The following is a 144,179-nucleotide window of genomic DNA, read 5'->3' as shown; positions in this document are numbered from 1 at the left end:
GCTTCGTGCTGCTGGCTTTCCTGGTCATCAGCTGTCAGAATGTCCTCCACATAGCCAGCGGCTCGGTGCGGTCCGTGCTTATCTACATACATGCTCAGCTGGACCGTGAGCTCGGCGAGGTCGAGGGAGTGGCTGATGAAGAGGAGAACGTCACCACAAGAGTGGTCCGCCGAAGAGTCATCCTCAAGGTACAGGGAGAGGGACAGAGGACAGGCGAGCAGAAATATGAAGAAAGGATTTACAGGCAGATAAATTGTGATAACAGGAGAGAGATGGAGAAAATTGTTTGGTGAAAGGCTGAAGGATGAAGTGTATTAAGAGTGATACAGGATATGTTTGTGGCAATAAGGATAGATTATTTGACTGGGTTTATTGCACTGCAGTGGAGGGGGTGTGACAAAAAAGATAGTGGGAATTAACCCCTTGAAACCTGAGCAAATTGGCTTGATTTCTTTCAAAGACACGAAAAGAAAGCATTGAGCAACTTAAAAAGAAAAGCAAAAAAGGACATATTAGTTTAAAAGAGTACAAGAAAATAACCTGAATATTAGCAAAGAAAGGAAAGTTTAAAAAAAAAACAACAGAAAATCCCCCCAAAATTATCAAAATTAAAGGAAAAGTTTTCAAAAAGCCAAGAAAATTATCTTTAAAAAGTGCATAAGAAAAATATAACTCAGGACGCCTGGTGGCTCATTGGATAGAGCAGCACCCCATATACAGAGGTTGTATCCTTGCTGCAGCGGCCGCAGGTTCGATTCTGGCCTCGACCCCTAGCTGCATGTCGCCTTCTCTCTCTCTCTCTCTCTCTCTCTCTCTCTCTCTCTTCCCCCCTTTCATAGTTAAACTGTCCTGTCCATTAAACGTGATTAAAGCCCAAAAAAATAGTCTAAAAAAAAAGGGAAAAAAACTCTGTCACATGCTTTAAATGCAACATACAGTAATTAAAAATATAATTAAATCGACATTTTCCCTAGCTTTAAAAAAAGGAACTCTACTAATTCCATGCAATTTGCAGAACATTTCTTACAAAGTTGCTGATTTTCTTTTTTCCCATTGTTTTTCAAAGAAATCACACCAATTTGTTTCAAAGGGTTCAAAGATTTAAGATATTGTGAAAGGCAACTGAGCCCAACACAAGAAAACTGATGTCCATCCAGGTTTCAAAAGGTTAACTAAGGACACATGAGAAAATGACAGATATGAAATTGTTTTCCAATAATTAGATTTTGTTAAATCACCATCAAATTGCTGCACAAATGTGGCTAAATTTATCTTCTGCTTCTGCAGATGTAAATAGATTTTCTTGGGTTCAACAAGTTTGGACTCCAGTTCTATTAAAAAGCCTTCTTACTGTATCTCAGACTGTGTTTGTGCACACACAAGTGTAGACACATTTTATTGGGGTCTACACGGGCTGGACTGGCTCTTGTCCTTGCTTCTCTGGCTGCGGGAATGTCTTTGAGCTTATAAATAGCTCTGTAAACATGTTGTGAATTATTAGGGGCTCTAACAGCATTGTCATAACCCTCATGAACTGTAATTATACATGTCGCTAAGAAACGCCAAGGAACTGTTGGATTTACATGCTTCTGCAAACCCCCCTTTAACCCCTCACCAGTCTGCCGTTCATCTGCTCGTCTGCGTTTCCAATTAGTGGAGAGGTTTATGGCATGCAAATAATTACACTGCAGTGACAGCTACTTTAAACATGCATTAGGGCTCTAATTTACTCCTGAGTTTACTTAACTTTTTGTACTTGTAGCTGTTGGACTTAAATGTAAATCCAGTGCTAGTAATACCAAATTCTGGGCTCTTTGTGTAAGCAGGCTCTGTGAGCCCCCCCAACCTTCCTCTCTCACTTCTCTCACCTTTGAAATTTTTCTGTACAAAGTCAGTTTCCTTTCCCTTTTCTTTCGGTGGATGGTGCTCCAGCAGCATATGACTCAATCGGTTTTAGCTGTGTTTAGAGATAAATCCTAGGGCAGGGGCAGAGCCATTTTGTGCCTTTAAGAAGTGAGAGGAGCTTTACCTTAGGTTCACAATGGGCGAAGAAGCGCCGCAAAGCACGCCAATTTTCCTTGGAGCATAGGCTGCTTCTGCGCCTCTGTTGAGCAGTGGGGCTGTTCACATGGGATGCGCCAGTCACAGATCTCCTCAACAGGCTCACAATCTACAGCGATAGTTTTTGCGTCTGGTCTATTTTTTCTGCAAGCCTTTGCAAATCAGGCAGGAAAATACACTAAAACTCTGTTATGTACAATATTAAGGATATATGAAATAGATGTGACAAAGATGATGTGCTTATGATATGATTCTGTCTAAACAGAGAGGAGAGACACAAGTGCGCACACAGACACACAGACACACAAGCAAACAGAGACAGAGCTCTATACGTGGTAAGAACAGAGCAGACGTCCAGAATGTCTTACTGACGAGCGCAGAAAAATGTGCTCCTGGTATTAACAGCCAGGCAATTTTTGATGGGCGGTTGCACCAATTAACGGGGCGCTTCTGCGTCCAGTGTAAACTCTGCGTCAGAGACCTTCACTGTTTTTGTATAGCTCCGTTTTAGTTCAGTCTTTCAATCAGATTAATAACCCAATACTTAGAAATAAAAATTTGCAAACAAATACAAACTTTTAATTCCAGGCCTTTTAAGGACCCCGCTATTTTGGGCCCAGGGTAATGACTCTCACTTGTCCCTTCACCACAACACTGTCCAGGGCTTTTGAGAAGAAGGAAGTGCAGTTTATGGTTTCTTTTAAAAATAAAAAATATTAATGGTGCAAATGCTTTTCTGTTCACAGGGCGATGAGGTTGAAGATCTTCCTGGAGAGCATGTAAGCGAGGAACAGTTCACAGATGAACATGGAAACATTGTCACAAAAAAGGTCAGCCACTGCAACATGTTTCTATATTGTGTTCGTAATCTGGGGTCTTGTAATTGTTTCACTCACATTGGTGTCACAATACTCACTCAGCATCTCTGCACAGAATGATTATTAAACAAATAATCATTACAAAGTTTATCACTACAAAAATAGATATTTTTTAAAAGACTTATTTCGTCCATAACCATTTATTTTATTTATTTTATATTTAATTTTTATTTTATTTTATATGTCACCAACTCTGTCTGCTCACTGCCTCCATCCGTCACTCTTTCCCGCCCTTTGGTGTACGTGTGTGTGTGTGTGTGTGTGTGTGTGAGATAGATTGTGCGTAAGGTTGTGCGCAGAGGGAAGGGTTCAGGTGAGGAGGGGGTTCAGGAGGGGAGCCTGGAGGGTTCTCTGCAGGACGCCAATGAGCTGGAGGTTGATGCTGAGCAGTTCATGAGCTACGCCATCCTGGGCCGGGACAGCAGCAAGGTGGGCTTCTGATCTGCAGGCAGCTGACCGTCTGATGAGGGCCTGTTTGGTTTAAATCCATGCAGTAGCTAGTTAATATCAAACAGGGGACTCTGTGCTGCAGTGAGTTTGAAAATCTCCTCTCCTTAGACCTTGAGTAGCTTAACCTGCATGAGCTTCAGTACGACAAAGAAATAGCCCTGTTTTATTATATCAGTCCTATTTCAGTAGTGAGGATTGAGTGCAAAGTTCGTCTGGTTAATTGTTTGATTTCTGACCTTCTGTTACATTAATCTCCACCTAAGTATTATTACCTCATGTTCATCTTCTGCATGCAGAAGGAGCACTGTGCTCTGGTGCTGTTATTGCTCACAGTTCACCGACCCATTCAGGGCGTCATCATTTTAGTCATCACTAAGCCACACTCACACTTATCACTGTTTGTTTATTTGCACATCAATGACTGAGTGATTGTGGCTCCTTGCAGTGGTTATATTTTCCATTCTGTCCCCATCAGTTATCTCAGCGACTGACTTTTGTCTTTTTTGCTTTCATTAAAGTTTATAGTCCCTCAACTGTGACTGTGTACTGTATCACTCGAACCTGCAAGACTCTTGGATTCAGAGCTGTGTCAAATACTATTTATAATCTTTCACTAAACCTGCAGAAAGCAACAGAGGATTGGGGTTTAAGACACTGAGACAATTCAGAAAATGTATTCAATTCGGATACAATACAGATGTGCAATAGATGTCGTGTATGTTGATCAACATAATGAAATTATAGTCATCAATATCACAAAATGACACACACACAGAGAGAGAGAGAGAGAGAAAGAGGGGTAGATGCCAACAACAGCAACAACAATATTAACAATAACAATTAGAAATATGAATATTAAATGTGATTTATGATAGCATGTATGTTACATGCATATATTATAGTCTATGTATAATAATAAGTGTTTATAATAATAGCAGAAGTATGACTAATAACAATCGTAGTATTAATCTGCATCAGGCCAGACCATGGCATCAGTGCAACCACAACCCACAACCCACAATTCAGATGCAGCTGCGATCCAAAAAAATCTACGAGACAAGAGAGCACAAAGGCTCCAGAGAAGAAACTGAGTCAGTGATATGCAGTAATGGGACGTGAATGTTTACAAATGAAGAGAGAGAGAGGAGGAGATAGGAGCTAAGTGTGTCATAGAAAGTCCTACAGCTGACTACGCCTATATCAGCCTAACTAGGGGCTGGTTGAAGGCAAGCCCGAGCCAGCCCTAACTATAAGCTTTATCAAAGAGGAAATTCTCAAGTCTAACTTTAGATGTGGAGATGGTGTCTGCCTCCCAGACCGAAATTAGAAGATGGTTCCACAAAAAAGAGCTGAAGGCTTTGGCTCCAATTCTACTTTTATAGGAACCACAAATAACTCAGAACGCAGTGTTCTGGTATTAGAGAGTGTATTGTCTCCTATGGTATATCTAATCCATCTGAATATCAAGAAATACCTTCAAAAATATATTTTTAAATATTATTTGACACACCCTGAATCCCAAAGATTTGTCTGATGCCGTCTTTTATCTTCAACTGTCTTTCCAACTGCCACCCATCACTTCTGTCCTTGCTTGACTGTTTGTACATAATTTCTTTCTTCTTCCCTTCTTTCCCCTCCCTCCACGTATTTGTTTCTAACATTTCCATTACATCTTCTCCTTTTGTTTTTCCTGTGTTTCTGTTCTCTCTTTCCTTGTGCCATTATTTCCTTCCTCTGTTGTTCCATTTCTGTTTCCCTTCTTCGTCTTTCTCTTCCTGTCACGTCACCTTTATTTCACTCTCCTTACTAATGTTCCCTCAACCTCTTGTCCCACTCCTGTCATCCCACCTCTCTTCAATCCATGCACCTCTTCTGCTGCCAACCCCCTCCCCCGATGTAGCCCGATACTGTGGATGTGAAGAAAGGTGCTCAGATAGTGAAATGTGCCAGTCTGCGGAGAGTTAAGCAGTGAGGCAGACTGAGTGCTGCGTCCCCGCAGGTACGGGACTGACCCACAGTGCCTTGTCTGACCTGTGGGCTATACCATTTAATCCAGTCTCTCTGGGTTAAATGCATCTGAATGTAACTTTAATTCATTACTAATGATACGTAATGTCATGCTGGCACAGCAAAATTAATCATCAGTTTAATAAATGGTTAAAATATATGACTCAAAAAAGAAGAAGAAAAAAGATTTATGCCTGTCATTTTTGAAGGTCCAGTGTGTAGGAGTCGGTGGCATCTAGCTGTGAGGTTGCAGAACTGAAACTTCTCCCATGTGCCAAGAGTGGAGGATAATTAAAGTCATCAACGCAAAAACGAGAATGGCATTGTCTAGAGGCAGTGTTTGATTTGCCTGTTCAGGGCGTCTGTAGTAAGATAGCGGACTCCCTCGGAGAGAACAATGGATGTATAAAGAGAACTGGACACGGCATTAAAGGAAGGAACCCCGTTCCTATGAAAGTTGCTCAGTGGCGCATGGAGCCAAAAGCGTTCAACTGCTGCATGTAGAGTTACCTAAATGATTGGCGCTGTTTCTGCATCATTGAGAGCGACAGCAGTAGAAGCTTCCACCAGCCAAGCCAGCGACTTCCTGTTTAACACTCAGTTAACTCAAATAGAGATAAAATGATGAAATGACAAAATGTTATTGAACCAAATAGATAGACTCCAGATAGTAAAATATGTCATTTCACAGGAGTTGAGAATAACGCTTAGAAACATTTATCTACTTATTTACATAAATCTTTTTCCCAAGGTAAGTCAATGGGAAAAAAGATGCCCAGTGGAGTCACGTGATGCACTTGAAGGTTGATGCACGTTTAACTACTGTGTAAAATTGGCTTTAAAGCCCAGTGCTGTTCCTGGGGGCCTGGAAAGGACCCACTCTGTATGTAGATATAAACGGCTCATTTTAAGGTGCCATTTCTACCAATATATGCTCCTAGATCCTACATACTGGACCTTTAATTATTATTAGCCCACAAAGTACAAATACCTAATAAAAGTCTCAGAAAATGGGGACATCCCATGACAAGCATTTTTAAGTCTAATATAGAGTTGTCATGTTTACTTTACACGTGAGTTATATTTGTGAGTAATAGTAAACATGCAAATAAATGTATTGGGAACAGACTTGATTTTTGTCAGCCTTAATAAGATTGTTCTTTGCGTGGTGACAGTTTCTCTAATATCTAATTTATCAACATGCAAAAAAAAGTGTTTCTGTTATCTCAATATAATGCCACACAGATAGACAGCACAAGTTTTATGCAAATAGATCATGACTGTTTTGCTATATATTTTATGAGGCCAATTTATTTCTTCATGCATGTTGTGACAAGCTGGAAAAAGGGTTGGCACAGTGTGCACTCAGCAAAACAACAAGTGACAGCTCTCAAGGTCAAAGCTGCAAGGCCAGTTGTCATGTGAATTGCTGTGTGGAGCCACTGCGGGGTGTGTGTGTCTGTGTGTGTGCGTGCGTGTGTGTGTAAGAGAGAGAGAGAGAGAGAGAGAGAGTCTTGCCCTTTCTAACGTAAAGGCCATGACATTCCAGAGATTACTGATATTTCAAGCGACTCACGACTGAATGTTAAACCACTTTTGCCAACCATTTTTGCTTCAATGCTTCTGCAGAACTAATGTGCTGTTTTATGGAGTGTTGTCAGAATAAGAGAGGGATTTAGGTGAGCTTCAAATGTAGGGAATTTTCAAGATGGACAGTTAAGCCAAGGACAATTTAAAGACTGCATATGTACTCACATTGCATGCATGTCACCTGTTCTGTAGACGCCTGATGAGTTGCGTGAAATTCGCATGTTTCTGTCTTTCCACAGAGTTCTCCACAGGATTCAACCCCTTCACCAAAACCATCCTACATGGACACATGACCAGCAGCAGCTGACAGGAGAAAGAACACACATAAAAAGGCAGACAGACAGAAATGAACGGCAACGCCATGACAACCACAGCGGCAATGCCGACTATCAGCACGCACCAGAAGAGAAGGATACGGATTTACTTGTAGTTTTTATTACCTTTTTTTTTTTTTTTTTTAAATTAAAGAAACCGTGAAAAAAAAAACATCTACTACTAGGCTAGAAGCATGATTTCGTATAAAACAAAAACCAAACACAAACAAACAAAAAAAAAACTAGCAACCAAAACGTGCTTCCTGTTATCTGTATCAGCATGAGTGACTGCTGCCGCATGGCCTGTCTTTAACTACAAATACTGAGGGATTATAAGGGTGGGGAGGGATGGGGAGGACACACTGCTGTATGGGACAGGCATGTAATGTTGGTCAATCAATGGCCTGTTTTCTAAACCAACGGGGAGTTTATCACTAAGAAAAGGGGAGACTAAAATACTGAGAATTACATTATCTCTAGGCAACAGGTTACTTCACCTCCTCCCTGCCACACTCTTCCAGCTAAGAGCATCACAAACTAGTTTTAAACCTGTCCCAGTGCTCTCAAAGTCCAGTAAAGCTACAATTATCACCCAAGGATATCAGTGTTGTACATAATATCGTATGCACTAAAATGCTCTATACGTGACTGTGTGTTACGTGTGTTGTTTATGTTATAAGATCCCTATGCGATGCCACTGATGCTGCTGTTTCAGGTACATACGAAATCCCTCCCTGTTTTTCTTGTTTGGTTCGTTCGGTCTGAACCTATATATTATTCTATATATCTTGAGATCTTTGTGGGTACAAGAACATGCAAATGTTGTGTCGCTCTGCCTGTTTTTAAACGTCGGATTTTTGTGCGTCGGGTCGTTTGTTTCTTTGTGCTTTTCATGTGCTTTCACCCTTTGCTTTTGACGTGTCAAACTGTAGAGGGTCGTTAACCGTGCTGTGGGGTTTTTGAGCTTTGGGAGGCAGGTTTCTGCAGCGAGCCTGCCTCCCTGACCTTCCCTCAGAGTGGTTTGCCTTGTGGAGAGGGTGACGATGAAGATATATGATGAGTGACAGATTATCTTGAGAGATTAACCCACTCTGCCATCCCACTCCTCCGCCTTTTCTCGTCCCCGGTGTGTCGTATATCCTTGTGAGGTTTGTGTTAATCAGATGTCTGTCTGAGCCCTCACCCTCAATCTTATTGCCCTACCTCTCACCCCCCTCACCCCTCCAGTCAGCCTCTCAGAGTAGATGTAGCAGTCCTGCCCGCCCACCCCAGCAGGCAGCAGGATCTCACCTTCAGCTCGTAGCAGTGTGTGTTTGACCTCCACCATCACACATAAGGTGCACTTATAGATCATCTCACCACCACCAGAAGATGTCACCTGATGAGAGTACAGTAGCTGAAATGCTGGTAATAAATGTAGCACTGGTTTGTAAAAGAGTCAGCTGGAGAAAAAGGAAAGTGTCGCGTCGAGGGTCGAGGACGTGTTGAGCTTGGATGTTTGTCTCCTTGGCAGGTGTTTGGAGTGTAGCAAAGACAGTCAGTCACCAATCACTGTGATGAGAAACTGTAATACTGACCCGCAACTGTGAGCCTGACCCTTCCCGAAGCGTGTCTCTCGTTTCACTCTCTTTCTTTTTGTCATGATTTACTGTCTTTACTGTACTTCAGAAGAAGCAATAACTGCTTATAAAAGAAAAGGATTGTTTGTGTGAGTGTGTTTGAATGTGTGTTTGAGAGAGAAAGAGAGGATTTTAGGATCATAGTTCATGTTCTTCCTAAGCTCGGGCTTTCCATCACAGCTTTAGGCTACTCCTCACTCCACTCAGAAATGATGTCAGTACATTAGTATCCCACATTTCATCACTTTGCCTTTCTAGAAATTAAGTTTTACACTACGATTGGTATGATGTCATACCAGCCATCCCATTTGCAAAGTGCCCAGTGTCTGTTTTTGTTACTCATCAGGGAATGTAGATGTGCTTAGTCATAGCTTTTAACGACATTCATATGCACCTTGAAAGAAATCCTATTGAGTGTGTGAGTGTGTGTGTGTGTGCGTGTGATTTTAACATATTCAGTCCTGGATATTGGGACAAGTTGTGATAATATTACAGGAAGTAATATTGCAAATGGACAAAGAGCAGAGGCTCTCAGATTATAACTCACATATTTTTTAAAAGTTGATTTACCTCAATAAGCGTGCCATCTCACATTATATCAATTATCTATGTTTATTTCAAGCATTATGTTAAGACGTTGAATGCTTTACTATGGAAACAACAAATATTGTCAGTCACACAAACAGTTGCAATAATCACCCATCAGTAAGTGTTTGTTTTAGTATGGCTTCACAGCCAGAGATGATGAATGTAAAGTCTTGGTATTCTGTAAGTCTTGTTATGAAGTAGTCATCTGTGTCGGCTCTGTACTTTAGTAGATGATAGGGTATTCACTCTGTTGTTTCAACTCTGCTGTTGATCATCAACATTCATTATATAGAAATCATGGAAGAGAGATTTAAAGAGAAAAGCCTCAAATGGTTTTTGGACATTTTAACAAATATTCCTTCATCAGATTTTATTTCTATTTTATTATCTTTTTTAATAACCACAAAAAGTTAGATGTCAATATTGATTACACAGCAGTGTAATAGCGTACTTGTAATTATGATATGCTTGGGCTGGTTTTTGAAGCAGGGGCCGTATATAAATCCACTGCTGATGTCAGGGTTGGAGCGAGGGGACGGGATCTGATGAAAAGACAACAAGAAGGAGCACTTTGAGAGTAGATGGCATTATTCTTGGGGAGGCTTAGTGGCTCCGACGGCTAGTCTTTCAAGATGACAAGCATTTTTTCTCAACACAACCCACCCCTGATCTATTTCTGCCCCCTTTACCAAATATAAGACTGAGCCGATTCTAAGGCTCCCACATGGTGACACTTTGAACGCGATTTGAGAGGAGTAGTCCAACTAAGTGCAAGCAGAGGGAGGAGTGGTGACAAAATGAACAATGTGACGCCTGCACTGAGGGACCACTGAGACGATGCCATGCACCAAGTTCATGCAAAAATGTTAACTGTTGCAAAAACTAGAGAACACATGTATATTCCTTTAGAATGGATTGAAGACATTATTAACGCAATAGCATATTACTCAATACTAAGGAATGCAACTGCGCACATGCACAGAAAATGTTTTTAACATAAAAGGCTATATATATATGAGATATATGAAAATATATATAAATATATATATTTGTATATATATCTGTATGAAGCATAATATGCACCCTTACTTGTCAACTGGGATTCTAGTTATGTTATGGATGTACTTTTAGCATCATACAGCTGTAGCTACCAAGAGACTGTTGAGTTCTGGGTAATGCCTGCAACCTGGGGATAAAATAGGGGTCTTGTGGGTATTTTAACCTGTTTTGTTTGCTTTTTTTATTGTTATGGAGAGTCAAACATGAATTTAAAATATACATGTAAAAGCCTTTTAATCCAATCAAATCCGAGGACATCTGTTGACAATTTACTCTGTACACCAGCTCAACATTTACAAAATTAATAAAGAAATGAAATGTCTTTGTGTATAGTGTGTATCCTTTTATGTGAGATGCTTGACCAACGTACACCCGACTGCAGATAATCATATTGTAGTTTTAAACAAACCAAGTGTTAAAGATAGGGTTGCCAAAAGACAAAAACAGCTACAAGGAAACACAAGACATAAAATTATCTCAAAGAGACCTAAAATTACCTTAAAGAAACGCAAAAGAAACCCAAACGCCTACAAAAGACACAAAACAACCACAAGGAAACACCTAATGACTACAAAGAAACACAAAGCAATTAAAAAAAAGACATACATTTGCCTTAAAGACATACAAACAACCTCAAGGAGACACAAAGTGACCACAAAACCACTACAAAAATGCATTATGACTACAAACCACCAGACTCAAATTTTGGCCCAAAAATAGCCTTATTTCTTGACTACAAATTGTTTTTGTTTAACTTCCCCAACTAAATCACAGGATTCATTATTTTATGTCAATGTTACAGCCTGCCCCACCACCAGGTTAAGTTGTAACAATAAGAGTGAAGTATCAAAAATTACACAATAACAAAAAACATAAATGAATACATACACTGATAACCAAATCATACTTAGTCTAATTCACTAACCTAGCCCTGTCAGATGTTTAGTACCTCACACAGAGTGAGCCCAAAATACAAGTCAAGTAACCAGTAAGAAAAATCCTGTTGCTGCACATTAAAGACTGTTTGACTGCTGTGATAGGGCAGCATTGTTGATTCTTTTTTCCTGACGTTTTCTATTTGGTTTTATTTGTTTATTTATTCAGTCATTCATTCATTTATCTTGTCATTGTCACATAGCAGAGAGAACATTCTTTGGGAATAGACCACACTGTCTTTCCCTGTCGCAAGCTCACCCCTATCATTTTTTTCATCAACTCTCCTGGCATGCTGAGAGACGGAATAAAATAGATAGAGATTATTTGTTTATTTGTCATTGCGGAATGGCAGTCTGCAGAGCTAGTGCACAGGCATCCTGCTCCAGCAGGGGGCAGAATAAGCTCATGTTGTGCACCTCAGTGTATTTCAGCCTGCAGCCTGTCTGCTGTCTGTGTGTTGTTTTGTGTGCGTGTAAAGGGTGAGTGGGAGCAGAGGACGGTCTGCTCAGGTGCTTTTTTTCCACAAAAGAACCTGGACACTGTGTGTGTGAGACTGCGTGTTTGTAATGTGACTAATTTAGATACCACCTTTCATCATTTGCACTTATGACAAAGAGGTATTTATTTTTATTGATCCGAAAGTAGCCATTCTGTTGAGCCAAACAGGCGCGGCGTGGCTTTGTTTTCGTAAAACCGAGACTTTCTGCCTGTTTCATGTTATTTAGTTAGATAGTTGTACTTTATGATAGTTGAGACAAGATGTCCACTGACTGCCAGAAGACCACTGCCAAGGCCATCCCGTCGACTAGGACTGTGACCATTAACGACGCGGCGCACATGCCCCAGGACTACTCCACTACTCCCGGAGGGACCCTGTTCAGCACGACCCCGGGTGGTACGTATTGCTGCTATACGTCGTTTAAACTTGTATGTGCCGAATAGACATGCAGTTAACAGCCGTCATGTGTGAGTTATCCTGTTATCACTGCACTGCTTTGTTGTCAGTGAGTGCAGGAAGCGCTCAGGCTAACTCCATGAGGTCGGCTGCTGTCATATGCTACTGTGCAGACCAGCTGCTAGCTCTGTGAGCTAACTGCTAACGCTAGCTAGCAAGTGTGTGGTTGCAAACAGAGGAGGAGACGGAAGAAGAGTCACCGATTCTCAGACAATAAAGTCATCTGGTCCCACGCCCGTGGGTGCTATAAAGTGATATCACTGCTTTCTCGTTAAATGAGACGTGTTTTCTGGATTGTTTGTGGGTTTTATCAGCTGATCTTTGAACGCTGGCGACACCTAACTGTCCTCTGCTGCTAATGACGCTCGAGGAGGTCATACGTCATCGACAATTAAAGCCGTGATTTGTGTTTTTTACAGAGCTCACATACTTTTGGTAAAAATGATCATTGAAGTTTTAAAGAGACAGTTCACCCCAAGATCAAAAATACATATTTTGTCTCTTACCTGTAGTGCTAGTTATCAGTCTGGATTGTTTTGGTTTGAGTTGCACAGTGATGGAGATATTGACTGTAGAGATGCCTTCAGTCAAATTCTTACAACTGAAAACATCAATGTGTCTTTTCAGAAATTATTACAATAATCCACAGAACTTGTGGTGGGTAATTTCAAGTAGGACCTGTTTTTCAAACTAGACCTGGCGATCTTATTACTGCACAGAAGGAAGCATGCTTCATGGATGAGATGTTTGTGCAGTGCTTGCCCCCAGGAACAGCAGCAAGCTTTGAAGCCAATTTTACCTAAAACAATAGGTGATATCATGGACATCGCAGCATGCCAGAGTATTTAGAAATCCTGACAGTGCACATTGATGCCGTCGTATACTGTATACCCCAGTGAAATTCCACAAAAGTATGAAACATTAGATACCACCAAGCCTAAAATCAGAGGATACATTTTTCTGAGTGTCAAAACCCCCTGCTAAATAAGTTGTTTTACTATGTGGATCATTGGGTCTGAAAACATTTTCAAAGTCGAGAAGAGTTGCAAGATTCAATCATCTTATCCCCATTCAAGTTAGTGGAGCTAAACTGGAAGTCAGGAGCTAAACTGGAAGTCAGGCTGTCAGTGCTGTCTAGTTCCATTACATTGGAGAAAAGACAAACTCTTAAGACAATCTCTATGGCAGTTATCTCCAACACTCAAACGCCATTTACACCAAAACAATCTAGACTAATAACAAGCATTACAGGTAAGAGGAAAAATATGCAGATGAGATCAAAACATTAATACCTTGCCATCTCTGGTTGCTTTTTTTTATTGGTCATGTGACGTCATTTGAACCTTCGTGTTAATATACGTATGCACAGATGATTCTTGTTATATATTTTGTGATATATTTTAATTAAGTTTTTAACAGTACTTGGTACAATATCAGTTTAAATCCAGATTTATTAGCATTTGATATTGGAATTTTTTTTACCTTATTAGTTTGATTTTAGAGTAAAATTGGGCTAAGCCTTAAGACCCAAACCTTATTCAGTTTTAAGATATTTTCAACAAGGAACTGGGCATTTATACTGGTTACACACATAAATGTAATGGACACAAACACATGCTTGACCATTAAAGCTCTGGTAGCAAACAGCGTTTGCATAAGCAGAGCAGCAGAATAATGGTGAGAAGTGTTAAAATGGATACACTGCGCACCTGCATGAATTTGATGGATGGATGAGTGAGCCACTAATACGCGTGAGACCTCAGTAATGTGTCTTAACTGACTCTGTGATGTCTTTCTGATGCTCATGCTTCTCTGTCCCTGCCTCTTCACACAAAAAGGTACCAGGATCATCTACGACCGGAAGTTCCTGCTGGGGTGTCGCAGCTCTCCGGTGGCCAAGACTCCTCCGCGAGGTCTACCTAACATTCCCGGGGTCACCAGTCCTCCCTCCAAAGACACAGATAAGAAGGTCCATAATGGAGAACTACTGAACAACAACATCCCTGCTCCCGATAGCAGCAACACTGGTATGTTCACACCTCAGACAAACATCACAGGCTAATATCAGACCCAGATTTAAGTGTAAATCCAAGTAGCTGCTGAAAACTAAACCACTGATGAATTTCTCACCTCAGTTATGTCACAGGAATCACTATCAGCCATCAGATCATAAAACTGTTCTCTCATAGCTGCCATTCTCTGTCTTTCATTGATGATGGATGCCAGCTTATGGTTTGAAAAGGCTGTGTATTGGCAAGAATCTGGCAATACAATATATAACACCATGCGGAAGTTACAATTCAACATAATGCAAAATATTGCAATACTGTAAACAAGGCAATATATTGTGAGTTTTAAAGAATCTAATTTGAGGAAAACTGTCAATGCTAGTGGTGCCTGTTTCATAGACATGTATTCTCTGTGTTTATGCTAGCAATTTGTTGATATGTGTGAGTGGAAGATTCAGAAGGTTGAAGATTACGACACTGTTATCTAGCAGTCGAGGTTTAAACATAACAGAACTTCCACATATTTTTGCTCGTAAACTAAAAATCAAATCAAATTAAAAATCAATGCAGTGTTTTTGAGAATCAATACAGCATCAAAAAACATAATAAAGTGATACTCAAGAGCAGTGATTAGGGATGTCCCTGATCCGACCTCAAAGATCAGTAAAAGAATATATCAGCTGTCACACAGGTGATTTTACCTGCAATGTTTTCATGTAGAGCAAAACCTTGTCAAAAAGCGCAGACGTTGTTAACTCCAAAACTCAGCTGTCTGTCTCTCCTCCACTCCGCTGAGCTCCCATGTGTAAGAGATTGGGGGCAAAAAACATCCTTTGTAGTGATATTTTGATACACCCCTGGTTTGAACACAAGATGCAAAGAGGTCATTTGTGCCATTCCATTTCATGTTCAAGATTATGTCGCTGTCAGCTGATTTCTGTTTTCGGAGGGCTTTGTCATTTTGCCCTAACCAGTCGGAAGCCAGCGATGTTACCTGTTCTGTCAACATAATTCTCAGTTGTCAGGAGCAGGTAACATTTTTCATGCCAGTTGCAGAGATATGTTGACTGTAGAGTTATTATTTCTGTAAGTCAACCTGCAGCAACCTGAACAGCTACATCCATCTCATCTACGCTTGTCAACACTTTCTTTTGCCATTTTTCCCGCTGTTGATGCAAGAAAACAACGTCTCCACTCTTAAACCTGCCCACAAAGCTCTGACTGGATCATTTTTTCTCCAAGTGGGAAACAGCCATCAGTGAGCACACCGCCAGACCTAATTGCTGAAAAAAATGTAAGATGTTGGCAGCAGTTTGGAGGTCTGGAACCAGCTAAGGCCTTATATGTTTCCTGATATGATTTGGTTTTTTATTCAGTTGTGGCTTTTTTAAACTCAGAAATGGATTGACTGAAAAAAACTTGCATAAGAAGTTACAGTCTGGCAGAACTATCTATTTATTTTAAAACTATTGTTTTTCAAGTTGTTTGTTTTCACAAGATAGAAACCTATTTGAAGGCATTTCAAGTTAGATGACTGACTCTTTGAGTAACTTGTCAAATACTGTAATCATGAACATTGCTTCTTTGCGTATCTATCACACTGTGATGAGCTCTTGCTAGATAGATAGATAGATAGATAGATAGATAAACAGTTTTACTAGCTAGTGATATAAATCCTCCAGTCTTCCTGAAATAAAACTTATTTTATTGAAATAATTATGATACCTGATTAATGATATGAAACTTATGATATGCAACTGTTAAAATTTGCACTGTAGCAAATCCTTTTATGTTCAGTTTTGAAATGTGCGCCTCTTTTTTTCATCAAGGTGATGAATCACAGTTTGAGATGGACATCTAGGAGGTCGTGGAACAAGTTTTACGATGTCAGACTTACCAACACGATGCTGTGAAGAGAGGCTCAGGAGCACCTTCTTATTTCCCATCATCCATTCCACAAAGACGGAGGTTCGCTTTCAGTATCTTTCAGTGTCTTAGCGTTTAAAAGTCTGTTTTATTCAATCTCATTTGCTTGTTTTGCCCAGAACAAATCTGTAATGTAACTTTTTCTGTCTGCCTCAAGGCTGAAACCTGATTTATGTGTGACAAAGTGTGCCTTCCTGTAGTGGCTACAAGTTTAAACTCGTCACTGAGAAGTACTTAATACCAACAACACCTCATCCCTAAGAACTGAGATGCATTCATGACAATGATGAAAAAGCATAAATTAAATTTTGCTGATTTATAACCATTCCATTAGGGGTTTCACTTAATGCGCTTTTATTTTTACACTTTTCCTGACAGCTGTCTTCGGATATTGCCTTGAAATGTTCAAGATACTGTATAATATGTGGATCGTGCTCTTAAAACGAGTTCTTCACCTGAAGTGTCATACAGAGAATGTAAAACATGATTTTGCTGATAAAATTTTTGAAACAGATTTTCACACGGTTTGTAGGGTGACAAAGCATTAAATAAAAAAACACCATTAAAGCAAGCACTTTTTGTCATGTTGATTGTGTCTTCTCTGTGAGTCTTGTTCTGGCATAATTGTAATTTTACAATAATCACGGTAATATGTTCATTGGTTCACTGGTTTGAATACACATTTCTCTATTGCCATCGGGCAGAGCAAAAAGCCATAAAAGTTGTTAGTTATAAATGCAATATAATAAAAAGTAAATATTTGATGACCACAACTAAGCCATAAGCAGCTTCTTTATTTAATAAAAGTGAACCCTAATTTACATTTAAACATGAAAGATCCTGACTGTGACATTTTGCAAAGCTGCTTGTAGTACTTCCTGTGCTCCCCTGATTCAGCACATGTCCTATCAGAGGAATTCCTAAAGAGCTCACTGGTGTCTGATAACCTCAGTCAGTGGACTGTATAAAGAGAGGTCAATAAACAACTGTACATAGCTGAGAGAAACTCCCTCTTTCCTAAGAGACAGCAAATTCATGTCTTGCAACATTTCCAAGCCACCTCTGCTGTTGGCACCTTGTTGCTTTTCAGTGTCTGTATTTTGCTGGACTCATTCTGAAGTGGCTTACCAGATTTTTTTTGATGAGTGAATTATATTAATGCTTCTAAATAATGAATGTCCTGGGACAACTCAGGCAGTGTTGCACTGAACTATTTCTGTGTTGGTAGGCTGTTGTGCAGAGCTAGTGTGTTGTTCCTCTGTTTGATTTCCAAGTTTGTGCAAAAAATGTGCAAGTAAGGTTGCGTTAGTCAATTAAAGGGACAGTTCACCCCAGAATCAAAAATGTAACATTTTCTCTTATCTGTAGTGCTGTTTTTAATCTAGATTGTTTTGTGTGAGTTGCCGTGTTGGAGATGTTGGCTGTAGTGACTCAACAGCAATATCTCTTTCTTTGAATCATGACCTTATTACTGATCCACATACCTTGTTATGAGCTGAGCTGTTTTATGCAGGAACTATTTTATTTCTCCCGAACTACACACACCAATTGTATCACTACACCGAAAGGAGCATGCATTCACTCATGGATGAGAGGCTCGTGACAGCACAAGATGTAACCATTAATAATGTCCCCTTTGGTTGAGCCACAACTTTAGCTAACTCGGTGTTGTTAGGTGTGCCGTAGGTACAGCAGGATTGATAAATAGCACAGCACAATAGTACAGGTAAGAGGAACAATATGTATTTTAATTTTGGGGGTGAACTGTCCCTTCAATTATCCAACTATGTCACTTCAAAAGTACCTATTGGTCCATTCAGTAAATGCAAAATCGGGCATCATATTTACTGAAAAGTCATGGAATTTCACAATTACATTTTCCAGGTCTGGACAAGTTGTTGAATCAGTCACCAAATTTTGGAAAAGTCATGGAAGTTTGTTGTGTATAAAGATTTTTTTTATAAAAATATCCCATGCATAATCTTCCATGTAATACAACATAAAAGAAAAGTCAGCTGTCGACGTAACAAAGCTGTCCAATGTGTAACAGCTCTTTGTGTACCATCATGTTTGTTTAGTCATTTTCTCGCTGGCTTTGTCTCTCCCTTCCCCTATGTCAACTAGCTGAAATTACGTTTGAATAGAATTTGAATCTGCCATGTTTAAAAACAGGGTGGCAAGAAAAAAAAATCATGGAAGAGTCCTGGAAAAGTTTGGAATTTTTTTCCATGAAAATGTGTGGTAAACCCTGTGTATACATATACACATTGTAGGGCAATTTGAATACAACTGCGGTCAAAAGTTTTGCAGTTTTGAGGAGTACAAGTTTGTGACAGGGCCCTTTACATCACTTTTAATTTGTAATAATCCCCAGTGAAGTAAGAGTGCAAATTCCCTGGCCACCAGGGAGTTTTGGACAGGAAGGTTCAGGATACTGAGTTGTTTTTCTCTGGACAAACAGGGTCAAGGTTGTGTAGCTCATAAGCAGATGGATTGGATACTTTGCTAATGTGTAACTAAGCATAAATACGCACATAGAACTTTTTGTGATAAGCCTGCGTGTAGCTCTCCTGCATTAAAACCGGTGAGAAGATAAACCACCAGGTGAATAAAACTGACAGTTGAGAGAGAACTGGTCCTGTCTGGTCTTGTCCTGGTTAGATGTGTGGATTGAACAGTTTCAGCTGATCAGTTCCAGTCCACCCTGTCCGTCCTCCACAGTAGCTTTAGCATCCAGACGTTGACTCTCTCCATTCCCTCACATTGCTCTCTGTTTGTTTGGGGTCTCCCCTTGTCACCTCAGCTTCCTGCCCCCCCCAAAATAAACAATTGCTACTGCTCTTCTCTCCCCCATTGACCCATCCCATAGTATAGTTTTTGCATAGTTCCACTCTGCCTGCCGGTTTGAACACAATAAACAAAAGGAGCCTTGCCAGAAGGGACACTAATGACCTCTGATGATGTGTGTGCTCTAATAGGCCCAAAGATGTGGATTAGAGGTGAGGAAGGCAAATACACTAAGATGTTAGCTGGTCACAAATCAGAGAGGACAAGTGGGATTAAGATGTAGATGAGTATCTATGAGCAAGTTGAGCCTCCAGGAAATGTTTTTGTCAGTGGATTTCATTCTGTAATAGCAACTGCTGTGAGATTCAGAGGCAATCACTACAACACTGTAAAATCTGACAAGTTGAGCTTACCTTTAAAAAATCTTGGTAATGGATGCCTTGAAAAAAGAAGAAGTAAATATAACTATTAATCTTCAGTTATGTTTACTTTATATCTAAGTTACTTGAATTTTGTTGTATTTACTTAATTTTGTGAAGTTGCTGCAACTTAAAAATGACAAATGGAATTACCTTGTTCTTCCTAAATTTTAACAACTTCAGTAAACCAAGTTTGTCAGACTTAACTTGATCATGACAAAGAGGACTTTTTCCAATGATGAAGTTAATAGATCTGCAAATTCTGTTTTCTTAACATGTTCAGAAATAAACAAATATAATTGACTAGTTTGCAGTTAGTTGAATACATATGAATAGCACAGTAAATTTGGTTCGATGACGTTGCTAAACTTGAAAGATTGATTTAATTTAAGTTTTTTACGTTGCAACATCACAAAATTGAGTAAATATAACTACATTTTAATGAAACTTGACAATGTAAAGAAATCATGAATTAAAATGAATAGTTATATTTACCTACATTTTTCAAGGCAGTAACTCAGATAAAAACTTGCCTTTCTTCTGTCTTGTATGTTTTCATTTTTTTTTTAAATATTGCAGAAGCGTTGACTTGTGTCACATGACTTGGACTCATGATTGGACTCGAGACAGACTAGACTCAGAAATTTGATGACTTGGCCCGACACTCGACTTCACAAAATCTAAAAAGATCTGTAACTCCACTTGGACTTTAACCCTTTGAAGCCTGTGAAATTTAACTGAATTTCTCTAGGAAAAAATGTGAAGAAAGCAATTAGCAACTTAAAAAGAACCCCCCCCCAAAAAAAAAAATTGTTAAAAGTCAGAAGTTACTTTTCACCTTTTACTGTAATTTTTCTGAATTTGCCCTTCAAATTGCATGTTATGTTATGTGGCTCATTCCAAATTGCGTCAGAGGTAGAACATTCAAATATAAAACATCACACTCATGTCAAAATATAATATTTTAATATGTTTTCATATTTTATGTACAAAATAAACATTATATTGTATAAATATATAAAATATTGTGTACCACCCAGTATGGATGAAATATTTTGACAATCAACTTAACAGTCATATACTGTCATTCATTGTAAGAGCCCATGACTAGGAACTTTAAATTGAATATTTAAACATTATTTTTTACATGAAAACAGTAAAAATGTAGTCTAATTAAAAATCAGGATTATACTCTGTCAGTAGCTGCAGTGAAAACAGTGATGTGCTGGCGTTCAGTGACATCCGCACTCTTCAACAATCATGTCCTCATGATGCCGCAGGGCCAAATCGTCGTGCTCGTAGTACAGCATGGAGAGCGGGCTGAGGCGCGTTGGCACGCAGGACGGACAGGACACTCTTTCAGGATGGTGATGTTGCAGAAGGCTCTGAGAAATATAGGAAAAATTCACATTGTAAATAATACAATAAGTATATTGTACAAATATTAGTAAATAATTGTAAATATATATTTTAAAAAACTGTATTAAAAATCAATTTTACCTGCATGTATGCGTGATTGGTGGGGCTGAAGGACTCATCCAGTGGTGAAGGACACTCTCCCTCGCAGCGAAATGCATTGTAGCGTTTAGGGTGCACTATCCACTCGTCCCAGCCGATGTGGTCAAAGTCCACCCACATGTCTACTCTCCGACACAGCGGCCTCTGGGCCGGCTCTGCTGCTGGTGCAGCAACAGTGGGTGAAGCTCCTGCAGCCACCCTCATCCTCTCCATTCTGTTCCTTTTGTGGCGTCGACTTTGGCGGTCACTGCTCACTCTGTCCATTGTCACATACTTTGAGTTCTCCACAGTGTGAATGAGGCTGTATGCTGCCTGGCCTTCCTGGGGCATGTTATGTTTAGAGAAGATGACCATCATGACCCGGTTTGTGGTTGGATGGTGTATTTTTCTTTGCTTTAATCCCAAATTTTTGAAGAGGGACTTCTCCCCTTCATCACCAGCACCGCTCCCATGGTCCCCCTCAGGCTCTCCTGAGGCCTCTTGGCTCGATGCTCCGTCTCCCTGATACAACCAATATTTTAACAGCGCAGTCGCATTAAAAACCTTCCAGGAAGACTTTGTGCTGCTGGCTGATGTGTCAAAGCTGCCCAGGAAAAGCTGCTCATCCTGGCATGATGTGCTGCCCAGGTCACAGCTCTGCTTTCTGGAGTGATATAAATCCACAATGGCATGCTTAGAGCGGGAGAAAGCAGGTAGTCTGATCCGAAGCTCTGCCAGCTGGACAAGGTCACTGGTAGAGATGGAGGACATGTCAAACGTGACGGTCCATCTTTCACCAACTTGATAGCAACCTAAAAATGAAACAAAATATGTAAATGAAAACTCAGATTTACACACAGCAGTCTGGAGGATTCTGGACAAACCAGATCAGTGGACAAATGTCACAGCAGTGGAGCGGGAGGGTGAACAGGACAGGATGTGTATTGAACCCCCCTGTGCAAGGACGTCTGAGGGCTAATATACACACCCTCTCACATAAAACAGAGAAAGCCTTTAAAGTTGAATAAGCATTTTGACACTTGCTTGGTTGTAAAGAGGGAGGGTCTGATAACACAGATAATGCACCAATCAAAGCGCTGCTGGAGGAGGATAGAGTACACTGAGTAGAAACTAACACCAACAGTATACAGCCATATAAGCACTGGAAAAAATACTGTTTACTCACCTCTGGCCATCAGACTGGTGACGGAGTCAGAACTGCGTGGTAACAAAGTGTCACCTTGTGTTGTAATGACAGCAACTGAGGAATCAGCAGTCCTGAAGGAGCGGTACAGCTGCATCATGTACATTGGGTATCTGCTGTGATGATTAAATGAGAGATTTCTAAATGCTAAACTTGTCTGGAGGCCTGTGAGATATTTTTGCCCCTGTGTGGAGAAAACAACTCCAAAAGAACAGAGGAGGAATGTGCAGAAAACTGTTAGGACTTCCATTTTTACTTTAAATCTACTCTGACAGAAATGATCGAGAGGCAAAGATCTCCTTCCTTCCTTCCGCTGCTCTCACGCTGAACTGATGTGATGTGCAGACGGAGCTCCAGACAGGCCCTTTTTATAGTGGGCAGCTGCCCTTTGATGACCCCTGACCACTCCAGGCATCTGAACGGCCCCTCTGATCATCAGAGCACACCAGAGAGGGGGGACAAAGAAAACATTTAGCCAAGGTCATTGTCCTGTCAAACTGCCTGGCCTTTTATTCTTACTTCAGGAGCCTAATCCTTCTGAAATGTAAAAATCCATTAACAAACACTTCACTAAATGCCGTATAGCCATTAGCACCTTTCTGTTCAGTGAAAGTGGCAGAAGTAATGTAAAATTTCACACATACAGAAACTAAGAATAAAAGACAGAATTTTAAAAAATACGATTTCAAAAAAAGACAATACACAAAAAAAATCACAAAAGAAATAGGTCTTTATTTATTAGCAAACAACAAACACAACGCTATTGCGTTCTTGTCAATCAGGAATGCGTAAAATGGTAACATACACAAAACTGTATGATGCTCAGTAAAGCGTGTTTTCAAATGGTCACAGTAGTGATATCAAACATTTAGTTTTGATGGAAGTGGAATAAATATTACAGTACAATAGGTAACTTAAACTACCCAGTGAATCTCAAAAACAAAAAAAAAAAAACATGCAAACATCAAACGCTGAATAACAATGTAACTCTAAAATTCTCTTGATAGATAAAATTTGTATACTGATGTTTTATGGTCTTGTAAGTTATCAAAAAGAGAACATTTCATATTATATGTCTTCACTTTATGAGAGGCTCATGTGGTTGTAGGTCAGTTCATGCAGTTCACTGACTGAGGTCTGACTGGACTCATTTGTTTCCCACTGCTGATGGTAGCTGACGATGATCTCCTCATAAAGCATTGAAGAAGTTCTTCATCTGTGTATAAAAAGGTATTTAAGGATCACAATGGATCAGAAACAAAAGCCAGATAGGAAAACTGTAATGTGTCAGTGTGATGATTCTCCTCACAACAAAGACTTTTAACCCTTTTTCACCAACATGGAAACAGGTTCTGTTCTGATTCCTCCACCTTTATACCCCTTTCCACTAAAATTATTGTGTACGTGTTTTTTGATTAAGGGAAAACCATCTTAGAGCCTATGCCTTTCTGTTTGTTTTAGTGGTATGACACATTCAACATAGCGGACGGGCCAGAAACCAGGTTAGTAAACAGTAAAAAGCAGCATGGAGGTCAGTAAAAATGTTACAGTGGTTATGTCTTTTTATCTCTTGCTTATTCAGTCCCAGTTTAAAACTCTGTGCAGACTAATTTGGAATAATGTTTGAGCGCTGCTAGGGCAGAGACGGACAGTGTTTTGTGGTGGCACATCAATGCATCTCACCAGTTAAGGGGCTAAAATTAGTTTCATCTAGGTGTTGTATTTCCATCACTGCCAATTGAAGCTGGGGCCGAGCAATACCCTTGGCTACAGCGAAGTCATTTGATCCGGATGTAAATGCCAATCTTATTTTTTTTCCATTTACATAGCCAGACAAAGCCAGATGTTAGCAGGTGTTAGTGGTTTTTTGCAGTGGGGAGGGGATTAAATTTGAACTGATCAGAACATTTTGACTCTAAATTGTTTAGAGCTAATTTAGTGAAAAAGAGGTGTGTGAGGATGAGAGATGAGGTCTCAGGACGGGGCCCCCGTGTGGTTTACCCAGGTGTAGCCGCCATTACATCACGTACCTGAGTTATAAATTCTTCCTGCACCTCTGGATCACGCTGGAACTCCACACTGGCATCAAGTTGTAACACAGGTGTCTTTTTCAACTTCTCAAAATGTATTCTGCAAAAAGAGAGTCGAGCTGTAATAGACGGACCACCTCAGACCACACACTGTTGAACGTCATCTGTTCACGGCAGAACAACTAACAGCTGCAGGGAAAGACATTTCAAAGGTGATGATCAAATAGGAATCTGTGTAAAGCATCCTGTAATACAGTGTCTGTAACACTGCTGGTGTTTGTTGTTTTATTTTTTGATTTTTGCAGTCGTTTACCCATCATAACAGCTAAATAGCAATTTTAAGTGTAATGTCCTTATATTTTTTACATCATGCATATCAGGCCTGCATCCACAAAATCCACCTGAATGTAAAAATGCCTCAAAAATGGTCGATCATCTTCATAATTACTATGAAGAATTACATCACACTTCCAAATGGCACATGTTTTATTTAACATTTCAGTGGTCACTGATACTCAAAACAAAAATCTGATGAGAAAAAACAACACAGACATGATGTCATTAACACTCACTCAGTGGTCTTTTCAACAAGCCACTTCTCATGCTGAATGTGCAGCTTTTCCAGATAGTCCAGTTTCACTCCTTTCTCTTCTGCCCTTCCGCGATGCTCTAAACGCTCCATACATTTCTGAAAGATGACAAGAGTATGTCTTTTTAAACACAGAATAGAGTAAAAGTCAAAGATGTAACATTATAGTAGCAAAAATATAAATATAAACAGCCACAAGTTAAAATTTTGTGCTGCAAACATGCTTTTACCTCATGACTGTTGTTAGATTTATTGCATCTCCTCAATGTAACGTGAAATTGTAACATGAATTCTCCTACGTCCATACCTCTGGAGGGGCTCTGAGGTAGATGATGCCCTCCAGCTCCACCTGGTGTCCAAACTGCTCCACCAGGAGCGAGTGCCAGTCCTGGTAGACTGCCCACTCTGTAGAGTTGATACAGCCCAGCTCAAACATGTTCAGGGCAAAGATGTATCTGACAGGACAGAGAGGCAAGTTTAATTACGAGCAAACAAAATAACAGAGAAAGCATTTGCTCGATGCGTTAATAGTGCATATTTCCATTTCATGCTAATTCTAACCTGAATACAACTTTGATTATTGGCAATAATAATAACAATATACTGGTAATGTGGGGACTGTGGAGTAGGTCTGCAGCTCACTGTGGTTAAAATTTCTCTGGCACAGAAGATCAACACTTTCTCGCACATGTGGGATGATTATGGGCTTCCTCAAAATTGGGGTTCCCTGACATGACATCACTTTCTTTGTCTTGGCTCAATCACCTGTCGCTGTAGATTGAGCGCTCATACACCTGGACAGGTGTTCCCTGTGAGCTGAGTAGGCGAGCTGGAGGAGGCTGCAGCTGCGTTCTCAGTCGGCTCATACAGGAATATGTCTGAAATGTGTATGACCAGCGCTGAGGGTCCTGGTACATCATCTGCAGCAGGTTGCTGACTGTCTTCTGAGGTGACGCGTCTGTCTTCTGTCAAAGACATAAGCAGAGATGGTCAGGCTTGTCTTCCTTTGATTTTTGCTGGGAAAAGATGTAAAGGTGAGGAAATGTGCACATGCCTTTGAGGTCCCGCCCTGAATGTTCTGCCATTTGCTGACTGGTTCTGCCACCACCTCCCAGTATGGACACGCTGACTGCAAGAGTCTTGCAAAGGTCGACTTTCCAACAGCTGTTATTTTAGAGGACATAACACAAATTATATATTACCAACATTCACAGTTTGGCACAACATTTTCTAATTTTGAAGTACTGTAAATATGTTGATCTTAGGGACTGTTTTTTATGAGAAGGAAGTGGCTAATGCATATGGGAGAGGCTTTTCAAATGATTTTTTATGCCCAAGGAAGGGATTTATGTTTTTATATTTGGCATCGAAGAGGCACAATCAACTTTGAAAAAAACAAACAAAAATATGACATTTATTTCTGCTCTCCTTCATGCATGACAAAGGCTCTTTTTTTGTTTTCAACTTTCGTCTTTCGATTAACAAGGTGCAAGTTTTTATAATCTAATCACAGTTGCCATGCCAAGTTATTGATATTCTGGCCACTGCTGCCACAGTTGTATTAGGTACAACTTATTTGGAGAGCAATCATTATCAGTTCATGATGCTAATGTGGACTGTGTGCATGTTGATTGGGTGAGATTAGATTAATTTTATTAATCCAGAAGATATTTAAGGGCAAAGCAGCTCACAGTAAAAAGAATAACACAAGACAATAACAGAAAATTAAAAACAACAGATAAAACAACAAACTGAAAAAAAACACAAGACAAGTAAACACTAAAAAACTAAAACCTAAAAATAAAAATTGTGCTGTGATGTGTGTGCTTATTAAATTTTGTTGTTTTGTGTGTGGCTGTCACACACCCACTTTAAATTTATATACAGCCTGAGTGATTATGATGCAATTTGTAATGAGGATTTGCATTTCCCTAAGAAATCAGCTGTTCGTTTTTGTGATAATGCTCACTCCTGTGCCGTTTGCTGGTTGTTTTGCCTCCAATACTTAAGTTTGGTGTAAAAATAGTAAAATACGGTGGTTTCATGTGTCAGGAGGGTCACGTGTATCGGGAAGGGTCATGATAAAAAAAATAAGTCACACCCCTTCTCTGATAAATTAAGAGCAGAGCAGTCCTTTATACAGATCACAGACCACTAACACGCTGTACGTTTTTTTAAATACTCTAAAAATGCTGATCTTACCAATGTTGCCCTCGATAGAGACCCTCTTCACTCGAGCTGTTTTATTCTCAGTTGCAGTTGAGAGGCACCTTGAACAAGATAAACTGAGCTTCCGTGACTTGTTAGCCATTGTGTTTAAGTAAGTTGTCTGTTTTATGGCTGTGTTTCCAACTCGCAGGAGGCTGTCAGGTGTCTTCCACTGTGAAGGAGGCGCATTAACATTATATCCAAATCTCCTGAACGGTATCAAACCTGTTTTTAACTCGGAAACACGGTGTAACAAAGCGCATCGACGCAAGGCAGACATTACGACAGGCATAAATACAACTACAAAGAGATTGTCACATTCATTTGCATTTCACTCGGTATTTGCTAATATAAGTGTTAGTAAAGACTTTGCATTACCGCTGAGCTAAGCTCATGGTAGCTAGCTCCTCCTTTCCATGAGGTATGCTAACATCAGCTTTCGTTAAAATAGTCAATTTATGACTAAATGTGCTACTAATGCTACATTTGGGAGCGCCGATATATTGACTTAATTATTCATGTGGCGTTCGCACTCAATTTTAACATATTAGCTGCTGGTAGGTAAAATTATTTAGGTAACTTCATTTTAAATTATGCCCAAATGCTAAAAACAGTAGAAACATAAACTACTTCCGGTGTCGTGTTCTGTGCTTTCACAATCAAAGTTTTGACAAACCACAACCTGCCCGTTTGAAGAGAAAAGTGGTGGCAAAAGATGAATTCGCTCTTGCTTGGGTTTCACAAATTTACCGTTCAGATTCAAAGACGTTTGAAGGAATGACCGTACGAGTTTGGTCGCAAGGAAACTATAAAATATTTTATTTTATATTTCCTTGATCATAAATCCGGAAGTACTTCTGTTTCTACAGATGAATGAGGTCCATGAGGTCAATGGCTTTATTTACGTTTATGCAAAAAGTAAGTAGACGTAAACTATTAAGTGTTGACATGAAGTATATATAAACTATAAAATGTATATAAACTATAACGTGTTTATAGGCCTAAATAGAATTCGTTTTACGCAAATGTATTTGTGAAATATAAGATGTAAAATTTTTGCTTTTTATTTTCTGAGTTGTGTACCTGAGGATAATGCATGCTTAATTTAGTCACTGAATCATTTGGATCATGTCTCTTTGTATCTCACAATTAATCATCAAATCCCCCAATTTTCCCCAAATTTCCTTGGTTTCTAGTGACATTATAAGTACTTAACACCACACAGATTGTGGTGTCTGTATCAATTTACCCTAAGCTTACCATTTTTGTAGATCACTGATTTTCACAAACAGCCAAAAAATACATTTAATTGAGATTAGAGTGATATTTAATCATGTTTGTTGTTTAATGATAAGCATTTTGTTGGCATAGTTTTCAATCATGTTCAGCTTCCCCACCAGGCATTAAATCACAAATGTTAATTCTCATCTCTGTTTGAACAAAAGTGTTAATGTGGGATAGTTATACAAAATTTGTGACTTAATGGACATCAGGTGTTTTATTTCATTAACTCATGCCACAGCATTAACAGCAACAATCTGCATGAAAACGTCATCTTAAAGAAATAACTAATTTTAAAATCAAACGATACCATACTATGTGTCTGGAGCTCCGTAGGCACTAGTTTTTCTTACATTATTGTATGTGACGATGTCAATTAACATTCAAAATCCATAACACAGGTGCTTAACAAAGGTTCAATAAAAATCCAGTTGCACCCAAATGACAATATTATGATTATCTATGTAACTTAGTAAAGAAATATAATATGATTTGATAATTTAGTCAACGGTCACTTGCTAATAATTCATATTTTGTTTGTTACTGAAACACAAGTACAGAAATTCATTTAAAAAGCTACTGCAACTTTTTTATTTGTTAAAAAACACAATCAGACTTTGTAAGAAAAACATTTCACAATCATTTAACAATCAAATAAAGATTTACAATTTACATACTAAAAACTCTTTGCAATTATTTCTTAATTAAAACAAAAAAGGATTAAAAAATGTCAAGATTTGACTGCTCTTGGCCCTCATCAGTGTTGCGTCAGCAGTGCATCTCAGTAGTTTGTATTTTTGATGGTTATCTTTTGAGCCGCCTCAATCTTGTAATCATTGATACCTGAGGAGGAAAAAGGGCATTTTTTTAACCAAAGTCAAATTAAAGCAACTCATCAAAGAAATAAAGACAATGCTTTATTATTGAGACAATCATTGTAATGTGTGTGTGTTCTCACCCTCACTGAGAGCAGTGCCATCTGAGGAGAGGTGCCAGTATCTTCTGTCGCTCTGTCTGGCCTGCTCTCCATTCACCGCACTCAAGAAAGGTCCCCACAGGCTGGACTCCTTCTCAAACCTGCCAACCAGCATCAAATATTACTCAAGGTAGGCAATCACACAGGACTCAAAGGTACAGTGTGTAAGATTTAGGGGGATTTAGTGGCATCTAGCGGCTAGAAATGCAAACTGCAACCAGCTGGAACTTCAAAAAAACAAACAGACCCAGTGATTTAAACCATTAGAACACAGAATGAAGCAGTTTCACATTGAAAAATTAGTCTTTTTATGGCGCCGCTTGTCATGGAAGGTCTGCTAAATATAGTGACAGACAAAAGATGCTAATGGCTCTATCTAAAGTCAGTGTTTGGATTTTCATGTAGAGACATGGCGGTGCAACATGGCGATCACTGAGGATGAGGACCCACTCCCTATGTAAGTAAAAGCATTTCATTCTAAGGTCTCCTTTATACTCAACGTTACATACTGTAACAGAAATGCATGGAGCCTTCTGCCTGTGCTCTGCATCATTTCGTACATGTTTGGGCACATTTTCTGAAAGTTTACAGATAAGGACAAAAGCAGCAGTACCACCAGAGATCCTGGAGGCAGTGTAGCTAGTTCAAGCAGGATACGACTGTAGCAGAAGATTAAGACATCTAAATAATGGCAGAACTTAATGTATTTGTAATATATAATAACATATAGGAATATATAGTGAAATAGGTGAAAAGAATCCTCTGTTCACATGTCGGGATGTATATAATGGCTGCATCTGCCGTCTACAAGGCTGCCTTTGTTTAAAGGTACATTATTAAGACCTCCTCCACTGTCGCCACATTTGTTGTTATGTGAAACTTTTGACTCCGCCCTCTAGTGCCATCAATTGGCTGTTTCTATGCCAGCATCAAAGATGCATGGATGTCTGAGGGTAGTCATGTTTATAACATTTAAATCGGACATATTGATTTTCGTATGTAAAGGGAGTATCAATGAGCCTGAAGGTAACAAAACCCCAACATTTATTATTTTCGGGTGATTATACACTAAGGAAAACATATTTATATTTAATTTCATCCATTATATCCCCCTTAAATCCTACACACTGGACTTTTAAAAAAATCTATGAAAAGAAATGCACATGGACACATTATATGAACTCACGTGAAGCCAACATCTTTTCCCTTAAGAAGTTCAAGAGCCTCCAGCAGAGAGCTTCCCTTTGGCACATTCACAGAGTAGAGAGCAGCTGCTCCGCTCAGCGTCACCACCTCCACCGTCAGCATCACTTTGGTCTGGCTTGGTAAAACCACCACGGGATCTGCAGGCTCCAGCACGAGGGTATCTGTAGGAGCACATGCCACACAGTGAAGACACGGACACAACGTGAAATAAAAATCGACCACAGGGGGGCCGACGTAATGCTGCACATTACCATCCTCGTTGAGGCAATCCTTGCTTTTAACCGACAGGTAGGATTTCTTCTGGAGAGCAGGCAGGATCTGAGAAACAGCCATTGGGTTGTGGTACGTGTTGCTTCTGGCGTCTGTCCTCATCGCCTCCATTGAGGCAGCACAATCTGCAATATGGCTGCCCATTGCCAGTAAAGCCTTGAACACAACAGACGGGTACATTTCAGCTGCAGAGATTTTGTTTCAAACGGTAAAAGAGACAAAGGGAGTTAAACAAATGGATCCTTACTTGAACTGCGAGGCCTGTGCTGAACTCATTGCCAATATGACCGTCGTCCCTATGAGCGGCCAGGAGCGTCTCCTTGATCTTGCTGAGGGCTGTGTCGAGCTCAACAGCGTTCTGCACATGACCAGCCTCCTTCACACACTGGAGCGCCATTCCAGCCATGGCAAAGGTGTCTAAGGAGAAACCATCGGGTAAAATGTGCAAATTTAACGCACAGAGGGAGAGTTTCATTTCAAGCACAAGAAGAAACTAAACATCTGTGAGCGGTTACTGGATTCCTCTCAGATAAATATTGTGGTGGTGTTAACAGAACTGAGGCAAGTACACTCTGCGACCCTGAACTTTCATTCTGGCAAATTACTGTGAGATGACCAAAGGTGAGACCATGTCATTGTTTTGCAAGTCAAAAGAAAGACTCGAGTCTTTCAACTCAAGCTCCAAGTCAAGTCCCTGATCCTTAACTTGGAGAGGGAGACCTAAACAAGTCATAATGTGCAATGTAATTCCATTTTAACAACAAAGTGATATATTCAATTTACAAATATGTATGTATGCAAGATATCAAGTATTTTTCAAGTTAAAAGGCTAAGATTCAAGTAAAGACACAAGTTACTGATGTTAAAGTCCAAGTAAAGTTAAAAGTCTTTTTTGATTTCTGAAGTCAGTTTTTTTGTGACACGAGTTGGACTCGAGTCCAAGTCATGTGACTTTAGTCCTCACCTCTGAAGATGACCAACTAGTATTAATCACTAGTATCTTTATGTAATTTACCTGTTTGAATTACTCTAAATATAATGCAACAACACAGCACAGTTGTTTTTTTTTAAATCTTTCATGCTCTCACTCCACCAGCATGAGTGCTAATCAGTCTACCATTAGGCAATTTATTGACTTTTTTTATCATAAGAATTGGAATAAATCATTGCCTTCACAATTTCTCTTTTATATTTATTATTTAACAGCTACAGTAAAACATTACTCACCAATACTCTCAGAGTCTCCGTGTTTGAAGAGATTATTTTCTGCTGCCTTGATGAGCTTGTTGCTGACATGGTTGTTGACCCTGATGCCGCTCACACAAAGAGCGAGCACACCCAGAGAGTACTGGTAATAGTTGGTCAAAGGGCGGTGGCTGACTGTGCAACGCAGAGGAGAAATAAAAGAAACCATATTATATTAAAATGCGTCACTGTAATTTTTCAGAAGCTAAAAAGTACTTTATTTTGTTCTTAGCTTGGATGGCATTTTGACATGGTTGCTCTAATGACCGATCCCAAAACTGCAGAATTCAAACAAAATACAACCTTAACACTCAGAGATGTAATTGACACTTCACAGCTATAAAGCTTAAATAGAGCCATTATGAAAAAGGATGTATTGGTAATGTTTGCTGGTAACATACAAAATCATAAATTATGAAATGTTAAATTGTTTCATTGTCATTGAGCAAATTAGGCCCAGGGTGTTGAGATTTTAAACTTTAACGTAAAATATCTCGGATTTTTTTTTCTGAGAAAATATCCTCACAAAACAACCATTTTGTAACACAGTGTAAAACAGGACGAGGAACACTTTTTATGACAACTGCTGGCATCCAACAGGTCAAAGGAAAACTTACCGGCAATATGCTCTTTTTCTTGCTCCATCTGATTCTTCAGGTGTGTCAGCAGCGGCTCACTCTTCTCACTGACGGTGAAGGTGATCGTGGTGAGGTCGTAGCAGGAGGACTTCAGTGCAAGAGTGTAAAGTGCTAAGAGGCCAACCACAGACTGACTGTTTGAGAGAGAGCTGACAAAGACACAAGAGACAAAGGTTCAGGGAAACGATCGGTTCAAGCCCAGATTTAAAATAGCATTACAGTGTATCAAACAATGAAATACCTTTGAAGGTCATTGTGCAAATCATTTTTCAGTTTGTTAAGGTGATCACTCTCCTTTGCGGAGTTGTGGTTGTCAGAAAGTCGTAATGCCAAGTGGACGCTGGGATTGGGGAGTCCTTCCTGCGTCTCCAGTGAGCGAAGGAGATTCTTATTAAGTGACAGGTGCAGCTCTCTGTTGGATCCTTCAGTATCTGGATTCAAATATTAAAAGAAAATCTCAGTAAATTTAATTCATAGCCATAAAAAAGAGATAGATAGACAGACAGATATTCAGATAGAATAACACTAGAAGAGAAAATTCTATGTATATGTATAGAAAAATGAACCTCAGCATACTCTGTAAGAATTACATAAGAATATACAATGATACACTATAAATATACAAAATAAAATCACTAAAATATTCATAATATATAGAAAAAATCTAAAATAATACATTTATCCATGGGATGACATACTGCCCGCATAAATACATAAACAAGTGTGCAAACTTGTTGATGATTTTTTATTTTTAAGAGAGCAGATATACTAATACTCTCCTGCTGACATCAACTTGAACTTTCGCAGCATTGCAAAACCAGAACTGCAGCATCAGCAGCCACAACAAGAGGATCATTTAGAGAAGTTTCCTTGCTGTGTTCAAGATCTCTCAGTGTCTCTCATTTATGAAAAAAGTCACAGCATGATCTGTGTTATACAACTATTAAACAACTTCTGTTAATAAGCAAGATGAAGTCTATTCAGATTCCTAGTAGTAGATGATTGTGAAATCAGTGAATGTCTGGCCTGGTGAGTCAATTTGTTTGTAAAGTTGGTAATTTCCAGAGTTCAGACAGATTTGGTAAGAGTAGTCAGAGTTTTTATTGATTGGTGACAGATTTATAAAAGAAAAATAAAATACTTACCACATGGTTTACCAGAGGTAAAAGCCAGGAGGCTTGTTATTATGATCAAAGGCAGCATTTTGGATACCCTGTTGGATATCACTGTCAGTTTAAATTAATCAACATATTCGCCTGAAATGTTACAGTAATAATGCAGATATAGGTCTACTGTAAAACGGATAGATCAGAAAACTCTTGCCATGATAGTATTTACGTTTTTGAGGAAACAGTTAAACAATTAATCAAAAATAATTGGAATATACTTGTAGACTAACTCTAGATACACGACAATCTATTCCGCGATGTTAGGTTAATGTTATAAGATCGTAATTGCAATGTTATCACTGTATTTTAGTCATTAGCTGGTAAGCCTTTAATATTTTTGCAGTACACAGTGGTGTCTTACCGCCGCAGAGACTCACTCCAGTGTGAAGAATAACAGCTGAGTAAGAACAGAGGCAGAGACAACAGCTTCTAGTATTTCACTGTCACATGACTCGTTATTTGCGATGACAAAGCGATGAGAAAAGCAAGACGGTCCCTTTAAACATACCTTAAATGGAAGGTTGGAGATATCTATCTTGTCAGCGCATATACTCTTTGGTAAATACGAACGAATAAACAAGAGGCAGATGACTATCTTACATTACACAAATCGGCGAGCGACTCTCGTTTAAAACTGGCATTTTAACTAATGCCAACCAACGTAAGCAGCTACGACTGGTGCTAACGCTTCAAAAATAACTTAGTCAACTTTGTTCATGTGAGTCACCGACTGTTAAACACTAACTTCAAGTTGTTCGTTTTCCGTAACTACAATTCCCACAATTCTCTGAACGTAACGTACGTACTTTCTAGAATATTGACGATACTTCTGGCGCGACTCACTTTTTCAGAATAGCTACCCAAAAGCAAGCCCACCATTCAGGCAGCTCAGACCACAGGGGCATTTAATGTGGGGGCTGTTTCTGCATGCAAGTTGCTTCAATATTAAGTTAGTGAGACTTTCGCGTGTAAAGCCTGTTGCTGTGTGCTAATGGCGTCATTCCGGAGGAAAACAAAGTGGACTGACGGAGACTAGCTAACGTTAAACATCAACAACAAAAACACGAAGGGGCAGGGCAGCTGCACAGGTCGGTCTGTAACGCGACAATGTTACATGTCTGCTTTACTTATTGAAAGTTGTTATTCGGCACAGGGATGAAGCTGTAATTGTGTCGTGTTAAAGTACTAGCTTGTTTTATCTGTAACGTCATACTAAGGTTAAATTTAACAGTGGCGTTATCGCTAGTAAAGATTATCAGCCAGCTGTCCTCGTGTAAACAGAGTTATAACTTGTTGAGCTGTGTGTTTGTTTCATGTAAACCTACACGACGCACATCTGCTTGGTATTGATGTTCTAGATCAGCTCGGGTCAGTTTTCAGTGAACTACCCGTGTCACCTCCAATAATTTCACCGACTGGACCACCCTGTTCCCACTAGCAGTGAACTGGGGTTCCTGCCAGCCATGTATTCATTTTCAGGCCCCACAAGCATCCCTGAATTTGATCTCGCATCTCCAAGTACGTCTGGCCATCTACAGAGAGCAACTCTCTCTAACAAGTATGTAGCCAAAGGTTTGGGTCCTCTCCACACGTCAGAAATGCAATGGCAACACTTGGGATATTCTGTCAGTCTTAAACTGACATTTGTCTCTCTCTATCCCACAGCAGCTGGGGGACAAGGTGCCTCAGGAAGCACAGGAGGAGAGTTGATGATGAGTAAGAGATGCACAGACTTGATATCTAACAATGCTTTGGAGTAGTCACATATGAGTGATATGATGCACACCAGTCAGCCAAACCATTAGAACCACTACTGAATAACACGAGGTGAACAGCAGTGATCATCTTGTCACAATATAGTGTTCTGGTGGTGAAAACCCTTGGTCATTGCATTCATGTGGATGCCACCTGACACGCTACACACACCCAAATATTCAGTGTGTTTACATGATGTTAAGGAAAGTGGCAATATTGTGTTAGGCCGACTAAAGCTAGACTTCTAAAATACATGTAAACATGTTTGTCTGACTAAATTCTTACCAAGTTGAATTACTCGAAGTTGAACAAACACACCTAGATAATGCAGTTTGGATTCAATTTATTCTTTTATATATAAGCCTCAACCTGACCTGAAATGGCCAAGGCTTTCTACACATGCTCCATAGTCCCTGCGCTGGGCTTTGACCCGGGAGTCAAACAGCATACAATTGTAGACGAAAGCCAGGAAACACAAAAGAAGAAGACGACCGGAGAAAAATCAAACAAGACAAAGGCACCTAAGTGAAGTGTAGAGCACATATGTAATGTACAGAAAAGTTATCCCTGTTTGCTGCTTGCTAACTTGTTTGGCATGTGACATAATAGGTCAACCAGAGTAAGGCGCAGTAGTAACTAGCTGAAAGGGGGCAAGAGTCAGACATACAGTAAAACTTTATTTAATAGCCCGGGCTACTGTTGGCTCGAACCATTGAACTCATTTGGCTTGTATTTAGGACTGGGGTCTATATGGGACAGACTTTTAATTCCATTCACATAAAAAGATCTGCAGTAGTGTTTGGGTGGGCAGAGCGTGTCAAGTGACCACTTGAATACCAGGACCCAAGGTTTCCCTGCAGAGCAAGACGCCAAATGTCAGTGATAAATGTTATTCACTGAACTTTTAATGTTTTGGCTGATTGGATTACATCTTAACATTTTCCTTCAGGGGATGCAGTGCTAAAAGGAGGAGGTTAACGTTGGAGGCAGAAGTGGACATTTCAGAGAACACAAACACTAGCATTTGTAATGACGGGCCGACAGCAAACAGCTGCTCTCCTGTGTCTGCTCAGCAAGCCAGCCCTGCACCTCCACAGCCCTGCTCAGCATCGCAACCCTCTACTTCGTTGCAGCCCTCGTCTGCTCTGTCCCGACCCGAGACAGAGAGCTCCTGCATGGAGATAGAGACGGCTCAGAGGAAACTTCAGGAGATTGAAGACAGGTATGTAATATGCAGCGTCTGGGAAAAGTTACAAAAACTTCCATCTATGTACCTGATTGCTTGCTTTTCAAAATTCAAACTAACACCTCAAATAACCAAAAATCCATCCTTCAAGTAGTCACCCTGGAATCTGTTCACATGTTGAAGTGTGAAAAGAAAAAATATATTATGTTAACGGATCCAGCAATCCCAGACTTTTTAGACATCCCATGTTATTAGAGAGTAAGCTCCTGCAATAGTTAAGTACTGCTGCCCTGTTGAATGAACTAATGAATTCAGGTATAAGTTTTCCAGACTTTAGGAGGACTAAAGAAATGTGAAGCAGCACAAAGCGATATTTCCTTTGTTTCATTTATCCCATGCAGGATCATTTGGGCCTTGAGTTTATTCCAACATGCATTTGGTAAGAGGGGGGTTTCACCCTTGAAAGGTCACCAATCTAGTAAAGATCAGAATATCCTCTGAAGTGACTATGATTTGTCTGACTAATCGTGTTTAAAATAGAAGCAGGGGATCAGACTCTCATCTGCTGCAGGGGTTTGTTTGGTGTGACATTGTTTTCCTGGTGAGGAGCCATATAAATGTGCGATTATTAAATGGTGTCATTTCTTGTCTTGCTATATTATTCAGGGTTCCCACAGTCATGGAAAACCTGAAATAGTCATGGAATTTCAATGTTATTTTCCAGGCCTGGAAAAGTTTTAGAATAAGTAAAAATCATTAAATGTTTTGGAAAAGTTATGGATTTTAGTTGTGTGTAAAGGGATTGTTAAGGTACTCTTTCATGGATGACCTTCCAGTTAATGTGACAAACATAACCAGCTATTACAGATGGAAAAGGCTGCTGTTTCGTTTTCGTGCAATAATTAATATTTGAAGTAAAGTATACATACAGTTCTGTTCATTTCATATGTTGCGAATAGTCATTCAATTTTATTATGGGTCCTTGAAAAGTCATGGAAAAGTTTTGAAATTTTGTGTTTGAAAATGCGTAGGAACCGTTATTATTGTTCTGTGTCAAAAGCACTGAATTAAGATATTGTTGGTCAAGACTTAAATCTGTTCCAAACACATCTAAAATATTTGAGAAAATATTTGTATAGATTCATATGTAACTAATCTCTCCTGATCGTAACTTATGACCCACTCTTGGTTTGTGTCAGTGTAATTTTCTGCAGAGAGTCTGCCCTCTGCCTGTATTTTCCTAGCTCCTTTTTAATTTTTACATGTGACATATTTGAGGATGTGTACCCCCTCAGATGGGGTTGGAATTTTTTGAAAGAAAAATTGGTTATGGAGGGCTTTGTGAGTGAGGAGGAGGACTTTGACTTGAATGCGTTGTGGGACAGGGAGCCAGTGGAGATTCTGGAGGACAGGGGTGATGTGATCACAGGGGCTGGAGTGAGTTAGCAAACGAGCAGCAGAGCTCTGCATGTGCTGGAGCTTATTGAGGACTTTGGGTGATGAACCGAAGACATTGCTATTGTAGTAATCAATTCTGGAGGTGATGAAAGCATGGATTAGAGTTTCAGCTGCAGAGTGGGAGAGTGATTGGTGGAGACGAGGTATATTTTTAAGGTGGCAGAAGGCGGTCGTGGTGACATGGTTAACATGTTCAAAGGATAGGTTGTTGTTGAAGATGATACAAAGGTTGCGGATGTGTGGGGATGAGTGCAAAGTGGAGTGGTCAATGGTGAGGCAGAAGTCGTGTGCGGATTTGGTGAGAGATTTGAGACTGTTGATGAGCATGTCAGATTTTCTGCTAAATTTCAAATACGGTCCAATGATTTTCCGGTAGTTTTAGTTGCATTTACCTTATGTTGTCAAGATATTCGCTGGTTTCCTTCCATTTGGCCACAATGGATTTGTTTTGCCATTCAGTGGAAGTGATGGCTTTACATGAAATGGAGTCATCAACACTGTACCCTCATTGCTTTAAGTGAAAACTGCAAGTTTTATGTATCACAGAATCACGCTGGAGGATGACGATGAGGACGAAGATCTGGATGTGGAGCCGGCCCCTAGACGGCCAGTGCTGGTGATCTCTGACAGTTTGAAGGAGGGTCTGCAGCGCGGCATCAATGACATCCTTCTGCACACAGTAGCCCAGTCTGTGTATGTTCCACCAAGGTTTTTTTACTGAAACGTTTCTGTTTCATTACCTAACATGAAGCTCCTCGACACATTGTTTCCAGGGTGTTTGTTTTTGTCTCACCTGCTTTTTCCTTATAACTTTAGGAGCCACTCCTGCATGGAGTTGGTATTGTGGCGCCCACCAGACGATCCCTTCAGTCGGCGGCGAAAGGGCTCATTACAGAAACAAAGTAAACAACAGACAGTATCTCGGCAACCCCCGACTCCGTGTCCATCTCCCACCCCTCACAGCCCCTCCAGTCCACCTCCAGACACACACTCCCCTCTGTACAGCTTTCCTGTGGCCCACAGTTCTGGAGAGGAGGACATGGAAATGTAAAGGTGCTTGATGACTTGAAAGGACATGCCAAAGTAAGAGACTTGAAATGTAGTCGCACAAAAGACTATAACAGGACTCAGAACCACTTGAAGTTCATCTGTTTGGCAAGGTATGTTGGCTTTACATGAATGTTGTGCCATTTTGGACAGTTTAGGCAACACATCTTTTGCTTTACAGTCACTCAGTATGGGTTTTTTGACTATAATCCAGTGCAACTATATAAAGAAAATGTAACAATGCTGACTGATTAATATTTTTTATTTATTTAAATCTCCAGTGTAACTGTCATGATCTCAATATTTGGTACAGTTCTTTAGACAGCCTTACAAAACCAAATTAATATGATTTACAGAATTAACCTTTGCCCTTAGAAATGAGATAATTTGTACATAAATTTGCCAAAGCCTGCCAACAACACACTGATGTACTGTAAATGTAATGTTCTTTGTTAAACATCAGTGTCTGAATTTTGTACAGTTTTTATGTTCATCTTCTGGGCATCGTAAACAGGACACAAAACATTGTTCCTTTGGGGTCACATTTGCTCGCAGCATGCCTTCCTGCTTGCTGTTGTACTTGTTGTGGTAGAAAGACTATCTTCCTGTAGAACTTAGCAAGTATGCCATCTATGAGTATATTTGCATTTTTTTCATGATTTGATTGTATTTTCATATATACATTACCAGCATTGCAAACAGCCATAGAGTGTTATCACCTTTTATTTGTTTTTGAATAAACTCTTACGTTGTCCATGTAGAAATTCTGCACTGCTTAGTTTATTTTCATTAGATAACATTTTGCTTACATTTGGTGAAAGCAATCCCCTTTTTTATGAGCATTGCAATGTTTTTATTATCACATACAGTATACCAGAAAGAGAAAGGGTCCAAGGACAAAACCCTGAGGAACACAATAAGTGACCATACATCCATACATATGTTAAAAACAATTAGCCAAATATAATTTTAATCAGTGAACTATTCTGTTATTCAATGCAGCAGCCTCCAATTTGTCACAAAAAAAGAAATGATTTATTGTGTCCTATGCCATTTGTCACAACTTCTTTTGAATGTGCCAGAAAGCTGCCAAAAAAGTCATTATTGTGCAGTTTGTGCAACAACTTTTATGATGATACACAGGATTCCCATGAAGACCTGTCAGCTTTATGAGGTTCTCTGACATAACTCACATGATCTTCTGTGAAATATGGGTTCAGCACTCACAGTTCATTGTGACCTCATAAACTTTGACTGCTTTAACACAGAGGAATGTGAACTTAAAGACAAAATCTGCAGCTGTCATTTGTCACTGTGACCTGCTTGTAAATCTGCAGTCACAAGCACATGCAACAGTAAATCATTGATTTCTATGCCATAAAATAAGAGCTTAAAATGTATTACATTACATCACTGGTGTATGCAACACACACACAGTAAGGTTTCATGTCCTTAATTGCAACTGTCCTCAATGATGAGTGACTCTGAATCCCAGAAATGTGTTGACCTTGAGTGATCTATGAAGGGGACACCAGTATTACGTGTTATTATAATAATATGAAGACAAGCACAGAAATAACACTGAAATAGTAATGATACTGACACATTTATAATATTGTCTTTCTTGTCTTGACCAGTTTTGGTCAAGTGCTGTTTTACTATTGCTGTTGGATAAGCAGGTAGTTTGTGATAATGCCTCTTGTTTCCTGTGGTGCTTCTAAATCAGTGGTTCCCAATCTTTATCCTTTAGTTGTCCATAGGTCGTAAGTTTACTCTATCATTGAGTAAACTTACGACCTACTAAGTGACATATATTATGGATATTTCTTATGATATTCAATGCATATTGTTAACAGCACAGAGCAACTGATAAACTGTATAATTAACTCAAATAACAAACAGTAACTGCAGGAAGTTTGTGTAAAACAAGCCATTCGGGTGAATTTTCAGCAGATTGTTTCCTGTGAATACTGTATCAGAGATGAGTTTTCCAGATATCGGAACTTTTTCAAAAATTCCCTGTATTATGTATGTTTTTATTTGTAACAACGACACATACTTAATAGGCTTCTGTCTTCTCCTTGGTTCTTGGCCATTGTTATGTTATCTGGTTGTTGTAACTGCATACTTTTCTGATGCAGGATGAGGCTGTTTAACAGAGATTAAAGGCTCTGTCAACATAAATTGTGCAGTCTTCCCTGTGTGCTTATCCTGTTAGAAGTTTATATCTTGAACAACAACCTAAACTTTACCATTAACAATTTCATGTATTTTTTAAAAATCAGTGGATGAAATGCTGAGATATAGGCACACTGTTTATTCTTTTAATAAGTTTTCTTACACCCCTTAAAATCAAGAAGGCTTTGCAAACCCCTCTTGAAACTTTGTGGACAGGTTGGGAAATAGTGTTCTCGAGGGCAGAGCCAGTTGTCATCTATAAATGTAAAAATGTCACATGCATTAAGTACCGATTTCTGCAGTGTACTTTTTTTTTTTTTTTAATCACCACTGTGAATGCAGATAGTGGCCATTAAAATAACGTTCTCACTGTTGTAAGAAAGGATCCAGACATCTCTGAGGGGACTGTATTTGAGGGTGATGGGCTCTGGGTGCAGGTCTGGTTTTCTACACGGAGCTGCTTGACTCTGCTCTGGAGGTAACGCAGAAGCTTAAACGAAGCCACGTCTGAGGGGCTGTGGGAGGCAGCAGAGTCCACAGCATGGAGAGAGGGAGAGCAGACTGAGTTCTGACCTTCCTGATGGGTAAAAAACAAGGATTTTTGTAAGTATACAAATTTTTAGATTTAACATCTGTATAAGCTTTGTGTTCATGGTAACACAGGAACAGTGAAACAATTACCTTTGCACTAAACGCTACCTGTGTGTCAGGCCTCTCAGGCTGTCTTTGTCTTTCCTCTTGAGACTTTGATGGTTTTCTAGAAAACAAGAAAACCTGTGTTTAAAAAGTTGTAACTTAAAAAAAAAGGTTGACATGTACAGTTAGTGTTAAAATCTATGGTATAAGATTCATATTGCAGTGAGTTGAGATGAAATCATGCTCTTGTAAGGACAGACAGCTGGTTAGTATGTCATCAGAAACCAGTTACCTGCCCCTTAACAACTTTGTCTTGCACCTGTGGGACAGCAAAAATTAGAGCGAAACTTTAATTTAGAAAAGCCAAATATTCCCTTTTTATTTCTATTCTATGGACTAAGAAGCCTTCCTTGGGTATTTTTTGAAAAAAGAGTAGATTTATTTCACATTTCCTAACAAAAAATCACTGCTTAATATTTCATGCACCTCTGACTTTTGACTTTATCTGGCTGTTACCTTTCGATTTCAGCTGTCAACCCCTCTTCAAACTTGCACGCCAGACGAGCTGCAGTCTGTTCCTTCCACTGACCCATGCTCCTCTGAACCTGCCTGAGCTCAAGATCTTTGGCCCTCAGCTGCTTGCGAAGAGACGCTGCCACTCCTCCATCACCTCCACCATCACAGACGTGAGACCAGTTCAGACTGCTCAGCTCCTCGATGTGCTCCTGCAGAAATATGACGTAGCTGTGAGCGGTGAGTTTTCTGAATCTGTGCACCAACATGAGCGATACAAAGTGTTCACACCTGAATGAGATGCTCCTTTAGAGAATTCAAGGCTTGGTCTCTGTCTATCCGCAACTGTTGCCTCTGGATGCTCAGTTCACGCTCCTGTTGGGATGTATGCATTTAATGTGCTGTATTTGAAACACTGAGCACTGTGCAGTCTAAACTTTACCTTGTCTTTCCTCAGGTGCTCAGTGGTTTGTTTCTGTGAGTCAAGCTCTTCCCGTAGATGGTTAATCGAGTGCTTCAACTGCTCTCTTAGTTTTCTCAGGTTTGTAAGAGCATCAGCTGCTGAAGGACTGCAAGATAAAAAGGCAATAGCATTAGAAGCACACCATGTATTCACATCTTTCAAAATCTAATTTGTATTTAAACTAGTGCAGGAAATTATACCTGTAAGTTAGTTTTTCAGAACTTTGTTTGACTCCACTCTGCTCCACTAAGAGGTGTAGATGCTGGCACTCTGCTCCCAGCTCCTCGGCCAAGTGCCGGAGCTGCAGTTCCAGCTCAGCTCTGATTTGGTTATGGCTGCTCTCCCTTTCATTTAGCATCACCTGGAGCCTGTCAGCGTCTTTCTCTGCCAGCTGAGCAGCCCGTTCAAGCCGCAGCACTGCTCTCTGGCTCTCCTGTGATCACAGACACACACCATGTCAGCTTCTCTTACAGCGCCACATCTTTTTCTGTGCCTGCAAATGATTGCTACGGTTTTCCTGCACCTGTGCCATCTGTCTCTGCAACTTCTCCAGCTCAGCCTGGTGCTCCTCTTTCAGTGATTTGTGAATAACAGCCAGCAAAGACTCCTGCTCTCTCTTCTGTACGCAGTTTTCACTCTCCAACTCCTGAACTCTCTTATGGAAAAAAAAGAAAATCATACAAAGACAGAATGAACATTTATTCAGATTTATTTAAGATGGCAATGTCACATGTCAAGGTTGTGAGTCAGCTTACAGTTTTTAGTTCTGCCGCTTTATGTTGAAGAGCCAATGCTTTACTTTTCTCTTGCTGCATCTCACTCCTCATGCTTTCCAGGATCTTGCTATTCTGCTCTTCAAGTATCCCACAGTGCACCTGCACCGCTTCCATCTTCTCTGCCTCCCACTTCCTCTTCTCCTCCTCTATTGCTTTGTGCACCTGAATGAGAGCACACTGTGCATACCATGCAATCATGCAGAAGAATATTGCATATTTTAGGAAGAGGATTATGAGAGTACCTTTTCCAAAGCTTCTACTTGCAGCTCCTTTTCTCGGTTCTTTGCCTCCTCCCTCTGCTGCTCCAAAGAATCCAGCAGCTTCTTTGCCTCTTCTTCTTTCAGCTGCCAGAATAAGAGAGAAACACATGAAAAGTAACTCTATGACTTGTTTTTACTAACTGTATGTCTGTCTGTTTGCAATAGTCATGAAAATAACACATTCAGTTCAAGTTTTGTTACCCACTGATGGCGCCTAAGCTTAATTTACAGTATATGCATTTATCTTAGTGCAAGTTGCGTTGGAGAAAAAAGTTCATTAAATAGTTTACATAGAGATTAGTGCTTATTTCAGGGAAACACACAGACCTGAATGGAACTTTTCAAGGACTCAATGTGCCGTGTGAGAGACAGAGCTTGTCCTCTAAAAGCGTTTTCCCTCTCCTCTTCATTCTGCTTATGAACCTGAGGACACAACAACCAGGGAAGGATCGCCACATCATTAATCAAACTGTGATGATGTCATTTGAAGAAATAATATTTTTCTTCTGTTTTTGACACGTTTGTCACCTTTTGGATTTGTTGCTCATGAGCCAAAGCCATATCTTTCTTTTGCTGCTGTAATGCGGCCTCCTGAATTAAAAAAAGAAGAACCCAAAAGTATCTGCTACTCGGTGTCACGTTAGAAACAACATGCTTGTGGACTTCGTAAACCTCAGTTTGCCCTAGTACTGACCATCATTCTGTGGGCTTCTTTCAGTGCCTTGCAGTGCTGGGTTTCCAGATGTTGTAGCTCCCCCTTCAATTCATCTCTTTCTGCTTGCAAAGCCCTACATTGCTCATGTAAATGAAGCAGCTGTAGCTCTTTCTGGGCCATCATCTTCTCTTGAGTGCCCACTTGAATCTTGTATTCTCCCAGTTCATGCTGCAGCTCACCTACTTGAAACTCCACTGCCTGATAGAGAGATACCAATTAATAGAGGGAATAATTAGAAAATAAGAGGACCATGGCAGTGTGCCATTTGCTTCACCGATAAATATTACATTTTTTTTTGTATTATAAATATGAGTATTATGTTTATGTATTAGGTGCCACCTTGATCTGATCCTTTTTCTGCCTCTGTTTGTCTTCCAGATGAGCACACCTGTTCCTCAGTAAGCTCTCTGACTCTGTGAACCTCTGGAGGTTCTCACAAGTTTCCTCCAATTTCTGCTTCAAGATCACACATAAACACAAGTATCCACAGACATTTTCAAACAGTAAGTATATCTCTGTCTATATCTTGTCTGCCACACAAAAACAAACATCTGGTTATAGTTTCACTTAAAAAACTAACTAAAAAACTAAAACTAACATGATACAATCACAATATAGTAAGACTTGTCAATGTGTTATCCTCACAATCTAAAACTGCTTTAGAGCCTGTCATCACACCAGAATTGACACAGATTTTATTAGACAACACAATGTGACAGTTAATCAATAGTTTTTGATGATGTGAACTGTTTGTTTTCATTAATATCACAATAAAATAGGCCATCATTCTTATTATGACCTTTTGGGAAAAACATAAAATACCTATTTTCTTCATTAAGTAAAAGTCTTTAAAAAAAACATAATAATAATATGAATAGAAATCATAATTTACCCTTATTTTGTATTTTAACTGCTGATTAAAGAGCCACTGAAAACAAACCCAATTACTACCCTATAATTTGACTGGCTGAAAATATTTTATTTTTCTCATCTACTAAAATCTTTCCAACATCAAATTGAATAACTAATAATTAGGGCCCGAGCACCGAATGGTGACAGGACCCTCTTGGAATGCAAGGAATTTAATATTATTATTTTACCAAATGAATCAAATTTTTGGAGGTCTAATTCCCCAAAACTCTTGAAACTTGGTATGATGTCCAGTTTAGCTCAGTGGATAAATCAGGTGATTAGCGTGCCTGAGGTTGGTGACAGGTGAATTTTAAAGACTGCTGAAGCTAAATGGAGCGTCGAATACATGAAGTTGGGTTAAGAAACAGGAAGGACAGTCAAGAGTCAGGCAGTTAGTTGCGAGACAGGAAGGTTTGTCAAGTTATAACAAGTTAAGTTGAGAGACAGGAAGTTGAGTGAAGGTACATGGTAGATGATGAGAATATAATAGGTAAAAATAGGAATAAGAATAGGGAAAGTAGAAGGGTTAGAAAGTAGAAAGTAAGCGACTGGAATAGGAAAGTCAGGAAAGTGGCAGAGTAGTAACGTAGGAAAGTCAGGAACATAACACGACGCAGCCTAGCGCAAGTCTGGAAACATGAAAGAAGGGGTTGTCCTTCAAGACCTTAGTTTAAAAAAAACACACAACTGTCTCCTTGTCTCCTGAATTTTCATATACTGAATACTGAATTTTCCCTGCAAAGGACTTAGTTGATTATCAGCCTGACTCATATCAGTAGAGCTTTCGACAGATGTCACTGCTGATACAGAATGTTTTTGTTTTTTAGCACCATATGACCCCATATGAGCAGACAGATATATCAGCCGATATTTTATTTTATTTCTGCCAAAAAAATATAATTTGGCTGTAGATTTATACAGTTTAGACACTGATTCTGATATTGCAATTGTCAATTAGAGAGCACTGAGCAGTCTTTAAAACTCGCTTGTCATGGATAAAGTTCAATCTCACAACCTGTAACGCTTTTAGAGCTAATCCGACTGACACCTAGACTCACAGCGTTCTTTTCCCTCTGTGGTTTGGACAGCTGCAAAAAAAAAAAAAAAAGTCACCTGTTTGGGTGAGATTCAATCCACAGATATCATTGTTTGCAGGCAAACACGTTAACCAACTGAGCGAAATCACTGGACATTTCACCGAAGTTTCAAGTTGCATGACAGACTCTTCTCTGGGAAAAGGCCTGTAAAACTTACCTGCCCAGGATAAGATTCAAACTCAACATTCCAAATAGTTTTTTTATATATTATTAATATTAATATTAATATTAATCAATCCATTTAATTTACATGAAGATGTCATGTTTTTTTTTTTTTTGTTTTTTTTCAAATTGTGTACACCAAGGTGACGTGGAATTAATGTGCTCTCCAGTGCCATCTAGTGGCACTGGAAGTACTACATCATGTGAAATATCTCACAGGGTCCAGACTCTGCGTGCATTATCTGACTTTCACAGAAATGTATGACCACTTTAGTTGGAGTTCACCAGTACCCCAACATACATTGGGGGTGAGAGGGGCCTCTCATCGCTGCTTGCAGGTTTTATGTTGTTGTTATAATTTTTGGATGTTTTATTTTACATTATTTAGAATTCTATTTTCATATTGTGAACACTGCTGTATTTGCTTTAAACTATTTTAATCTTCTTATGATTCATCATTATCATTATAGGTATGATTACGGACATAACAAAATGTCTTAACACAGTACTTCTTGCATGAACTCTAGCTTCTCTCTTGCCCGTCGTTGTTCAGCAAACAGTTCTGTTTTGGCGTTATCCAGCTGTCTCTCCATCTCTTCCCTCTCCAGCACCAATGTGACGACACTGGGCTGTTTGTGGAACAGTGGAGCAACAAAAAAGGGTATCAATAAGAAAAAACTGATATATTACAACATGTAAGTGACCGAGCACAACCAGGAATTGATCGAGGTTTATAAGCCTCTTCTTGAGGACTTCATCCTTCAAAGTCCGTTTACTTCAACTCAGAATTGTGAGTTCCACATCTCTTACCTCGGGGTTACAGGACCCTCTCTGCCTCTGAAGCTCGGGCAGCTGGCAACTACAACACATTCATTGTTGTATTACTATTTTACAAAATTATCCCTTACACAGCAGAAAATTATCATGTTGATAAATACAGCTTTGTATAATACAACAAGTGAGAGTTTGGTTTTATACCTAACAGAGTCTTTTCCTTCCCTGCTGTCTTTCAGAACGAATTCTAGAGTCCCTCTCTCCTTCTCCATTTTTGCTGTCTCTGCAGTCAGTAGCTCCAATTCCTGCAAGACATGCTGGGACATATACCAGAAACTGTGAGTATTAGTGAGAGATTTATACAGTGTTTTGATGAACTACTGTTTATATAAGATGCTGCACTTAACCTTTCTTCTCTGTTGAAGTTCAGAAAGGGAGAGCTCAACATCTTTTAACTGAGTCTTCTTCTCCTGTAGTGTCTGCTCCTCTTTCTCACATTTCTAAACCAGATGCACAAATCAGTTACGTGATGTTTCATACACATGTAAGCAGTTATTATTATACTAAATATGATCGTTAAATACACCAGGAGACTCATTCTCACTTGTTGGAGTGTAGACAGCCACTTTTTCATCTTGGCCCAATCAGACTGCAAATTCTCTGACGTCCTCTCAGGCCAGCATCTCCTGCGCCACAGATTCATTTCTCCATCTGGGTCCTTCTGATTGGCACTCAAAGAACACACAAGTCTGTGATGTGCAAACATACATGGTTTAGAATTCAGAAATACGTGCAAATTAATCATTTGAAAATTGTATACAATACTGAAGAGAAGAAAAACATTTTGAATAAATTGTTAAAAAAGTACTTTCATTTGGTTTACCTGTCAGTTTTTCTCTTATAACGCTGTGCTTTATGGACATAAGGACTTCTGTGACGCACATTGTCATAGTAGGATATCTGGGCTTTGTCAAAAAAAAAGAAAGGCATAGTCTGCTACATTTAAAGGTTTAATTATTCTTTTGTGACAATGGATTCACAAAGGAATACACAGGCAGATCTTGCTTTACCAGTTGGAGATTGAGGTTCCCTCTCTTCCTGTGTGGGTATGTCATAATCATCGTGGTTGGTAGAGTAGTCATTCAAGCCCATGACAGACTGAATGAGAGTGCGCCATCCTAGGGAGTTTATAAAAATTATGTTAACCCTCTATGGTACGATGTTGCCTGTAGAAAAAAAAAGATTCACAATAATCTATGACAAAAGCTGAATTCTTAATACTCTAATGTACTTTATTTGCAAATTAAGTAATGTAAACTTCTTAAAAATGCAAATGATGTCTTGAGGCAACACTGTACTGAACTGTAATGTCTAAAAAACAGATGAAAAGAACCAAGTTCAGTAGGCTATGTCAAAACATGTTATAGTATAGAATGCTGAAAAAGCATCCTAAAACATCATAATTATATGTCTTATGTCTTATGGCAAATGTCTTATTTTGAAATTTTATAACTTTTTATTTGGCATTTTATTGCCATACTATAGCTTTAACTTTTTTTGTAATTTCTTCAAAATGCCATAATCTGGTGATTTTGGCTGTTTTTGTGCCATTCCATCCCCTAGCATGCCTAGGCATTATATTTTATACTGATTTGAGTTGTTTTCATTTGTTTATGGGACATGTCATAGTTTGACATTTTGGCCATACTATAGCCTTGCCTTTTCGGTCATTTTTTCAACATGCCATAATTTGGTGTTTTTTTTTGTCGTTTTTTCAAAAGTCTATGCTCTGGCATGTCTCAGCATGCTATTTTCTACTGATATGAGCTGTTTTCAGTTGTCATTTTTTATATTTTTGTATTTTTGATTTTTTTTTTGATTGTTTTTTTTGCAAAATTCTTATGCTATTGTGTTTTTGCCCTGTGTTTTCAGCTTTATTTGGAATGTCAATTTTTAATGCTATGCCTTGCTTTTTGGTCATTTTCTCAACATGCCATATTTGGTGGGGTTTTTAGCCGTTTTTGCAAAATGTTATGCAGCACTGTTTTATACTGATTTGAGGTGTTTTCAGCTTTATTCTGGACATGTCAATTTTTAATTTTGCCATACCATTGCCTTACCTTGCTTTTTTTCAACATGTTATTTTTGGTCATTTTCTCAACATGCCATGCTTTGGGGTTTTTAGCAATGCTTTTTTGCAAAATGTTTATGCAGCACTGTGTTTTATACTGATTTTCTATTTTCAGCTGTTGAAAAAATGATGGAAATGTCAAGGCTATTTTGTCATAATTTGTTGTCCAAAAACCAAGCTGCCTTACCTTTCCAAATCATTTTTAGAAAATACATGCAGAAAAACGCCAGAGCACAGAATTTTGCAAAAACGTCCAAAAAGCACCAAAAATGCATGTTGAAAAAAATGACCGCAAAAGCAAGGCTAAAGCAAGGCTATAGTATGGCAAAAATGTCAAAATATGGCATGTCCAGAAAAAAAGCTGAAAACACCTCAAAACAGCATAAAAAATAGCATGCTGAACACGCCAGAGCATAGAATTTGGCAAAAACGTCCAAAAACACCAAAAAATGCATGTTGAAAAAATGACCGGAAAGGCAAGGCTATAGTATGGCAAAAATGTCAAAATATGGCATATCCAGAAAACAGCTGAAAACACCTCAAAACAGCATAAAATAGTGTGCTGAGACACGCCATGGCATAGAATTTTGCAAAAACGTCCAAAAACACCAAAAAATGCATGTTGAAAAAATGACCGAAAGGCAAGGCTATAGTATGGCAAAAATGTCAAAATATGGCATATCCAAAAAACAGCTGAAAACACCTCAAAACAGCATAAAAATAGCGTGCTGAGACACGCCATGGCATAGAATTTGGCAAAAACGTCCAAAAACACCCAAAAAATGCATGTTGAAAAAATGACTGGAAAGGCAAGGCTATAGTATGGCAAAAATGTCAAAATATGGCATATCCAGAAAACAGCTGAAAACACCTCAAAACAGCATAAAATAGCGTGCTGAGACACGCCATGGCATAGAAATTTTTGCAAAAACGTCCAAAAACACCAACAAAACGCATGTTGAAAAAATGACCAGAAAAGGAAGGCTATAGTATGGCAAAAATGTCAAAATATGGCATATCCAGAAAACAGCTGGAAACACCTCAAAACAGCATAGAATAGCGTGCTGAGACACGCCATGGCATAGAATTTGGCAAAAACGTCCAAAAAGACCAAAAAAATGCATGTTGAAAATATGACCGGAAAGGCAAGGCTATAGTATGGCAAAAATGTCAAAATATGACATGTCCCAAAAACAGATGAAAACCACCTAAAACAGTAGAAAATAACATGCTGAGACACGCCAGAGCATATAATTTTGCAAAAAGGGAGAAAAACACCAAAAAATGGCATGTTGAAAAAATGACTGAAAAGGCAAGGCTATAGTATGGCAAAAAATGTCAAAACTGACATGTCCAGAAAACAGCTGAAAACAACTCAAAACAGCATAAAATAGTGTGCTGAGATACGCCATGGCATAGAATGTTGCAAAAATGGCCAAAAACACCATAATATGGCATGTTGAAAAAAATGGCACAGAAAGAATTACTATATTATGGACAAAATGTCAAAAAAACTGAAAAATAAAAAAAAAAACCCAAAGACACACTATAGCACAGACTGTGACAAAAACAGGCAATACACCCTAATATATCATGTTGAAAATAAATGACCCTAAAAGCAATCATACAGTATGGCCAAAATTGTCAAAAAATGACATGTCCCAAAAACAGATGACATCTGCATAGAATGGCATGCTGAAAACGTCATAGCATAAAGTGTTGCAAATAAAACACCAAAACACCATAATATGACATGTCAAAAAAATGACCCAAAAAGCAATACTATAGTATGGCAAACATGTCAAAAAATGACATGGCCCAAAAACAGCTAAAAACTGCTGAAAACAGCATAAAATAGCGCGTCAAGATGCAAAAATTGCCCCAAATACCATAAAATGGCATGTCGAAAAATCAACCAAAAAGCAATACTGTAGTATTGTGAAAAATGTCAAAATTTGTCACATCCCAAGAACTGCTGAAAACAGAATTATATATTGTGCTGAGACAAGCTATGGAACAGTGTTGCAAAAATTTCCACAAACACCATAATATGGCATGTCGAAAAAATGTATGGCAAAAATGTCAAAAAATGACATGTCGCGAAAGCAGCTGAAAACCGCATAAAATAGTGTGCTGAGACACGCCATGGCAAAGAATGTTGCAAAAATGGCCAAAAACACCATTATGTGACATGTTGAAAAAATACATTTTCTGCAGTCTCTCACCTGGCCGTCTGTGAATATGTTGCCTGACCTGCTCTGAGCAGACTGAGTCAAGGTCACTGTCAATGGACACGATGTCAAAAGTCCGCATAGGTACTCCTGTAAGAGAAACGAGCAGCCTGCAATCACAGTGAATACATTTAAAGAGAATTAGCCAGCCAGTGTTTGAAGGGGCAGTGTAATCCGTGTGTGGTACCTGCCAAGCATGTGTCCTTTAGAGAATGGCTGTTGTTCTGCCGCAGGGTTTCATATTCTGTTACAACCTCTGTTCTGTGGGAGACTGAAAGACGAGAGAGAGACAAAATAAAGGACCCATAAAAGGATTATGAATAAAAGTTTAGAGGCTGGCTGGTTTGCTGTAAAGGCCTAATGTATTATGCCATTCTTTGGGATAAAGCTGTGGAGTTTTTCCTTTGGGAGGCACATGAGGAGAGGCCATGTGGTCGTTCAAATCAAAAGGGTTCATCCCCTTGCATCCCCTTGTGCGCCACTGTAATTTCATTACACGTGTAAAGTTGATATTTTGGGATAGGGGTACTGTGCCAGAAAGGAAGGTTTCTTCCTCTGAGGGTAATGAATGAAAACAGTGAATTTCAAGGCAATATGCCAATTAGATGTATGAGGAGGAAGGTTCTGTGAGTTAGACTGAATCCTCTGGGCACTACAAAAGTCCTCAGCAAGAGTTTGTAAAGAGAGTACTCACTGCTGCTTTCATCACTGAGCTTCTGTGGTGTGTTTAATCTCTGTCCAGCTTTCTCTCTACATGAAGTGTTTACTCCATTGTTGTCCTGAGGGAATTTTTCAGGTTCCTGTCTTTGACAAAAGTGAGCTGTCTCTGTGTCTTTACTGCTTTTCCCAGTTGTTGCTGTTCCCCCTCTGTCGACATAAGGAACACCATGTCCGTTGTGTTCAATCAGGTATGTTTCACAGTCAGATATCTCGGTCCTCTTAGCCACTTCCTCTTTGTCTAGTTTCTGTGTATTACTGGCTGACAATGCTAATTCAACCATCTCGTCTCTAAAGCATCTGACAAAGTCCTCAGTGCAAATGCTGTCTGAAGGAGTGTGGGCTTCTCCTGGCATTCTTCCATTGTTACCAGTGTCTCCAAGCAGTCTCTCAAGCCTCCAAATAACCTGCTCCTTCTGAGACTCTATTTCCTCTCTGTCTCCTGGTCTTCTGTCTGACTTCTGTTTAGTTTTCTCATGAATGACGGGACCTTCCTGGCAGCCTGCACTCCTATCTGGGGGAAAAGCAGAAAAATAGCATTAAAATTCTTACTATGGTATGTCTTCCAAAATGGAATTAAAAAGTCATTGTATACTATGTTGTCTAAATTAGCATGAAAATGTCACACTATCTCATCCAAAATAGCATAAAAATGTCAAACTTTAGTATACTGTCCAAAATGGCATCGTATGTTATCCAAAATATCATAAATAATCATATAATATGGAATGTCATTCAAAGTAGCATAAAAAAGTCATACCATAGTATCTTAACCAAATCAGTATAAAAATGTAATAGTATAGTATGTCGTGCAAGATATGATAAAAACGTCATACTATAGTTCGTTCAAAAATGGGAGAAAAATTTCATAGTGAAGTATGTCGTCTAAAAGAGCATAAAAAAAACCTCATAGGATGTCATCCAAAACAGCATAAAAATTCTCACTATATCGTCCAAAATGGAATAAAAAAGACATACTATAGTATGCCATCCAAAATCCACATCAAATAGTCAAAGCATAGTTTGTTTTCCAAATTAGCATAAAATAATCAAGGTATAGAATGACATCCAAAGTAGCATAAAAATGTCATAGTTCAGTATGTTGTCCAAAACAGCATATAAAAGTCATATAGTATGTCATCCAAAATAGTGTAAAATGTTTTAGTATAGTTTGTCGTCCAAAATGCATGAAAAAGTCATCAAAAATAGCATAAAAAAGTCTTTAAAAATAGAATTAAAATGTCACAGTATATTATGTTGCCCTGAAAAGCTTTTGAAAAATCATATGTTGTATGTCGTCCAAAATAGTATCAAAAAGTCATAGTATAGTATGCCATCAAAATTCAGCTTAGTATGCCACAAAATATGATGTAAAAAACTAGTAGTCAATAAATGGTATGTAAAGCCAGAAAAAATAAATCATAACATAGTTATAGCATAACATAGTTTTTTTATTGAAAAAATACTAATTAATGTTTAAAGTCAGAAAAACCCATAGTATATTATATTAAAAAATGAATAATATAGTTTTTCACAGCATAACTAAGTCCTTGTATTGGGAATTTTTTGGGACTGACTGACAGACTGACAACTGACAAAGCCAGCTTCTTAGCTGCTGGTCACAGCTAAAAAGAACTTTTTTGCTGTTGCAGCTTTTGTAAGTCCCGTCTCCACAAAGGAAGGAGCAGCAGCACCATCTGCTGATTAAAGATGAGAGGGAAAAAAGCGTACAGCACTGGGTATTCCCAAGCAGTCTCCCATTCAAGGACTGACCCGGTACTGGGCCAACCCTGCTTTGCTTCCGAGATCAGACAAAATCAGGCGTTCTCAGGGTGGTATGTCCATGAGTAAAAGTAAGGAACACACAAACGCTATTTATACATAGAAAAACACCACTTACTGTTTTAAAAAAAAAGAACTTTGAATTGGAATTAAACTAAATTTATGATTTTTGGAAACAGAAAAAAGGTCCTAAATGGTGTTCATACAGAACGAGTATCTGACTGTAATTGGGTCCTGGACTTCCTGACAAACAGGCCAAAGTCTGTTAGGACCCACGGCATCTCATCCTCCATCATCACACTCAGCATCGGCTCCCCACAGGGATGTGTCCTGAGCCCCCTGCTGTACACGCTCCTCACACATGATTGCTCTGCACGAGCAATCATATAGTGAAGTTTGCAGATGACACGGCCGTGCTTGGACTGATCTCCAACAACGACGAGTACATGTACAGGCAGGAGGTGGAAGATCTTGTGGACTGGTGCAGAGAAAAGCTCTGCATCAATGTGGGGAAGACTAAGGAGATGATTGTGGACTTTAGGAGTAGAAGACACACCCCATCTCCCCTCTTCATCGGAGGAGTAGCTGTGGAGATAATGTCCACATTCAAGTATTTGTGCCTGCATATCTCCAACAACCTCACGTGGGCCACCAACACAGCCAGCATAATAAGGAAGGCCCACCAACGGCTGTACTTTTTAAGGAGGCTAAAGTGGGCTGGTCTCAGCACTAATGTCCTGACCTCCATTTACCGGTGTGTGGTGGAGAGCGTACTGACATCCTCCATCACTGTCTGGTATGGGAACTGCTCTGTGGCCAACAGAAAGGCGCTACATTAAGTGGTTAAATCCGCTCAAAAAATTATCAACTGGAGCCTCCCTTCTTGGGGGACATTTATGTCAGCAGGTGTAGAAGCAGAGCTTCATGTATCATGAAGGACCCCACCCACCCGGCGCACTAACTGTTCATGCCCCTCCCCTCAGGAAGAAGGCTACGCAGCCTCAAAGTAAGACCAACAAGGTTGAAGTGCAGCTTCTTCCCAGAGGCTGAGAGACTCATGAACTCCTGACCTAAAGTCTGTCCTCTGCACTTTGCTTTACTGCTGCTATGTATTAAAATGCTGCTTGGTTTTTTACCGTTTTATTTAATATAGTTTTTTTTAGGTTATTTATTATTATTTATTCATAACGTCTACTTTAGCTAATATAATTTATTCTGTACGCTGCTGGACCTGGGAAACGAATTTCGTTCATTTGTGTTTTTAACATGTTTTGAATGACATTGAACTGAACTGAACTGAACTGATAGGAAAAGCACTAAAAGCCTAAAAATGACAAACTTTTATAGAACAAGTTAAAAACAGTTAGAGATCACAGTTTTTCCTGTATTGATAATAATAATTAAATCTAATTACCTGATGCTTGCTCCATCGTTGGCGTGTATATCAAATCAAGACAAGACATGGGAGTGTCATTTGTCTGAGTTGTACTTCCGAGCCCTGTGTCTTTGCTCAGAGATTGACTCCAGCTGAGAGCAGCTAGAAATAAACAATAAAAATAAAGATTATCAACTAAAAAAAAATGTAAAATCCAGCTTGTGTTATGACATAAATTACCTGTATCACTGCAGTCACACTCTCTGTAAATGGCCTGATGTTGCTGGGGCTGGACCTGCATACATTAATCACTTTTAACTTTTCGCCCAGATTACACACACATACAACCAAGCAGAAGGACAAAATTAACCCTTTGAAAGCTTAGCAAATCAGCTTGATTTCTTTCAAAACCATGGGAGGAAGGCAATGCACAACTAAACATGAAATCACCCACAAATTAACAACAAATTACAAAAGTTAAATTAACAAGAAAGAAAAATATCTAAAAATTTGCAAAATAAAATGGAAAATAAAATAAAAGAAACAAACAAGGAAATTGCCTGAAATAGAGCTATAAATTCTATATATATTCTGTAACATATTAGGAACATGTAATTCTAATAATCATACATATAGTTTCAGGGCATTTTTACCTTTTTTGGATAATTTTCTCTCTCCATCTTGTTTATAAAATATATATTTACATGTTATCACTTTCTTGCAATTTGCTCATTGCCTTTTCCCATTTTTTTAAGAGAATTTAAAAAAATTCGCTCACATTTCAAAGATTTAAATACTTGTGAAAGGCATCTGAATGCAGCATAAGAAAAACTGATGTTCATCCAGGTTTTAGTGGGTTAAAATCACAGACCTGTAGCTGACCAAGCTGAGCATCAATAGCATCTAGGAGAAGGTCACAGTGGTCCAGTCTGAGAGGAGCAGAGTCCAGTCCAGACGCACTGCTGTCGTCTTTGAGATCTGTGAAAGCAGACAAAAGGGTCAACAAGAGTGGGGGGAACTCCCAAGAGAGTGAAAAATACACAATATAGATACTGCTGATAAAAACCTGTGTAAAGAAGCTCATCTGTGTCCTCGTCGTCTCTCTCTTCTTCGTCATGGCATCTGTCAGCCATGTCCTGTTGCTGTGGACAGGTATGCAGACACTCAGCAACACCATACAGACACAACATCCCCAGTATCTACCACTGATTACGGCTGACTGGGCAGTCATAAGGAGTGCAGGGTTTATGTTGCTCAGTTGTCCGGGAAACCAAGACAATTTAGCTTGTTAGCAAGACAAACTGACTTCTTTTCACTAAGAAGACTGTAAATTCCTGGGTCTGCCTGTCTCTCCTACCCCCCAAAATGAACATAAAGAACAGGAGCTGTACAAGTCAGTCTACTTTTCCTCTCAAATGTTACGCTACTGTAACAAATTTTCCCATTAAATTACAGTAAAAAACAGGCAGATGTAGTTGCCAGCATCTTATCCTTATTTTACCAAGTCACCACCATAAAGTATTTCAACAGTATATTACCGTTAGATTAATTACAGTATTCCACAGTAGAATGTTAGGTTTACATTGCAGTATTGGTCCCAAAAAACATCAAGATTTACAGTGCTTTACTGTATTTTGTAAATGGTTACAATATAACCATGACTAAAATGCCTAAATGCGAATATCAGTAGTGTGTTAAAGACTGTTTTCTTAGCCCAGGCTAATCAGAAAGATCACATTACGTTAAGCCTTTACCATGAGTGGATTTTAGATTTCACAACAGTATAGTTATTAACCCTTAAAAAACTGGGCTAATTGGCTTGATTTATATCAAAAACATAGGCATTAGCTAATGAGCAACTAAGGAAGAGAAAAGAAGGAAATTAGTTTAAAAAAAATCTATTGGAAAAACCCAAAACAAACATAAAACGGAAAACAAAGTGAAGTTAAAACACACACACACACACACACACACACACACACACACAAACAACAACAAGGAAATCACCTGGGGGGAAAAGGGGCCTAAAAAATAATAATTCCGTAAAGTAATTTAAAATATTTAGCCTAATTGTGATAATATAGCTTTCGTGGAGTTCTACCCTGGCTTATTAAAACATAATAATTTTCCAAATCTAAAATAATATCGCAATTTGCGGGACCTTTCTTGCCAAATTGCTCATTGCCTTCTTCACGATGTTTCTGAAAGCAATCAAACCAATTTGCTGAGGTTTCAAAAGTTTAAAACCTTGTGAAAGGCGTGTGATTGCAGTTCAAAATAAATAAATAAATAAATGAATAAATAAAGTGATGACACTCTAGGTTACAAGGAGTTAAACAACATGTCGGCTAATCTGACCGAAAACACACGGTGACTCACTGAAACCAGTCTTCCTGACAGTCCCTAATAACTTCATGTACACGTTGTTAAGTTATTTGGAGACAAACAAACACAAATTAAAACTGTACAGCCTTGCTCACTTACCTCGAGGGGAAAACGAAGAGACTTTGGATCGATGCTGCGTCGCTGAGTCTTGAATGACAGCAGCCTCAGGAAGTTGCCCTGGAAACAGCCAAACAGCTCGTGACCTGCACAGGACTCTGGGCACCGGGAGGAGGAGAAGTGTCTCGCGCACAGCGGCAACATTAGCGCCAAATGAGAGTGGGTAAGAGAGTATGAGACCAAAACGACCAACTATAGTCTCTTCAAATTTTTACATGTATAGCTCTGCAGTTATGTTGTCTGTATTATTTTTCCTAACATGAAGGTCTGAAAGTGGTTTTAGAGCCCTCTCCAAACTGACAGGAACACGGTTTTGATGGGGATATTTTTGTGCTGGACAAGGGTTATACAATTCAAATATATAAAAAGTCTAAAATGGAAAAGTTGGATGAATACCAGAATTACTTGCAGAATGTTATCTCAACTTACAAGGCCCAATCTATGAAATGTCATTTTAGTCAATATTAAATGAATGAATAAATACATCAATAAATAAATATCATCATTATCATCATCATCATCATCATCAACCATTGTTTATTTAGGGAAAATTGACTGAGCATTAAGCTCTTTAACAGCAATGCCCTGAATTTACATTCAGTGGGCCAAAGGAAACATACAATAGCAACAAATTCAACAAAAACAAAAACAGCTAGAAGCAATGGCTATCAAAAGTCACAAATTGCAACAAAATCAGCAAAAGGATGATTAAATAGCAAACAAATCTGCAACCACTGAAAAAATGCATAACAACAACAGTTGAAAAGACAGTAAAATTGATAACAATGAAAACAATATCAACAAATAAAGATCAGTCTGAATTAACCAAAGCAGGAGCACTGGACAATAGGTATATTATCTAGTATTATCTAGCATACACTTAAAAAGATTTACAGACACGTCCCTATCTAATTTTAATACCTCTTATTCCATTTGTTTGGTACAAAAAAATAAAAGCTAATTTATCAAGCTCAGTACTGATCTGAGGAGTTTCAAGGCGTTTCTGCACACTGTCAAATGCACATTAAAGGCTTGATACAGCTTCTTCTACAGATGGCGCACAAGCATAAAGAACTGTGTCATCAGCATAAAAATGTGCTTTGCAGTTTTCTACTGAGGCACAGATATAATTTATAAACAGCATAAACAACAATGGGCCTAAAGTTGAACCCTGTGGCACACCATTTTTCAATCATAAAAACTTTGAATTTAGACCTGCAACATTAACACACTAGCTTCTATCAGTAAGGCAATCCTGAAACCACTTAAGGGATGCATTATCAAAACCTAGCAGTCCATTTAATCCAGAAGCAGTCTGTGATTAACAGTGTCAAAAGCCTTTGACAAATCTATAAATAAAGCTGCAAAGTTTCCCTTACGATCAAGAGTTACAGCTATATCATTTACAATCACAGCTGCTGCAGTAATGGTGCTATGGCCTGCTCTGAACACTGATTGAAAGGGACTTAAAATTGCATTTGCAGACAAGAAAGTACAGTGCCGTTTATTTACAAAAGATAGGCATGGAAGTTTGGAAATTGGCCTATAGCTGCTTAGATCCGTGGTGTCTCCTCCTTTGCGCAAAGGAGTCATTAAAGATGATTTCCAAACGTTTGGGATTGAACCAGAAAGGAGCATTAAGGTTAAAGATGTTTGTCAAGGGCACAGCAATGATGGGGTCAGGTCAGCAGACTGAATACAAGCACACTGATGCATCTTGTCCTCGTCAGGCTGTGTGACAAGCAAGGGTTGTATAGGGGCAATCTCCTCATGCTGATCTAGAGGGTGCTTTTTCATCTGATTTTCAGAAACATTTTAAGAACTCTTAGGAAATGTGCCACTGTTATTAGTAATAAAAGGGGGAGCTAAAGTAGCAGGCCCTTGCCTGCTATAAGCAGAGGACAAATAGGTGGAATTGAGCTTACATGGCCCCGGACCCTGGGGAAATAAGATGCTACCAGACCGGTTACCCGCAAGGGGGGGGCAATGATCTGGCCGGAAATGGTCAGTGAGTGGTGGACCATGTGAGTGCTGTCAACAGTAAGACAAGTTTGCTGTTAAAACGCAAGAGCCAGCTGTGCTGTGGCGAAGGCCATCCTTCCAGTAGAGCTGTCTTCATTCCCAAAAAAAGTTAAATTGTCAATGAAAGTCACACCATATTCCCTGCAAGCAGAGGACAGCCAGGTGTGTAAACTTAACAGAGAAGCGACTCAACTCTCGGCCAAGAGTAGGTAACGGGCCCAGGCCTGCCACTTCGGTGTCTGCAGGAGTTTCAACAGGTGGATGAAATCCATCTTTAGTTGCTCAGACTGTTTCGAGATGTAGTTTGTTCCCACATGGACAACAAGCTTCTTCAGCTCTGGACGGTCAGGAAGAATCCTGGGGATTTTGTTGATTATATCCTGAACTGTTTCACCAGCAAAACAGTGGGTCTTTGCCGAAAACATCCTGACATTACGGACTATGGAGTCTCCCACGATCACAGTCGCGAAAGAGGTGGGGGTGAACTGCAAACGGCTGCTTTGTCGTGGGGCGGTCTCACAAGGGAATCACCGATCGCCAACGTCGATGGAAGTGACATCGCAGTGTGCGCCCCATTCACTGGATGTGGACGGTGGGTTGTTGCCAGGGACGGCAGCAGCAGGGCGGTGGCGGTGTCCACAGCAGAGGGATTCTCTGCCGACTCTGGACAAGTGGGACCTCCGGAGCCTCTCCTGACTGCCTCCTTCAGCAACTTGCGGTGAGCGGAGGACTTCATGGAGGACTTGGCTGCCGGAGGGCTGGAGCCTCCACCCAATGGAGGAAAATCCTGCATGTCCAAGATGTTGAACCTGTTGGTCAGTGGGAGGTCGCGAGGTGGAGCAGGGGGAGACGGGCACTTAGCATCATGTTTAACCCGGCGGGCCAAAGTCCAGTGCTCCAGTCCAAGCCCAGTTGCTCGGGGCTCAGCTCCCACAAGTAGCGCTGGAACAGCCTCGGGCTCTAGTGTTTCGTTAATGACGGAGCCGTTCCACCAAAGTGTGGGATAAGTGTCTGAGTGTCTCAGTCTGGTCGCATGCCGGTTGCCGCAGCCAGAGGGGCCCAGAACTGCGAGGTGTTTTGCCTGGGCTGTGGCAACAGAGGAAAAGTCTTAAAATGAGCTTGTCTTTCTCCTTGAGCTCAGCTTGCAGACCAGCGATGCTTTTCTTCAGCCTTGAAACGGTAAGGTGGCATGACCGACATTCAGATCCACTCTCAGCCATCAGACTAGCAGTTTGTCCGTAGAAGTGGTAGAAGTTTAAAAGCTTAAAGCTTAATTTAAAGTGACCAGCTAGCCTAGCCACCAGGCTAAAAACAAACCAGCTCGTGGAAGTCCAGAGGATCCAGTTGGCTAAATAAAATGAAGATCGAAATGCTGGAGGGTTAAAAAAAACTGGGACCTTCTTAAAACTTAAATGTAAAACAACCAGGATCTAAAACTGTAGTATAAGAGATGGCTTTCAAACTGGATACAAAAGTAAATTCGTTACAGAATACCTGGCGGTACACACAAAATGCTGACACATGCGCACAACTATATGAGGAAATAAATAAATCTGAATATGAAAAATTTAAAAAAATCCATAAATTAGACTGAAGTAAATAATGAATCCTCTCCAAAAATAAAGAAAAACAAGAAAGAAAATAAGAAGCCTAAATCAATAAAATAATGTATGATTAAACCACTATAGCAAAGGCTTTTAAATATTTCCTACCTTATTTTCTGTATTTATGGAGTGCCCAGATTGCTCTCCTGAGTATCTTGTTGTTTACCGTTTTGGGTCAGCACCTGACACAAGGTTCTGATCTACGTTTGATTATACAGAGCAACCAGTTATCTCTCTCTTTCTCTAATGTTACAGACAGTATGTCATAAAAAGTCATAGTGTAGCATGTAATTAAAAAATCATACGCTAGCTCCCAAAAATGGCACTCAGAAATCAAAACTTTGATCAAAGATTTTATGTCAAAATGCTCAAAAATGGTTGATTTAGCTGTTAAGTTTTCAAGTTTTATGTTTGAGAGAAGGCGGACATCTCTACTGCCAATATCTCCAACGCTCACACCAAAACAATTTAGATGGATGAACAGCACTGCAGGTAAGAGGACAAAATAAGTATTTTTAATTTTGGGGTGAACTGTAACTGTAAGGCAGAGAAAATAAAGCAGATAGCTATCCAGTGTCAACAATAACAAGTTTATTCTCTTTTCATTATTATGTCTTTGTTGTTAAAGACAATGTTATACAAGTATAAATTAAGGGAAAAAATACACAATTTAAAAAAAAAAGAAGCAAAACCTCAGTTGAATCTGCAGTCACACCTGAATACACCGACGTGTATTTGGGGAGTAAGAGTAGTAGTCAAGGCAGGTCAGTCACCTTTGACCTCCTGTACCAGGCCGCTGTGTTGTGATGTGTTTCATAACTTTCATCATCGTACATTTTATTAACTTCATCACTGTCTCACAAATAAGCTGTGAGTCACAGTCGGAGGAGAAGCAGGGTTCAGTGTAGACAAGGCAAATAAAACTCTCCCCATCTTCATTAGTTTACATCTGCCTGAAAAACTGAGCAGCATCAAATGAGAAGGACGTGTGCTGTACGTGCACACAAACCAAGCTCATTATGCATAAAACAGTATGAAAACATAAGAATAATGGCACCCATGAGAAGGTAGAAATGAGAACAGAAAATAAAAGTTAAAGCTAAACAGATCACACCAGAGTGAATTAAGATGAAATGAAACAATGAGAGGAGGTTTACATTAGAACCCTCCGAGATAGGGAAGGCGGATGAAGAGGTTGTTTTAGTCTACAGTACACTCTCCACACACACTTTGGTTGTTTTGTCCCTTTCTGCATGAGGCAGACAACTGTTCTGTTTGAAGCAACAACAGCCACGAGCTAACACATCCACACCTCACTGCAATATTGCTACAGCCGTCCAATACCATACAGGCCCTTCAGTGGGCAAGTCACCATCAAGTACTGAGGTCACGTTATTTGGAAATGCACTGATTAAAACGTATGATGAGCTCTCGGTTATCATTCAAAATATAACACATATTCTCAAATATAAAATCATCTAAACACAATATATTAATCTCTAGTAAAGTCTTCAAATTGATCGCTGAGGAAGGAAATCAAAGACTTAATTTCCATTTGTACAATTTTTTTCACTGCCGTTCAGCAGTCACAACATGACTGTGCATGATGTTACAGAATTAAATGTACAATTTTGAAAATGGCAAAATAAAAATAACAACCTTGCTGCAGCAGTGTCCATCTTTAATGTGACACCTTTGATATGATTTTCAGTGTACACAACCTCTATAATAGCTCCTATCTATTGCTGCGTTTAAATGGGGTTAAAGTGTTCACGAAAAGAAGCCGTATGAACGCCCCCCTATTGTGGTATTTACTACCTCATAAGTGGAAATCTTCTAAGAGCTCAGAGTTCCCAACTTTGTGTACAAGACTTCCTGAGTCGTAAAGACAAGCTCACGAGATCCATTTGAACGCAGCATTAGTACGAGCTGGAAGATGTTTGTGTGAAGCGGACAGAGGAGCCAAAGCTGTAATTAGCAGAGGAGGGACCAAGTCATTGTTTTGCAAGTCACAAGTAAGTTTCAAGTCTTTGTACTCAAGAAACAAGTCCTAATTCAAGTCAGGTAGGTCCTGAGTCAAGATCCAAGTCAAGACAGGCAAGTCCTGAGTCAAATCAGGCAAGTCCAGAATCAAGAAAGGTAAGTCCCAGGTCAAGTCCTACAATCAAGTCCCAAGGCAAGACAGGCAATTTCAGAGTCAAGACCCAAGTCAAGACAGGCAAGTCCTGAGTCAAGTCCCGAGTAAAGACAGGTATGTCCCTATTCATGTCCCAAGTCAAGACGGGAAAGTCTCGAGTCATGTCCTGAATCAACACAGGCAAGTGTCAGTTCAAGTCACAAGTTCAGACAGGCAAGTCCTGATCTAAGTCCCAAGTCAAGACAGACATGTCCCAAATCAAGTCCCGAGTCAAGACAGTGAGTCCCTATTCAGCTTACAAGTGTAGACAGGCAATTCTCAATTCAAGTCACAAGTCAAGACACGCAAGTCCTGAGTCAAATCTTAAGTCCTAAACAAATCATTACATTTTCACTGAATGCAGTGCCATTAAAACAACAGAATTACAAGAAATTTGATTTACAAAAACAGTATATGCTTTTTTAAAATGTATATGTTGCTGCATCTGTACTTTTTTCCCTGTATATTTTGCACTCTGCAATTTGTTTTTTTTTTCTTAACCACTGAGTATTTTTTGTACGCCAACAGAATTATCTTTGGTATAATTTTTTTCAAACTCGCGCTCAGTAATGTAACATTAGTTCTTCATAGTTCTCTCCTCCAGCTTGATTAGGTGCTGTCGGATTGCTTCAAGCTAAAGTGGATTTGAAGATTTAAGTGTCGACCTTCTGGGAATGAATAGGGTTAATGTTAGTTGATACAGGAAATGAAGGAAAATTAATTGATTTGCGGCACATTTTTGCTTTGTGGAAGGTATAAAGTATCAAGTCAAAAGGCTCAAGTCTAAGGGAAGTCATGCGTCATTGGTGTTGAAGTCCAAGTTGAGTTGCAAGTCTTTTTTGACTTTGTCGAGTCTGAAGCCATCACATATGTGACTCGAGTCCACACCTCTGGTAATTAGTGAAATTAAAAGAATAGTGTGACATTTTAGGAAATACACTTTTTTAGATTAAAAAATTGACACCACTTTTATCTGTGACAGAGGTATCAATCTTCTCTTTTAAGCTTTCACAAAAAAAGTGAATAAGTGTTTTTCCAAATATGATGAACTATTCTTAAAGCATGCGGCAGCTTTGAGCATTCTGGACAAGAAATTGATGATTGATCAAACTGTGCTCATGACCACCACAACTTAAAAGAAGCATTAAAATCTTTCATGTAAATGGATAGAAGAAGCATCTTTGTGCAAAAAAAAGCATCAATCATCACTCATTTCATTACTAAATCATTAATTCATTGATAAAGCATCTCACATGTTATATTTTATCAGACCATATGCTATTCTATTTGAATTAATTTATTTTCCAGTGTATTTTATGCATCTGAATGACCCGCTCATCAGAGGAACTGCCAGATGTGTTGATCTATGAAATCATCTCTGAACCACAGTAACTAATGTGCTAGTATCAAGGACTCTATAAAAAATAATTTTTAGTGTGTTAAGACAGTTTTTGGAAATATAAAACAAGAAATCTGCAGCCAAATTGAGGGTGCCTCAGAGCTAACATCCATCTTTTTCAGAATCAATCTGGATTAAAAGTCAAAATAACAGCAAATCCTTCAGGCTCATACAGTCAATTTGTTTTCAGATTGAACTGTACTGTACAGATAACTTAATACTCAGATTAGTATAATTATTCTTCATTTTACAATATCATTCTTTTATCACAAAATATTCACACAAATAGACTGGACGGTAGATACAATACCTCCAGCCTTGAATTCTACATTCCTAACAATAATTACAAAAAAATAACAACTTCAAAACTCTTGTCTCCGTAGACATGTAGTGCACAGGTCAGGGGACTCTTTCCCTTGTTCAGTCAGTTAAAGGCAAAAGACTGAGGGGTGCCTTCATGTGCTGATCCCAGATCAGCAGTCCACAAACACTGAATGAAAGGGCGACGTGAGCTGCGTTGAGGCTGGAGCGGCAGCTGGGGGGAGTGATCTGTGGCTGACTGCTCGGAGGTGTGCTACAGGTACCAGCCCTGTCTGCTTCTATAACCTTTGACCTCTTGTCAGCTGAAGCTGTACTGTACTAATCGGAGAAGCCACTCCAGTCTCATGTACACTGTAAGCTCTGACACGTTGATCTTAAAATAATTTTGGAAACCAATTGCCTTGGAAAAGAAAAGTAAATTCAACTATTAATCTTCATTTACATTTGATTTATATCTAATTGTTAAGTTTACATAAAATCTAGCTGCTTTTACTTAATTTGATGTAGTTGTTGCAACTTAAAAATGGTAAGTGGAATCACCTTGTTCTTTGTAAGTGATAGAAACTTCAGTAAACCAAGTTAGTCTGACTGTTCATGACAAAGAGGATTTTGCCAATGATGCAGTTAGGAGATCTAATAGTTCTGTTTTCTTGACATGTTTAAGAAAATGCAAATATGATAGACTAGTTTGCAACCAGCAGAATATAGATACGTAGCACAGTAAACTTAGTTTATTGAAGTTGCCGAAACTTAGAAAGATTGATTTAATTAAACTTGTCATTTTTAAGTTGCAGTTTCCTAGATTTTTTAAAAAGTAAAATCAACTTGGCAGATTTTACAGTGTACTGTAGTCATCCTCCTGAAAAGGTTTGAGCTACAAACTAGTGACCAATGGCGACTGTGGAGCAAGCGCATTGCAGAGTCTTGAAATTAACATGTTCCTGTATGTTCTGGGTTGGTAATCGCTGCATGACTCAGTGCTTTGGTGCAGACTTAATACTCTGTATGATCACTGAAAAAGATGTTTCTGAAAATGACGCGGTATGTGTTGCTATGGGAGAGCACCAGAAGACAAGGTAAAGTACATGTACAGACTGAAACTTTCTCAACATCGACACAGAGATATGTACTACCCTATGATCTACCACAGTGAAAAGTGCTTACTCAGTTCATTGATGGAGATTAGAGTGATATGGATTTTCAGTGTTACTGTTGGTAACTGCACTAATGTGTTACAACTAAAGGACTCACTACTGCAGAAATTTACTAATCAGAATCACAACTGGAAGATGTCTGAAGCATGTTGAGATGACTAAGATGCATTGAAGCATAGAGGCAATTTATATTCAAAATATGAAATGAATTAGCAGTCATATTATCTCTACATGGACTCTAGTCTAACTGAATACTTAACAGACTGTATCTTCTGGAGGGAAACTTCAACATTCACACCAAACAAAATATATTTCTGCACTGCTGCATATTTCATTAGCTCTGACAAACAGCCTGTGCTGTATCAGAAAGAGATTGTTTGCCCAAACAATTATCTGTTTTTTATGGAGACCCAAAGTGCTAATAAATAAATTAGACTTATGCAGTGAATAGTTATAGAAGTACAAACAGAAAATCTATATAAAATAACCATAAAACTGTGAAGTAATCCAATACATATCACACTATATGACACTAAAATTGTTACCTTTCTTGCTGGTTTTTAGGACACACTTGAAAAAACTTGTTTCATCTTGAATGTCATAGTAAGTTTCTTATGTTGTTTGTATGTATTCACTTATTTAAGTTTTGTTTTTTTCCCTCATTTTTTCTTTGACTATTGTTAGTTTCCTTTTGTGTGTGTCGATATTTTAAAATATGTGTTACCTGTTTGTTGCATATTTTGTTTTGTATGGATGAGTAAAAACATCGGTATTTTCTCTTTATTTTGTAATGTAAATAGGGAAGGACTTGAGGAAAAGCCATTCAGGCTTCTATCCTTTCTAGCATTGAAATTACTTTTATTGTTCATTTTGTATTTTCTTATTATTTTGCAAATAAGTAAACTAAACTAAACTGAACATTTTTTTAAACACAGCTTGATATTATGAAATGTTATTTTGTCCTGCCTGTTATGAGGATGACAGAGTTTATTATGGACCAATTTTATTTTTTTCCCACAGCTTTGTTTCACAATGTAATGCCACTTTGCCTGTCAGATCATTCTCCATCAACCTCCATTCCACACCTGGCTCTGCCCTGTGTATCTTAAGACATTTTAATTTAAAATAAAAGGCCTTACAAATTAAAACACTTACAATTAATTAATAGTAATTCATCTGCACAACCTAAATAAAACTGAATTGCCATGAATAGAAAAATAAGCAGCATGAAAGAACATCTCATTGGTATAAGGAATTGACTATAAAAAATGTATTGGATTATTTCCCAAGGCCATGGTCACGTTACCTGTTTTGTTCATATTTGTTTATATTTTTGTTTCAGAATGTCTAATTTATTGAATTTTTTTGGAACACGTGTCTGCATAACTGATAAAAATTTGCAGACACCATTTCCTTACACTCTTTGTTAAACATCTAAAAGGGGCAAATAATGAGCACTTGAAATCATTCCTGTGAAGAAAAAGAGGGAACTAATTAAAGATTTATAAAGAAGGTCTGGCATTATCTCAACTGTGCTAAGTAGAACAGAAGATGAGGACACTTTTCTTGTAGCCCCTGATATACTGACATGTGTATTCACAGCCCAGTCACAAGAAAATGTTGGCATTGTATGCTCCTGCAAACCACAGATATGCTGCATTTGTACATTTCATGTGTGAAATATCAAAGCTTTCATGTACGTATATATAAAGCTGACTTTGTCATCAGGAAGTTGAGGAATTGGATGACGGTGTGATACCTGGGCAAGACAGCTGACAAACTGCAGCTTATACAGTAGGTATAAGACCAACTTATGACAAAACTGGATGTTTTTTTAGACAGGCAGGGATGATAAAGAGACATCAAAGCATTTTCAGCCATAATTGTACCACAAAACCGGGTATTTTGAGCAAAAACGCAATCTTTTATTAATCGTAACCAAGTGGTTTTGTGCCTAGCCTAACCACATGTTGTCCACAGCATTGTTAAAACATTAAATTTCAACATCTCTGTGACAAATGTAACATTTCCGTGGTTTGCAGAAACATACAATGCCAAAATTTACTACGTTGACTGGGTTGGTATTAAACACTGCTCTGTTTTTATGCGCCCATTTATGATTTTGTCCCTGTTAGTTGTGAGTCGATAATCGTGAGCTGCTTTGATATGGGTTTCGGTCAAATCTGTAAAAACTCTGGTGAACACAGAAAAGTGCATTGTGAGTAAGATTTATGAAGCACCTGATTTCAGGAGTGTGCAGGTGCCATTATTGTGGCGGTGTTACAACTATAACACCACCTCACATCCACACATTTTCTCACTGCTGTTTCAGTATAGTGTCAAAGACTCAGGGAGCGCCCCTTCTTTTTCCCCATAGTAAAAACAGATTGAGAGTGTATATTTGGAGGTAATCCGAGAGTGTGTGAAACATACACATTCTCATGCTCACTAAAGGTCCACATGGTGCTCATTAGCCAGCTATGCCGCATTGCTGAAGGACCAGAGGCAGAGCAGTTCCCTGTCCGATGAGGTTAGGATCCGGGCTGAGGTCCTGGGTTAGAAGATGTCAGGACACATGCTCCAGTCCTGTCTCTCCTTCGCCTCCCAGTAACCTCCCTTATACACAAAGTTTGTCTCTCCAGTGATTGAGTCCCTCCTCTGGTGAAACCAAAGCGGCTGGTAGCCTTCGTATTCTTTACCTGCAGAAATAAGCACAGGTGTTGCTGAACTGACACCATTTAAATTGCACTCTAGTGGAGAAGCCACACTTACAGGCAATACACTGAGCGATTAATTCGCCTTCATACATATGCATAAACTGGGGAAGCAATTATTTGTTGCGCACTAAATTTGGGACAGCTCCAAATCTGAGCCGCGGTCATGTAATGTGAATTCCACCGCATCAATAAAGTACAAATGAGCACAATGTGTGCAATGCAAAAACCTGGATCGGTCATAGCGAAGCATAAAATTAGAATCACAGTTTTGGAACTCCCTAAACTGAATAATCGATCTGGTTCTTAATACAGAAACACAGTCAAAAGAGGCAGAATTTGCAGCTCAGCAATCAGCTCATGGTTTTGTTCCCTTTCTAAAACAAAATGTAGATTTAACTCAGATGAATGAAAGCATAACGCTTCTTGTTTATTGTTGTACCACACTAAATTGGTCAAATTGATTTAATTTAAAGGAATCAGGGAACTGGCTGCCTTGAAAATTTTAAGGAGATATGCCTATTACTCTTAATTTATATTTACTTTATATCTAATTGTTAAGTTTACTTAAAATGTAGTCATATTTAGTTGTGTGAAGTTATTGCAACTTAAAAATGGCAAGTTTAATCAAATCAACCTTTCTAAGTTTTAGCAACTTCAAGTTTACTGTGCTATATATCTGTAGTCTGTTGGTTGCAAACTAAATAATCATATTTGTATTTTCTTGAACATGTTAATAAAACAGAACTCACAGATCTAACTTTTTTCATTTGCAAATTCTCTGAATTTAACTTGTTGCGATCAAGTTAAGTCAGACTAACTTAGTCTACTGAAAGTGCAACACAAAGAACAAGGTGATTTGACTTGTCATTTTTCAGTTGCAACAACTTCACAAAAATAAGTTTATACAAATAAATTTTAAGTAAACTTAACCAGTAGGTATTAAGTAAATATAAAAGAAGATGAATAGTTATATTTACTTTCCTTTTTCAAGGTAATCGGTTTCCAAGATTATTTTAAGTAAGATCTACCTGTCAGATTTGAAAGTGTAGATAAGTGCCCAAAAGGATTTGAACACACAGGATGATGATGTCGTGCAAATTAATCACTTGCTAATATGGCTTCACCACAGCATATTAGGAATACTTTAGAGTTGTATCTGTTGTTTCATGTAATATATTATTTCTAAATGAAGATGTCACATGTTTTGCAGGAAAAAGCCTTTGTTTTTCCTGAGCCATTTTCTGGAGAAGTTGACATGGGAGGGGTATCATGCAGTTCCCACACTGAGGCAGACCACACAGAGGACACACAGAGGATGAGGGGTGTGCGTGAGTTTGTATTTGTATGTGTGTGTGTGTGCGTGCGTGTGTGTGTGTGTGTGTGTGTGTGTGTGTGTGTGTGTGTGTGTGTGTGGGAGTGATGCACAACAGAGGGGCACAGGGCAACCCCCACTCACCAGAGTCATAATCACACTCTGACCACCAATAGAGGGAGGAAAAGAAAGACAAGTCATGGGTACATCGAATACAAACCTAGCCTACGCACAACACACACACACAGGAATGCCACCAGGATGAAAAGTTTCTGCTGAATTCCCGAAAAGTTCAGTCCATCGTCTAGTATACCTGACCTTTTGTGTTTAGCCCTGCTGTCTTTCAAAAACTTCCGTGTTAAAAATGTAATAATTATTCAATCAAAGTAATGTAACTCGTTACATTTGATTACATTTTGATTCCTCTTTTAACAAATGTTTTAAACTGGGCAATAAAGCTGAAAGATATCCATAAATAGGTGATGCCAAATAAGGGTATTCCTGCGCGGAAAATGATGCAAAGCAGCAGAATGAATGCTGTATTCTACATGTAAACTTTTTACCGCAAGGAATACATTTGGATGTTACAAGTTGTTGCATGTAACTATTAACTTCCACACACGGCTCACTCTAGGATAATCTTTTTCCAATTTCTAGCTTTGTGACCGGATGATTCTTTGTTTATTTTTTTTAACCAAAATGCTCCCTGAGTCATTTTTTAGTTCTCTGCTTATTTATCAGGGTTCCATCAGCTTAAGGCTGGGTTATCAGGATTTAAGACTTTTTAAGACTTTATTAATTTGACTCTGAATGAAATTTAAGAGCATGTTTAAAAGAAACAAAGTGGAAGAAAAAAACATGAGCCTACATCTTTTACTTGGGCTTAGGAAGAATTTTACCCAAATATTTATTGTAACATAAAACATCAACTTTTTGTTGTCATTGATGTGAGAAGGGTTCTGTAAATTTATTTTACTTTATTTTAAGATTTTATGAAATGCTGCAAATTCAGAAAACAAAGATTCATAAAATCCCAATTCTCAATTTTAGATTAATGAATTCAATACCATTGGAGACTTTTTAAGGATCTGCAGGAACCCTGGTCTATATACAACATCTTTTGTCTTTCGCATGTTCTAATTATGTTGTGGGTCTTTTTATTTTCATGGTTCTTTGTGCTACAACTGTTATCTAAGATTTTTAAAGGAGAACATGCACTTTTACTTCAAACATGCTGGATGCTCTAAGAAAAAAACAACCTCCTCCTGCTGTGTCTGTCATTTATTCAGCAACTCTTTGCCTATCACACACCACACTTCCTGTTCTCCTTTTCATACCTTCATCAAGCGCATCTGAGGCCTCCGCTTCCCTTCTCCTCCTCACAGCTCTTTGTTTTTCCTCTAGCCTCTGCTTTTCTAAGTTTGCCTCGTCCCACCGCCCTTCCTCCATCAGCTTCTGGTCGGGTCTCAGACGGCTGTCGGTTAGTCCCACTCCGTCCTCCTGCTCATTCAGGGTCAGTGCCAGCGCTGAAAAGTAGTACATGTTCTCAGCGTTCTCCCTGAGTGAATGAGAGGAAATTGACAGGAGTTACACAGTGCCATGCTGTACAATCAATGATATTGACTGAACATTGCAGCAACTACTTATATGCAATGTTCTGCCTCATGAGGCTGATGAGACTTACGGGAGAGGGTATTTCTTCCACAACAGTTTGGGCGACAATGTCTGATAGACCGTCTTCTGCTTGCCCTCTGATCCACTGCCCCCTCGGCTGCTCTGAACGATCTTGGCGCTCTCAATTTTATCATCCCATGTACCAGAGAGGATGTAGTGAGCCTGACCTCCACTGTCTGCCACCACACCTGTCACCTGGAAACAGCAAAAGAAAATTAAAGCAGACTCTGGGTGATGAAGAAACTAAAGGAAGCTCCAAATGTATCACCATGTCCTTTCCTCCTAATGTTAAGCACTTTAATGCACAGTCCAGGAGGCAGGACACCAGTGAACTCCCATTAGCTTGTCCCAAATCAGTCACTACCAAGGAAGGCAGCATTGTGCCCCACTTTTAGATAATTGGTACGACTCCAGGGGAGGTTACCTTACTGCTATGTGACCTCTATATCGCACTACTGTACAATAAGTACTAATATAAGTGTTGGTACTGTCCAGCAGGAGGCAGCATCACACAAATTAACCCCTCAACACATGACGTCATACCAAGGTTGGGTAAATAGAAGAGGAAAGGAAGCATTTACCTTCCGAGGTACGTCCCTGGAGAAATAACTGTAGGGGGAGAACTTGAGCTGGCAGGTCTCCTTGGTCCTGTGATTCACAATCTCAATGTCCCCTGACTGCACAAATACAGACAAAGAGTGAGAGAGGGACACACTTTCAGTGCACAAGAGCAAGAGAGTCGCCACAGACACCAGACAACAAAACAGTATACTGTGAAATATGGAGAGCTTTCACTGCTGGCAGCGATAGGTTCAATCAGCATTATGTGAACTTAATATGTAAAAGTCCTGCACCTAGCTTTAACCTGTGACAAACATTCTTGTCTTTTGCAGCATCTAAGTTTAAAATAAATCCAAAATGTGATAGATTGTCTCATTGTCAAATGCTGGTGAAAATGTTCTGATGCTTCAGTTGCTGTGCTCCTGACAGCACTGTCTGCAGCTGCGCTCGCTGGCAGCACAGAAGGCAGGAGCAGAATAGTTTCCTTAGTTTGACATGAAGTTGTTTGGCTGACCCCGTTCTGCACCAGAGGGCAGCAGAGTGGCAGAATGATGCACGGAGGCGTGGGAGAAGGAAAAAGTAAAGTAAAACAATAAAAAGTGTAAAGATTATTGAAACTTTTTCTTGGTGGATGAGCTGCAGAGAGCATGCAGAGGTGGTTTTGTCTTTTGTGAGACTAGTATCTGAAACTTAGGTGCCTACGGCCAAAATAACTGTAACAGCTTGTTTGGATACTTTTTTGTGTGCAAAGTTTTTTGTGAGGCTATACTATAATGTATCCTAACTTTTAAAAAATAAAAACAGGTTTTCAAAAAAGTAGAAGATCAGATTGCAATGTTATCACAAAATGAAAAACAATGGAGGTTTCAAAACATGAAAAAAAGCGTTTTATGTTGTTTTTTTTTTATGAAGTAAGAAATGCAGTCATATATTTGCTAGTGTTGTTGCCAAATGCTAAAAGTTCACAAAACTCCACACATTTAATCATTTACATCAGCATGAACACTGTCAAAGAAATGCCATAAATAACCAGGAAATACTGGATATTTGTAAACTATTTAATATCAACAACTCATTATACTCTGGTTTAATAAGTCACTGCTGATATTCCTATAGTCGTCTGTTGCCAAGATGTCTGATTATTCCACACACCAACGTGCTTCTGACAGTAATAATTCAGTGAATCTGCCATAATTATTCTTTAGGACTTCGTCCAAGGTGACACACACATACACATACACACACACATACACAGAGACACATACACTGACATGCAAACTGATATGACGCACACCATGAATAAAAACAGAAAACAGTGAGAAAAAAAAAAGAATTGTAATTCCAAACAGACAGACACCATTCTGCACAGACTGACAGACAGACATGCAGATGTGAAGCCCAACCCTCCCGCTATATAACTGGGCCATCTCACAGAGAGAAGAAGCTGTTATTTTAGGGTGTTATTAGAGATCAAAGCTGAAGATAAATCCCTAGAGATTTTGAAGCTCCTTATTCATGTGCTTTAAGGCTTTGATTCCCTTCTTCACAGCGCTCTGCTCTGTCGGTCTCTACCACACAACACTACGACAACAATACTAGAGGAAAACAGGCTACTCTCAAAGGTCAAAGGCATTAAAGTTGTGGGTTTGGAGCTGTGGATGAATGATCACTAATAAGAGATGCTCACAAACAGACCTGGTCAATCCACAGCTTGCCCACAATGATGTTGTGCACTGTGGAGGTGACTTTTCTCCACACGTAGTGATTCCCGCTGGAGTGGAACTGGAGGTGAATGGCACCTGATGAGGGACAGGGAAAAAAAGAGAAAAGAAAAATCACAGCTGCTTTGTTACCTACCTGCAATCACAGACCTGAAGGTGAAACCACAGCACTTTCATCATTGAAGGATACTGAAGAAATACAATTTACTGAGCTTTGGGAATTTTAGATTTTCAAATAAATGCCTGGACATGTCAAGGGAGGAAGAGTCCTTTTATTTTATTTTATTTTTTCTAATTAACGTCACTCAAAGTGGCACTATATCTAAAAAATCATGACATGCTTTACTATATTATGCCTATGTGCTGATAAATGTATGTTGTTTTTTTTAAAGATGGTTGTATTGTTTATATTGAAGTGTTTGGAGTTTTGCTTCATATGGTGTTTTATTAATCTAAAGACTTAAATACAAATTTAAATGACAAAAAATGAATGCTGGGTAAATAAAATTCTTAATGGTTTGGCTCCTTCTCTGCTATGTAACTTTGTGTACACTCACTCTGTAAGTTCCATTAGATCCTCAAAACTATCCTCTGTACAACACTAACATATCATTTTGTCGCACTGCATTTGGGCAGTCAGCTTTTTCTGTAAAAGCTACAAATCAGTGGAACACTGACTGACGATGTGAGGAGCTGCAGCTTTATCAGGACTTTCAAAACCACCTTGACAAGACAGTTAAAAGCTGCTCAGCCTATGTACTCACTGACCTTGAAATTTGGATTTTGTAACTTGTTTTTAATTTGACAAGCATTAACTTGTTTTTGTATAGTTTTATGTCACAGTCTGTCTCATGTCTCCTTCGTTGTATATTTTTATATCACATGCTATTGTGTGTATTGTTGGTGTTGTGTGTGTGGGTTTTTTTGTTTGTTTTTTTGTTCAGCTTTATATTGTTATGTTATTTTGCTGTGTTTTGACCTGCTGAGGGACTACATATGCAAATTGGCTCTTGGCTATATTCTGGTATGGTGCATCAAATGGTAATATTGATGTGTTAAACTGTATATGATCCCTTTTAAATAATGCATTTTAAAAGTCATGTTACATTGTGTTTTGTTAGTGTTAGATTGTAGGTTTGTTTTTGTGATTTTAAATCCGCTTGTGAACTTGGTCAATTCTATCTGCAGAGGCTGAAAAACACATCATGTAACACAGTTACGCCCCTGAGCACAGGCAATACATTCCCACCTATTTCCAGTATGGCTTAACCCTGGAAAACTGATAACATGAATTTAACCGTAAACGCTTTCCACTTAAGACTTTTTTTTCTATTACATGGCACCTCACAGCAGGCATATAACAGGAAGGGAGAGAAGGCTGATAAATACCACTGCATCTCTTGGCTGGACCTGCATCTATCAAATCTCTCATTTATCTGAGCCAACAGGCCCCTGCTCTCTGCTGTCCCAGTGCAATAGAGAGCTCCCTTTATACCCATACTTTATGTATGTGTCAAAGGGGTCATAAACTCCTCGTGATTCATTCTCATGCCTTTTCTCTGGCTTTAGATTGTGTAGCAGGCAGCGCAGTCGTCAGCTACTCTCAGTTGGGACGTGGAGTCCTTCTCAGGTAAACTCTGCGTGGTGTGGCTGTTGAATTTGCATGATGGAACCTTTTTCACTCAAATAGTTTGTTTGCTTCCCCCTGAATATGAAATGTCTTACCCTGAGGCATTATGGAGAGGTATTTGCCACGAAACTTGCTGGCGATGGTGATTTCCTGCCACAGGGTCCAGCCTCGTTCGGAAATCACATGATGTGCAGCTGCAGGGGGGTGATGGCTCACCTTAGAAAAAAAGATAGAGGCACAGTATAATTACAAAAGCAGCAAATTGCTTGTTTGGAGAACACAAGCTGACCCTTTATACGTGTCACATGTGTGCATGCACGTCAGTGATATGCCTTTTCCACCAAAATAGTTCTGGTTCTTGAAATAGTTCATTTCAGGAGTCTAGGAACCATGGTGTTATCTAAGAAACAAACCCATGTTTCCCTCAGTTTTGTGCAAAAGCATTGTAATCAAGGATGTGTCATCAGTTTTCATTTGCCCTCTCAATTGTTGCCTTCTCCATCCTTTCCGACCTGTAGAATATGACATGCCCACTTATGTCATCACGGTCACACTTGAGGTCAAGAAAAACGTGCTGTTTTTTGGTTCTGACGTTCTGTAGTAAACTGTTCGAAATTTGGTGTAGGACCCCGAACAAAAAGGGGTGGGATTGTGTCGGCAAATTCTCCCTATGGCCATGCTGTTACCTGCTCACACAGAGAGCGGTAGCCGAACTCCTCCCGTCGATCGAGCTCATAGGTCTCGCCCAGGAGGGGGTTGAAGGGCTTGGCTGTCCGGTGCACCGTTGTGGAGTAGGACGACACGGAGAAGGCAGCGACCAGGCACATCTGCTCCAGTGAGGAGTCGCAGCGCGCCGCCTTGTCCAGCAGCTCATGATACTCCAGGTCCTCGGTGAGACGCTGCAGCATCGACAGAGGCTCGTTGAAGTTTACCTAAATGGTTGAGTAAAGAAAATGTGAGACACACGCAGATTTACGTCAACCAGTCAGCAAGGAGGAGGGCCATGACTCACACACTTACAGGCATGGGAATTTTGGAGAGCTCCTTGCCGATGCAGTTCTTCATGATGCTCCACAAATTGAGGGAGTAGTTGGGCTTGTCGGGGACATGAGTCCGCCTCTGTCTGCGGGGCTGCAGCTCTTTCCCTGACACATCATTACAGCTCAGAGACATCTGGGATTTGGTGAAAGGGGAAGGGGTGGAGGATGAGAAGGTTGACTTTTAACTTTGCATGAAAGAATATTGAATTTTGAAAGACATGGACATTCCAACCATACGTCATGAGAACAAAGAACTGTAAGAAAAACCCATAAGAAGAGCAGAAATAGAACAAGCCATACAAAAGGTGCAGAACTCCAGAGCCCCAGGCCCAGAGAGCTACACTTCAGAGTTCTATAAGGCTTTCAGTAGTCAAATTTAACCATTTCTACTGGATGTGTTGAATGAAGCGCTTGTTAAAAGTTGTCTTCAACCATTTTTTTTATCAAGCAAGCATCTCCCTAATCCAGGAAAAAGGAAAAGGATCCATTGGATCCAGGTTCATACAGACTAATGAGCTTACTTGATGTTGAAAATAAAATATTGGCTTCTAGCAATATACTTGGAGGACATTCTCCCAATACTAATATTTCAAGACCAAACAGGATTAATGAAAAATCGGCTGCTTGTTTTTAATATTCTGAGATCGCTAAATATTATTCACATGCAGGCTATTAACACTCAACATTTTGATATACTTATCGCGCTAAACACAGAGAAGGACCTTGACAGGGTCAAATGGGATTGTCTCTTTTTAACCCTGTCAGAGCCAAATTTATTCCCTTAATTAAGTTATTATATGCCCTTTGATTTTTACTTTCTTAATTTTATGCATTTTATCTTATTTTAGTTAAATTATTTATTTATTTTTTGCTTGTTTGTTTTGTTCCATTACTATGTGAGCATATATATGCGTATGTCTACATGCTCTTTGCATTAAGAATTGTACAGACATATTTATTCTCAAGGAGATTCTGCATGTGTGTTAGGAAAACTCCCCGAATAAACAGTTAAGAAGTTAAAACTTAAAAGTTACAAAAAAAAAGAACATTCAATTTTGAGAAATAGTTTCAGCTTTGTGGCGCATCACCAGGTGGAGACAGAATGACAGAGTGAGTGAGCGGGAACAGAGGAAGCAGATGTATGTTAGAGAGAAGCAAGGGAGAGTTGAGGGGAGAGAAGTACAGATGTTTGACTGGTAATTAATGTTTAGTGGAATGAAACAGCTGTGTATCTTTGGCACCACAGGGGTGACAACGACACTGCGGGACACACACAGAAAAAGGCTGCATGTGTGTGTGTGTGAGCATGGGATGAATGCAGGGTAGGAGAGTTGGACTTGAGAACAGCAAGTGAAGATGGTTATATAAATAAATCATTGAGCTTGAGTTTTCTAGCAGTACAAATTCATCTCTATTGAGATTAAAATGGTTTGTTGAGAACCAACAATATCAACACTGATGCTAGGATATTGTTCACTAATTTTAAAAGGGCTGTACTTGCATTGTACCTGCATCATCTATTTGGATTTATTTGCTCATATTGTCAAATTGTGTTATATATTCTAAATTGTACATATTTAACTATATTGTGTTTAATTTTATCTTAAGTGTTGTTTGTCTTAACTATTGTACATTTGTACATTGTACATTTTCATATTGCTTTTAAATTTTTTCTTTCTAGGAAAGGGAATACTGATAAAAACTAGCTCCCTAACTAACTTAGTTACATTTACATTTGTTTAAATGTGGATTCATGTCCATTAAACCTCCTTAAATAAATAAATAAATAAATGATATATTACAAAATTCAGCAGTGTTCACATATGTCAGTCCTATTAGTCAGTCTAGTTAGGGACTGACACTTACATGGTCGTCCTGGTTCCAGTCATTGGGCTGACCTCCGCTCGCCCCACTCAAATTACTCTGAGATCGCCTGGAAGAGAATGAACACATTTTCTACAATGAGCAGTGGACATATTAACAGACTCTATGTCCCTCTCACTCTGTTTTCCACTTGCGCACACACATAGCACAATACACACAAGGGAGCAAACAGATTGACGGGTATTACAGCTGAATGCTGTGTAGCTGTTTCCACCATTATTAATGGTGCCACTGGAGTTGAGGGATATGTTGCAAGAGACAAGCCATAACAATGATGAGAAGAACACTAAAGGTGCTCAAGACATAAGCATAAAAAGAAAGAAACTGACTCCAATGCATCCAACAAATGTGCGATCAAAATGTACTGAGAGAGCAAAAACAAAAATAGAATTTGGGTTATTTTGCTGCAGTAGAGCAGACAAGGGTCAGGGTCTTATATTATTATTTTTGTGTTCAACTCAGAGTGAGCACAGCTAATAAAATCCAAATGCGAAGGGCACACCACTCTGTAATTTGTGTGTAAGTGTGTGGCTATTATCACACGCTTGTTTAGCTGTCAGCCAGAGTCAAATTCACTATTATGACAAATTAAGAGCATCCACAGAATGATTGTGCACATGCAGAATATAAATTAAAACTCAGCTAAACCTTCATCCCTGTAACTGTCTTTCAGTTTTTCTGCTATTTGGCTAAATTTAAAAATATATGGATCTCTGTGTGTGACTGACCTGTGCTGTGTGCTCTCAGTGGCAGTCACTGTGATAAATGCAGGGGAATCCTCCATGGCATCAAAGTATTCAGTATCCTCATCTTCATCACTCGCCTCTTCTTTGTGCAGCCTCTCACACCCTCCTGTCAGGAGATGTACATTTGTGAGTAAATGCAAACAGAATCCAAAGCCAGCACAGCCATCATCACATGGTGGTGAGTTTGTATTCTACAGAGTTCAGGGGAGAGCAGCGTATAATCACATACCCATGGCGATTAATCAAGGAATAATCAGCTTAGTAAAGTCGGCAATGTTCCTGCTGGTTAACTAGCCTGCATGATGTGAGCTCCTCAGGCTGTGCTTCTTATATTCAGTTTCCAACATTCAATAATCAGAACACTTTAATTAAAAGAGATTCTATTGAAAAATTGTGGTAAAGTATGACCTTTAGTCACTTAAAAGCCATACATCCATACAAAATGTATTGTATTTTAAACCTTTAATACCTGGATCGACATCAGTTTTCATGTGCTGCATTCAGATACCTTTCATTCAGATACCTTTCATTACCATGTCAACCTCTGAAAAATGCAAAAATTTAAAAAAAAAAAAATTGCATTTCTTTCATTAACACAGGAAAAAATAATCAGCAACTACAAAAAATAATTAACAGGTGACAAGGGAATTATCTGATTAGCTAGGGATGGGGGGGTGGGGGGGGTTACAAAAAAAGAGATAAAATCGGGGGGGGGGGTGGGGGGGGGGGGGGGGGGGGGGGGGGGGGTGGGGGGGGGGGGGGGGGGGGGGGGGGGGGGGGGGGGGGGGGGGGGGGGGGGGGGGGGGTTACAAAAAAAGGGATAAAATCCAAAGAGCTATGTTTATATATATATATATATATTTATACACACTCTTATGTATTTAAAATTTTGTGACAGAAAAAAAAGTATCACTTTCTTGAGGTCATTTTCTTGTTGTTTTTTTTTCACATCTTCCTTTTTAAAAAAATATTTTCAGTTAATTTTCTTGTAACTTTTCACTTATTTCTTGCTAATTTGTTATACTACTCCTCGCTCTCTTCCCGTGTTTTTGAAAAATATCAAGCCAATTTGCTTAGGTTTCAAAGGCTTAAATAACACTGTTGTTTTTCATCATTTTCTTTTAAAAGCAACTCCTCTTTAATACTGCTTTGTTTGGTGCATAAAATGTTTTTCAGTTTTTTGTTAAGCCCCTGTTACAGACAGCAATAGAGAGATACAATGAAGGTCACTGGCTGAACACAAACTTGGGTTGTTAGGGTTCTTGAATGTCTATCCATCAACTGTGTCTTCCTCCCTGTTGTGTTAAATAGAATCAGAATCTGCTTTATTGCCAAATCGGTTTTCACATACAAAGAATTGGCTTCAATGTGTTGGTGCATAACATAAATACAGTAAAGAACATGAAATGAAAAATCAAGAAATATACATATATAACAGAAGGAAATTATAATTAGAATATCTGATTTAAAATGAAAAAGCTGTGTAGTGCTGCTGTGCTACAAGAAAGTTACACCCATTTTGGTATTAATTAGTGCTGCCATTTTTCTAAAGAGGGCAGTCTTACACTAAGGGTAAGGTAATAGGGTCACTAGAATCTATAGGTTTCTTCCTCTTGGAGGATGGATGAACACAGCAAATGTTGTGCCAGGCTGGTCGCTTGTTTTCAAGATGTTGGTGATGGGTAAGCAAACAGGAAATTAAACAAAGTGATGGATAGAGAGAGACCGCATGACCTACGAAACCTGGTAAAAGTTAATTACCATATCTAAATTGGTGATAATCCAAACCTCATGACACAACTTCAAAAAAACCTTCCTCTACATGAGAACTGTCTATAATATTGAGCCTGAGGTCACACATGACTTTTAGCCAGTACTGTGAGGTCCTCGCTGAGGCCAACAGGAGTAAGTAACACACAGACACACAGTCAGTCTCACCCTTGTTGGCAGTAGGGGCACTGGGCGTGGTGGAAACAAGCGTGGGTGCTTCTCTCCACGCTCGCTCCAGGCTGTTATGCTGCTTGGCAAGCTGCTCAATAGTCTCCTCTAGGTGGGTACGTTGCTCTCGCTCATACTGCAGCGCCCGCTGCCATCTCCTGCTGTGGGTCTCTGCTAGGTCCAAGAAGTCTCGACACGCCTGGGGGGGGGGCACATGCACACAAGAACATAAACACATAGGCAGAATTTAAAGTTAAAATTTTACAATAAACATTTGATACAAAAATCTGGTGTTCACCTTTCTCAACAAGGTGCAACTTACTCTATACTTGCTACACTATGACTAACAGATCAGCTTTTGGCATTTAATGATGATTTTAGAAATGAGTGGCTTGCTTTGGTTCTTTATGAATGCTTCCACCCTCATTCGAGTCAACAGATAATACTATAGTGGAAAAAATCATTAAGATATATTTTTTCCTGAAGTCTTACAACAATATTACAAGAAGAACATTGGGATTGAAAAAGACATTCATAACAATCATTTTTATCAAGGCTATTTATCTCCATTGTTTCAAGCAGTCGTCAACATCTTAATGAGCTGTTTGCAAAGCATTTACTGTGTCTGCCTGCTGTGTCAAATGTGCCACGGGGTGCAGTATAGACATAGAAAGCATCATTGAGTGATGAGCTAGAGGTTAAAACTGACTGCAGAGCAGACTACATTTGCGTCCAGCGGGGGCATCATTGTTGCTGCCTTGCTTTTACTGAGAGGTTACTTCAGATCAAACGCTTATTACATGTCAGCATTTGTCTGACTGCATTGCCATGGAGTGCACTTGAAGGTCAATGAACCCAAATAACAACATACTGCTGACAACATGCATGATGAAAATGTCATGTGACAAAGTGGGCCTCAGAGGGGGGTTTCTCATTAATCTTGGGAGATTTTTTCATCACAATCCAGCATTTTGTAGCATTTTGTGGGGGCTCGTCATTCTTCTTCCCACATGAGTGGAACACATGTTTACATATGTTCCTCTCAGTGTTTGCAGCAAGTCTCTCTTTCAGAGTCAGAGGAGGCTGTTGAGAGTTAACCTGAACTACTTAGATAAAGATGTGGCTGCAGGCAGCGAGCCGGAGGGACAAATGCGACACTCAAATAATCCGTGTCCTGGCCTGTGAGAGTGCAGTATCACTTTGTGGCAGCAGGAAGAGAAACAAGGATGCGGTAACACCTGACTCCTTCCTTAATATGTTTCCAGACAACAGGACATCTGTCTGATGACAAATACTTTTCAGCCCCCGACCAAATGCAGCATATTTCTCTCTCTCTCTCTCTCTCACGCTTTTTCTGTCTTGCACACAGACAATATTACACTGATACACTGTTTTGTCCTGTGTTTGAAAGAGTTCATATTTTTTGTGACATTTGAAAGCCATCTCTTAGTGTATTCAAGATGTGTAACAAGTCTTTAATCCTACCAAGCAACTAAATTAATGCTTTAAATCCAGGGTCTTCAAAATTTTGCAGACCAAGTACCCCTTAGCCGAGAGAGCGACAGAACAGAGACCCTGTACTACATCTATTGTATAAAACTGAGTTGCATATCACTGTAAATTGGGCCTTCAATAACATGTAGGGTGGCCAGATCCTCTGTTAAAGACCCACGCTCTGAATTTAAGATGTATTGTTATATATATTATATATAGAATGTAACCATATTAACTTAACTTGCTGTCTTGCAAAACATCCTAACTGACATTTCCTCATATATGGCCAAGACAGAGAGAGAAGAAACCAGGAACAGAAACAACTCAAACCGAGAGCTAAAACTATAACTTTACACAAACACTGCACGACACTCACACCACCAACAGCATCAGTATTTCATGCTGTTCATGTAGTTACTATGACCATTCACTGATCATGCGTAAGTGTGGATTTTCTGACCCTGAACAGAGGGTAAGTGGCATGTTTGATAAACACACAGTCATACAGTTATTAAAAAATGTATTTAATTTCATATTAAAAATAAATGAAAAAGCCTAAAATGAAATGTGTTCTCCAGCAATGCCAATTTATAACTCAATGTATTATGTTATTCCAAAAATCAAGATGCCACACCATTACTGACAAGTTTAGAACTATCCTGTGTGTTAAGGCTGGGCAATTAAGGCAAGGAAAACACCTTTAATTTGTTTAACATATAGATCAATAACTGAAGTGACTTATGCTCATGTTGTTGTTGCTTAAAAAAGTAACGCATCTGTACAGACCAAGTGGTTTTACTGATAAACATTTTTTTTTAAGAATGATTAATGGTTCTCAGTCATTATATGTCGATAGTACTTCTTATCCCTTACAAATGTTCAAATGTTACATTTCTGTAGCTATATGTATTTTAAAATATAACCCTCTTTTGCTCAAAACAGAAATAATGGAAATCACAAAACATCTGATATCAAAAACATCCAATCAAACTCTTACCTCCAGCAGCTCGCATGAAGTGTCTACACTTCGATATCTGAGCCTCACTTTAAATGTTACAAGTGCATGTTACGTTATGGTCCACTTCCTCAGACATGCCCATGATATGAAACTCAACACCCACTTTAAAAAGTATGACAGTTCCACTTTTTTATGCTGAGTCTCTGCTGCAAACTCAGACTGCATGTGACCTCCGTTTGAGGAGGAAGACAGGGTTGATAAAGGCTAAAGAAAAGTGAATGGGCATGCAGCAGGGGACAAGTAAGTAAGAGGTGGCATCATCACCAATTTCTCAGTTTTGAGATCAATAAAGTATATCTATCTATCTATCTATCTATCAGTTTGTTTTAAATGAAAAGTTGTTAATGATGTAGATGTGGAGAAGCGTACAATGAACTTGACTTAAGTTTCATGTGATTAAATCAAACAAACATAAAGTGGTAGGTGTGGCAAAGCATGTACACACAAAAAGGCAAGAGCCTGGATTCAATGACACACCCAACAAGTTACATCACAACTAAATGAACTAATGCAACCCTCTCCACAGGCCAGGGTCAGATCACACAGAGCATGCAGTTGTGTCTTGCCGCTATGGCCTCCTTCTACCCTTAAAGGGACAGTCCACCCCCAAATCAAAAACAGGTTTTTTTTCTCTTTCCTGTAGAGCTCTTTATTAGTCTAAATTATTGTGGTCTGCGTTGCCGAGTGTTGGAGAATTCAGCTGTAGAGATGTCTGCCTTATTTCTAGTATAATGAAACTGGATGGCACTGGGCTTGTGGAGCTCAAAATGCCAACATTTTAAAAAACTTAACAGCAATGTCTCTTTCCACAAATCTCGACCCAGTTACTCAAGATAATCCACAGACCTTGTTGAGAGCAGTTTTATGTTGGAACTATTTTCTTCATCTGCCAGTATCAATGCACAGAACAAAGCATGCATCTACTGCTAGCTCACTTAGCATCACTGAGCTTGCTGACATAACAGCTCAACCAAGGAGGACGCCATTAATGTTTAATAGTCTTTTATCCATGAGTGGATGCATGCTCCTTTCTGTGCATTGATGTGGTTAGCGGGTGTAGTTCAGTAGAAAGAAAATAGTTCCTACACATAATTGTTTACAGCAAGGTCTGTGGATCATCTTGAGTAACTGTATCATGATTTCTAGAAAGAGACATTGCTGTTGAGTTTATCAAAGGTTTTTTTTGGGTGCCTTAAGCACCAAAAGCCATGTGCCATCTAGTTGAATTATATTCAAGAAAAGTCAGACAACTCTACAACCAATATCTCCAACACCCCACAACTCACACCAAAACAATCTAGATTGATAAATAGCGCAACAGGTAAAAGGAAAAATATGTAGTTTTTATTTGGGGATAAATTCTTCCTTTAACCTCTCCTTACATGCATAGCACAATTTCTTTGGAAAAGCACGTAAAACTTTATTTATATCCAAGTAAATGCCTTAACAGTGGCTGAAGATATGTCTGCAGATTTCCAAATACCAAAATCCTGCACTGCTTTCTGCTTAAAAGAGCCATTTACAAGACCAAAATCACCACACAATTTGTGGCAGCACTTCTTTCTCATTAGAAGAACATTCTTGGCAAACCTAATGGCATTTTAATGAGTTGGGCAATCCAAGAGGGTCTATTTTACTGCTTGTCCAGTAACTCTCAATTTCCCATGACCATTAATAAAGAAAATAGATGACAGCAAGAAACAAAGGGCTCTTCATTTTGAGCAACGGCCTTTCACATAATCTAAGAGTGTAATCAAGATTTTTTTTTTTTTTACATGTCATAACAGTGTGACTCAAGTCTCTTAACAAGCTGTATTAGCACACACTTAAGCAGTCAGGAGTTATAATTTACTGCCAGAATTAAAACCTTATCTCAAAGTCAACACACGTGTAGTTTTTACAACAAAATCTGACTAAATTATTTTACAGCTAAAAGCCAGACAGACAGGCATGCATTATGGGAAAAATGAACATCCACATGCACATGAGTACACAGTGCTATCGACAAAATCATGAAGAGAGAGAAGCAGGGACAAAAGGCAAACCTTGTGTGACTGTCCTGTTTAAATCAGAGCAGGTCTGTCTGTCTGACTGTAGTCAAGAAGGTTCTGACATTTCTCACCAGGCGGATAGGGTCGAGGGGTTTGAGAGGGGGGAGCAGGGGCTATTCCTGTCCCCCACCCCCCACTATAATATCTAGTATCACTCCTTCAGGACCTCGACTCTCCCTGACCTCTTGTCCACTACTAACACACTGTAAAGCCCATGGTATTTACCGTTGAGGAGAGTGGAGCAGAGCCAGATACAGTAGAGCATATGCTGGTAATGAGAGCCAACACATGGTGGTCACTGAAATCTAAGTGGTGTTTGTTGTTGTGTTGAGTTAAATGTGGCTGATAAGGTAAAGCCATGCTGCAATATGTTATTTTGGGAGAGGGTATTTCTATGGCTTTTCCAGAGGTTTCTCTTTCTTTTTCAAAGTTTTTTTAACCCTTTGAAACCTGGATTGACATCAGTTGGTTTTGTTATGTTAGTACACCTTTAACAAGTTTTTAAACCTTTGAAATTAAAAAAAAAAAAAAAGATTTGATTTCTTTTGAAAACAAGGCAAATTTTTAAATTTTAAAACAAGGATGGAGTTTCATGTACAATGTACAAACTGCACAGCCCAAAAAGTCAACGTGTGATTTTAGGACATACAAATACAACTGACTTATTTCAACAGCAGATATGTTGGTACTGAAATGTTATAAAGCTACAAGCACCGGGACTCACCCTCAACTCTACCAATTTAGTTTTAGATAATCATTTTTAAACATTAAACATACTGTAAAAAGTAAAGTTTCTTTTGTGTATATCTAGATAGGGAGTGGGCCCTCGTCCACAGAGTCGGCCATGTTCACCACCCTGCTTCTACAGTAGCCCAGAATGGACAAACCAAACACTGGCTCTACATTTTGGTGTTTATGCATTTTTGCATTGGCCACACTAGTTAGAAACCCCTCCTCAACAAGCAGCATTGCTGATTTTTTTAATGTGAAACTGCTTTGGTCAGTGTTTTCACCAGTATAAATCACTGGGTCTGTTGGTTTTGGAGACAAATACACCTCTGTGGATAATTCAGCTGGAAGGTAACAACCTCTAAAATGTCTCGATCTTAAGTTATCAGACAAAAAAAGATCAGCAAGCATTAGCAGGAGCTGGGCAGAACAGGGTTGGAGAAACACTGATCTGTTACCTGAAACTGCTGTATTCAGTGTTTTTGCTGGTATAAATAATCTGGTATGTTTGTTTGGGTTTGTTTGTGCAAAAAAACACTGAAGAAATTCTAACCAGGAGAAATTTCTGCTGGTTGCAATCTGCAATCCTCACCGCTAGATGCCACTAAAACCTACACACTGCTCCAACAGATCTAGTGCTTCTCTAGGTCAGCGGTCTTCATGCCTGCAGCTCACAACGCTTGTTAAAAATGCCTCTCTGTAAAGTGATCTCATCTCTCATCACTCACTAACCAGAGCATTATAGATGACTAGCTTCAGTGTCGCATTGATCGTGCGCTCACTGCTGCGGCATTGTGAAGTGTGGTCTGTCCCACCTACTTACATTGATCATAGCATTGGAAGTGATGCGAAAGAGGGTGGCTCGCTCATTGACTGCTTTGATCTTCTCCCCGCCCTCTACAGGGACTTTCAGACCCTCAAGTTCACTCAGAGAACGCTGCAAGGCCGCCCCATGCTTGGCAATCAGGTCATTACATGTGCTGAGGTCATCGAGCTTGCTGACGAGTATCTTCAGGGTGCCCTGAATCTCGCTGCGGTCCGACTGCGATGTAGGCTCCTCGTCCCCCGAATCATCTGCAAGGTAGAGATCAAAGTTTACATATATACTGTCTTGAAATAGAGAGGAGTCTTGGGATTTGTTTGCACACTTATCATGACAGAAGATAAACAAAAACAATTTAGAAAGGTTTTCCTTTGGAAAAATTTTGTGTAAAAAGTCTGCCTGCATGGCTGCTGAAATGCAAAAAACATACACACCCTCTTTTTTATGATAGATTTCCTATTAGAAATGACTCCCCAAGCTACCATGGCAAAAAATATCCAACTCCTTCATTGCTGGGTGACCTTGACTGACAAACCTCAATGACATATACTTCATTACAGACTTATTATACTGTCAATATAGGGTTCAATCAGTAAAGGTAGGGAGCTATAGTGGCCACAAAGTGTTGTTTTCCTGGTTTTGTTCGTTAAATAATAAAAAGGCGAAGAAAAAAAAGGTTAAATGGACAATTCACTTCAAAGTCAAAAACACATATTGATCCTCTTACCTATAGTAATATTCAGTCTGTGTTGTTTCGGTGTGAGTTGTCAGGTATTGGAGATATCAGCCTTCTGTGTGGTGATACACTTAGCAGGTGTTGTTTGGAAGAAAGAAAATTGTTCCTACAAAATGCTCACAAAAGATCTGTGGATTTTCTTGAGTAATCAATTCAAGATTTTTGGAAAGAGACATTATTGTGGAGTTTACAAATGACAGTGGCAGACATCTCTACAGACAATTTCTCCAACACTTAACAACTCACATACCACAACAATATAGATTGATAAATTAGCACCACAGGTAAGAGGAAAATGTGGATTTACACATGTCCCTAAAAATCTAAAGACAAATTACTTTCATTTAACAGTGATTTGTGCTTCTGATGAAATTAGTGTTAATTAAGCTGTTAATCAGATACTACAGATGGTTTCCTTTTAGACGCATAAACAAACACATCAGACAGCAGTGACACACTAAATATGTCTGCAGAAATCTTAAGTGTCCTATCAAATGTAAAGGAAAGCTGTATCAGGGCCTTTGAATACACACAGCTTGTCCATGCCCATGAGCCTTTGCAGTAGCAACTGCCTTTTCACTATGATGTCACCAAAGAGAGGTTACTTGAGCTTAAATAGAACATTCGAGGAAAGTGTTGCAGCGTAAGCCCTGCATTGTATCCACATATGCGCACACTGCAAGCACACACACAGAAAGACAGACAAATATAAGGGGTAAGACCAGAGTCCATAAACAGTCCAGTGACACTGTAAAAGTCAGAAATCCAAGACGAAAGGAACTCCTGATGTTCTAAATTCAAGTAGATGAGAAATATTTGCACACCTGTGTATCAAATCTACAATCACACAGAAGAACATTTCCTCAGCATGAAAGCATCTGTGTTTGTGTGTTTCTGTTTTATTAAATACAGCTAACAAAGCAAGCCCATATGGCTGGAAAAAATTAAAAGAAGCAGCTTCAATGCTGGCGTATTTCCTCTGGACACATTCTGGCGTGCTCAGAAACAGTCACATCTCATCAATCCCACCTGAGGAGTGATGTATAAAACTACTGCTGCTGCTAAAACTATGAACACAGATGACAGACAAAAAGGAGCAGGAGGATGTGGAGAAAAATAAGGAAATTTAGGACACTGTTTATCTCAACATGGGAAATACATTTCTTCAATTGTGACAGACAGCCTCTCCTCCCTCTAATCCACCCTGCTGACCTTCTAATGTGTAGAAACTGCTGTCTTCTACACTCCACCATACAGAGCATGCTTTGTCACACTGAAAAGGTCTGTTATGTAGCTGATAGGAGAAACTGTCATAGTCTTGGTGAGACGCAGCACTACAGCAAGACTTTCTCCTGAGAACATGGCAGCTGGCTGTGACCTCACAGAGGAAGAGACTGTCACTCCTGTCAGGCTTATTTACACCATGCAAGTTAAACATGGATCTCCGCCTGGGGGAAGCGGGTAACCAGGCATTCTCAGGACTACATCATGTAACAGCAATATAATGAGTTCACCTTTGACCAGGACCTTTAGTACATAAAGCTTAACTGAGAAACAAGCAGCACAGAGATATCTCTCCACTGGATATAGTATTGTTAAAGGAGCTGTATGCAACATTCAGGGCATGTATGATTTAGAGTCTGAGCTGGGATTGTTTGCACATGCCCCTCAACATTGAGATGGCTAAGCCAGCGGCTAACAGTTATTGGTACTAACAACACGGGCAGTACAAAGACGGTAACAGTGCTGACAGAGCTAACAGTGTAAACGTGGGTCTGGCTGGTGTTGCCAGCAGTAACTGCTGTATGAGCACAATGCAGAACAACCACACAGGGACTCACATGCACTAACATGCACGCACAGCCAGCCGAGCTACTACAACCAACGACAGAGGAGCTCACATTAAAGCACACGCAGAGAGGGCATTACTTCATTCTCTGGTCAGGATGCCATTACTCGGCTATATCTTTACAGAACAAATAGTGGTTTGCTGCTCATGCTAATGCTCCCATTACAATGTTTTTAAAATTTAGTTTTGTTAAATATAATAGCATTACATTGCACAATAATATGAAGAGGTTCCTCTACTCCACTACTTTTTTTTAACAGTTTTTGACTCACCAGTCAAAGCAAACGTGACAGTATTAAGAGTATGGCCTAACATTTTCTCCATTTTGAGACCAAACCAATAAAAATTTTTTGAAAGTTTACAAAGTCATAAAATGATGCTCGTAGGAAGACAGTAAGTTGGTCTTTTGGGGGGGCATTACTTTGGTTCAGACTGAACATCTATGAATGGATTTAAATTTCTATTAAATTTTGTACAGATATTCATTGTGCCTTGATGATTATTTCTTTGCTGATCTTCTGACTTTTCATGTTGCATGACCACAAGTTTGACATCTGTGATTTTAGTCAAGTGTCTTAACAATTAGATGGGTTGTCATGAAATTTGGTTCAGACAGAAAAATAGTAAAAACTTTGTTGTTCTTCTGACATTTTATTTGTCAAAACTGCCATTTGTCCAACAGTGTATGTAGAAGAAGTAGTTCATGACCAAATACCACAAAAATAAAACAGACTTCTCATCATCCTCAGCTCAGCTGTAGTTTTGAGTTTAGTGCTAATTAGCAGATCTCTTAACTAAAATGGTTATTAACAGCACTGTACCTGCCATCATATTATCATTCTCACTGAGAGCATGTTAGCATGCCGATGCGCTAAACTTAACACACTGCTGTGACTAAGAACAGCCTCACAGAGCTGCCAGCATGGCTGTAGTCTCTTTTTAAAATTGCCTCAAAACACATCTTTGGCATTTCTGCAATTTATTAGCTGACATATGATCTCCTTTCACTTCACTTTAACAGCAACACAACCAGAGTCGATCAAATTCATTTTCTGTATAGCCTAATGCCTAGCATTGCCTATACTCGGTAGCAGATAGACATATTAAACTACAACCTGCCGATATTAAAATGTAAATTGGGCTCCAATAAACACAACAAGATTACAAATATGACCACAAACAACAAGATGTGTTGAGATTACTGTACTTCAGCATCAGATATATTGATAACAAATAGATGGGGCAAGGACAGAAAGAAAAGAAACCAGGGGAGGGTGAGCAAATGTACGAAGGAAAGAGGAGAAAAAAAAACTCTCACCATGTTTGCATTCCTGGGCATCCATTTTCACTCAAAGGTTACCAAAGTTCAGTCAGGGAGAAGCAGCACACGCACTGAGCTCAAGCCTCAGCGATAATGTGTCAACATGTTGAAAAGGCTTTCAGAGAGACAAAACTGTCTGTGCCATTAGAAAGGACAGACAAAAACAAAACAGTCCAGCCAAAGGTCAACCCAGCAGCCCGACATCAACAACAAACCCTAAACTGAGCATGAATCAGAAATCTGTGCGTCCATTACCGGCCAGCAATAGAACAGGAATCAGATTACCCTGAAGTTCAATTACGTCACTGCAGAGAAATGCAGGTGAAGAAGAGGAAAAAGCTGACAACGTAAAGTCAGAAAATATACTGGAGTGTGAGTCGAGAGACGGGCAGCTGCAGTGCAAAGACAAGCAAGAGACAGCGAGAGATGTGACTATGTTCAGAGAGAGTCTGAGAGGATAATGAAAAAGCCTTGAATTGATAAAGCGTGACTTCGGCAGAGCAGCTTTAAACAGATGTGTTAGCTGGAAAGTTGATTTTGAACTTCCTCCCACGAGGCAACAATAATCCTGGCCCAAATCACATGTGATTAGATAAATTCATGTTAGAGAGTAACAAAATAGTCTTCAATAGTATTTTTAACAATTTACAAGTAAAGGAGGTGAGAAAAGAAGAATTTTATTTAAAATGATATTTTGACATATCTCATATGATAAAAGACAGACTTATAACTTAACTCAAAGGTAATCAGAAAAATTGGCTCCAGCTGACTTTTTTTTCCAACTTTAAATGATGATATACAGTTGGGGCATTTAACCCTTTAAAATCTGGTTAAACATCAGTGTTCTTGAGCTGCATTCAGACAAATTGACTTGATTTCTTTCAAAAACATGGGGAAAGGGGGGTTATTAGACAATTATTTAAAAAAAACACTACAGGAAAATTTCCCAAAAACTAATTACAAATTATGTATTTCCACATCATTTTCTTGTTTGTTTTCCTTTTTTAAAGCTTATTTTTAGGTAGTTTTTATGTAACCTTTTACTTATTTCTTGCTATTTTTTGGGCCATGTCTTATTAAGTTACTCATTGCATTCTCCTAATGTTTTTGAAAGAAATCAAACCAATTTGTTCAGGTTTCAAAGGGTTAAGAGAAAACTAAAATAAATGGCAAAGTGAAGACATTTGCAGCACTGCAGTGAAGCCTTGCTCTCATTATTCACCCTCATTCTGCCAATGAGTTCAGCAGCTCCAAGCCGATCCACTTAAAAATAAACTGTCACATGTACCAAGGCATATTTGTTTAGTGGAGACTGCTTACAGCACATCGCCTGCAAATCTAATTCTCTTTCCTAAATCTCACTGAAACAAGTTACGAGCTGCACGTTTGGCTGTTGGCTCTATAGTACAAACACTCTTCAACTTTGAGGAGAAACCAAGATACAAAGCTCTCTTTGATCTAAAATGAAGCCTTCACATGTGTGTCAGAAATGCCCTTTCTGCAATGTCCTTTTGGTTCACTGAGCCGCATCCATATAGGATCAATAAAATTTCAAGAACTACTGGACAACTGGTTTAAGCTATCAACCGTATATCACTCACCTGGAATAAAAAGTGAAGACTAGGTTCTACAATAAATCTGTGTCAATAAATACCTTGTCTATATGGTCTGTGTATCAGAGTCACTGCTGATCTCGCCCCCTCACATTTCCAACCCTTCCTTTCCAACAGCAGATATGGATGGATGGCTCTCCGTAGCAATCGACACCACGAGGCAAGGCCAGGAGCCTATTACCACACAAGTCATGTCTCAAGGGCGGTCTACCTCCCCCCTTCCCCCACAGTCCGCTGCCTTGGAGAACACCCTGCACTGACACAAATGAAAGTCTGTTCCCACCGTTTTTCCACTGAACCCCCCTACTCAGGAGATGATGATAAGATTAAAGCAAATATCTGTGTCTAAGGCATACAAGCTTACAGGTCACAGCTCATCAAGTCACAACATGTCAACTCTCATCTTCTATTTAACCTCAGTATATGCACAGCTTCTTCGCCCTTCACTCCTTTCTTTTTTTTTGCATCTCAGTTTTGAGCACCAAAGAGCAAGGGAGAGAGAAAGAGAGGGTGCAGGACAATAACATGTTGGAGAGTGTAATTGGGAGAGCAGCAGTCTCACTGCCGTCCCACTGTCAGGGCTCGTCTCTTTGCTCGTCCCGGAGGACAGGCTGTCAGATCAGTGGAGCCAGGCCTCCGGCTGACAAGTTGTCACCCTGTGGCAGAAAGATGTGCACATCGAGCAGCCACGCACATGGGAGAAATGTCCTGCCCCTCTGGATTAAAGATGATATTTGAGCATACTGAAAGGCTTAATCAGAGGGGAAACTAGAGTTGGAGAAATTAACACGATTTTAAAGCAAAGAAATAGCTTTTATTACAGTTCATTTTTACAGGTCAGAGTCACTGTGTGCTGCTGTGGACTGTCGAGCAAACGAACATGCCAGCAGCAACATCATTTCTATGTCATTATGCAGGATTTATATTACCCTAAAATTTAAGTGAATTCTTAAATTTCATGCGTACAGTCGAATGAGGCCTTTGTCAGAGTGCATAGACTACAGTGTTTTGGGAAGAATCAAGATCAAAACAGATGTTACACTTAGTTCAGGTACACCTAACTAAAAATAATGCAGTCTAATACAGTGGCCCTGCAATAAATCCCACCCTGTTTCTTTGGCACTACCATTATATAATACCTATAAAATGTTATAATACAAGTAATACAATACTAATACAAGGCAACTTCAGTTACGTACCATACAACAGTCACATAGATGCTGGGCAGCATTGTAGAATATTCAACTACATGGAGTTCAATAACTAGTTTAACCACAATTTGCTTGGGTTGCAGTTTCACTACATTCAAATCTCAGTAGCTTTTTCAGTAGTTAACTACTTTGGGTCATGTATTTTTTGTAGTAAATCACAAACTGCATTTTCACAGTATTTTAATTACATTTGTTGCACACAATATGGCACAATGTCACAACTCACTGGCCACAGTTGTCAATTTATGACAATCGTCTACTATTTCACTAAAATCACCTTTGGTTTACAACCAAGATGTCTGTAGTAAAATACTTTAAATTTTACTTCATTTTTACTGATTCCACCCCTACAATCGCTCCATATCCTCAAATTAAAACACATCCTCAAGCTTCCTAGGTGAGGATTGGCCTGACCTAGTCTCTAATTCAAACACACACACACACACACACACACACACACACACACACACACACACACACACACACACACACACACATACATGCGAACATGAATGCGAACATGAATAATAGGGGACTATCTAAGTGTACTATCCAAGAGGGAACCTTTATTAGCAGTCATTTTAAAAATACAAAACTAGAATTGAAAATTTACTTTTGAGGTCTTCTTTCACAATATTACTGCAAATGTGATTTTTACAATTTTTAAAGAAATTGCCAAGAGGGGACCTGAAGCCTTGAGCGACGTCTGCCTATCAAAGGGGGGACATCCATATACTGCAGTCAAACTGGTTTATCCTGGTTCTCTCACCTATAGAGTGCTTCTTTTTCACTAAAACTTCATTTGTATCTTTAAAAAAATGGGTATGTAAACTTTATTGCTTGCAATATATCAACATTTTTTGTGATAATAAATATTACAGAAATAATACTTGCCAAAGCAAAGTATATCTTTTAAAGAAGGCTCCCATAATCCTGTGAATTCAGTTTTATCTTACTATTTACTGTTAATAACTTTATTGTTGTCTTTGTTTTATATATGTATATATATATATATATATATATATATATATATATATATGTATATTTAGACCAGACCAATTGTAACTACCAATGTATCACCAAAAAGTCAGAAAAATAAATCTATAAACGAGTAACATTATACATAAAATGATCAGCAATATAATTACTTATTTTAATAAATAATATATTTATTTTAATTAGTTAATCACTATAAAATGATTTAACACAAGTCTGTGACTAATCCTTAAAAGCTGTTTGCTTCCAAAAGAAAGAAATCAAACTGTGACATGACAGATGAGCTCAGGTCCAGAGAAGTCAGTGGCGTTTCTGGATTTTGTTGAATCTGGCTTTCACTTAGCATAGTAGAGTCTTAAATTGCATTTATAGATGCAGTGATGAACTGTGTTCACTGTCAGTGGTTTTCAGTGTCCCCAAGCTCATTTTGTGATATCATGTTGGTATTTAATGCAGTGCAGCTTTATGGGTCAAAGGTCATGGCCATTCATTTTTGGTTTTTAGCCTTGTCCCTTTTATGCAGAGATTTCTCAAGGTTCTCTAAATCTTTTCATGCTATTATGGCAGATAGTTAATGGATTTGAACAGCAAATATCTTGTTTTGTAATGTATTCCTTTGTGTTTCACAATAGTTTTTCAGTGATGGATGAAACACCTGTGTTTGTTAGTGTATTCTAGCATTATCTAATCTAGACCCCATTCAAAGATGTTTGTTTTTTTAATGACTACAGTCTGTAACACATACTACACACACTGGCATGCAGCATTGTCACAGTGCACAGAGAGTGTGCGTGAAGTGAAAGGCACATAATAAATGTTACGATAAGTTCACAATGACACTCAGCTTTACAGGACTTTACATTCCAGTATTGTAAACTGAAACTTTTCTTTAGCACTTAAAGTTTAACTGGTATGTTAGTGTTTTTGATGGGCATTGAAAATGGTGATGAGCCACCAACAACTCATCTCAAAACCATTACAACAGGATACACATCTATAATGGGCCTTCATAAGTCGACTTCTGTTTGTACTCTTTGAACTTTGCACTCTAAAAAGAAAAAAAAAATGTCCCACACTCCATTTCCTTTTGTAAGAAAACTAAAAAAGGAGTTTTTAAAAATTAAAAATTATGTAACATCAAACTTTGACTTGACCTTTAAAATTGTTCAAATACTTACCTGACCAGTTTTTCACAAGTAGTGAATGTCAATCAAGTTTTCAATATACTGTGTGTTCTCAGTCTGTACTTAAAGAAAATGCAACTTGTTTGTTGGTGCACATTACAGAAGAAGGTCCACCCTTGAGTAGGATATAATGACATGAGTCCACTGTTGGCTGGTACATAATGTCACAAGTTCCTTCTTAGATAGCACGGAGTGACATTCACACTCAACCATGTAAAGCACATACAAACATATTTAATAATACTTGTGAAAAAAAATCTCATCTGAATAATGTTACATTTCTTCTTCAAATATGATTTGTTAGTATGTTTGTGTAACAGAATATAAAGGCTCAACTTTAGTGGCTGGCTTAACCTTTTTTTTTATGGCTTGATACTGTATTAATGGGAAATTATGCCCATTTCTAAAATACATACATATTATTTTCTATGATCTAAGGCAGTCTAAAAACATTAGTAAACATGGGCAACTCCTCCCATATCCAAAAACTGGAGTGCTTGTGATGTCATGTGATATAAAGTGTAGAGTTGCTCCATTGATATGAAATTGTGAAAGATTTTCTAGATGACACTGAGAACAGCCAGAACAATGTTATAAGTATATGGGAACATTTTCTGTTACAGAACTGACAACACCAATATAATAAAGTTCATTTGGTTTAAGGGATAACAAACATTCTGTTGGTCCCCAAAATTAGGCTCTCGATGAGCAGAAGGAGCAGCTCCAGACTTTATACTTCATGACATTACAAGTCTGAGACTTCTTTCTCTAGTGTCTAGATCAGAGATATCACACATACTGGCTGATCCCTTGGCCATGGAAAAAACATACTGGAATTCCTACTTTAGATGTTCACCTTTACAATGAAGGGTTTCCCAGAAAAGGACCAAAACGATATAAAGGTCAGCAACAGTATTTGCTGATTAATCATAAAAATAGATTTATTATCAGACTTTTACTGGAAATTCCCATTAAGAGTTATTACAAGCACAGGATCTCTTTTACAATGTATGTGTGTGCTTTCAATTTATATGCATAAGAATGCATTTTCTTTGTTGATCAACATTACAGAAAAAGGGCCACACATATAGAATAAAGCGACGGTGGTCCCAAGTTGGCTGGTACATAATGACACAAGTCCCTTTTGGATAGGACAGAGTGATATTCACACTCCACCATAGATTAATGAAAAAGAAATAGAAAGGTGCATTTTGTAAAGAGAAAAATATCTAATACAAAAATGTATCTATTCAGTAAAGCTTCTCATTGTTTAGTAAATTTGGCACCAGAAATGTTGCCATTGTAGCTTTTTAAAATAAAGGCTATAATGTGAACACAATTATAACTTGTCTTAATATTCACTGTGACGTGACAGATGAGCTCAGGTCCAGCGGAAGTTGGCAGTGTTTCTGGATTTTGCTGATATCTGGCTTTCACTTTGCATAGTTAAGTCTTAATTTGCATTTATAGATACAGTGATAAACTGTGTCCACTGTCAGTGGTTTTTAGTGTCCCCGAGCTCATTTTGTGATATCCTTCAGTCATGTTGGTATTTAATGCAGTGCAGCTTTATGGGTCAAAGGTCATGGCCATTCATTTTTGGTTTTTAGCCTTGTCTCTTTTATGTATTTCTCAAGGCTCCTTTTCATGCTATTATGATAGGTAATGGATTTGAACACCAAATATCTTGTTTTGTAATGTGTTCCATTGTGTTCAAAATGAATAGTTTTTTAGTGATGGATGAAACACCTGTGTTTGTAAGTGTATTTTAGCATTATCTAATCTAGACCCCATTCAAAGATGTTTGTTTTTTAATGACTACAGTCTATAACATATACTACACACACTGGCATGCAGCATTGTCACAGTGCACAAAGAGTGTGCATGAAGTGAAAGGCACATAATAAATAATATAATAATACGATAAGTTCACAATGACACTCAGCTTTACAGGACTTTAAATTCCAGTATTGTGAACTAAAACCTTTCTTTAGCACTTAAAGTTTAACTGGTATGTTAGTGTTTTTGATGGGCATTGAAATGGTGATGAGCCACCAACACCTCATCTCAAAACCATCACAGCAGGATACACATCTATGAATGGGCCTTCACTAGTTATCTTCTGTTGACCCCATTCAAAGAGGTTTGTGCAACCCAGAACTAAGTTTTTTTATTGTTATATCTATTTTTTGGTTGTTTTTGATAACTATAGTTGGTAACACATAGAGTTGTAAATTAGTTGGCAAATACAGGGCTGGTATACAGCATTGTCACTGCGGCACAGAGAGTGTGCATGAAGGCATGTGAGATTGCTAAAATAAGTTTACATTGACACTCAGCTTTACAGGTCTTTACATTCCAGTGTTGTCAACTGAAACAACTCTTTAGCACTTAAAGTTTAACTAATGTTAATGTGTTTCTGATGGCCATTGCGTTAAAAATTCAGACAAACAGAGCCACTGAGAGCCAAGATGCCCTACTGCTTTAGAGGGCCACTTAATAAATAATTACCTTTCAATTATTTCAGTGATATTACATACATGTGGTTATTATGTCACTTCCCAGCAGATGTTTCTTCATGTGAAAAACATGTTTAACTCCTTTTTTTGAATAGCTTGTAGTCAATTGTGCAATTGACGACAAATGTGGAATTCTGCTTGTATTTCTACTCTTTACAGTTTAACATTATCTTACCCAACATCCACTTGTTTAACACAGGAAAGAGGAAAAAGCCATGTTTCAGTCAGATACAACATCTAGGATATGAGAAGTAAGCAACCCTGAAGCCCAATGTGTAATGTCCTCACGCCCATAACGACCATCGTCAGCTAGAAGAAACCATCCCCCGCACTGCAGGGAATCAAGGCCTGACAGATTTTCACAGGCTGACTTGCAGAGAATCAAACCCCTCACCCACTGCAGGTCACTCACTTCTTAGTGGCAGCAGTCTCCACTGTTCAACACTCAAAGTTAGGATCTGAGAATCATATGGGTGCTGGTCACTCCACCTCTTCAGTGTAGAAGAAATTACATATTTTTGTCCACTTCATCAACTGAAGGCCAAGTAAATATAAAAATATATCTATAAAACTGTGTGTGAATGTAATAAAGACAGATTGCTTCTAAAGAATGCACAAAGCCATTGAATCAAATGTACATAGATCATACAGAGATGAATAACATTTTTTTTTCACACATATGAATACTCGCCTCTTTTAGGGATGCATCTTACTCCATAAATGTGGTAATTTTACGTGTCGGTATCATCTTTCTGAAGCTGGCATTACTGTATTATAGGCATCATTAATAATTTGTTAACTGACTGTTAATTATACTTTTGTCAATACTCCCTGATAACCAATGAAGAAATGATAACTAATTAACTTTACCCATTATAAGTAATGTTATAGATTATTTTATTAGTCAAATACCAAGACTTATACAGTCTTGTATAAATACATAAACTAAGTATTAATGGTTTCCAACTAATTTGTAAACCTTTGTAAAAACAAAAAAAGTAAATTATACAATATAAATATCTCTTGGATAGATAGACCAAATATTTATAACACTTTGTTAACTATTAATAGTTGGTTTGAAAACTGTTTATAAACATTGTTTGGATGGTTTCTATAAAGTTGCAACTGCTAATGGTAATAAACTGTTAAACTGTTAACAAATACCATGTAGCAGATCTTGAAATACTATTTGGAAGACCATTATAAAGTTGCAGTTGCTATTTAAATCTTTTGAGTCACTTAATAAATAATGTCTTTCTAAGCACTTTGTAAGGTATACATACATGTTTGCCCTTCATTAAATTTTTAATAGGTTACAAAAGTTGCAAAACAACAATAACCCACTACATTTATCTTTGGCTCAAAGTTGCATGTCAACATTGACTTTCTGTTCATATATGTGTTTAAAATGATAATCACACAATCAGGACACAAACATGTACTCTTTATGTAGCTCACCTATAAAACATTTAAAAGGGCCAAATTAGTTTTACTCCATACAATCAATAACCATTGACAACATTTTAACTATCTAAATAATGTTTGTAGATGCTTTACAGAGTATCTAATTCTGTAGTATTGTTTTACCTCTTCAGTTAAAACAGAACCTTTTATTATAATTAGAATAATGAAATGTAAACTTGAGGCAATAACCTGTGCAACATCAAAATGGTATGTCATGAAATAACAGATGTAATCATTAGGTAACTGAATATGTTCAACTACTTAAATATCCATAATAGTACAAGTTTTGAAAAAAAAAAAAAAAACAGTATTTAAATGGGAATTAAAGTGGAGAATTGTATGCCTACTCCGTACAATTTCAGGGTGTTCCTCCCAATAATCCAGGGATGTTGTACTAACCAAGATAAGCAGTGTGTGCTACTTGTTAAACCAGGATGGGGGAATAAGCCACGTTTCAGTCAGTCTAAATCAGATACAGCATCTTGGATATGAGAAGTTAGCAACCCCTTAGCTCAATGTGTCATGTGCTAACGACCATCGTCAGCTAGAAGAAACCATCCCCCGCACTGCAGGGAATCAAGGCCTGACAGATTTTCACAGACTGACTTGCACAGAGTCAAACCCCTCACTCACTGCAGGTCACTCACTTCTCAGTGGCAGCAGTCTCCACTGTTCAACATTCAAGTTAGGATCTGAGAATCATATGGTGCTGGTCACTCCACCTCTTCAGTGTAGAGGAAATTACATATTTTTGTCAGCTTCATCAACTGAAGGCTCATAAATCTAACAATATATCTATAACACCATGTGATTGCTTACTTAATAATGCAGAGCACCACTGAATCAAATGTTTAACATCTTAGAGAGATGAACAACAATTTTTTCACAAACAAATGAATATTTAACCTCCTTTAGGGATGCATTTCGCTCCATAAATGTGCTGGTAATTTTTACATGTCAGTGTCATCTTTCCTAAGCTGGCTGTTAACAGACTGTTAATTTCACTTTTGTCAATACTACTTGATAACTAATAAATAAATTGCAACTACTGATGGTACGCTGATACACTGATACACTACTGATGGTATATTGTTAAACTGTTAAAAAAATACCATGTAGTGGATCTTGACATATTATTTGGGAGGCCATTTTAAAGTTGCATTTGCTGTTTTAAATCTTACAGTCACTTAAAAAATGCTTTGTTTCTCAGCGCTGTGTTAAGCATGCATACACGTTTGCCCCCATTAAATGTTTTATAGGTTAGAAAACTATTTATTTCATATATAAGTTCAAACTGATTTATGACCAAACCTTTTAAATTTATATCACTGCAGCTCAAATGAAAAGGGTTCAGGAGGTGAAAAATGGACTACATAAATTCAACATTACAGATCAATAACAAAACCTATGTTACAAAACTACAATAATCCACCATGTTTTTTCTTTGGCTCAATGTTGCATTCTGACATTTTATTTCTGTTTCCTGAATATGTTTAACATGATGATCAGACGATCACTCTTACTCTTTAGTTTTTTTTTACTCCTATAGTTGAAACCAAACCTTTTATTATGATTAGAACAATTAAATGTTAACTTGGCACAATAAACTATGTAACATCACAATGGTTTGCCATGAAATTCATGTAATTATTAGGTGATTAAATATGTTCAAATATTTAACTATCCAGTAAAAAAAGTACTACTTTTGTATCAGTATTCAAGCTAGTGGGAATTTGAGTGGAGAATTATATGCCCAATCTGTAAACTTTTAGGATGTTCTTCCCATAATCCAGAGATGTTGTACCAGCTAAAATAAGCACTGTGTGCCACTTGCTTAACCCAGGACAGGGGACAGACCCATGTCTCAGGCAGTCAGAGTTGGATGTAACATTCTAGCTAATATAAATTAGCATCTCTGAAGCTTAATGTGGAATGGCCTATTGACCATCGTCAACAACAAAGAAAACCAACCCCCACACTGCAGAGAATCCAGGCCTGGCACAGAGCTGCACACGCTGACCCCTCACCCTCTCCAAGTCACTCATTTCTCAGAGGCAACCTTAAAGGCACATGGGTGCTGGACACTCCACTCAGTCAATGTGGAGGATTGTTTAATGCTTACATCATAAACTAAAAACCCTTTAAGGAATTTGAAATTCTTCATATAAACCAAAACTGTGTTAAACAATAATAAGTCCCTCTGGTCACTGCAGCATGCACACAGAGAGATGGCAAATCATTTAATCCAATACAAAATGAGTAGTCAGCCTCTGTTAAAGACACAATCCATAAATGTGCTGGTAATTTTGCATGCCAGTACACCCATTTAAAAACTCTCAGTTCCCTCTCCTACAACAGAAGACTTCAAAGGTTGTACACAGCAGACAATCCAATCCAAATCTCTCAGCGTTATTTTTTTATTTTACTTGAAAGTGAATCCTATTTTTGATCCTAGTTCTGCAGTTTTTGTATTGTTGGCTGTTTTATATTTCTTTAGTTGTTTTTAGTAGTTGTAGTTGTTTTGGTTTTCTTGAGATCTAGTAATGTGTATATACAATTTTATCTGTCTAATGCAGATTTAAGATTAATTTAAAACATTGGAGAAAATATAAAACAAAAAACAAAACAAAACAAAACAAGAAGTGTCATTTTGTACAGGCCAAGAGGGGACAAAGTGTGGACTGACTTTCTTTTTTAGAATTTAAAGTTAAAGTACAGCCAAAAGTACAGCCAAAAACCTATAGAATTTGAAATAGTTCATCTCAGCAGTTGAACAGAGGGTTTCAGAGGTTAATCATTCCTCTAACTGACTTATCCCTGTAACTGAGACAAACTGATTGCTCACAAAACCTCCCATATTATAAATACCATTAAAGATTGCTCTAGTCATTTATATCATGAATGGGTTGTCAATGTGTTTTCAACACAAGGTAAAAAAGGAGCACACTCTTAAACAGCAACTCAAAAACTTATTCAGGTGCACGATTCAAAAAGCAATGTACGAAAAAACTAAAATGATATTTCTATCTCCAATTTCCTAAAAAAATAAATAATTTTCTTATTACATTTTTGTAAGATTATTTTCTTTGAACAATAATGCATCTAACTTCTTTTTTTCCTATTCTTTGTCATTTATCCATGTTGAAATGGGAATGTCACTCTATACTATATATCTAAGATGGAACTTGTGTCAATATATACTAGCCAACAGTGGACTCATGTCACTTTATACAACTCAAGTGTGGACCTCTTTTCTGTAATGTGGAGCGACAAATAAAATGGATTCCTATAGATGGGCACACATACATTGGATTTCAACCATAACAATAAATGCCAAATTCAGCTGATTCCTGTGAATTCTGGGAGACCCTGCAATTTTGTCAAATCACTGCAACTATACAGAATTCTTAACTATTTAAACCGGTTAAAATCTGATTTTCACTGTATGTCTGCCCACAACTAATCCACTCAGTTCCTCAGTTTGCCCTCTAAGTATTTCTGAGTGGCTCTGATGTTTTACAAAGAAGACTTTGGACCAGCAAAGCTATTTTTAAATTATTTGCTTCATTTTATGCAAATATTGGCTCTGAAAAGGCATCATTCAATGATGATGAAACTTTATTCCTTTTTTTAAAAAAAAAATAACATTTTTGTTTTAATATTCTTTTCCCAATAGAAAAAAAAACTTTAAATCCTCAAAAATAAAACCTAAAACTTGCATGGCATTTTTTTGCTTGTTAAAAACTGTTAAATGGAAGTTTTTGAGTACGTCCATCCATATTCTCAAGTGATGCTAGCCACGCAAGATGTATGCAGATGTGCCTCGTGCTGTCTGGCTGTCTACTGACGTATAATAACAATGCCGCTGGCTCTGTCCGGCTATGTTCTCATCTCACATCATCCTGCCATGATCCAGATTGATGCAGGTATGCCAAAAGCACTGACAGAGGGAATGTATTTGAAAAGTTAACAATGAGAATGGACTGGGGTAGCTCCCCAAAAATTACATGATTTAGTTTAGATAAATTTACAAGTAACTTGTGTCATTATGTACCAGCCAACTGTGGACCCCTGTTGCTTTATACTACACAAGTGTGGACCTCTTTTGCCTGTAGAGTAGATCAGCAAATAAAATGCATTCCTGTGATTATAGAGAAAAAAAACATATGTACATTGTAAGATTGACAGAAATCTAGTGCTTCTAGTGCATCTAAAAACTCAAAGGGAGTTTTGGAGGATTGAGCTAATCTCAAGGTTAAGTGAAATTCTGATAATAAACTAATTTAAGCAATTCATTAAAATTAGTAAAGATCTTGCTGGTATTTTCTCTCCACATTTTCTTCCTACCCTTATTATTATTATTATTATTATTGTTGTTATTGTTATTTCTCCTTTCTTTAGATTTAAAAATATTTCCTTGCCCTCTGGGGAAGCCGTATTGTAAAACAGTGTCAAGCTAGATGGTTTAAGCCATCCACTAAAACTGAGCCTTTATAGTTTGTTATAAAATATTAGTTATAATTATAATAATCACAGTCATTGTAATCATAGTTGAGAAATAATTTTTGAATTATTTAGGTGAGATTCTTTTGTGTAAGTCTTATCTATCTCATTTTATTTATTCTTTACATGGTGGAGTGTGAACGTCACTCCATGCTATCCAAGAGGGAACTAATTGTCATTATGTACCAGCCAACAGTGGACTCATGTTGCATTATCCTATGTTTGGACATGTTTTCTATAATGTGCACCCACAAACAAATTACATTTCTATGCGTACAGACTGAGAGTGTATTTTGAAGTATATTGAAAAACTGATTGACATTCAGTGCTCGTGAAAAACTGGTCAGGTCAGTATCGTCAGGGACTGAACAACTTTAAAGGTCTAGTCAAGGTCTGATGTTACATCATTTTACATAATTAAACCTAAAAAGAAAAAATCTTACTGCTGATCATTTTATGTAAAGGTTTATTCTGCTTGGATTATAGTTTTCTTGCTTTTTTTAAGGCTCTAAAATACTGATTTCTCTCCTGCCTTCTGGGTAGCCCTTTATTTTAATACAGTATAGAGCTTAAAACTTATGAAATCACCTAAAGCCAAGCCTTGAATTTTAATGCAAAGACTAATAACAAATCACTTTTCAGGAGACTGGTGTCTTTATTAACCCTATCATGCTATTTGTATCATATTTGATACATTACATTCTGTGGTCTTCATGTCACCCACATTAACATTACTAAAGCCTGTTTAACGCCCATCTGCAGTCTGAAAGGCTGCTGGGGAGAGAGTGTTAAAAGCGACGTGTGTGAATGGGTCGTTCAAATACCAGCTCCAACCAGGAGGGAGAGCTCTGAATATGGATATAAACACTCACACACACTTTGGTCCCCTCTTGGCAAAATCTGAAAAATTTCACCAGAGGCCATAACACATGATTTTATGATGATTTAGAGCATGTCCAAGTGGGGACTTAAAAAATGTCCCCTGTTAGTTTTGCCGTTCCCTGTTGGTGACTGTGTAACGATGAGTATGTTCCCTGTTATATATATGCGCGAGTGCACACACACACACACACACACACACACACACACTATGAGATTCCAGACTCAGACTGTGTTCATTTCTGTGATGCAGTTTGAACATAGTTTAACTACTTTTTGAAACTAATTTTACTTTGAAAAGATAATTTTCTGAGAGTAGAAAGATATAGTTAAACTACTTTCCATTGTGAAGTAGCCAATAGTTTGGCTAACTACAGTTTTAATGTGGTTTCCCCAATTTAGTCACACACAAGGTTTGGTTTAAGCAACAAATGCATTTTGATAAGCTTGGGTAAAAATTGTACTTTGAAAGTACACATGCTGTGTCATTTCGGACTTTTTATATCAAACCAAAACAACAAACTTACCTTGTGCTGTTGGTGCCTAAACATAACCATATAACCCAAGCATACTGCATTGTAAGAGCAGACACTGTAGGCAAATAAATGAAATAAGTTGACATTTGTGTGACTTGACAGATATGTTAATGAACAAAGTTAAAAAAAAAACAAACAAAAAAAAACATGCATTATGGCATTATGTTTCCTCCCAAACTTATTCGCTGTTGAAAATCAGTTGTCCATAAATGTAATTTCTAGGAGACAGAATTAAATAAATTCTACATTTATAAATGTTATAATGTTCATCTAATCTGCTTTTAAGAGGTTCTAATTCAACTTTATGGTTATGGTCACGTTAGCAGCTGCAGGTTGTGACGCTGGTGATTTATATTATCTTACGTACATTTTCCAATATTTAGTTTACCCCCATTCCTATAAATAAAGTGGCAAAATATCAGCAATCAGTTTTAACAAAAATGTATTCATATTTAACCATTCTAAAGTTAGAATTTATAGCTGCTGTTGTATTAAACTGCATTAAATGGTTGTAGGTCTACCAAATAAGCAGGTAACTAAAATATGCTATTATACAGTGTTATGTGGTGATTTCTTATTATTTGGCTCATTCTATTTTTTTTTTCCTTTATCACACCAACACCATGTCACTTTTTATTGCTCAAGAGTCATAATTTTGCTTCTGCATGCATATTATATATATATCAGTACTGAAACAACCATGATTATCAGATAATGATTCCACTTATGCAGCCTTAGTGCAAATACAATAGTACAACCACAGAGAGTTTGTACATGTAGTTAAAAAAAGATTTATTTCAGTAGTGACAGGAAAGAAAGAGTGAGATGAGTGTTTTGCAGCTGACTGTTTTGATGGAGTGTGCAAGAGAAAGGGAATATATGAGAAGTACATCAGATACAGAAGACAGAACAAGGTAGATGGAGAGTGAAGATGCGTCCCCGGGGAGTGAGTGTAATCCTGGCCAGTAATTGCTAACTGGCTCCATACCTCCCCTGAGATACATCACAAGGAGACAAACAGAGGAGACAGCAGGTTAAAGCCAGTACTACGCCACTCAGCTCTCCACAAGCAAATGAGAAACTGTGCAGTGCAACTCATCACTGTCCTCAAAGCTGTGCAGTACAGCCTGCATCCAATCGAACACTCTCCGAAAGCAACAAACAGAAAAGATTAACAGCAAACTGCAGCAACTAAGCAATGAGATATAATTCTGCAACATTTTTCATTATGTGCTGGGATAGACAAAAAGAAAAGCGATCAGACTGCTGACTATTAAGCTTTAGATTTATATTCTGGTTTGCCGAATACATTTTATGAATTCCCAGCTGGTGCATCAAACCTGTGAGAGGAAAATGGCTCTTGCTTACTGCATAATGTCTATAATCTGAAGGTTGAGATCATTAATTATCCTACAACTTTAGAATAATAACTTTGCTCATCTACACAAGTCTGGTCACTGTGACAGGATTTCCAGGAAATTACTGCAGTAATAAAAAAAGGTTTGCTGCTCTATAGAAACAATGAATCACAACTAGCAAAATGTGAAGCCTGCATTTACCAGCTGAAACAGTCTGCAGATATTCTCCTCATTGCCTGATCTACACTATATTTATGAGATAATTTTGATCACTGTAAGGCAAAGAGCTTAATTAAAAACCCATGTATACAAGACCGGTAAGCGTACATAACTGAATGCATGGTCACATTCACATAAATTCTGCATTTACATTCATGCAAACATCTGCTCAGGCTGTGAGAGGAGGTTCTGTTGACAGCTGCCCCAGTTCTTGTAAAACAGGGCTGGTATGTATAAAAGGAAACATAAAAATAAGACAATGTTATTGTTTTTAAGAGGCATTTCTCATCAATAGAGGCACAGTATATCAGGTGCAACTCCACAACTCTGTGTGTATCTTAGCTCCAGTCTTAAGTGATTTTCTTGGGTGTGGCAATTTTAAAATAGCCGTTCATGAACTAACACATGCACACAATCATAATGCATGCATATTCTTGAGATATAGAATTATTGCTCACTTAAAAGTATAATCTTTAACATTCTTTTTTTTACATTATCTTAAGTTAAGTTGCCACTATTTTCTGAAACTGCCCTTCAATTCATTTAGAATGACTCTGTATATATTATTATTATATATTTTGAATGTTAGTGGCAGAGTCTGGCATTCCTGTGCTGGATTCAATGTACATCTAGGATTCTAATCATTTTTCCATTATATTAATATTGTGATATGAGACAAGATATTGGATATTATAGATTTTGGATATGGTAATAATGTAATTGTTGTATTTTCCAGATTTTAAAGGCTGCATTACAGTAAAATGATATAATTTTCTGAACTTCACAGCTCTAACTGTTCTGTTATTTGCCTTTACCCAATTAGTCATTATATCCACAATACTGATGACTATTCAAAAATATTCAAAAATCTCATTGTGTGAAAATTTAGTGAAAGCACCAAAAGTCAACCCTACAATATATGCCCAATAGCAATATTGAGGTATTTGGTTTATAATATCATGATATTTGATTTGAGCTGTATCACCCATCCCTAATTCAAACTGCCCTTGCATGCACAAAGGATCCATATCTAGTATTACTTTTGTAATTGTAATTTTAATCACCTCGTTTTGGGGACCTGCAATATTGAACTGGTCCAAGCTTGCTGTTACCACAAAATCTACAGGTGTCAGTAAGTCAACCACGTCTTGCAATTCCAGAATTCGACACTCCGCTTTGTGTTTAGCACATTAAGTTCATGCACCGTTTGTTAGTTGAATATTGGCTTCAGAGGATAAAATCATACACCAATACCTGGTTGAATACTAGTTTCAAATGGTATAATCCTACTCAAATATATTCATCTCAGCTCTAGGATAACATTAACCGTGGGATAATACAAGTATGTCTACTGTCAGAGATTTCACCATACTGTTCACCCTGTGGTAGCTCTGCTTGTTATATCTTTCTGTTTTTTCATAATTGATTTTGTGAAGATTTTATGCATCTCAAAAAACCTATATTGCAACTGAAGATTACATGACAAAGAGTGCTTTATCCATAAGGCCCACAAAGAATTGCAATGACAATTCTTACTAAACAAAACGTAGCAAGCTAATTTTAACAAGTTGACAAGCATTTTGATCTTGCTGTTGAATTGCTGCCACTGTCTCTCATTGAACAGCCTGATAATGTGGAAAGAATTAGAAAAATCGTGATTCATGGGTCAGTAACCCAGGAATGCAGCAAGATCATGATCCATCATGCTAATTGTCCCGGTGCCTGCAAGATAATGAGCCATGAAGGTAGCCATCAAACCAGAAAGGGCCTTCACAGAGCACTTGTAAAGGTGTCTCCAAAGTACTCTTAAGTTATGTGCATTAATATTTGAGGAATTCAAAATGATGAGCAGAGGAGCTCCAGGGGCTGACCCTGCGCTCTAACCCTTCTAAAAAGATGCATGCAGGGCGTGTAGGGACTTTGTGTATTTGCAACTAGGGAAGGATAAAAGTAAAATGTCAACTGTCTGAGCACACTAACAAGTCAGGTCAAGTCAAGTCAGTTTTATTTATAAAGCCCATAATCACAAATCACAATATGCCTCAGTGGACTTTACAGCATACGACATCCCTCTGTCCTGTGACCCTCACAAGGAAAAAAACCCACAAAGTTTTCATGTTCAGTCTCAGAGCAGAAACGCCAACATACCTCACTAAGAAGTGATTGTCAAAGTGATGTGGAATCTCACATGGTAGCACAGCTCCTAAATGAGGTTTTACACATCCACAAAACACTCAAAATAATTTTGTTCATCACAGCAGGCCGAGAACATCAAGACATTTCCACTGGGTAAGAAAAACATTTCGTTGCCTGACTGCAGATGCTGATTATCAGTGACTCAACCTTCAGCTTCATAGAAAAAATGTTTTACATGCAAAGGGACTAATGTTTCTGTTAAAAAAATAAATACAAATCAAGTGATGTGTCTACATATTAGTACAAAATGTGATACAAACTTTCTGGGATCTAGACAGTTCAAGAGGCAGACTTAAGCATATAGTAAATATGCACAGACAACTTCCACGACTACAACCTACATTTAATTGGACAGAAGTCAGAAAATGTTTTAGAGCCTCATCAGATTGCAATCAGGTTTGTTTAGCATAAAGAATTCAATCCAATCTTACACAATATAACTTTCGGTCTCTATGGTAGTTTTCTAATACTACCCTCCTCGTCTATTTTCACAAATCCCAGTTCCTACCTAAAACCAGAGCACTGCCTTCATGACAGTGACAATGACATGGCTGTCAACCAGAGATGATTGTTTGGCATGTGTGTGCCTCCCAGAGTGCTCTATCATGCGGCGCTGTGACATTGTAAAGCATCTTATTATTCAGGCTGTTTTATTTGTTCTCCAATTTACTAAGCTGAAGTGGTTTCCAGACCTGAGTTGTTCTACCAAGAAATGGTTTTTATTTTGGACCCCTGGAGGTTGAATAAGTTGCTTGGTAAGGACACTGGGTTCTGATTTGCATTCATATCATTAATCTCTTTGTTTATTTCATGTATCTTTGTTAGTTAAATATTTTGTTGGTTGCACTAACTGCTATAGCTATTTAATTCCAAACTCTTTATTTAGTAAGACAAAGAAAAATGCCAAACATTGGTTCTAATGTTACCCATGGGCATACTTTGGGCAAGTACGTAACAATACAACATAGAGTTTTTTTTATAACACACACAAACACACACACTCATCAACAGTCAAAGTCAGGATTTTTGAAAAAGGTAATAAAAATCCTCATATTGTGTTTATTAAATATCTTTGACATTAAATATTTTTTAACTTTGCATAAATTGCATCATTAAAATTGAATTTGATCATAGATACCAGATACTTAATTTTGTGCTCCCTGTCGTTTCTGAGATATGGCCATTTAATTATCATACAAAATTTGTTTTTTCTTCTTAATTATAAAATATTTAGTAAAAAAATGGTAGTCCCATGTGCTAAAAGACTAAATATGGTATGATAAGTTAAAAGCCAAATTTATTCAGATTTGTGCTTGGGCATATTTCCACAAAAGGAAATTCAAATCATCAGCTGTGGGCAAAAATGGGTTATGAAGTTGTTTATTGACTTGTAAAGAGCAGATAAGTGTTTTTTTTAAAGAAGCTATTTTAACATTAACAATTACATGTTAATAATATGTCTGTTGCTTTTAAATGGGGTTTCACAACATTTTTAATGTAGAAGCTAATTTGGCAAAACGAAAATGCCTGAGTGCTACTGATCAAGTTACGAGTTACCTTTTTCCACGTCATAATAAAAAAAAATCATCAACTCCAATCCAAACCAGGTGACTGAGCTAATTGTTCCAAATTGACATGTTGTATTAAAATCCACATAAGAGGCATGTCAAATGTATTTTCTGTGTTCATTTTCAAATTCCACGATGTCTAACATCTCCATGGAGGCAACACCAGTATACGCCCATGTGTTTATACACAAGATCAAAGTACTTTCGTATTTGAACTAGCACTGACACATACAGGACATTTCATCTATTGCACTATGTTGTGACACTATCAGAAAACAGCTACAGCTACAGTTTATTGTTTTCAGAGAACTTCAAAATATTGGCTCAGTGTTCAGAGTTGTGATGTGTTGGTTGGTTTGACTAATTTTCTTTGTGTAACTCAATCACATCCTAACATTTATATTGCAGAGAGCATGCAGAAGCCCTACTATGAAAAGTCTTAAAACAATATGGCCTATACCAACTATGCCAAACTCATTTCAGTGAACAAACAGGCAAATTGAGGAGACAGAGGGCCCTGGGCTTAAGAGCACAGCTGTTCAGCTCAACATTGTCCAACTATGCCATGGGCACAAAAAATGATAGATGAAGGGAGAGAGGTGGAAAGAGAGAATAAGATGGGCAGAGACATTGAGAAGAAAATGCGGCAGCAAACTCATTTCTTCATTGCTCCTCCAAAGATGCATATACAGTACATAAACAATAAAACACACTGTATAGGATTCTATTAACCTGCCACGAGCAGTGATCAAATACTGATTAAATCTATGCAAAAAAAAGTCCTTTAATATTTGGACATGTTATGCAGACTAATACTGCCTGGATGTAGTCCTTAGTTACTGCCTTCTCACCATTCTGCCTGTCCTGCATTTGCACTTTTGGACCCTGGGAAAACACAAAACATTGCTTTTTCACTTTCTAATGGTGCAATGAACTCTACACACATAAGATGCAAACACAGATGCACGTTGCCAACACATCACATAGGCCTGGCAGGCCAACTCATCCATATGCAAATGGGAGGTGGAGCAGGCGCAAAGGAGAGAGGGGAAATGAGTCTGAGCAAGAGCAGTACAGGAGAAAGAAGGGAAAGAGGAAAGGAGACGGCATGCGGTGAGGAGTGCAGTATGAGGACACACTGCTCTTTTTACAGCACGAGGCGCTGCATTGTTAGAGGAAGGCTGCAGTGGTGTGAGCATCCGTGGCGACAGATGACAGATGTCGGACAGAGAGAAAGATGGATGGAGGGATAACAGCCACCTCACAGACACACGATGAGGAGGACATAGCAGGATGAGGAAGGTTTTGTCGTTGGACAGATGGAGAGGAGTGTGACAGCTCCGTGCTAATGTCTCCTAGCTTTAGCCATAGCTGTACTGACCCTGGTTGACTTTACTCAGGCAGCCCGAGTTGCAGAGGGAGCGGACCGTCCCCGGCTCCCAGCAGCTACGGCCCTTCATCCCACTCTCTGCAGGCCTGATCCCACTCCACGCTCCCTGAGATGCAACGCTGCCCTGGACCACTACATAATCCCAGCGAGGGGGGGGCAGCAGCAGCGACTTTCCCTGTTCAGCACTGCAGCATGCACACATGCATACTCACACACATACATACAGTACACATAGACCGGGGAGCGATGCAGGCGCTCCCTCGTGTAACTCCTATCTCCTCTCGTGCATTGCTTCCCTCTCTTCCGGAAACACACACGCACTCGGGATACACACATTCACAAAGCTCGGCACATTTACAATTCTCCTCCACATGCTTCTCTCAGTGCAGTGCAGATTGGAGAGGGAGGGAGCGATGGAGGGAGGGAGTGAGTGAAGCAGAGAGGAGATAGGACTCAGCAGCCAGCAGTCATCAACACAACTAAGACCAGAATGCATTGCTTCTCTCTGCTGCTTTCGTAGCCTGACAGAAAAAGTCAGCTATTTCAGGAAATGGCAGAGATGGTATTAAGTAAAGGCTATGTCGCTCATAAAATGACCACGAGGAGCTTATGTATGACGAAACATGAGGGATGAAAAGATTTCAGATTAAGTTTTCCCATATTAATTCAGATTGGTGCCATCAGACCAAGGGCAAAAGGTCAAATATGACATCCTTCACTAATTTTTCCCTCCAACTGATTCACGTGTCCTTCCTGTATTTTTCTGTCAGAATCTCCTAACAGTGCAGATCTCAAGCCGCAGATGGGCCACTTCAAATCTGCCCTCCCGTAGAAAGTTCACTGGACCAAAACAGCACAGTTCATACTGTCCCAGGATGCAATAACAAGCCTTTCTCTCTTCCTTTGCAGAGCAGGTGAAGGTTATCATTCCGGTATTACTGACAGAGTAAATATCACACCGTACTGTAACTCAAGGTCACCTCTGCCATCTGAACCAATTCTCCTCTCCAAGATTAAACTGTGGACTTCTGTGAACACACACATGACATTACTGTAATTATGGCTGTCCCAGTCAAGTCTTTCTGCCTCTGATCCGTCATTTGATACTGAGTATCTGCTGATGCTGAGTCCCGATCTGATACTTGTATTTACCTGGATAATAAAGCTGCACAATGCACACTTGAGGTACTTTTAAATTATTTAAATCAATCTAGTGTATATGCTTGATAGTTTAATAGCTCTGCAATGCAATACAAGAAAAAATGTCTCATCAAAACAGTTCCTTAAGGGTTTTTATTTTATCTTAAAAAAATAAATAAATAACAAAGTAAACCAACTAAAATGTATCTTCAGAAATGTATCTCTCAAATTCATTTGGTGCAGGATTTGTTTTTATTTTTTTAAATAAAATAACAAAATAAACAAACTAAAATGTGTCTGAGATAAAACCTGAATATCTGCAACAAACTGTGCTATCCATTTACGACACCTGTGTGACAGTGGAAACAAAGGATTGGGCGGGGCTGGTGATCAAAATAACCACGCAAGGGACATCTTTGACTGCAAGTCTAACAAATGACTGGCCTATAATAAATCAATATATCAATAAGGTACCTCGAGCTGAATCATGTCATGATGTACAGTATGACCCAGTGTGGCTGTCAAGACCACATAAACCAAGACCAAATCATTACCAAGAACCAAGTGTATCAAGACCGAGACAAGACAAAGACTTCTATTTGGCTTTCTTGCCATTATTCGATAGGAGAGGTGAAGATAGTCAGAGAGGGGGGGCGTCTTGCAGCAAAGGGGCCACGACTTCTGCAGTAAGGATTTTGGCTTTCAGACATGGGATTCAAGCTCTATAAAGTCAGTTACAGAGCAAGACCAAAACTTTGAGGGGGTGAGACAAAGACCAGACCAGTGTGAATCCCACACTGCATGACAGACTTATGATAAAATGTGGAACATGCAAACCGTAGGCACTCCTCAAATTGTTATGAAAGATCCATATTCTTATAAAAACACCCACAGAAAACAAATTAAGATCAGTTCACCTCTTTTGTTGCCACACAAATATGTGTTTATGCATGATTGTAGCATGAGAATATCATGATAAAATAATCTAAAGGCATTTCATAGGAGCATTTTATGTTTTGGAACTTTCCTTTTTTTTCAATTAGCAAACAAACACAAATTTAAAACCCATAAACTAAAACTGAAAATAGCAACAATAACAAATGGCAATTAACTAATGCAACGCAAAGAATCCAAACTCTGTTGGTTATACTAATCCAGACAAACATAAATAATAAATTAAGCCAGAACAAGAAAGTACAGGTCATGGACTAAGGTATTACAAAACACTTATAACTACCTTTATCATCACTGACATAAATGCAACAGTTTATTGTTTGTGATTTTGTTTTCAATTCTATTTTGTTTTAGTTTCAGATAATATAGTTCAGTCCTACACATATCTCCTTATAGTTATCTTTGTTAAATGTGTTTGAAAATCTTATGAGCCATGTTGTTTCTGACCATGACTGTTATCAAACTGCCTAGCTTTAGTTTTAATTATTTTTAAATAATGAAATATCTAGCTCCAGGGGCCATCATTTATTTATGTTAACTATATAGAATATTGAAACTATGTTGAGGCCATAGCCTTAACATATTCTTAAGGGTGCTATTAACAATAATCAGTGTATTTTAATTGGCCAAGACAACCTTCACCTTGGATAAATGTGTGTTTAGGGAAGGGAAGGCAGCCGCTCCCAGATCACAAATCTATTTTTACACAGCTTACACGTATCGGTGATTCCATGAGTATCTCTCGACCACTGACTTCAACTGTTTCATACAACACAAATTCCTTCTTCCATGTGCAACAGCATGGATAAAATGCACAAAATCAGCTGTGTATATTAGAAAAATGGTATACCTGGTCCCTCCCTTGATTAAAAACTGCAACAGAATCACATGAAGCTTGTCCACTGTATGATCTGTGTTGCACTGTTGTTGCAAAATACCTAATAACAGCAAAAACAGGTAACAGGGGGCTGGGGGGGGGAGGGGTGGGGGGCTGTGGGCTGTATGAGTGAGATGGGAGAAGTATTCTCTCATACCAAGTTTTCAGTAAGTAATTTAAAACCCATAAACTAAAACTGAAAATAGCAACAATAACAAATGGCATTTAACTAATGCAACGCAAAGAATCCAAAATCTGTTGGTTATACTAATCCAGACAAACATAAATAATAAATTAAGCCAGAACAAGAAAGTACAGGTCATGGACTAAGGTATTACAAAACACTTATAACTACCTTTATCATCACTGACATAAATGCAACAGTTTATTGTTTGTGATTTTGTTTTCAATTCTATTTTGTTTTAGTTTCAGATAATATAGTTCAGTCCTACACATATCTCCTTATAGTTATCTTTGTTAAATGTGTTTGAAAATCTTATGAGCCATGTTGTTTCTGACCATGACTGTTATCAAACTGCCTAGCTTTAGTTTTAATTATTTTTAAATAATGAAATATCTAGCTCCAGGGGCCATCATTTATTTATGTTAACTATATAGAATATTGAAACTATGTTGAGGCCATAGCCTTAACATATTCTTAAGGGTGCTATTAACAATAATCAGTGTATTTTAATTGGCCAAGACAACCTTCACCTTGGATAAATGTGTGTTTAGGGAAGGGAAGGCAGCCGCTCCCAGATCACAAATCTATTTTTACACAGCTTACACGTATCGGTGATTCCATGAATATCTCTGGACCACTGACTTCAACTGTTTCATACAACACAATTCCTTCTTCCATGTGCAACAGCATGGATAAAATGCACAAAATCAGCTGTGTATATTAGAAAAATGGTATACCTGGTCCCTCCCTTGATTAAAAACTGCTATAGAATCACATGAAGCTTGTCCACTGTATGATCTGTGTTGCACTGTTGTTGCAAAATATCTAATAACAGCAAAAACAGGTAACAGGGGGCTGGGGGGAGGGGGGTGGGGTGCTGTGGACTGTAAGTGAGATGGGAGAAGTGCTGACAAGAAAAGATTGTTGGACTGCAACATCCCCCAAATGTCCCAGGGCATGTTCAAGGGGGCGCTGAAGCATGAAACATCAATTAATTTCATACTTGACCTTCATCATTTCTTTTCTTCAATACTGTTAAGTTTAACCATGCAAGGAGAGTCAAACCTGACTGACGAAAACAGCAGGCTTTGAGTTATGTATCTGGGGTCTTTCTGGGGAGTATTTTTAGATTAAACAGTGTTCTTTCTTCAATCTTCTTCTTCTTCATGTATTACTCTTAATGTTAAGCACATTGAGCTGCATTTTCTGGATGAAAAGTGCTATATATATAAAAAATATATTATCATTATTATGAATATTTTCTATGGATTAAACTGGGATTAACAAAGTCACTAATGAAGGTATTTTGAATCTGATGGCCAGTAATTGAACTGAAATACTGCTGTATTTGTTTTCACATTGTAAACTAATAAATGTCGTAATTATTAACGGGATACTTTGCTGATTTTTAACCAGCTTTGTATCATAACAATTTGATATGTGTAAATTTACTATGGTGAATTTCCCTCCATCTAACCAGTGCCCAGATCCCCCTGCTCATTTGCCAGTTACAATTACAAAACATTTCATCCTGCGATTTCTGCTGTTGCTCCAACGACAGATTGTACTTCCTCATTTTGTTCACCTGCCGCTACAACAGACACAAAGATCAGAGAAGCAGTTTGAGAAAGAGAGCCATTTCTTTCTCTCTCTCTCCTTTGTGTGTGAAAACTAAGCAATGCGGATAAAATATAAAACCAAGACTGTTACTTTATTGCCTGTCTCTCTCCTAAAATGTCTTCAGAAACATATTTTAGTACACTGTTTTGATGAAGCACAAGAATTTGAGAACAAGATACCATGCTGGTTCCTGTAATATACAAGAGAGGCAGAAAATACTGAGATCAGTAAAACTAAACAGTGCTGATCAAATATAAAGAAAGATTCTATTACTGTGATACATATATGTCTTGTCTCTGGTCATATAGCACCAATTTCAAAAGTATTTATGTCTTTTTACTGCATAGAGAGCCCTGTTTTGTGAAAAGAACATCTTTCAAGCACTGCATTTAATTAGACTGTATACCAACACTACAGTAAAATTAAAAGTAAAATATATAGAAATCATCTAAATATACCTTTAAATAAAATTTTCATCATTTTCTTTTAGAAGTTGAAACGCTAAAACTAATACTGCACCCTAATTTCTAAATAGGGTGACACCAATCTATATGATATCATTTCCATGAGAGGGATCAAGTTTTAGAAATGCTCCGGACTCTGGAGTGAAACCTTAGTTGCTGCAAATATCACATGATATTCTTCTAAAATTCCAAATGCTATGCAGAAATTCAGCCCCACATTTCCCCGTTATTTACTGGAGGAGAGACGTTCGAAGAGTAAACCATCTGAACGACAAACTAAAGGAAAGGGGGCATTTAAAGAGCACGAGTTATAGTCTCATTGAGCCATTTATTGCTTTAATTAAGATCCAGGGACCCAAACACTCAACACAGCCTGAACACACAAACACCAAGCTCATTAAAACCAGTACAGACAGATCAGGAAAACTGTTTCATAGTGGGAAGCAACTCATGTTAACAAGACAATGAGATTTAAGAAGTCCCATTCTTTGAGACCTTTTTAAAACATTATGCTGTGTCAATTTTAGCAGCAGTAGCCATATACTGTCGATGTTCTCCGAAAAGACTACACTATGCTGGATTCTGTGCTGCCTCACAATCACTGAGGCAGCACAAGAACCAGAGAGACAAAAATCGACTCCATTGAAATACAAGCTGAATCTGAGGGCTCCTAATGGACTGACGCTTCTCCTGTGGCGATAACAACCCGCTTATCCAAAGGAGGTGGAGGATCTTTAATTAACCACAAATATAAGAGTTAAGAGTAATTGCTTCCTACATCTGCCTGCACTGGCTAGAAGAGAAGTCATGAGTCAACTTGATGATGTAGTTATCACAAACAGACACTTCCCTTCATGTCAATGCCCCACGCAGCAGAGTGAAATTACAGCTGACTCTCAATATGCTGTGAAAATGAGTCATCCAGCCCTGAGTGCACTCTGTCATCACTGACAAATAAACTTGAGTCCAGGTAACATCTGTTGCCACAGCTGTTGGTATTGGCACTGGACAAATCTCAAATTGTGCCTTTAAAATTTAGTTCTTTGAGGATTCTGCAAAAATATTCCTTGCACGTGTCTTAAAATATATTTTCTTGTTATTCATATGCAAATATAGACGCTCTAAAATGGGGTCAGAGAATAAAAATGATAAACCTGGTGAAGAGGTTTAATCATAACTTTGAAAATGCATCTTCTACTTTTCAAAAGTTTGCAACACTTGCAATGAAGACGTGATAAACCATCCTCTAAAGCAATAACCTCAGCTAAATATTTCCATGGCTGCTGAACAAAGCTGCAGAAATGAGCAATATTTTGAACGTCTGCTCATTAAAGAATAGTTTCAGTTCAGTGATATTAGTGGGATGTCTTGTATGTTCAGTTTAATAAGCTTGAGGTCAGGACTTTCAAGAGACTGTGGAGGAAAGGAAAGAAGGAAAACAGCAATTAAAAGCCGCTGTAGAAGTTTTCTTTCTGTGCCAGTATTTCGTTATTACTGAGAGACCTGACCTCACTTTAACATTCAGATCTTAAATGATACCTTTCGATTTCATTGTACGCTGTTAGATTAATGTCACATATCAAAGTATTAAAATGAATATTTAAAAGGTTGAAAGTGAGTTTTAAAAATATGGTTTTAAAATCTAAAAAGGTTCAATTATTTGAAATTAAGATTTGAATGTCACAAACTATGTCAGCACTGTAATGTCTTCAATGTACATAATCTGTGTCTTCAAAGATCTGAAGCTTGCTCTCCAGTTTCAAAACTAGTTGTGATGCTTTCCGTACCTTTTACAACAAAGATTGAAATTAGGTAAGTAGCACAGGTCCAGGTCCTTTTATACAAACTGTTAACTGATAGGTTCACATGCACCTTGCCTTGACTGGTAAAGTCCTCAAGTTGTTATTTGTTATGTAATTTTACCACATGACCAGAAGAAGATCAGGTCATGGTTTAAAAACATCAATAGTGGAAAAATTGATTTGCTTTTACAAATTCAAAAATATACAATGATGGCGGAATATAAAATGGCATTTTTCCATCAAATTTGTGTCAACTCAGACTTAAGTTAATCAATGATCACAAAATTACAGACCATACCAGCAGCCATGGAGACTAAAAAAGAGGTTTTCTTTTCCAATCTAATGTCCGATTCTGCTACAAACCCTGACTCTGCTGATGCCAAAAGGGAAGACATAAGAGACACAAAAACTGAAGAAAAAGACAGGATGGCATGAAAACTGAGACACAACTGAAACACTTGTAGCTCAAATATCCACACATTGTCTTTACTGTAGTGAACCAAGAGCTTTGCTGGAAGGGATATTTCATTAGAAGAAATCTGATTTTTGTTTTCATCACACACTGCCTGTAGCATAAAGAGCCAAACAGAAAGTTTAAACTAATGCTACTCACAGAGAATGTAGCTTCCAGCAGTAATGGCAGACTAAACAGTATCCAGCCCACCATGGCAGATTAAGGTGCTGAGGGAAAAATACTCATAGCTGTCAGAAAGACCTGCACCTGACCAGCGAAAAGGAGATGTCAAAACAAAAAATCCACTTAACGAGGGTGAAAATGGAGAAAAATGAAAAAACCTCACTACTGAACCTCTATTGTACTGGCTGACCGCCTTGCACAATGTTTAATTCATTTATATTTTAATGACCTGCCTATATCCGTGTTCTCAATTTCTCAGCTTCTCCTCACTGCTGATGAAGCAGAAAAGCTACGGAGCGAGCGACAGAGAGAAAATGTGACTGTCGCCTGGGACACAATATGAGCTTTATAATGAATTCAACTTTCCTGCAGCAAACAGCAGGTCACTGGACATACTGGAGCCATACAGAGGAGACAATCCCAGTACAACAAAGCACAGCACAATAGTCCAAGTAATGTGTGTCCTGTAACAATGCAGTGCTTCAATAGAGCTGACTGTATGGAGTCATGATTAACATAATTTATAGATCCATTAAATTCAGTAAACAACGGTCTAATACCAAGACAGCCACGTAAGAGACGAGACGCGGGACTAATACAAGCACAATCTTCATACCTAATTATATCACTTACACTCCCACACATGTAATCGCATGAACATGCATACACACTGCAACACCAAAACACACACACACACACACACACTTTCATATACAGTGTATAACCTAGCAGAAAAGAAAACAAAATAATCATAGAAATATATTCTCAGAATTATGGTCTCTCTTTGAAAAATCATTACAGTTATCTACAACTATATTCTCCTAGTTTTAGTCCGATCAACACCGATAAAAAGAAGAGGAATCAACAACTATTACACAGCATTTCCTCTGATCAGTGTTCTGATTAGGGCTGCAACTAACGATTATTATCATTATGTGTCAATATGCCCATTATTTTTTTAAATAAATTGATTAATTGTTGTGTCAATAAAGTGTAAGAGACTGGTAAAAAAAAATGCCCTGTATGATTTCCCAGAACTCAAGGACACGTCTTTAACCATAATGTTTATCTGACCAACAGTCCAAATAAAGCTATTCAGTTAAAGCTATTCCTCTTAAAAAGTATGAAACCAGTAAATATTTGTCTTTTTAATTTTTTTAAATAATTAAAATGATTATTCAATGATAATAATAGTTATAATATAGTATAGTATAAACAGGTGACCCATGACTTCTACTGCTATCCTTGCAATAGACAAGAACAACACCAATAGCTACAATCAGTGTTTATATCAAGGATGACTGCAGCTTTATCCTCTGAAAGTTTAAAATACAAAAATAAAAAATCAGCACACAAGACTAAAATTAAAATCAAAGACTAAAACTAAAACTCAATCAAAATCATCTGCCAAAAACAAGTGGCAAACCCCGGGGCTGAAAAATGAAACCAAAGCAAACGTGCAAGAAACGTGTTACCTTGAATGGACACTTGAGGCTAGCTCCAGAAGCAGACAAGACCCACAGACACCCATTATAAATGCCCAGCTTTACAGTAGAAATAAAAATGTTTACAGTCTAATAACTAGCTAATTACCTTATTCGTGTCAACTGTACAGTGAGTGAATTTTTATAAAACTCACCCATTTAATTTTGATTCAGCCTAAAGTTATTCACATTTAACTGCTTTACCGCTAATTGATCTGATCCGCCCCTCCCCAGCACCACCATCTTTTCCAAATATGGTTACCTCGTGTCAGTTGGGGCTCCAAAAATCCAAAATGCCTACGGTCAAAATGCCAAACTTGAGGCTTCAAAACAGTAGTCCAAAAACCAATGGGCCACACAGTGGCTGTGTCTATTTTATGAAATCTATGGTCCCAAAAAGTAAAAGTTTAACTGTAAAAAGCATGCTGTTTGCTCTTTCACAGAGAATGGGGGCTGTGGTCACACCATCCATCACAACTTCTCAAACCACTTCTGCAGCATAAGAGCAGGAAGAGGGTGCACTAACATGCAAAAACCAATGCATGTGGTTGTTCATGATTTAACATCAGTAAAAGACTGAGTGCAGTGAGAAAGAGAGCTGGTTGATGTCTTATGAAATAAGATGGTGCCATCCCTCTGTTGTCCAGAACACACTCACGTATTGGAATATTTTAGAGTCTTTTCAACATAAATAGGAATTTATTGCTCCGTGTGGTTTCATAATATAATGACAGTGGAAGTCAACAATAAAGGGAGATGTGGTGAAAATGTTAATTTAGGAGAATATAAATAGGAATATGCTACAAGTAAAACAACAACGTAGACACTAAGGAGCTTCAAAGAGCAAATGAGACCAGATGGAGAGAAAGCAGGTGGCATCTAACTCCAAGATCGATGACGGGTGGGATGTGAAGTTTATGGAGGGAGTGTGAGTTCAGAGAGGTCAAATCCATTATGAGACAGCGAAGGTTTGATTTCACAGGGACACTTGGCTGTTACATTCACAACAGATTTAAAAGACAGGAAAGAGAGGAAGAAGTTAAATATGGCTGAAATGAGAGAAAGAGATTTTTTTTTTTAAAGTACCCAGAGAATGATTTTGGCTGGTTGACCAATTGGACAGCCACAGTGTTTGTGATCTCTGTGAGTAGCTTGGCTTCATCTGGCGTTGATGTTTGTCATGTTACAAGTCTGAGTCTGATCTCTTTGTCTCCAATCTCCCTCATCAGTGGGGACTGAACTGATCTAGCAAATCAACCTCTGCCGCCACAGGCTTGTACATCCAAGACAAACAAGGACAAGTGATTCGAATCACAGCCGCGGCAGAACTAATTGATTAGGATGATCAGCTTACCATCTGTCATTTCATAATATCCTTTCACAAGCTCAGAAAGTAGTGCAGATGATACAATGCAGTTACTTAAAACACAGTTTAGGCTCCATTTAGATTAACATAGGAAGTGTGAATCATTATTTATTGCCATATAGACTGATGTAATAAAACAGCCTACTCTCCTCCTACACTGCCCAGAGAGATTCACAATCAGAAAATGTATACAACATAGCAAGACAATTAAATAAATAAATAAATACTCCAACAATGTTTTCCATTCGCTTTTAAAAAAGAAACATTTTTATGTGTAATTCAATGACTTTCTTGAATAATTCTGTCATTTCCCAATTTTACAGCAGAGTTTACACCTGGATGAGCTCTGGGACAGATATCTACTGTAACCACCCTTTATCTAACAATAGAAATCCCAGATATCCTCAGTTTATCAACTACAAACCAGCCACTATTAACCACTATACTGTTATATAGCTACATTTATACACAGCTGAATCTAATCATCTTAACCAGATACACATGTATGCATGCACACACATTCCTGAGCACAACGTAAATGGAATGAAGCAGGATACTCACAAGAGGAGAACTGCACCTTATCCCGTCTCTATTTTTCCCTCCAGACTTTGCAGGACAATAGCAGTGTTTTAAGCAAAAGAGAAAGGGGAAGAGTTGGAGAAAGCAGAAGGTCATTCCATTCAGAACTAAAAACCCCCGCCGGATGAGAAGCACAGCAAACGGCTTACAGAGAGAGAAAAGGAGAGAGACGAAGAGAGGGAGGGGGTGGGAAAACCAGACAACGAGTGAGAGGGCGAGAGAGGAAGAGCGAGCGCTGGAGCCAATGTAGGGGAGATATCAGGAATACAGTCAGGACAACAAGAGTAGGAAAAAACAAGAAATAAAGCTTGTAAAACCCTGTAAAACCTGATTAGACATCAGTTTCACATGCTGCATACAGACACCTTTCACAGGTTATTTAATTCTTTGAAACTTGAGTAAATTGGTTTGATTTCTTTCAAAAACATTGGGGAAAAAGGTAATGACTAACATGGCTAGAAAGGCCCCACAAATTGCGAGAAATAAGTAAAAGGTGACCTAAAAATTTGTTTTGTTTTTGTTTTTAAAAAGGGGGAAAAATTCATGTAAAATTATGAAAGAAAAGGAAAAATGTACAGAAAATAAAATGATACAAGTATATTTTTCTGCACTTTTTGTGTAATTTTCTCCTTCAGTGACATTTCACTACATGAATGGTTAGGTAGCTCTTTGCCCTTTCCCTGTGTTTTTGAAATTAAACCAATTTGCTCAGGTTTTAAAGGTTAAGGAGGCTGTCCTAATCTTGATATTTGGTTTCAGGACCATGGACAGAGGTTCACTTTTTTACTGTAAAGTGATTCATAGCAGGGATGTGTAATAAAAATATATAAGAGAGAGATACAGGGTAAAGAGTAAGAGAAAAATAACACAGCAAAAGGATAAATGTAAATATATGGAGTAACTGAGCCCTTGCAAGTAAATCATGTGACTGGGAGTCACACGAATCATTTCAAGTGAAATGTCTCAAGGACTTTTAGATCGACTTCCTGATCAAATGCTGATGCAGATCACTGCGCTGTTGTTAAAGAACTCAAGATAAAATTCAGCTTGCATGCTGGGAACATCAGGGTCAGGTTCAGGAAGAGAGCCTCTAATATGGATGTGTAGCTGTTGCCGTTACTCTCCTGCCTTCTTCAGCTTTATCATGTCTGAGTTCAGCTACACCCAGAGGAAACCACTAACTGGATGACTGGTTCCAGCATTTATGAATTTCTCAATTTTTACACCGACTTCCACTAAAACCTTCCAGTTTGCACTAAAATCCACCGTGTATGCAAATTTTCACTGGTGTTATATTTAAATAGGAGCACATGACACACTTGCAAATTCAAGTTACCACTGGAACCAGTGATACAACGGGCTGTGAGCTCCCTTTCACAAGCAGCAGCAAAAAAACAAAGCAGGGAACCCAAGGGAGAGGTCATGTTGAAGTGAAGAGAAACACTGCCACCTGCTGAACATTTGCCTAACAGACTGCAGGCAGTAGCTTCAGCAAGCTGTTAGAAATCCAATCTAAACCTAAATTAGAACAAGATGCACTCATGGAAGGAAAGGCAATTTACAAAAGAAGGCGTATTTATGGAAGACTGCAGATGTGACAGCAGTACTAATGAGATAGACACGTAATTGATTCAGGGTCCAGGTCAGCTGTACATAGAAAATAATCCCATGGCTCACAGGCAAAGAAAGGCTTCAGATATGAGTTTTAACAGTGTATCATTGGATTTCAGTTTTTTAAAACCTGTTTGTCATAGGCTAAAGATGAAAACGGCCTGCCTGAGGAGATGAGGCTTGCAGAATCAGTGACTTCTTTTAAATCACTTCTTAAAACCCATTTTAATTGACTTGCTTTTCTGTGGTGTTGCCTACTTTAATTCATTTATTTTAAGCTAATCAAGTTATACACCTTGGTTTCAGTCTCAGGATTAATACAGCTCTAGGCAAGTTGGATTTAAGAATTTTAAATACTATTTGATGCCGCTCAGAATTAGATTTAAAACCAATTTTACTATAACAAGGATGGGGGGAAAAAGGTTCATTTTGAACTGAATGAATCAACTACACAGGGTTAGGGACAATTTTTCCTGAGCATTTATTGTAACATTAAATATTAGATTTTTGTCTCGTTGCAAAGACGAGGGTAGAACAGAGCTGAGAAATATATGGCATTTGTTGCAAGTTTTACTGGCAATTTTGTGTTTCTCATTCTGCATGTGGGATTCTACTGACTTGATTCCCATTGTGCTGAGTTTGAAAAACTTTTTACATAAAATATACCATGTCTCATATGTATGGGCTTGTACCAGTTTCAGCTATTCCACAAAATTGTTGTTTCATAGCCAATTTAGTTGAATTTGCTGTTCTCCATGTCATCCAGGGTACAGTGACAGCTAGATAACAGACAGTGGACCCTCAGTGGACAGTGGTTCCTCTACACTGAGCATCTCAACCAGAAACACAATACAAGTGATGTTAGTTTCACTACCATGCTCTGCCTGATGTTAATGATTTATAAAACCCTGCCTCCCATGTCATAGTATTTTTAAGACTTTTGAAAGATTGATCCAACACATTTTTATAACATTTAGATTAATGAATTCAATGCCTTTTAAGACGTTTTAAGGATCTTTGGGAAGCCTTGTATCTATACACATGCTGATGCTGATCCATGTGTGTGTAACAGAGTGGACAAAGAATAAGATGCTCTAAAAGAGCCTGATGGTAAAATTATCCACATGCGTATAGTTATTCACTGTCATATTGAAGCATTACTCTCAGCTGCATTAACAGGTACTTAATTTTCTGTAGACGGACTCACACAGTGGCTCTTTTCTCACATTCTCTTAAATCCTCCTCCCACATATAGATTAGCTGTGGAAGGCAATGTTTGAAAAAAAAAAAAACAATCACACACACACACACACACACACACACACACACACACACACACACACACACACACACACACACACACATCCTTTCTCTGAGCTTTAGAGCAATTAATGAGTCAAAGCTTTGACAAAATACAATTTACTGCCTCATAAAATAAAAGGCCATGTATGGCAAGCAATTGTAGCACTGATGCGATTAAGATTTTAAGTTTTGTGGTTTAAACAAAATATTTAAGAGGTTCTGTATGACCAATGTCCTGGTGAAACCAATGGCAGCAGAGTCACGCTGGAGCAGGGATAGACTACCCAACTCTTCCTGTGGGCCACTCATGTAAAATGACAGGACAGGGTTCCTACAGCTAAAGGTTAGCTGTAGTTAGATTTCAGAATTTTTAAGACTTTTTTTACTACCATTCAGAATTCAATTTAAGACCTAAATCAAACAACAACAACTAAAAAAAAACACAATGACAGTAGTTACATAAGATTTTGGACAATTTTGCCCAAATATTTAGTGTAACATAAAATGTGACTTTTTTTATTTTGTGGGGAGAACAGAATTAGGAGATACGTGCCCTTTGTTGGCAATTTTGTTGGTGTTTTTGTTTCTCACTCTGCCTTGATTCTGTCGTGCTGAGCCTTTTATGCATTGCCTTTACTAGTTTTCTTTACCCCCAAATTTTGGTTAAATACCCAATTTTCGTTGAATCTGTACTACCCCACATTGTCCAGGCTACATCAACAGTTAGCTGGCAGACATTGGACGCTCTGCTCTGAGCATCCTGACTGAAAACAGGATTGTGTGTGGTGATCTCATTAATGCAAGAGGCATTTTGGAAATTATTTTTCACAATGCAGCGTAGGAAGAAAAATGATCCTAAAATCATACTTCATGTCGTTGTATTCTTAAGACTTTAGAAAGATTGATGTAGAATATTGTAATACCAATAAAGGCCATATTTTTACATTAATTAATTCAATGCCTTTTAAGGTCTTTTAAGGATCCACAGGAACCCTGCCGGAGGCCAGGGGCCAGAGAAATTAACAAACTTTATTAATATTTCTCAGTATACATAAAAAGTAAATTGCCTGTTTTGATCCTTTTGACATTTGCTGTTCTCACTCATCTTTGCCAAGAGGCAAATCCACTCACAGCAGCCCCATACAGCTCAGGTGTACACAGGGGTGTTTTAGGATTTGAGCACATTCAGGACTTAGCACGGACTGCTGCCCCCTGGCACTTCTTTTTTAATTAACAAGCTCTATTTTGGTGCTTTTTATGCAGTTTGGCAAGTACAAAAGAATCTCAGTGTGAATCAGTTCGTTTTCGCTGTGAATTAGAAAATAGTCAGCAAGCTACTCTGCACTCTGTTACAAGCCAGATTTGACCCCCCAAATGCAAGCTGAATAACAAAGGTCTACAGCATCTTAGAGGCACAGAAGCAGGTGTCTTAATGTAATTTTATGCATTTAAATGCCAACAGTTTGCTAAGACTACTGAAATGAAAAGCATCAGCTTTCAGTTGATATTGCACAGTATTTGATCTAAGAACAGGTTGCCTGACATCAAAACTGTATCAGAAAAGGTTACTATTCACTTCAGTACATTTCAAACAGATACAGCGTGATTTTACTTTTAAATGGCATTTACAGGTACTTGCTCCTGAACTGGATCCTGGAATGGGCCCAAGAGGGAACAATGGTGCAAAACTAAAAATTGAAAGTGTGGATGTCTTATTCCTGTATATTCTGTGGCCTGATCTTCACCACATAGGTAAATAGACAAAGCAAGCACTAAATTAAGAGCTGACAATATGTAAAAAGGAATGTCAAATTCTGGTGGGTGTAAAGCAGCTGGATATCAGCACACTTTAACTGAACTTGACAACAGACCAAGCTGCAGAAAATACACAACCACACATAAACAAACAATCAGACACACATCAAATATGTGGGTAGTTCAATACCCTAACCTTTTAAAAATACAAATTTAACATCATTCCTCTCCTGCTTACTGGAAGTGGTGAGCTAAAAAGCACACACATTCTCCCCCAGTCTATATTTAGTGGCTTTCAAATGGAGGCCAGAGGAATATATAGCCTGTCTCTGTCTCTGTAGACCCTGTCTGCAACAGACTGGGGCAGAGAGGTTTTGGGATGCTGCCAGGTTGAAAAGTGAAGAAAAATGGCCCTCCCAGGCTTTTCCCACAGCCTTTGACCTATATCACCTAATACAACCACAGAAGAATAAGTCCCCTTGGAAAGGAGAGTGCTCTGTTGTGAAGCTGAATGGAAGCCCAGTTTTCACGGTACCATTAGCATACGCTAGTTTGCTTTCCAACTCGACTGAGCAGACGGCGCTGCCCTCTCCTGGCTCACACTGGATTCTGAATTACATTAAAGAAGGAGGACGTGAGCTGAAACATGAGCTGTGCTGATTATCAAATGCCAGGGGACACTGGGAAATATATCCAAATATCTTGGTTGGCCTAAGGACCATGGTGAACACGCTTAACACACTTTCACCTTGGATCTTGGAACTAACAAAGTAAATCAAAAGACAAATACACTCTTGTGTTTACCAAAGACTGAATCGGCCCAGCCCTTATTTATCAAGGTTAAATTCTGACCATTAATGTCTTGCATCATAAGTGTGTTGTGCACTCACAGCTTGCACTTAGACAGAGTTCCCACACATTTTCATGGACAAAATTTCAAAACCATTCCATGACTTTTCAAGGACCCATATATTTTTTCTTGCCCTACTTGCCTGTAATTATAATTATAGCCTGCTGGCAAATATGGGGATAGAGCTAAATGCAGGGAGAAAATGAAGAAATGTATAGTTAGTAAACAAACAAACAAATCAATGCATGTTAGAGCTGCGTAATGTCGACAGCTTCAGAAAATAAATTACGGGTTACGTTACATTTCGCGGAAAATCATAAAATTCCACGATTTTCAAAGTCTTTCAATGTTTTTTTTCAACAATTAAGTGACTTTTTCAGGCCTGTTCTTTCCAGGTTTCCATGACTGTGGGAACCCTGCTTAAACTATAAAAAGCAATAAGTGCAGCTTAAAATTGTCCATATAAGAAGCTCCTGCTGCCCTTACCAGACTGATCGTTCATCATGCGTATGGCTTTAGCCTTGGCCAACTCCAGTGCTGTGACCCATCTCTGCCGCTCCACTTCCGTGCTAGCCTTCAGGTGGTAAGTGCGGCCGCCACTGCTCAGGACAATATTGCAAGCATCCTCTGTGTCGATGTGTGCCGTGGCCAAGTTGATTGTTCCACGACATGTATGGGCCATCTCTGCCTGCGTCCTGCAACGAAATACAAGGGAAAGAAAAACAAGAAAGAGCTAAAGACACTGTCCAACACTTTTTTTTTTTTTTACCAGTTAGAGTAATACAGGTAGGATAATACAGCTGACATTCCTATGGCCAATAAGCACAAGCAAGGAGGCAAGGAGGGACAGAGAAATGCCACAAATCATATGAATATGAGGCCAAGCAGTCGCGGGGGTACTTGGTTATTTCACTGAACACACTTTTCTGTAGCACAATTATCCATTCATGAAACCTAAACCTGTGTTAGCTAGTGTTAAACAAATTGGATGGTTTGAACTTCTAATTCACTCTGCATGGCCTGCCTGCCTGCCCTGCTGTGAGTGTGCTGAATTGTGGGTATTCTGTGTAGCCTCCACTAAGACCAACTGTTGCACAGTCAGTGGGCCACAGTAGTCTAGATAACAAGGCCATTGTCTGCCTCCAAGCCTCTGTAGCGAACAAAACCAAACAATGAATAACAGCATGAACAAAGAGACAACAGAGTGTGAAAGGTGGTAAAAAAAAAAAAGAGAGATAACGGGGAAGAGAGCCAAAGCAGGAGAGCAAGAGATTAGAGCAAAGGCAAGAGAGTGTTGCATGTACACCCACTGTGCAAGCCAACTCTATGGACTGTATGTGTCTGAAAACATCTCCCAATAAATCAACTGCAGCAAAAATATTAATAATGTTGTAAATCATTCAAAATTAAAAAAAACTGCAGATTTTTTTAAAGGAATACTTCATCCACAGAATGATAATTTGTATATGAAATACTCACCCTGTGTTTTGTTAAATTCTTGAAGACAACTTTGTTTTTCTCACATGCTTCAGAGAATCCAGAAAAGACAAATGCTCTGGATGAACAGGGCTCATAGGGTCCTTGTTTAACAACAGCAAAACTGCACTGAAATATCTGTTTACAAACTCTCACAAAACTCCTACAAGTCTCATTCATCCAGTCATATGTTCAGTAATTCCCAAAAACATGCATTTTTGCTTAAACCTTACTATTTAAAACACTTTTCCATACTAACACACCTCTGCAACCGCATCCATTAAGCAGAGTTCAAATGCACACATCTAATCAGGCTCTCTATTTGTCTGTGCGTGATAATGCTGATGCAGAAGTGTTTTAAATTGTAAGGTTTTAGTGAAAATGCATGTGTTAGGGAAATAATGATCACATGACTCGATAAATGAGACTTGGATTACACTGCACAAGTTGTGTGAAGTTTGTAAACAGATGTTCTGACATAGAAACATGGTCCCCTTTTACTGCAATTCATCAAGAACTTTCTCAGTTTTTGTATTCCTATTTCCTCTGCAGAGGCATGTGTGAAAAACGAAGTTTTCCTCAAAGATGAAATGCAATACGAGGTGAATAATTGCTTTACAGCTGTTCATTTTGTGGGCACAGTATTCCTTTAATAAATTCTACAGAAGGGATTTAGAAATGTTTGGATTCTGGATTGGATTGGAGCAAAGTTAACTATTTAATGATTTCGACATAACACGGGATGAGTAATTTATGTGCAAATTGTTATTTTGTGGGTGAAGTATTCTACAATTATGAGACAGTTATTCTACATGTACAGTTTTTAAATATGTTCTTGTTCAAACAGAATTACTACAACTAATATGATCAACTGACAAAAAGAAAATTCAAGAGAACATTAACATTTGTATGGTGGTAAGCTGGCTGCCTGTTTGTTCTGTCACGGTTAGACAAGCTAAGCTGCAGAGCAGGGATGGAACGGCATGTCCTTGAGAGAGCTGAGTGTATGCAGGTCTTCACCCCCAGCCACAGACAGCTGATTTTGCTGATTAACACCCTCAGCCAGAGAGCAGCAACTAATCAGCGAAATCACATGCTGTGTTGGTTGTTTCAAATTAAACAAACACATCCTTAACCCTCAGTGTCACATGATTGCCCATCCATACTCTTGGAAACTTTGAAGCATGCAGCCATGCAGTCATGTGGATGCTTCTGTGTCTGTCTGTGAGTGCTGACATCCATTCATCCAATGAGCCCTCACTGCCACGAGCAGCTGCCTCTCAGCAGTGCTAACTCTACACCAGATCCAGTCTTGGTTGACACTGACAAGGTGGCTGCCGCCTTATTAAGTCAGAGGTTGAAGTGTATTTATAAGTTCTGCCAGGCAGTGATTCCCTCACACTGCTCCTACTGGCTGGAGTCAAGTCTTGTTATAATGCCAAACCAGAACAAGCACTTCAGTGTACCGCTCTTCTGCTGGCACTCGGTGCACATCGGGTGTGCAGACGAGACCGCACTGGGGCCATGCGAAGCCGTGCGGAGGGTGGGCATGAACCCTCAACAGCCCAGTTTTCAGACTTGCCCAGCCCGAGCTCAGCTGCAGAGCCCTGTCTGTAAGTGGGTCAACAAACTGAGTGTGCTGCTGATGAGTAAGATGAGATCCGTTCTGATCGCTTCGGCCCTGTGGGAAGACGAGGCCATGCAAAGGCCGTGAAATATACAGTCAAGAAAAGCTGGGAAAAAGAGATCATAGGGGCATTAAAGAAGTATTTCACCGATAATATGAGTCCTCACATAAAACTGGTCTGTCTCTGCAGTTGGAACATGCAAATACTTCTGAAATTGGTGCAACATGACCAGAGAAAACAGAAAAAAGGAAGCTTTTGCTAAAGAGGTAGAAAACCTACAACTACCAGAATGCATCATCCCTTACCAGACACTCCCACTTATCAGACTGTGACTGCGACAATGGCGGCTCTTATTACAATTAAACAGTAATCTAAAACATGCTTCTGAAAAGAAATATGCAACTCAGTAACAGCCTCTTGGTTTTTATTTGATCAGCACTGCTTAGTTTTACAATGTGAACTCTGTTTTTTCAGCCTCCGTTTTTACTGTTCAAGAGGTAGCATGGCACTACTCTTGCTATAACAGCTAAACAGGACATTTAAATGTGTCCCTGGAAACACTTCCGGAGAGAGATAAACAGTGCAGTAACACAATCTTGATTAAATTTCAATCAGCACTGCCAAGTTTTACCGTTTGATTGGTTTTCCATCCGAATTACACGTGGGCGGGGGGGGGGGCGTGTCTCTTGATCAGCTCTTTACTTTTTGTCCATGCTGTTTGGTGGTACGGGTGGTGGGCAATACTAAAATGCAGAAATACAGCCTTTAGTTTGATCAACAGCCCAAAGAGCTGGCGAAACTTCACCAAATTACGTAACTCTACCAAATTACGTAATTTTTAGAGTTTACACCAAGGGGGGAGAAGGGAAATCTAGGCACTGGTTAGATGGAGGGAAGTTCACTACTGTTCATCTACACATACTACCCAAATTGAATTGATTTAAAGCTGGCTGAAAATCGGCAAAATATCCCTTTAAGGCAATAGTAAGGGAGAGGGCAATGGTGAGTGGGGGCAGCTGAAGCCACGATAGAGGGTCCTGCATGTTGCGCTGAGCCAGGAGAGAATTGCAGTGCGTTACCTGTCAGTCCCCTGTGCACATATCCTCATAAAACACAAATCCACCGATCTGGAGCATGTAATGACAGAACAGTAACCAGTGATCAACACAGAACAGACAGCCATAAGCATGAGGAGGCATACACAGACAGGCAGAGGAAATAGGACACAGTACCCACAGCATGAGAATGTAGATAGGTTTTGTTGTGGCTGGGGGCAGACATATCACAAGACATGGAGGAAGAGAGCCAGAGAAACACTGGGGAACATGGCGTGCTGAAGACAGAAAGGAAACATAAGACAAGAAAACCAAAGCAATGATACCGCAACATGAACAGCATGACATGACCTGGTGAAAGACTGAAACAGTGAGATGGTGAGAATGTGACTCCCTGCTTTTTTTAACATCACTCCGCTGCTCTCACCTTTGCGCAAAAACACGAAGACCACCCGGACAGGCCGCACGCAGAGACACTTCTATACGTACACACTGAGACCAACCAAGAGCCCATTAACAAGATTAGATCACAGCATTCACATCTCTTGTTCTAGTCTCTCTGCTGATGTACCAGCCTTGTAAACAGAGTTCAGGCCAGGCTTTACCCTCTAGCTGGGCCCAAGGTTGGCTAACTCACCACTCTCCCACCACACCTCCCTGCACCCAGGAGCCGAGTGTGCCAGCGGTAACACAAAAAACCTGACTCTCGAAAGCGACGCGAATGGTGCCAAACCCCCACTGAGCACTTAAATTGATACTATCTAGTTACTAACCTACAGCTGAGAAGGAAATGTGGCAAGCCTACTCTACTATGAAAGTCAAGGCCAGATTCACTGATATGGCAGCTCCATTAGCGCTCAAAGCTTTAATGCCATGTAATCTTCCCTAAAGTACCAAGCCGGATTTCCTTTAAGAGGTGAGTAAGTAGTGCTGAGAGTATTAAAACTTGGAGGAAAATTCAATTAAGAAATTAAAAATTAAAGAAGTTCAGCGAGAGAGAGATAGGACAAATATCTTGTCATGTCCTGGTGAGAACGGCTCAATGAGGCACTTTCGAGATGATTTAAACTAAAAAAGACGAGGCACAAGGCTGATGTGGTATGAAAGACAGCCAGCCTTGCAGTGTCAGAGCCAAGAGTAATCAATAACAAGTGCAATGTTGAATCTCTGTAAAAGTCATTACACTTTAACAGACGCAAGTGCTGAGTGTGTCAGTCCATCCACAGACTCAAAGCATCGATTATTGTCCTCCGTTGCCCTTTGGCTTCTCAGCTTCAAGTTAGAGAGCTGAGCCTTTGCTTTGACAACAGCAGGCCTTGGGAATGAAAGTGAGCCCTTTGGGTTATTGGCTAGACCTCTAATTGGCAGTCAGTCTCTATTGATTCATCAGAAATACAAACTGTTCTTTTAAAAAGGTCAAACAAATACCAAACACTGCAAATCAAACAACTGATGAATTCATGTCAGGCTAATCGGATGTGACGTGAGTCACATGGGCTTTTAAGTGCATCCTCTTATGATGGAGTTTAATCCATTATGAAATATCTATCCATCAAATCATACAGTATCATACACTTATCCAAAGTGACATCAATAAATCCTTTTTTTAAGGGAAAACCTTTAAGACCTGGACTGAAATCAGTTTTCCTGTTCCTGCATTCAGATGCCTTTCACATGCATTTAAAAGTCTGAAACAAAATTGGTTTGATTTCTTCTGAATACATGGGTAAAGACATAATGAGCAATTTGGCAAGATATATCCCATAAATTGCATAAAATTAGTGAAAGGTGACAAGGAAATTACCTGAAATTTAGCTGTGGAAGATTATTAGATATTATCCAAAAAAAAAATAGGAAAAAACGTTCAGAATAATAGCTCTTAATTATTTTCTTGTTTTTTTACTTCGCCTTTTTTTCAGGTAATTTTCTTGTAACATTTTGCTAATTTCTTGGGCCATTTCTTGTTTAGCTGAAGTCAAGCTAATTTGCTCAGGTATTAAAGCGTTAAATGTTAGAAAAGTAACGGTAACATGTTATTAAAATAGTGAGTGGCAGTAGTACAGGGCTATTCTCGTGTATTTCTCTGTGTATTCATCTCATAAATGTAGGACAAGATCTTTTTTTGCAGAAATTAATAATCACTTGACATAAAAAGAGGACAGTTTAATTAATGTGTTGCCACATTTGTCTGACTGTTTCCCTTTCACATCCATCACCCTCACAATAGCAGCGCAGATAGTTGGCCAGAGGAGGCACATACAGAAGCACACAAAGCCCAGACACACACAATGTGGTCTGCCAGGAAGACATCAGCAGAGGGGACAACTTGTGCGCTTCACTGCCTCCGTGCTCAGATGTCGACGGGCTACCTTTACTTCAGGGACGGCAATCGCCTTACAACATAATGGACTATTAATAGAGGGTAGAGGCAACAGGCGTCTTTCCTTTCACCGTGAGCTCAGGCTGGAGTAGGGCTTTGGCTACCATAGCTCTCTGTCAAATAGCTCTGCTGACAACAAAAGACAATAGGGTGTTGGGGCAAGACTTTAGCATGGGATAAAGGACTCTGAATGTAGAGCATGTTCCCTGTCTAATCTGAAAATTCATATTGTGAAGATGGCATTTACTGTATGACTACTGGAGCTGCAGGGAAGTATGAGTCAAAATTTTGCCTTATAGTCAGAAGACCAGACCCCCCCACCACCACCATACTGACAAGAATTCACTTTGCAGAGCAGCTTTTAACCCTTTGACACCTGGATGGACATTTCACAAGTATTCTAATACTTGAAACCTCAGCAATCAGCAAAATACAAGGCATTGATAAACGGTGACAAGAAAACAACCCGAAAGTTAATGTTTAAAAAACGAAAAAAAAGGACAGAGAGAGAGAGAGAGCGAGAGAGAGGACAGAGAGAGAGAAAGAGAGAGAGATCAGAAAATGATCAAAACGAGGAAAAATCTCCAGAAACTATATTTATGATAATAGGAACTACGTATTCAAAACATGTTACCCTATATATAATATTTCTTAATTTTTAACACTTTTTAGGTCATTTTCTTGTTTGTTTTTGGTTTTTTTACTTTCCTTTTTTGGTCATTTTCTTGTAACTTTTGACTCATTTCTTGCTAATTTTTGTGTCATTTCTCCTTTGTTGCTCATTTTCTTCATCCCATGTTTTTAAAAAAATTAAGCCAGTTTGTTCAGGTTTCACAGGGTTAAACAAGGGAGTGAAACCATTCCTGCGTCATAGCCAATTTTGCCCTCTAGCCTCTCAGTGAAAAATGACATATGAAAAGAATTATCATGGTGAAATTTGCATAGTGTCACGTTAATAATTAATATTACTGCAAGCATTTGCAGTTTGTTAACACATTAAGCTCGAAGTCAGATATTTTTTCTATCATATCTGATATGTGAAAAGACAATTTGCAATCTAGAGGGAAAAGCTTAGATGCACATTCATAATTTTTATCACTTCAAACAATACAGGTTGCATTAAAACATTAAGCCGGGAGGTTTTTATTTGAATCATGTCTGATTTGTGAAGGCACTTAAACTTAACAGTCACAGCTTTGACAAATAGTACTATTAGCAGAGGAGGGTTAACTCCAGTGGGGGCACCTTCATTCTGCTATGAACCATTTAATTAGAAAAACTGTGTCAGACAGGGTGAACAACTGTTGCAATGAATATTTCGTCTCTCCTTTCATGTGGACAGTGCATATACACAGGTGGTCAGGGCTTCCTGGTGTGGAATTATTAATTGCTTCATAGCTATCTCATGGTGCAAAAGATCTAAATGTTGAATCTATTCATGAATTAATATTTTGGACAATTGAGATACTTTGGCACTAAACATAATTTGAATGAAAACCTTAGCCAAGGGCAATCAGACTCATACAGTGATACAGCATTTTAATGTTGACAAAATCACATGGAAGTAAGCAAGCTTGTTGAACATGCAACAGCACAGAAATGACAGAAATGAAAAGTATCAAGCTCTTGCATCGCTAAATAATCAAAACCCTGAAGAGGCTGGCTCAAGTGGAAGCTCTGAAAATGCTAGAAAGTGGCCACTGACGTATTTTCAGAATCTGAATCAGAATAGTTTACTGATGCCTGGGGGAAACTGTGGTTTGTTATAATTGCTCTGATGCCAAGCACAGAGAATTTGAGAGGTAGAAATAAGAAGTACTTAAAAATATAAATAAATATTTGCAATAAGAAATAATGTTGACACTAGTATGTAAACTATCTAGAATATAAAATATGTGAAATGTGCTGAGTATGTAAGCAGTTTAAAAAAAAAAATATATATATATATATAAAAAAAAAAAAACACTAAAGCTGGAAGTATAAAAAAAGTATAAAAAATAAACCTGTGTGTGATGCTACATAGAACAATACAATATATGCATAAGTAGGAATAAGAATAAGAAATATATACAATATGTTAAATATACATATAAGAGTGGTTAAATATACATTAAATGGTGGGAAGAATATTGCTCAGTTGAATAATTGCACAAAAAGTACTGCTAGTAGAATTGTTGCACCAATTATTGTACAGTTAAGACTAAGGTTGCAGCAATATGCAGGTGATAAGTTATAGCATAATAAGAAAGTTGATGGTTATCATACAATGTTCATTTTCTTATCTATGATTTTGGAAATAAATAAATAAATAAATCCGCTGAACAAATACTGCTCCAAATGTCAGGATTGGACTTCCTTAGAGTAGACCATGTAACCATTCATTTACCTGCTAGTAAAGTTGTGTTACCATTAAACTGACAATAAATATGTTGTTGTTGTTGTTGTTGTTGAAAACTTAATTAAGATTTGTTTTAGCTGTTCAATCAACAAGTTTTAAATACTCAGTTAAAGTTGCTCTGATGACCCATTGCAGTCTAATCAGATGTTCATGACCCTTCAAAATATGCTGGACTATTCTGTTTTGAGATAAACTGAAAGTGTTATTGCTGGCTGAAGGACTGAATATTTGTCATGCTTTATTGTGCCTCCACACCCACACCTGTGGAAACACGAGTCCCTCGCTAGAAGCACATGAGCCACAGGTGTTAGGCTATTGTATTGCTAACATTAGCTCACAGCTAGCAACTGCGTGAGCATAGTGATGACAGAGTGATAATGACACTGAATGACTTGGGTCTGAGTTGATGCAATGAATGAATGGATTTCGCAAAAAAGACATGACGTTCAAAGGGCATAAAAATTGAAAACAGTGACAATGACATAAAAAGATTCAACTGGGATGTCAGCTTTACTAAATACGTGTTTAAAATCGTGTTTCTGTCACAGAGGAGCAGACAGCTGGAGCTTACTGTCGCCGATTGAGGCAAGCGGTCTAGCGTTAGCTTAGTTAGCAAACGACGACGCTGAAGTTAGCTTTCGATTCAGCAGTTAAGGGGAGAGCTGAGGGGGATGTTAGTTGCAATGCTTGCAGACCGACTTTTAGCTTTCTGCACCTCCTATTGTAGTGAACGCATGTTAGACATTTTAAGTGAAGCCTATTATTATATGCGTGATAATGAAATAAAGGGAAGTTTCACCACATTTTTCACATCCACACCAAACTGAACCAGGTCTCTCTCGAAAACCACACTTGAATAGTTCACATCTTGACTGGATTATCCAAGACAGGCTAAATGTGAATTAAAAGATAGTTTCAGATATGTGAAATAAAAATATTATTAGTATAAATGCAAAAAAGGAACGAAATCCCTATATATATTTATATATATATATATAGCAGGAAAAAAATCTCCTCCTTTGTTTTTGTTTTGACATGTTTACAAATACAAATGCATAAAGGTTTCACTATCTAAATTTGTGTTTAAAATATTGTTTGGCTTGGCCTCTCTGGGATAATATAGTCCACATCGGATTTATCTAAGTATTGTGGGTTTTTAATCTAGACCTGGTCCAATGTGGTCTACATGTGGCAAAACACTATTAGATCTCCCTTTTACGCATTTTCAAACATAGAATAAAAGTTTCACAAATCTAAAAGTGGGTTTCAGACAACTCTGAGGCTTCACTTAAAATGTTTAACATGCTGTCGGGGTGCAAAAAGCCGAGAGTCGGTCGTTAAATACTGTAAATTACATACCCCTTAAACTCTCCCCCAAACGGCTGAATCGGGAGTCACAAATCGGAAGCCAACTTCAGCGTCGTTAGCTAACGTCTGTATCAAGTGTCGCCACATTTCTGACATTTTAATGAGTAAAAAGCCTTGCTGCTCGTACTTCTGTGTGTGTGACTGTCTGTGTCGGTGTCCTTTCGCAACTCACAGTCACTGAAAGTAAAACGTCAACGTGTTTGTCGCTGACAGCTTGAAGTAAACAGACGGCTGACCGTTGACAGCTAGCTTTAGCCTGATGCTAGCCAGCTGAGCAGCCAGCTGTAATGATGCGCCGACACAGACTCGCTGAGCGCCCAACTGCCGTTTATTTTGAGAAATACTGCACACTGTTTCGTAAAAATTTACCTGTAATATGACAGCAGGCCGTTGCTGAGGACAAACCATCGCCGCTGGTATCCTTTCAAGTAGTTGGTCCATTTAAAAAGCCAGCCTTTATAAGTATCCGACCCTGGTGCCGGGGCCGCGGCAGAGGCGGATGCCGAGCCCTTCCCTTGCTCGCTCATCCTCCACTCCGCCGCACGCCGAAGGATGCAGGATGAACAGCGGGGACACGGGCACTACCCCACCGGCACTACCGGGGCAAGGACGTCGGCACTGACGAATGAGCTCGACAGAGGAGGGTCCGATCCGGGGCGAGAGAAACCACCGTGAACCCCGTTCACATGACGCCGGAATGGACACTAAAGGAAGGACGAGAAGTGATGCCAAGACACTTTGCTGATGCAGACTGCAGAGGATTCAGAGCACAGAGCCGGACTGGATAGATTGGAAATCCCTCACATGGACTCCTTGTAATCTGATAAGGCTGCCACCAAATCAACAGTTATTTCCACGTCGACAGTGCCAAACAGTTTATGGCAGTAATTTTAGGAGGGAGCGGCTGCTGACCCGGTCATTTATGGTGTGTGGATTTAAACGGGAATGGCCGCTCTATCAATTGAAGTCTATGATTCAGACCTGCACCACGTGATGTTGTTATCTAAACATTCCTAAACATTTGACATGCGGTTTGGCTGCTGAATTTAAACCAAACTTGTCAGGTGAGTTATCAGAGGCAGAAATGACTTTTAAATGCAAACATTAATGCACTCATTGATAACAGCTGGTGAAGGAAGTATTCAGATCATTTACTTAAGTACAACTAGGCCTACCAATACCACAGTGTGCACATACTTTTAAAAGTAAACGTCCTGCATTAAAATGTTACTTATGTAAAAGTAAGTAAGTATAATAAGGAAAATGTATTTAAAGTATGAAAAGTGAAAGTATCCAGTTCAGAAATATCTAAAAAATGAAGAAAAAAAAACCCCAGAATTCAGAACTATTACAAAAACATTACATTAAACAATTACCGAAGTACACAATTCAGACGGAAAAAAATCTCCCCCCAAAATTAAAAACTATAAAAAGGGGAAAAAAAGTAAAATTACTTAAGTGTTTATTTAAATAGCTGACAAAGTACCTATTAAAAAAACACACCCCAAAAGACTCAAAACTATTTAAAAAAAGAGCAACAAAAAAACCCAAACAAGCAAACAAGACAATAATTACATGTTTATCAAAATAGTTGCTAATTAATTTTCTGACTATCAGCTGATTGATTAATCGACTGATAATATCAGCTGTACTTGTATAAACTATTGGGCAGTTTAATCTGAACAAAACATGATATTTTATTAACTCTTCTTATGTTTTTTTTTATTAAAAAATCTTAATATGTAAAGTGATTAAAGCCTTTAGATAAATGTAATGTAGTAAAAAGTATAATATTTCCCTCTGAAATGTAAAGTGGGATGAGAGGTTAAGTACAAGTACCTGAAATGTTTCATTGCATTATCACACAGCCAACTTAAATAAAAGTATGTCAGTTATTCTAGTTGGTAGAGCAACTGATCAGTGTTATTGACTACAATTAAGAATGCATGTTAAAGAATCTCTGATCTGATCTGTTGTCTGATTTGGCTTCTGATAACATCGCTTTACCACAAGATGGCAATGTTGTCAAAATGATTTCGATGTGGTGTAACTGTTTCACAGAGACTGAAAAGTGACCAGAGTAAAGGTTGGTGTTCTCAAATGCATTTAATATTTCATCATGTGTCAAAAAGAAAAAAAATACTCACAGTACTAACACAGTAAAAATAAATACAAGTAACGTTTCTGATAAAAAACTGTAGCCCTTTTTATTTGGAAACGCACACACAGACAAACTGATGAGAACTCATGCTACACACAGTTGCTGCTACATATTTCTTTTTTTTTAACTAGGAAAAGAAACCTAACACAGCCATCTGCCCTGATTTGAGGGTTCAACACTACATCGTGGAGAGAATCATGAGCTTGTGCTCTCATCATGCCAGTGAAAAACAACCACATTCACTCCACTCAGCTGCTCATTACAGTGTCAGAAAACCAGGTATTACAAAAATTAAACACGATATCAAATTTTCACATCAGTGCAATTAAACCCTGACCCGTTGGCTCTACCAACAAAAGCATGCAAGTCAATTACTCTATGAATCACTCCTATATACAACAGGTCTGCTTACTCCCAGTGCAGCCGTAGTCACAAACTACCTAACTAGGCCTAATCAAATGAAAAAGCAACTGTTAATCTCACGACATTACCAATTAGATACTATTCAAATACCGATATGAAAGCTTTATTAAGGATCCCTGTGTGTCTGTGGTGCACTCATGGGGTGTTTTGTTTTTGGAAGTCATTAAGCTTCCTTATTTCTGCAAGATATCTGAGCGCAAGTGGATTACGTTTACTATAAGTGAGGCATTTTTTATATAATATTGTGGTACATAGAGTCTGTCAGAACGTCCCTGTGAGATTTTATTGCTCCCTAATCCAAAGCTTCTACATCTGCTCTTATCTTGCCGTGTCTGTCCTCTGCTTGCCTGAATGTCAGCTATCAAACTAGCCTCCCTCTGCGCCCCCAACCCCCCCACATTCTCTCTCTCTCTCACACACACACACACACACACACATACATCTACACGTCCACATTGCATGTACAGGTTCTCGTTTCAGGCTCTGCAGCCTCCTGCAGGCCCCCAGTTCCCTGGATTTAATGTATTC

At 38.6% G+C, this 144,179-nt stretch overlaps 7 protein-coding genes across 27 annotated transcripts in view; 3 read left to right on the top strand and 4 right to left on the bottom strand.

Moving 5' to 3' along the window:
- ank1a (ankyrin 1, erythrocytic a) overlaps positions 1 to 10,532 on the top strand; it is a 132,815-nt gene extending 122,283 nt beyond the window's left edge. For 13 of the 17 annotated variants that reach the window (XM_042487611.1, XM_042487615.1, XM_042487606.1 and 10 more), the window contains 4 exons: positions 2,808 to 2,891; positions 3,216 to 3,368; positions 5,290 to 5,388; positions 7,226 to 10,532. In XM_042487611.1, the coding sequence (XP_042343545.1) occupies positions 2,808 to 2,891; positions 3,216 to 3,368; positions 5,290 to 5,361 (309 nt within the window). In that variant the 3' untranslated portion in view covers positions 5,362 to 5,388; positions 7,226 to 10,532. The remainder of the gene's footprint in view (positions 1 to 2,807; positions 2,892 to 3,215; positions 3,369 to 5,289; positions 5,389 to 7,225) is intronic. The other 4 variants (XM_042487608.1, XM_042487607.1, XM_042487599.1 and 1 more) reach the window with 3 other exon arrangements.
- Positions 10,533 to 11,955: 1,423 nt separating this feature from the next.
- On the top strand, positions 11,956 to 16,982 carry eif4ebp1 (eukaryotic translation initiation factor 4E binding protein 1). The gene is made up of 4 exons (XM_042488038.1): positions 11,956 to 12,119; positions 12,252 to 12,397; positions 14,296 to 14,484; positions 16,296 to 16,982. Exons 2-4 carry the CDS (start codon positions 12,262 to 12,264, stop codon positions 16,325 to 16,327), a joined length of 357 nt encoding a protein of 118 aa, XP_042343972.1. The 5' UTR covers positions 11,956 to 12,119; positions 12,252 to 12,261; the 3' UTR covers positions 16,328 to 16,982.
- Positions 16,983 to 20,830: 3,848 nt separating this feature from the next.
- spaw (southpaw) lies at positions 20,831 to 22,714 on the bottom strand. The gene is made up of 4 exons (XM_042487814.1): positions 22,703 to 22,714; positions 22,282 to 22,567; positions 21,099 to 21,907; positions 20,831 to 20,983 (listed from the first exon to the last, which is right to left on the bottom strand). Exons 1-4 carry the CDS (start codon positions 22,712 to 22,714, stop codon positions 20,831 to 20,833), a joined length of 1,260 nt encoding a protein of 419 aa, XP_042343748.1.
- Positions 22,715 to 23,011: 297 nt separating this feature from the next.
- On the bottom strand, positions 23,012 to 27,748 carry dguok (deoxyguanosine kinase). 2 transcript variants are annotated; one of them, XM_042488324.1, is made up of 8 exons: positions 27,505 to 27,748; positions 27,121 to 27,298; positions 25,973 to 26,082; positions 25,684 to 25,883; positions 25,226 to 25,373; positions 24,902 to 25,017; positions 24,330 to 24,429; positions 23,012 to 23,515 (listed from the first exon to the last, which is right to left on the bottom strand). In XM_042488324.1, the coding sequence occupies exons 2-8, from the start codon at positions 27,227 to 27,229 to the stop codon at positions 23,489 to 23,491; spliced, it is 810 nt and encodes a 269-aa protein (XP_042344258.1). In that variant the 5' UTR covers positions 27,230 to 27,298; positions 27,505 to 27,748; the 3' UTR covers positions 23,012 to 23,488. The 2 variants fall into 2 exon arrangements, with proteins under 2 accessions (XP_042344258.1, XP_042344257.1); XM_042488323.1 differs by having other exon boundaries at positions 27,121 to 27,748.
- A 1,366-nt stretch (positions 27,749 to 29,114) lies between these two features.
- Positions 29,115 to 34,356, bottom strand: tcn2 (transcobalamin II). The gene is made up of 10 exons (XM_042487964.1): positions 34,273 to 34,356; positions 33,888 to 33,955; positions 32,984 to 33,173; positions 32,722 to 32,891; positions 32,087 to 32,239; positions 31,107 to 31,276; positions 30,841 to 31,015; positions 30,570 to 30,750; positions 29,366 to 29,484; positions 29,115 to 29,250 (listed from the first exon to the last, which is right to left on the bottom strand). Exons 2-10 carry the CDS (start codon positions 33,943 to 33,945, stop codon positions 29,189 to 29,191), a joined length of 1,278 nt encoding a protein of 425 aa, XP_042343898.1. The 5' UTR covers positions 33,946 to 33,955; positions 34,273 to 34,356; the 3' UTR covers positions 29,115 to 29,188.
- Positions 34,357 to 34,434: 78 nt separating this feature from the next.
- Positions 34,435 to 40,121, top strand: ccdc117 (coiled-coil domain containing 117). 3 transcript variants are annotated; one of them, XM_042487966.1, is made up of 6 exons: positions 34,435 to 34,999; positions 35,270 to 35,469; positions 35,580 to 35,627; positions 36,616 to 36,888; positions 38,857 to 39,018; positions 39,127 to 40,121. In XM_042487966.1, the coding sequence occupies exons 2-6, from the start codon at positions 35,375 to 35,377 to the stop codon at positions 39,359 to 39,361; spliced, it is 813 nt and encodes a 270-aa protein (XP_042343900.1). In that variant the 5' UTR covers positions 34,435 to 34,999; positions 35,270 to 35,374; the 3' UTR covers positions 39,362 to 40,121. The 3 variants fall into 3 exon arrangements, with proteins under 3 accessions (XP_042343900.1, XP_042343899.1, XP_042343901.1); XM_042487965.1 differs by having other exon boundaries at positions 34,437 to 34,999; positions 35,577 to 35,627; XM_042487967.1 differs by having other exon boundaries at positions 34,442 to 34,999; positions 35,577 to 35,627; positions 38,857 to 39,003.
- A 27,861-nt stretch (positions 40,122 to 67,982) lies between these two features.
- On the bottom strand, positions 67,983 to 141,747 carry osbp2b (oxysterol binding protein 2b). 2 transcript variants are annotated; one of them, XM_042488046.1, is made up of 14 exons: positions 141,437 to 141,747; positions 131,249 to 131,457; positions 88,596 to 88,846; positions 82,481 to 82,679; positions 80,525 to 80,648; positions 79,779 to 79,845; positions 77,893 to 78,045; positions 77,559 to 77,804; positions 76,968 to 77,088; positions 75,217 to 75,320; positions 73,542 to 73,637; positions 72,971 to 73,155; positions 72,624 to 72,844; positions 67,983 to 69,956 (listed from the first exon to the last, which is right to left on the bottom strand). In XM_042488046.1, exons 1-14 carry the CDS (start codon positions 141,592 to 141,594, stop codon positions 69,814 to 69,816), a joined length of 2,277 nt encoding a protein of 758 aa, XP_042343980.1. In that variant the 5' UTR covers positions 141,595 to 141,747; the 3' UTR covers positions 67,983 to 69,813. The 2 variants fall into 2 exon arrangements, with proteins under 2 accessions (XP_042343980.1, XP_042343981.1); XM_042488047.1 differs by lacking the exon at positions 141,437 to 141,747 and adding an exon at positions 141,059 to 141,143.
- Positions 141,748 to 144,179: the final 2,432 nt, after the last annotated feature.

The sequence above is a fragment of the Plectropomus leopardus genome, chromosome 6, assembly GCF_008729295.1.
Source record: "Plectropomus leopardus isolate mb chromosome 6, YSFRI_Pleo_2.0, whole genome shotgun sequence".
Lineage (NCBI taxonomy): Eukaryota > Metazoa > Chordata > Actinopteri > Perciformes > Serranidae > Plectropomus > Plectropomus leopardus.
The sequence above is the reverse complement of the archived record's forward strand: the minus strand, read 5'-3'. Positions and strand labels throughout refer to the sequence as shown.

Excerpts from the sequence above, each read along its gene's own strand:
- eif4ebp1 (XM_042488038.1), top strand. The coding sequence starts at position 12,262 with ATGTCCACTGACTGCCAGAAGACCACTGCCAAGGCCATCCCGTCGACT. Across the intron at positions 12,398-14,295 it reads GTTCAGCACGACCCCGGGTG|GTACCAGGATCATCTACGAC; the intron begins GTACGTATTGCT and ends TCACACAAAAAG. Across the intron at positions 14,485-16,295 it reads TCCCGATAGCAGCAACACTG|GTGATGAATCACAGTTTGAG; the intron begins GTATGTTCACAC and ends TTTTTCATCAAG.
- spaw (XM_042487814.1), bottom strand. Across the intron at positions 21,908-22,281 it reads CACCAGTCTGATGGCCAGAG|GTTGCTATCAAGTTGGTGAA; the intron begins GTGAGTAAACAG and ends TTTCATTTTTAG. Across the intron at positions 20,984-21,098 it reads CCAATCACGCATACATGCAG|AGCCTTCTGCAACATCACCA; the intron begins GTAAAATTGATT and ends TATATTTCTCAG.
- dguok (XM_042488323.1), bottom strand. The coding sequence starts at position 27,418 with ATGCCTGTCGTAATGTCTGCCTTGCGTCGATGCGCTTTGTTACACCGT. Across the intron at positions 25,374-25,683 it reads CGCTCAATCTACAGCGACAG|ATACATCTTTGCCCTGAACA; the intron begins GTGATTGAGCCA and ends CTGTCCTGTCAG. Across the intron at positions 25,018-25,225 it reads ACCTCAGAGCCCCTCCAGAG|AAATGTATGGAGCGTTTAGA; the intron begins GTATGGACGTAG and ends GTCATCTTTCAG.
- tcn2 (XM_042487964.1), bottom strand. The coding sequence starts at position 33,945 with ATGCTGCCTTTGATCATAATAACAAGCCTCCTGGCTTTTACCTCTGGT. Across the intron at positions 31,016-31,106 it reads GCACAGGCCTCGCAGTTCAA|GCTTTACTGGCAATGGGCAG; the intron begins GTAAGGATCCAT and ends GTTGTGTTCAAG. Across the intron at positions 30,751-30,840 it reads GGATTGCCTCAACGAGGATG|ATACCCTCGTGCTGGAGCCT; the intron begins GTAATGTGCAGC and ends GTGCTCCTACAG.
- ccdc117 (XM_042487965.1), top strand. The coding sequence starts at position 35,375 with ATGTATTCATTTTCAGGCCCCACAAGCATCCCTGAATTTGATCTCGCA. Across the intron at positions 35,470-35,576 it reads AGAGCAACTCTCTCTAACAA|CAGCTGGGGGACAAGGTGCC; the intron begins GTATGTAGCCAA and ends TCTATCCCACAG. Across the intron at positions 36,889-38,856 it reads CTTCAGGAGATTGAAGACAG|AATCACGCTGGAGGATGACG; the intron begins GTATGTAATATG and ends TATGTATCACAG.
- osbp2b (XM_042488046.1), bottom strand. The coding sequence starts at position 141,594 with ATGAGCGAGCAAGGGAAGGGCTCGGCATCCGCCTCTGCCGCGGCCCCG. Across the intron at positions 73,638-75,216 it reads GCAAGCTGTGGATTGACCAG|TCAGGGGACATTGAGATTGT; the intron begins GTCTGTTTGTGA and ends GTATTTGTGCAG. Across the intron at positions 72,845-72,970 it reads TGGAAGAAATACCCTCTCCC|GGAGAACGCTGAGAACATGT; the intron begins GTAAGTCTCATC and ends TCATTCACTCAG.